At 37.0% G+C, this 133,208-nt stretch overlaps 30 protein-coding genes and 1 non-coding gene across 35 annotated transcripts; 19 read left to right on the forward strand and 12 right to left on the reverse strand.

Annotated features, from left to right (window-relative positions):
* Positions 1-2,020: 2,020 nt before the first annotated feature.
* Positions 2,021-3,278, reverse strand: LOC18008600 (AT-hook motif nuclear-localized protein 29). Its single transcript, XM_006390124.2, has one exon. The coding sequence runs from the start codon at positions 3,012-3,014 to the stop codon at positions 2,094-2,096; it is 921 nt and encodes a 306-aa protein (XP_006390186.1). The 5' UTR covers positions 3,015-3,278; the 3' UTR covers positions 2,021-2,093.
* Positions 3,279-7,848: 4,570 nt separating this feature from the next.
* LOC18008826 (3-hydroxy-3-methylglutaryl-coenzyme A reductase 1) lies at positions 7,849-10,500 on the reverse strand. Its single transcript, XM_006390126.2, has 4 exons — positions 9,500-10,500; positions 9,070-9,251; positions 8,556-8,902; positions 7,849-8,461 (listed from the first exon to the last, which is right to left on the reverse strand). The coding sequence occupies exons 1-4, from the start codon at positions 10,498-10,500 to the stop codon at positions 8,207-8,209; spliced, it is 1,785 nt and encodes a 594-aa protein (XP_006390188.1). The 3' UTR covers positions 7,849-8,206.
* Positions 10,501-11,731: 1,231 nt separating this feature from the next.
* Positions 11,732-13,532, forward strand: LOC18008970. The gene is given in 8 exon segments (XM_024148563.1): positions 11,732-11,901; positions 12,558-12,656; positions 12,758-12,795; positions 12,798-12,892; positions 12,978-13,097; positions 13,164-13,269; positions 13,356-13,417; positions 13,419-13,532. Coding segments are annotated over 8 exon segments (804 nt in total).
* Positions 13,533-14,219: 687 nt separating this feature from the next.
* On the forward strand, positions 14,220-16,086 carry LOC18008360 (cinnamoyl-CoA reductase 2). Its single transcript, XM_006390128.2, has 6 exons — positions 14,220-14,470; positions 14,584-14,753; positions 14,841-15,026; positions 15,130-15,301; positions 15,371-15,560; positions 15,634-16,086. The coding sequence occupies exons 1-6, from the start codon at positions 14,356-14,358 to the stop codon at positions 15,788-15,790; spliced, it is 990 nt and encodes a 329-aa protein (XP_006390190.1). The 5' UTR covers positions 14,220-14,355; the 3' UTR covers positions 15,791-16,086.
* Positions 16,087-17,076: 990 nt separating this feature from the next.
* On the forward strand, positions 17,077-18,537 carry LOC18008760 (cinnamoyl-CoA reductase 2). The gene is made up of 6 exons (XM_006390129.2): positions 17,077-17,191; positions 17,310-17,479; positions 17,570-17,755; positions 17,870-18,041; positions 18,118-18,307; positions 18,381-18,537. Exons 1-6 carry the CDS (start codon positions 17,077-17,079, stop codon positions 18,535-18,537), a joined length of 990 nt encoding a protein of 329 aa, XP_006390191.1.
* A 757-nt stretch (positions 18,538-19,294) lies between these two features.
* On the forward strand, positions 19,295-22,516 carry LOC18008868 (RNA-binding protein 38). Its single transcript, XM_006390130.2, has 8 exons — positions 19,295-20,139; positions 20,456-20,600; positions 20,733-20,859; positions 21,064-21,106; positions 21,186-21,423; positions 21,585-21,663; positions 21,775-21,892; positions 21,979-22,516. Exons 1-7 carry the CDS (start codon positions 19,942-19,944, stop codon positions 21,782-21,784), a joined length of 840 nt encoding a protein of 279 aa, XP_006390192.1. The 5' UTR covers positions 19,295-19,941; the 3' UTR covers positions 21,785-21,892; positions 21,979-22,516.
* On the reverse strand, positions 22,472-24,267 carry LOC18007937 (psbP domain-containing protein 3, chloroplastic). Its single transcript, XM_006390132.2, has 10 exons — positions 24,101-24,267; positions 23,954-24,017; positions 23,746-23,849; positions 23,590-23,655; positions 23,419-23,499; positions 23,252-23,334; positions 23,077-23,152; positions 22,863-22,981; positions 22,737-22,781; positions 22,472-22,656 (listed from the first exon to the last, which is right to left on the reverse strand). Exons 1-10 carry the CDS (start codon positions 24,186-24,188, stop codon positions 22,630-22,632), a joined length of 753 nt encoding a protein of 250 aa, XP_006390194.1. The 5' UTR covers positions 24,189-24,267; the 3' UTR covers positions 22,472-22,629.
* Positions 24,268-24,574: 307 nt separating this feature from the next.
* Positions 24,575-27,953, reverse strand: LOC18008357 (short-chain dehydrogenase/reductase family 42E member 1). Its single transcript, XM_006390134.2, has 5 exons — positions 27,713-27,953; positions 26,261-26,603; positions 25,644-25,897; positions 25,351-25,547; positions 24,575-25,250 (listed from the first exon to the last, which is right to left on the reverse strand). Exons 1-5 carry the CDS (start codon positions 27,906-27,908, stop codon positions 24,765-24,767), a joined length of 1,476 nt encoding a protein of 491 aa, XP_006390196.1. The 5' UTR covers positions 27,909-27,953; the 3' UTR covers positions 24,575-24,764.
* A 787-nt stretch (positions 27,954-28,740) lies between these two features.
* LOC18008324 (increased DNA methylation 3) lies at positions 28,741-30,392 on the forward strand. 2 transcript variants are annotated; one of them, XM_006390135.2, is made up of 3 exons: positions 28,741-28,909; positions 29,570-29,781; positions 30,017-30,392. In XM_006390135.2, the coding sequence occupies exons 2-3, from the start codon at positions 29,607-29,609 to the stop codon at positions 30,268-30,270; spliced, it is 429 nt and encodes a 142-aa protein (XP_006390197.1). In that variant the 5' UTR covers positions 28,741-28,909; positions 29,570-29,606; the 3' UTR covers positions 30,271-30,392. The 2 variants fall into 2 exon arrangements, with proteins under 2 accessions (XP_006390197.1, XP_024009221.1); XM_024153453.1 differs by having other exon boundaries at positions 29,574-29,781.
* A 739-nt stretch (positions 30,393-31,131) lies between these two features.
* On the forward strand, positions 31,132-34,215 carry LOC18008537 (probable inorganic phosphate transporter 1-9). The gene is made up of 2 exons (XM_006390136.2): positions 31,132-31,845; positions 33,312-34,215. Exons 1-2 carry the CDS (start codon positions 31,136-31,138, stop codon positions 34,213-34,215), a joined length of 1,614 nt encoding a protein of 537 aa, XP_006390198.1. The 5' UTR covers positions 31,132-31,135.
* Positions 34,216-40,853: 6,638 nt separating this feature from the next.
* Positions 40,854-42,790, forward strand: LOC18009409 (protein CUP-SHAPED COTYLEDON 3). The gene is made up of 3 exons (XM_006390137.2): positions 40,854-41,121; positions 41,230-41,522; positions 42,232-42,790. The coding sequence occupies exons 1-3, from the start codon at positions 40,917-40,919 to the stop codon at positions 42,742-42,744; spliced, it is 1,011 nt and encodes a 336-aa protein (XP_006390199.1). The 5' UTR covers positions 40,854-40,916; the 3' UTR covers positions 42,745-42,790.
* A 2,350-nt stretch (positions 42,791-45,140) lies between these two features.
* On the reverse strand, positions 45,141-45,984 carry LOC18008836 (RING-H2 finger protein ATL8). Its single transcript, XM_006390138.2, has one exon. It carries the CDS (start codon positions 45,874-45,876, stop codon positions 45,304-45,306), a length of 573 nt encoding a protein of 190 aa, XP_006390200.1. The 5' UTR covers positions 45,877-45,984; the 3' UTR covers positions 45,141-45,303.
* Positions 45,985-54,266: 8,282 nt separating this feature from the next.
* LOC18008929 (outer envelope pore protein 21B, chloroplastic) lies at positions 54,267-56,297 on the reverse strand. The gene is made up of 5 exons (XM_006390139.2): positions 56,080-56,297; positions 55,154-55,228; positions 54,907-55,059; positions 54,690-54,788; positions 54,267-54,473 (listed from the first exon to the last, which is right to left on the reverse strand). The coding sequence occupies exons 1-5, from the start codon at positions 56,170-56,172 to the stop codon at positions 54,390-54,392; spliced, it is 504 nt and encodes a 167-aa protein (XP_006390201.1). The 5' UTR covers positions 56,173-56,297; the 3' UTR covers positions 54,267-54,389.
* Positions 56,298-56,403: 106 nt separating this feature from the next.
* LOC18008474 (dolichyl-diphosphooligosaccharide--protein glycosyltransferase subunit 1A) lies at positions 56,404-59,578 on the forward strand. The gene is made up of 10 exons (XM_006390140.2): positions 56,404-56,638; positions 56,885-56,929; positions 57,007-57,641; positions 57,727-57,874; positions 57,965-58,141; positions 58,371-58,439; positions 58,547-58,636; positions 58,726-58,884; positions 58,984-59,208; positions 59,280-59,578. Exons 1-10 carry the CDS (start codon positions 56,534-56,536, stop codon positions 59,469-59,471), a joined length of 1,845 nt encoding a protein of 614 aa, XP_006390202.1. The 5' UTR covers positions 56,404-56,533; the 3' UTR covers positions 59,472-59,578.
* Positions 59,579-59,620: 42 nt separating this feature from the next.
* Positions 59,621-63,082, reverse strand: LOC18008776 (U-box domain-containing protein 43). The gene is made up of 4 exons (XM_006390141.2): positions 62,735-63,082; positions 61,746-62,309; positions 61,366-61,675; positions 59,621-61,260 (listed from the first exon to the last, which is right to left on the reverse strand). The coding sequence occupies exons 2-4, from the start codon at positions 62,280-62,282 to the stop codon at positions 59,678-59,680; spliced, it is 2,430 nt and encodes an 809-aa protein (XP_006390203.1). The 5' UTR covers positions 62,283-62,309; positions 62,735-63,082; the 3' UTR covers positions 59,621-59,677.
* Positions 63,083-63,509: 427 nt separating this feature from the next.
* Positions 63,510-67,106, forward strand: LOC18008704 (bromodomain-containing protein 9). Its single transcript, XM_006390142.2, has 9 exons — positions 63,510-63,939; positions 64,529-64,565; positions 64,704-64,782; positions 64,897-64,942; positions 65,028-65,126; positions 65,517-65,585; positions 65,673-66,030; positions 66,126-66,262; positions 66,344-67,106. The coding sequence occupies exons 1-9, from the start codon at positions 63,544-63,546 to the stop codon at positions 66,908-66,910; spliced, it is 1,788 nt and encodes a 595-aa protein (XP_006390204.1). The 5' UTR covers positions 63,510-63,543; the 3' UTR covers positions 66,911-67,106.
* Positions 67,107-67,767: 661 nt separating this feature from the next.
* On the forward strand, positions 67,768-69,750 carry LOC18007929 (probable serine/threonine-protein kinase PBL22). The gene is made up of 6 exons (XM_006390143.2): positions 67,768-68,043; positions 68,146-68,196; positions 68,291-68,445; positions 68,544-68,733; positions 68,844-69,235; positions 69,333-69,750. The coding sequence occupies exons 1-6, from the start codon at positions 67,956-67,958 to the stop codon at positions 69,600-69,602; spliced, it is 1,146 nt and encodes a 381-aa protein (XP_006390205.1). The 5' UTR covers positions 67,768-67,955; the 3' UTR covers positions 69,603-69,750.
* Positions 69,751-72,090: 2,340 nt separating this feature from the next.
* LOC18008516 (probable serine/threonine-protein kinase PIX13) lies at positions 72,091-76,047 on the forward strand. The gene is made up of 6 exons (XM_006390145.2): positions 72,091-72,234; positions 72,521-73,023; positions 74,682-74,817; positions 74,917-75,050; positions 75,144-75,267; positions 75,404-76,047. Exons 1-6 carry the CDS (start codon positions 72,159-72,161, stop codon positions 75,817-75,819), a joined length of 1,389 nt encoding a protein of 462 aa, XP_006390207.1. The 5' UTR covers positions 72,091-72,158; the 3' UTR covers positions 75,820-76,047.
* A 119-nt stretch (positions 76,048-76,166) lies between these two features.
* Positions 76,167-79,727, reverse strand: LOC18008875 (protein NLP5). 2 transcript variants are annotated; one of them, XM_006390144.2, is made up of 5 exons: positions 79,532-79,727; positions 78,238-79,065; positions 78,105-78,152; positions 77,151-78,024; positions 76,340-77,070 (listed from the first exon to the last, which is right to left on the reverse strand). In XM_006390144.2, exons 2-5 carry the CDS (start codon positions 79,039-79,041, stop codon positions 76,340-76,342), a joined length of 2,457 nt encoding a protein of 818 aa, XP_006390206.1. In that variant the 5' UTR covers positions 79,042-79,065; positions 79,532-79,727. The 2 variants fall into 2 exon arrangements, with proteins under 2 accessions (XP_024008182.1, XP_006390206.1); XM_024152414.1 differs by lacking the exon at positions 79,532-79,727 and having other exon boundaries at positions 76,167-77,070; positions 78,238-79,041.
* Positions 79,728-83,142: 3,415 nt separating this feature from the next.
* On the forward strand, positions 83,143-84,941 carry LOC18008515 (GDP-mannose transporter GONST3). 3 transcript variants are annotated; one of them, XM_006390146.2, is made up of 2 exons: positions 83,143-83,232; positions 83,315-84,941. In XM_006390146.2, exon 2 carries the CDS (start codon positions 83,541-83,543, stop codon positions 84,654-84,656), a length of 1,116 nt encoding a protein of 371 aa, XP_006390208.1. In that variant the 5' UTR covers positions 83,143-83,232; positions 83,315-83,540; the 3' UTR covers positions 84,657-84,941. The 3 variants fall into 3 exon arrangements, with proteins under 3 accessions (XP_006390208.1, XP_024011875.1, XP_006390209.1); XM_024156107.1 differs by having other exon boundaries at positions 83,145-83,232; positions 83,500-84,941; XM_006390147.2 differs by having other exon boundaries at positions 83,151-83,232; positions 83,348-84,941.
* A 264-nt stretch (positions 84,942-85,205) lies between these two features.
* Positions 85,206-85,287, reverse strand: TRNAS-UGA. Its single transcript has one exon. It is a non-coding gene; the product is annotated as a tRNA-Ser (tRNA).
* Positions 85,288-85,616: 329 nt separating this feature from the next.
* LOC18009039 (protein FAR1-RELATED SEQUENCE 4) lies at positions 85,617-87,946 on the reverse strand. The gene is given in 2 exon segments (XM_024153594.1): positions 85,617-86,420; positions 86,423-87,946. Coding segments are annotated over 2 exon segments (1,929 nt in total). The 5' UTR covers positions 87,792-87,946; the 3' UTR covers positions 85,617-85,860.
* A 1,357-nt stretch (positions 87,947-89,303) lies between these two features.
* On the forward strand, positions 89,304-92,133 carry LOC18008806 (cyclin-B2-4). Its single transcript, XM_006390149.2, has 12 exons — positions 89,304-89,565; positions 89,704-89,773; positions 89,877-90,003; positions 90,104-90,163; positions 90,274-90,322; positions 90,422-90,556; positions 90,647-90,790; positions 90,886-90,975; positions 91,084-91,308; positions 91,395-91,493; positions 91,584-91,762; positions 91,851-92,133. The coding sequence occupies exons 2-12, from the start codon at positions 89,719-89,721 to the stop codon at positions 91,984-91,986; spliced, it is 1,299 nt and encodes a 432-aa protein (XP_006390211.1). The 5' UTR covers positions 89,304-89,565; positions 89,704-89,718; the 3' UTR covers positions 91,987-92,133.
* Positions 92,134-92,640: 507 nt separating this feature from the next.
* On the reverse strand, positions 92,641-94,417 carry LOC18008796 (small nuclear ribonucleoprotein SmD3b). The gene is made up of 5 exons (XM_006390151.2): positions 94,101-94,417; positions 93,397-93,449; positions 93,218-93,284; positions 93,052-93,108; positions 92,641-92,945 (listed from the first exon to the last, which is right to left on the reverse strand). The coding sequence occupies exons 1-5, from the start codon at positions 94,257-94,259 to the stop codon at positions 92,886-92,888; spliced, it is 396 nt and encodes a 131-aa protein (XP_006390213.1). The 5' UTR covers positions 94,260-94,417; the 3' UTR covers positions 92,641-92,885.
* Positions 94,418-94,914: 497 nt separating this feature from the next.
* On the forward strand, positions 94,915-97,020 carry LOC18007946 (probable acyl-activating enzyme 21). Its single transcript, XM_006390152.2, has 4 exons — positions 94,915-95,115; positions 95,194-95,910; positions 96,002-96,357; positions 96,571-97,020. Exons 1-4 carry the CDS (start codon positions 94,915-94,917, stop codon positions 96,938-96,940), a joined length of 1,644 nt encoding a protein of 547 aa, XP_006390214.1. The 3' UTR covers positions 96,941-97,020.
* Positions 97,021-97,658: 638 nt separating this feature from the next.
* LOC18008644 (pentatricopeptide repeat-containing protein At1g76280) lies at positions 97,659-102,795 on the forward strand. Its single transcript, XM_006390153.2, has 14 exons — positions 97,659-97,946; positions 98,035-98,092; positions 98,215-98,284; positions 98,405-98,598; positions 98,806-98,913; positions 98,999-99,181; positions 99,423-99,878; positions 100,223-100,318; positions 100,427-100,600; positions 101,000-101,227; positions 101,338-101,463; positions 101,564-101,752; positions 101,995-102,114; positions 102,195-102,795. Exons 1-14 carry the CDS (start codon positions 97,933-97,935, stop codon positions 102,585-102,587), a joined length of 2,409 nt encoding a protein of 802 aa, XP_006390215.1. The 5' UTR covers positions 97,659-97,932; the 3' UTR covers positions 102,588-102,795.
* Positions 102,796-104,362: 1,567 nt separating this feature from the next.
* LOC18008803 (O-fucosyltransferase 16) lies at positions 104,363-107,957 on the forward strand. Its single transcript, XM_024155400.1, has 10 exons — positions 104,363-104,690; positions 104,804-104,854; positions 104,933-105,023; positions 105,149-105,225; positions 105,420-105,508; positions 105,600-105,783; positions 105,961-106,142; positions 106,505-106,607; positions 106,700-107,031; positions 107,159-107,957. Exons 1-10 carry the CDS (start codon positions 104,523-104,525, stop codon positions 107,613-107,615), a joined length of 1,734 nt encoding a protein of 577 aa, XP_024011168.1. The 5' UTR covers positions 104,363-104,522; the 3' UTR covers positions 107,616-107,957.
* Positions 107,958-108,031: 74 nt separating this feature from the next.
* Positions 108,032-110,933, reverse strand: LOC18008724 (WD repeat-containing protein DWA2). The gene is made up of 13 exons (XM_006390155.2): positions 110,795-110,933; positions 110,621-110,704; positions 110,405-110,537; positions 110,123-110,234; positions 109,896-109,995; positions 109,653-109,780; positions 109,416-109,485; positions 109,117-109,205; positions 108,927-108,972; positions 108,696-108,766; positions 108,535-108,608; positions 108,386-108,444; positions 108,032-108,265 (listed from the first exon to the last, which is right to left on the reverse strand). The coding sequence occupies exons 1-13, from the start codon at positions 110,837-110,839 to the stop codon at positions 108,224-108,226; spliced, it is 1,053 nt and encodes a 350-aa protein (XP_006390217.1). The 5' UTR covers positions 110,840-110,933; the 3' UTR covers positions 108,032-108,223.
* Positions 110,934-111,907: 974 nt separating this feature from the next.
* Positions 111,908-114,520, forward strand: LOC18008450. The gene is made up of 2 exons (XM_006390156.2): positions 111,908-112,639; positions 113,747-114,520. The coding sequence occupies exons 1-2, from the start codon at positions 112,088-112,090 to the stop codon at positions 114,518-114,520; spliced, it is 1,326 nt and encodes a 441-aa protein (XP_006390218.1). The 5' UTR covers positions 111,908-112,087.
* Positions 114,521-118,518: 3,998 nt separating this feature from the next.
* Positions 118,519-119,621, forward strand: LOC18008339. Its single transcript, XM_006390157.2, has one exon. The coding sequence runs from the start codon at positions 118,562-118,564 to the stop codon at positions 119,477-119,479; it is 918 nt and encodes a 305-aa protein (XP_006390219.1). The 5' UTR covers positions 118,519-118,561; the 3' UTR covers positions 119,480-119,621.
* A 10,065-nt stretch (positions 119,622-129,686) lies between these two features.
* LOC18007947 lies at positions 129,687-130,476 on the forward strand. Its single transcript, XM_024149095.1, is given in 2 exon segments — positions 129,687-130,372; positions 130,374-130,476. Coding segments are annotated over 2 exon segments (789 nt in total).
* Positions 130,477-133,208: the final 2,732 nt, after the last annotated feature.

Genomic DNA, 133,208 nt, shown 5'->3' on the forward strand with positions numbered 1-133,208 from the left:
ACAAATAGAGGTATATCTAAGAAATTATGGGGAGGGGTTAGACCGGCACCGATTCTTGGAAAAAAACACCGCAAGAGTGGAGGATACCGTCACTGAATCATCCAAGGAAGAAAGAGAAGGAAGATGAAAAAAATGACTCAATTAGAGACCAAAGTAATGGATATGAACAAAAGGTTGGTCCGACCAAAATTTCAATCACCCTCTTTCAAAGGAAGCACCCTCTATCATTAAACCAAAATTCCAACAATAAAATGGTTTTGCCAACATTTGAGAGAGCTACACGACTTTGTATAATCAAAATGGGATTTCATAAACATCGAACGAACAAAGAAATATAGCAGAAAAATGAGTTAATATAAAATAATACAAAAAATTAGAGACTAAAAAAAAAACTTTCACATTAACCATCCAAACCCGATTTCAATATAGACATATTGTACTTCCACTGACTCAAGGCCTTATACAAAATATACTAACGGAGAAAGTGTTTTCACAATTACAAATTAAAAAAACAAAGAAACAAATACTTCAGAAACAAAAATAAATTAATAAGAATAAACATAACACTTCCATAACATAAACAAAAAAATTATAAAAAAAACAACCCCGAATAACACCTTCTATAAGAGACATAAGTCCCCGAGATATAAAACTATAAAAAAAGGAAAAAACACGTGTATAATATAATAGAAAAGAATTATAACATAAAAACAATGGAAAAACGCTTGCGCGTAGCGCGGATCACACACTAGTATATATATATAATTTTGAATCTTTCATCTTAAATAACTGCATCCAACTTTCGTTCTCATCTTATAACAAGTAAACCCAAAACTGACCAAAATATATTCATTTAGTCCCAAAATATTAGTTGTCACTGTGTCACCACCCAAATTTAAACCTCTAAATTTACTCAATTTATTACATATACAAAAAACCTTATCCCCAGCTTGTTGGAGATATTTTACCAAAAAACTCTTTTGGACATGCATTGGTCATGTTAAAGCTTTTCGTTTCATATACAAATATACATTTGTATGAAACTTGAAAACTTAAGGGTATTGTCCTTGATATTTTCCGGACTTGATGCATTCCTCATTTTCACACATCTTGCTACTTCAAAACCCATTTGCTTATTTTGTCTCATTTTCTAATCATTTAAGGAGAAACTGATGAAACTTGGAGCCAAATGTTTTTCATGTTTTGGTTTTGGCAGGTCATGTAATGTTCTCGTGTTTTCGCCATTAATCTAGTCGTTGTAACCGTTAAAAAATCATCAGTTGTCGTATATGCTTGTATCGTATTGCTGTAACGGATAATAATTTTTTTTTTAAATGGTATCTTTTTATTATTGTAACCGCTATTTTAAAAACTTTTTCGTAAATTTTTAAATTATTATTTACTATCTTATAAATTTTAAAGCGTTACTTTCGTGATTGATGAATAAGACCAAAAAAATATATTTCTATCATTCTTATCGAAAAAATTACAAGTCCGTTGGTTAAATCATCTATAATCAAATCAAGATTCTATGCATAAACTTGCTTTGAAGTCCTTCAATATGTTCAAAGTTGTAGAAGGCTCTTTAGTTACATTCTTACATGAGTTTCGAAACACAACAAGATATACAACCTTGAGAATTTCGTATATTTGGTAACTAAATGAATGAAAAAGAACAAGATGTTCGATACGTACGTTAGTTGACATACATTGCAACATAGATTAAGGATTACCTTTCATACCTACCCAAAAGGGGTTTACACATACTAGTATGAGCCATATACATACGTGTGTGAACTCAATAACTTTTTTTTAATATACGAAGGTAAGTCATATAGTAAATGGGCTTCTAATATTTTGTTTTTGTGTGAAGTCAAGCATATAACAAATAATATAGGGTTCAGCACAGAGAAAATGTAGACGGAGAAGTATTCTAAAGACGAATTCAATCAAATATTCATATTATAGTAAACTAAATTCAAAAACAAAGTAAGCACAAATAATAAAGAAGATGTCATTATCACAAAATGATTTTTTATTTTCAAAAATTAAAATTTTTAGTTATAGCTATTTTACAAACATAGTTTTCGATTCTAAAACGGTGGTCTTGTAGCGGCTCCGGCTCCCCAACCAAGCAAATGAGGATCACCGGAAAACTGGTCATAACCACTCATATTACCTCTTAACTCTCCCTGACCGGTTCCTGACGGTGGTGATGCTGACGTGTCCGGCGGGGGACCTCCTCCTACTCCTCCTCCGACTTCTCCTGCGCCTTCTCCTCCTTCATCTTCAAGCGGAAGCCTTTCAAAAGTTGCGTTAGAGAACGATGCAGCCATTAGTATCACTGGACCCGAAGCCACAAGCGGAGCCATCACGTTTCCTCCGATCACCTGACCTTGGCCACCAGCAAGAAAGACTGACAGACCACCGGATCCCGGCGGCGCGGGCGGCGGAAGCACCGTACCAGTGAGGGAAAGAATGTCAAACCTTCCATGTAAAGTCACAACCCCTCCGGCTCCAGCTCCGGCTCCGGCTCCAATTCCACCATTATTCCCATGAGTCGTCACCGGCTGGCGAAGAACGACGTTAGCCACCGTGCCGTTACCACTGAGAACGGAGACACCTCTTCCCCTCCTGCGAGCGTAAGTGTTGACGCTCTCGACTATGTCGGCTCCAGATGAGACTTCAAGAACGTGAGATCTAAGCACGTTGGGGCTATCTCTTGTCACAATCACCGGTGGCTTCGGTTTGTTTTTAGATCCCGGAGGACGTCCACGTGGACGCTTCCCGGGAGTTGAGCCAGAGGTAACCGGGTCGGAATCGGGTCGACCCGGATCCTTGTTGGAGTCGGATTCATCATCTGACTGAGGCTGAGGCTGGAGTTGAAGATGAGGATGAGGCTGAGGCTGAGGCTGAGGCTGAGGCTGTGGTTGAAGCTGGTGGTGAAGCTCAGGCCTAAAGAGGTTGTGGAAGTATCTAGAAGCTCCTCCGGATTGATCGTAGCCACCGTCCATCACCGCCGCATCTACTGGTTCTTGTTCTTGTGGCTCATATATAATGATATTGTGAGAGTGAAGATTTCTTCATATAGGAGGTGAGATCCAGTGGAGAAGTCAAATTTCAGGGAGTGAGGAGCCAATAGCTTGAGTTGATCGGTTACACAAACCGACAAAAACAGAGCAAAGAGACACAAATCAAAAGGGTGCTACTTGTGTGTTAAACCCTAACTCGCTTTAGGGCAAGAGAGGAGCAGATTCTTCACTCGACACGGCGTCGTATTAAGTGATGTGAAATAGAAAATTTTGAGAAGCTTCAAATAATTTTATGTGATAGAGTGAGTGTCTCTGCAATACTTTTGTTGAACGATGAAAGCCAAAAAAAAGAAGAAGAAGCAATTGACACCGAGAATTTAGCTGAAAAATCATTCCTTTCACATTAAAATTTAAATCTAATATGAATAGTGCCATCCTTAAAAAGAAAATGAATATAGTGGCATATTATATACTATATATAAGCATAAGTATGGCATAATTGCATATTAATTGGGCTAGTGGTTCTTATTTGTTGAGGAGTTTTGCTGTTAATAGAGACTAATTTTTATTTTCGTTTTTTTTTGCTAGTATATAGCTTCAGAAAATTCCTTTCAGACAGCAAATTTAAAAGAGAAAATAATCTAAGAAAAATGTTGCCATTTAAAAGACGAAGATCATATATATGAACAGAATATTGAAAAAGCAACCTTATAGAGTTAAAACATATTTACCAAGTAGTTAGGAATTAACGAAGTGGTTTTAAAAATATTCTGAAGCGCTAATCCAATTTACGTTTTAAACACTAACTCAGGCATAAAAAAAATTATGAATCAAAGGCTCAGAAATGGTTGAAATTAACAAAACAAAGAAAAATTAAATTGAAATTTAAGGATTAGCGCTGAATCCAACCGATCGCCTTGAGGCGTGTGCATGCAACGCCTTTGATGTTCAATATCATCTACCGAAACCAAAACTACATCTATCAAAATATAGTTCTGGTCTCTGTACAGTAGATTGTGAGCTATATTTAGAATTAATAAGTGAAAAGAAAAAAACGTTTCGTTCTTTCAACTGATATGAATCACATTTAGTAAAATATAGTTATGCATAATTGCTTTTCAACGTTTCAGGATATATACTTATAATTGTTTAACTGTACTTTGTTGACTTATTAGGAAGATTTCATACTAATTTGCACGCATATTCCCTCTTCTATGCTGCTACTCAATCTTGGTGGTGCCAAGCTTACTGAAGAAACTGATTTCTTTCACAAAAGTTTCCCACTTGTTTTAAAGGTATAATTATATATCCACTTTTACTGCAATAGAAGGAGGGGGACGCGGGCATAACTAGAATAATTTATGGCTTAATAGCTAAGAACGAATAACTAATTATCTAGTTTCTTAATACTAAATGAATAGCATATTAAAACTTTCTGTCATAAATGATTAATAATATATACGTGCATATCTTAAAGCATTTGTGTGCACATGCAACACATTAACATACTCTATGAAAAAAACCCTGTTACTTAGTACTTTATATTCGCGAATCGATCTAAATTACTATGCAAAATAGTATTAGATCAAACGAACAAACAGAATTAATTTTGGTATCTAACATAATACTTTAATATACATCTAACACTATTTTCGTAACCTAAAATCGAAAATTGAAGACTATCTGGAAATTGGACCAAACATAATTACAATATCTTTTTTTTTGAACATCCTCATAATTACAATATCTATTAATGAAATTCTAAAAGAAAAACATAAAAGAGACGATAATCACACTGAAAATCGAAACTTGATAATAAAAATAATAATAACCGAGGTGAAATTACTTGTTTATACGTGGTGTTAGCCAATATCAACATAGATTTAAAGTCTAGTTTGTAAACTGAAAAATAAGAAACGAGGAGGGAAAACTAGGTAAGTGATGGTTTTGAGAGGAGTAGAAACAGAACTGTGGTTATACTTGTACACATCTAAATAGATTTTAACCATATAGCCAAATTCTCAAATTCTCTATTAGTTTATTAGGATACTATTAGTTTGATTATAGAATATTAGAACTTATAATGGAATGACGCATTAAATTTCTCAAAGGTATTGGCTACTTGTAGAAACGAAATGTGAATGTTGAGAAAAAAAATGATAAATTTTAAACTAGTAAGTAACGATGATGGCACATCAATTTGTGGAAAGCAAATGAGGCTCTCGATCACAATTCACAGCCGTTCATTAACATGACCGGAGCAATCGGACAGCTTGTGGTGTGGGGATGCAATCACACAGTCAGCTTGATCCACACGTGCACGGAGCAAAATCACGTGCGGTCAACATGTCAGAGCAGAAGCTGAGCTGTGTTACAACGTGGAGGTTTCTCTCGATCCATCTTACTACGCACATCTATTAAATATATACCTCGAGTCACGTTTTTTTTTTTATTTTATAAAAACTATTTTATCGAATTCGATATTTCGACCCTTGAACATTTAATTGCTTTCTGTTCTAAATAAAACTTCTTAAAGAAAAAAAAATGAAAAGATGCACTTAAATGATTGCATGTTTATAACATGATTATCTTACCCCCAAAAATTGTTTATAACATGATGCACGACATAGGATGCATTTTTTATTGCTATAGGACAAACACGAATTGAGTTTGAAGCCACAATACTGGTCAAAAATCTCCTAAACTGCAATAAATGATATATTATTTAACGCTACATACTTGCTTTCAAAAAGTGACATTCAGTTTTTTTATAAAAAAAAATTAGTGAGTGGTGTGCATAGTTTCCTACAAAACTATCATATCAAGTTAGGAACTGGAGTTGAACATTTGTGACAACATCATCTATACAAATATATTGTATTTAATTGTACATTTGAAACCAAACATGTGACATCCGAATGGATCGAATCTAGCTATTCAGTCTTCGTTGGACCTCATCTTGCATAATGCATTGCATCTATTATCGGCAATTAGAAAAGTACTAGGAATTTATTTAATACCCAATTACCCATACAAAATTGAATTCTTTTCCATATTGTCCTCGTGGCATATATCGACTGAATCGATTTTTGTTCTTTATTAATTGATCGGAGCCAATTGGGGGGATGAATCCAAAGCTTGGAGTGTATCAGTTTCACAGCTTATAAAATATATGCTTAGTAAATATTATATGGCTTTCAAAAAGAAAGTTATAGGGCTAAATTGATAAAGTAGTTCACTAATGTAATTATTTTCCATCAATCCAATGAAGCGATAGTACAATAACAAGGTAATAAACAAAAAAGGTAGTAAAAATGATCTTGACTAAGGATATAACTTTTGGAAAAGCAGATAGTAAAACAAGAAGATTACGGGAGAACATTTTTGACAATACACTTTCTCATTTCCATATAACTTTGCCGACTTGTGATCTGCCGCCACTAACCCAGTAACCCCATCCACCAATTATCATGTCTTTCTCATTATTATATAGTAGCTTTAATGCCAAAAAAGGTAACAAAACCAAAACTAAAGTCCATTCACATTTTAGTGCTTTTTCCAAAGGTCTTATATATGCGCATATCTTTGTTTTTTGATTTTTTTTTTTTGCCAAAATCAGTCAGATTTGAACAACAACCATGAAAGATGAAGTACACTGAAAAAAAAAAGGCATTGAATAGTGAACACAAAAATATAAATAGTTGAGATATTTAGTTTACCGGTATTCAGTATTCTTTCAATGAATTAACCTCATATGCCAATTATTACAAATAGTTGAATTTTTTTCCTAATTAAAATAAAAAAACGAACCGACTCATATTAGGTTAGTTGTTAGTAATTCTGCATAATGGAGAAAAAATAAACTCTTGTTCTACACTCTACTATAGATTCATCATTCATGAGTTAGTCTATGTTTAGGTTCAGAGCTCCTTTCGAAAAGAAGTAACATGCATCTACAAACTTCGATTTAGTATTTTTACATGGAGGAGAAGGATGAGCACAAATTACCAAATTGGCTCGAGCGAAAAATCATACATAGAGTCCCACATGCTCACCTAACCATTGTGGACTTTGTGAGTATGTCGAGGACTTGGGCCAAGTAAGAGAACCACTGCAGTCGTCTACCTGAACACGATGACGTGGCGAAAAATCGAGAGTCGTGAACGAAACAACATATTCGGCCCATGAAATCTGAAATCTCTATACCATGTGTAAGAGTGGCCCAATAACAAATGCCCTTCAGTTTCAATTTTTGATTTTTGCAGGCCCTTCAGTCTCAGACTCTCAATTTCATTATACGACTTTTGAATACTAATGATGGTCGACAAAAAATGATGTATATTTGAAACAAATCTAAAATTCAAAAACCAAACTATAGTTTTATTGAAAACTGTCAATCTCCAATATCAAATAAAGAGCCACACCAAAAGAAAAATGATACCCAATCGTAATTGAGTTTCGAGTGAGACCTCATGGCCGTGTAGAAAACTCTTCTTGTTCAAATTCAAGACCTATAGATAAAATATATATAATCTGAATACTAATGATGGAAGATAATATAAAAGCTATTGATCATTTGAGATAGTGGACCAAAAAGAAACTCTTTCTTTGTTCATTTTAAAAGGAGTGCTACAGGTAAGTGTCGACCCAAAGATGGGGAATATTATATAGGTGGAGTCTTCTGGAGGAAAGAAGATCCGTATCTTACCACTCGAGAGAGATGTCCCAACACACACGGAAAATTTTATATTTTTATATATATAGATATATTTATTAGATAAATGAAGAAACAAAAAATTCTCAGAGAGTGCACTCATTCATGTTCCCAAACGCAACTTCATAGATTTTTATCATATAGACACCACTTCCTAACAAACAAGACAAAGCTTTAGACAAGATCGAAGAGAACACGAATTATCCATGAGAGAGAGAAAGAGGAAAGAGGAAGAATCGAAAATCCCAAATCTCTCTCTCACCCTTAATCCCCAAAAAAAAAAGATTTAAGTCAAACAAAAACAAAAAATATAAGTTTTTATTGAACAAAAGAAAGGCAATGCACATGGCCTAATCTGTCCACCAGAGAGACTGTTGAGTGAATGAGTTGTAAAAGCCTGCCTTCTTTGGATTCTTGTCCTTCTTTGAGTTTTGGGCCAGAGAGATGATTCAGATTCAGATCATGTTGTTGTCGCTGTCGTTGCTCCAGAGATGTCTCGGCTGGATCTATTGTATTTCATGTGACTCCTCACAAGTTGTCCAGCTGCTATTGCTGACATTAGAGATAACTCTCCGGCCAAAACTGCTCCCGCCACTATCGTCGCTAGCCTCCTCGAGTTCATCCCCGGTGACTCTGTGCTCGCTCCTTTCACTCCGAGCAGGTTCAAACACGCTGATTGAGACGCAAGCTGTGTTCCTCCTCCCACTGTCCCCACCTGAAAATCCAAAATGTTCAAGTCTCTAAAATCCCAAAAAAAAAAACTTCAAAGTGGTCGAGCTTTAGACTTCGAGAGAGATTTGATCAATTACCTCAATAGATGGCATAGTGACAGAGATATGGATATCTTTCCCGTCGTTAATGGCTTCCATCATTGTGATGCATTGAGAGCTCTCCACGTTTTGAGCTGGATCTTGGCCAGTGGCTATGAATACAGCGGAGACTATGTTGCTGGCGTGAGCGTTGAATCCACCTAGAGAGCCTGCAACAGCAGAGCCCGTGAGGTTCTTGAGCATATTGAGCTCGACCAAAGCAGCCACGCTCGTTTTCAAGACCTTGTTCACGATTTCTCCTCTGATTACTGCCTCGCATACAACTGATTTGCCACGTCCCTCGATCCAGTTCACAGCAGCAGGTTTCTTGTCCGAACAGTAGTTACCTAAACAATTAAGATTAAAAAAAAGGTGAATACAAGAAAATAAGAAAGGGGAATTTCACAAGATACCAATAAATCTAGCGTCTTTAAGTCTCAAGAGGTTGTCACTAAGCTAAAAGGAAGGGTTTTTAAATCAAATCAGTCACAAGAAAAGAAGAAAAGGAACTCACCAGAGATTCCGATCACATCCATGTCGGGGAAATCATCGGTGAGGAACTCGAGAACATTCTGTACACCTTTGGATACCATATTCATCCCCATGGCATCACCAGTGCTACAACTGAACCTTACGTAAGCATTCTTCCCGGCGAGTGTGCACATAACACTTTGCAGCCTTGCGAATCTACTTGACCTGCATCCAAAAAACCACTTCTTCGTCAGTGGATCCCCTTTTTTAGAAAAAAATTTCAATCTTGAAATCAAATCAATCCGCAAACAGTTTCAACGCAATTTTCAACATCAAAATTTCTTTCAAAAGCTTCATGTTATATCTAAGAAGAATGGAACAAGTCTCATCACTGGGAAAACATCTAAAATTCATTCATACCAAGATAACATCCTGCAAACGCATTAAAAGTCAATCAAATCAAAATTATGAACCTGTTGAAAACGACGGCCAAAGTGTCGAAGTTCTCTGGACTCTCCAAGAAGAACTTAAGCTCCGCGGCTCGTCTTGCCGACGCAAACCGGACCACGGGTGCTCGGGTCATACCGTCCTTGAGAACCGTACTGGTTGCTCCGCCGGAGATGTACATGGCCTTGCATCCTCTGTTGGTGCTAGCGACCAAACATCCTTCGGTTGTAGCCATAGGAACCGAGTACTCAAAACCATCGAGCAACAATGGTCCAGCGATCCCCACCGGAATCTGCACGTACCCTACAGGCATCTCGCAGCATTGCCCCAATATCGATTCGTAATCAAATCCATCCAACGGTAATCCTTCAATCGATTTCCCCGTAATCCTCTGCAGAGCCTCCCGCCGGATCGACGCCGCTCTCTTGCAATCGCCGAGACGAGATTCGAGCGAGTAGGATGGGATCGCGCCGTCGAGTACCGATTTCACAATCTCTTCGTCTTCCTCGGGAAGCGATTCGGTGACGATAGGGTCCGGATTGGATAATTTAGCAACGGAAACGACAGGCGGAGGAGGAGAGCAAGTGACAAGACGGTGGTCGTCGTTGATTAGGAAATTCGTATCGGCATCGTTGGAGTCGGCGAGATCCCAGGCGTCACCGGAGGCGCGTGAGATGAATGATTGAACGAAATCGATGCCGAAAAACCCTAGGAGATAGATAAAAGAGGCGATGAGAGCGACAAGAGCGCCGAGCTCGGTGATGGTGACGACGTGGAGAGGCGTGTTGTAACGGATCTTGTCACGCCACCGGTGGAGGAGATAATAAGCGACGGAGAAGAAGAGCGTGAAGAAGACGGCGTTGGTGAGGTAGAGAGGAAGAGGGAGCGCATCGGAGGCTTTTGGGGGAGGAGCAATCGTGGTTCTGCGGCGATGATCGTCGGAGGAGGAAGGAGAGCGATCCTTTTGAAACCGGTAGGAACCGTCGGGGTTAACCGGCGGTTTAGGAGGCCTCCGTCGGATATCCATTGGGGAGGAATATCCAGCGAGAGGGAGGAAAATGGTGAGGTGGCGTGATAAGTGTGGGGAGGGAGAGAAAAACAAAAGGTTTTGCAGAGAGAGAGAGATAGATTTATTTGCCACTTTTATAGGCGTCCAACGCGCTTTTCTGTTTCGGACCACCAGAAGAAGATTCATCAATTTTTTTTTTTACTTCAATTTTTTTTTGTTGCAAATTTTACATTTTTCCTTATTCGTCTATTATTAGGCTTTTTCACGTTATTTTTTCCTACTCATGATGAATCAAATTCGTTGTTATACGAGGGGACTTAACTGGCTGGTATTATCACAAATGTGTAGAGAAATTACTCAATCGTGAAACAGCTGAGTCCATAGATTAAGAATAAATATTTAAGCTGAAAATTTTGATTTCTTTGTATTTTGTCAACAAACTTAAAATTTTCTTTTGAACACGAAAAGCTTATATATAGTAGCAGGAATATAAGAAAATTTAAATGACAGCAGCAGAGTCAGACACGAGAAAATTCTAAGAACATAAAATAAGGATATAGATGACTAGATATATTAAATTAAGTGTGTTTCGTACTAAACAGTGGAAGTCACATTGTCACGTTCTGGATCTTGGACCTTCTTACTTGAAGTAAGCCGACAAATTAAACCAACCCCCTAAGTAAATAAATACCGGTTGGTAGTCCTTGATTTGCTTCAATATAGATTTTAGATTTTTCAGATTCGTTGGCACAAACGTACAAATCCTTTCTTGTTTTAATATATATATAAAAAAAGAGAATAAAAAGGAGAATTACGAATTTACAACAACCTAACTAGAGGGTAAAGCTTTTTGTGGAAAACATAAAATTAAGGAAAGTTGGAAATTGAGAAGAGAAATTCGCGCAAATCCATGGTTATGTCGATGAGCTTCATTCTTTCAATAAATTTAGATAAAACGAAAACAAAAATAGCAATATTATCAATTTTATATTTCTCTCTTTATAACAAACACTTCTGATCAAACAACACTCTTCTCTTCCGTACTTTATTTTCAATGCAATAAATCTCAACTCACATGCTGGTCACGACATCAACATCGGTGAGTACGATGTGAACCGATGTATTGGAGATGTGTTGTTCTTTTTTTTTTTTTTTTTGTGCAACCGAGATGTGTTGTTCATTTTTAGATATACGGCGGACTAAATTAGAAGCAGCTCCTCCGTGGTGTAATTAGAGGTCTTCGTTGTTTATGCTTACTTTCGAAAATGCTTCGAAGTTCGGAAGTCGGAACGTCGGAGGAATCTTAGTGCCGGCGGTTTCTAAAGTGCCGGTGAACGGTGATTCTCGGTTAGGCGGTAAAGAAGACAAAGTGATACCACGTGTTTCATTGCTCATGCAGAGACGTGGTCGGCTATTATGGTTTCATCTTTTGTTTTCTTAGTTAAAATTTAAAAAGTTTGGCTTCTCTTGTTTAATATCTTACGGCTTTTTAATGTTTATAGTTTTATTAAAAAAAAAACATTTTATATATGGGGATTGTTTTGCTGGCAAAAAAAATATATATGGGGATTGTCTGCATCTAACTGTTGTATTAGTCGGATATTTTTCGCTGAGATTTACCTCTCATGATAACAGTAACATCTTTGATCGGTTAAATGGAATATATTGGATTAATTATGTAATTCTTTGTTACGTGAGTAGTCTAACTCTTATTTAGGAGTTTTATTTACTTCTTTTGTGAAGTTTAGATACCCTTTAGTGGGTGTTGACGTGTTGTATTTCTCATATGAGATGGTACGGACTCTCTCTATCTGTTTCTTACTGATTTTTGGGCTAATTTGCGACTATCTTACGTGTGTCAAATGTGGTCCTCTTTTGTCCAGAAGAATGTCTTCTTTTACGTAATTAGAGACATTTCAAGTTACTGGAAATCAGAATATTGCCATTTTAGTGATCTCTGATCTGTAAAACTATTCCAAAGAATTTGTTCTGTATCTTAAATTTGGGTTTGAAAATAATTGTCCATGTTAGCCGAAATCAACTGTTTCGCTTACTTGGGGATCCTACGATTTCAGGGTTTATAAGCTTGGAATCGGACAAGAGTCACTGTATTACTTACTGTTATGTCTTGTAGTCTTGGTAAATGGCTTGCCTTGTCTCGGCCACAAGAGCATGTTAGTGTTCTTGAAACTTCTCAATCTTTCATTTTTCACACTTGTTTCCACAGCCTAAGACTAACTTATGTGTTAATTATTACCACTTGATTTGTTGTTAGGTTTGATGTGAAAGCTTTTTATGTTGGGAAGGAACTGTGGAAACTTTGCCATTGCAATCAGGTTCTCGAGCTTACAAGTTAGAAGGACTTAAATCGAATTCTTGGTATGAAGTGAAGATATCATACCCTGCTTCTGTATGTAAAGCCTCCTTCTTTTTCTTTCTTTTTATCGACTTTCTTTGAATTGAATAGAAATCTGATATAGCTTTCGTTTTAATAGATACCTGTTCAATTTTCGCTGAAACTACTAAAGAACGGTGAAATGGAGTTGAAACTAAACCATATGAGGAGATTACTAAACACTGAGAAGTTGATCTTCAAAGCGGAAACACACCAAGAGGTTAAGTTATTTAAGTATAGCTTATGTTGATTCTTTCAACTTGAAAGAAAGAATTGTGAGCCTGAGATTTTTCTGTTTCAGGGTGCATTGTATGTTTTGGTGACCGCTGAACCTGAGGGGATCATGGCAATACCAAATTCCGAAGAAAGATCTTTCATCATCTACAACATAGGCAAGCTTACATTATCAGTCCATGTACCATGACTCTTTGCATCTCCGTGCCCTCTTCATAATCTAAAACTCTTGGTACCAAAACAGTTTGTGTAGAACAACTCATGAGCATACCTAACTCAAGCTGGTGAATGGTTATATTAGTAGTTTTTTTGTCTTGTGGTGGCATTCCTAGCTCCTTGGTTTCTACCGTCTTCTCTTCTTATAAAGAATCAAGCTACACGTTCTTTGCATCGCAGCCACAGAAAGGATCCATATGTCTAATCATCATTTTTCATCATCTCTAATGTTCTTTTGCTATGTTGTTTTTTTCTGTTAGGTTCAGGAGATTTCCGGTTTTACTACAAACTGACAAAGCTCTAGGTATCTAAATCCTCCTTATTTTGGATTCATTTTAATCAGTTTTTGTTGTGCTATAGACTGACAAAGCTTTAGGTTTCCATTTCCCTCATTTACTCCATTTACTCTTAATCAGTTATTAAACAATCCAAAATTGTCTTCTTCCCTTTACTCTGGAGACTTTTCTGCCCAAATAGTGTGAGAGAGAAAAGGTAAGCAGAGATCCACACTGCTAAAAGAATGTAATTTTCTGAGAAAGAGGTCAAATTTGGCTGTGGACTATGTGCTTGATAAAATGCAAAGTTTCTTTTTCCCTTTAGATGTTTCTTGAATAAAGTAAAAGTCGCATGTGAAAATGACTTAATGATGAGAAAGATAATATCAAATTAAGCTATGACTTTGGAAATGTGGATGATAAAATTCAAAGTCTTCTTTTCCCCTTTGTATTTTTCTTAACTAAAGAAAAAGCCACATGCAAAAAATGTTTTCCCCTCTCAGATATCTCCATTTTACTAAAATTGATATACAAAAACTTATTTCATTTTGAAAATTTCAATGTTTATAGATCTGAACCGCAATCTTTATCCTCCTTATAATTATAGGCTACTTAATTTAAAGATGCTACTTCAGGTAAAGATGATGAGTTTGGTAAAGTCAGATTTGACTTGTGTATAAATACTTGTGAACCAGTTTCCTCTTTCGTTCAATCCAAAGAGCATTCTAAAAGTTGATAAAGAGAGCGACGTCAATGGCCGAAAAGCAGAGGGTCTGTGTTACTGGTTCAGGAGGATATATTGCTTCCTGGCTCGTCAAGCCTCTTCTCTCCCGTGGCTACACTGTCCATGGAACCGTTCGAGATCCTTGTAAGTGGGAAGAAACCCAAAAATCTCATCTTTTTTGTCTTTTTGTTTTACTTTGAAAACTTTTGAATATTCTCTGTTTCTTGATGTGACATGCATTGATTGATTGTTCTTAGATGATGAAAAGAACGATCATTTGAAGAAATTGGATAATGCTGCAAAGAATCTGAAACTTTTCAAGGCAGATTTGTTTGATTACGAAGGCCTTTCTTCAGCCATTTCTGGTTGCTCTGGCGTTTTCCATATTGCTTGTCCTGTGCCTTATGAAGGAGTTCCTCTTACAGAAGCAAGTGCTTAAATTTTTCGTCTTCTTTTCTTTTGTTTCTCTCTTGAATCATTAAAAAAACAATGACTTTGAATGCAAAACATTCAGGAAGAACTGGTGAAACCGGCTCTCACTGGCACCAAAAACGTTCTAGAAGCATGCACAGAAGCTAAAGTGAAGAAAGTTGTGGTTGTATCATCAATTTCTGCAGTTGTTTACAACCCAAAATGGCCTAAAGATGTTGCTATGGACGAGGAATCTTGGTCAGATACTCAATTACTTCACTCACTTGAGGTATTGTTATCTATGTTTAGTCAGATGAATCTGTTTTTATTATATAAACCAAATACGGTTAAAGATTTGTGCTTTTCCCTGGTGCGAAATCTGAGGATCTCAGGGTTATTGGCCTTATTACTTTCTTGCCAAAACATTAATGGAACGTGAAGCTATAGAGTGGAGCAAGAAAAGCTTAGCTGATGTTGTTACGGTCTTGCCCTCTGTCACGGTAGGCCCTAGGCTCCAATCAACGCTTAACTCTAGTAGCTTGGGGCTTCTCAATTTTATAAAAGGTGAATGATGTTCTCTAGTTACATATCTTGGTTTAGTGCTTGAAAGTTTGATGAACTGGTGTGTCTCAGGAGGTACAAAGTCCTTGTTGAGCGACCAACTGTATCTTGTGGATGTGCGCGATGTGGCGGACGCGCTTTTGTTGGTGTATGAAAATCCAGGAGCAAAAGGAAGATATATATGTAATTCTCATTCACTTTACAACACTTCTCTTGTGGAGAAGCTGAAGAATATGTATCCTAACCGCAACTTTCCTGAAAGGTTAGAGTAGAAAACCGGTTTCTTTCAAACGTTGAGATTCCGGTCTGATCTGATCAAACGTTATAATGCGCAGTTTCACTGAGTTAAAAGAGAAGGGGGAGAATGGAGAGATGCTTCGGCTAAGTTCAGAGAAGTTACAGAATTTGGGGTGGAAGATTAGGCCATTAGAGGAAACCATTAATGATTCTGTTGTGAGCTTCGAAGTTGCTGGTGATCTTCCAAAGCCATAGCTATTAGCTAACGCACGATGAACGAAGAGAGGCTTCTTCAGTTGTTATTATTACTTTTGAAACAAAATGATCCCATGAAATGAAAATGGTCTTTTGAGAAATGAAAAAGTATTTGTTTTTAGTGAATTTAAATTCACTAGCCTGTGAAATGTTATTCCATGTTACGGGTATAGTCTCACTTTTATTTACTTTTTTTTGTGAGGTGCTGTGTACTCTTTAGCCGGTGTTGTAATCCTCGTATGAGGTGGTTGTAACTTGTAAACTCCTTTAATGGATTAATTCTCTAATAAAGTAACATTGGTCGAAAAGGAAAAAGAAGAATCGCGTTTTCCGGCCGGCAAAAAAAATAGCGTTTACCAACGCCGTCATTCTTTGTAAAAAACAAAAAAAAAATCACAGAAGAGATTCTTCTTCTATTTCTGTAAATTCGATATATCATTCGAGGCATGTCTATAATGTTCTTTTGCTCAAGTTTGCTCTTACTGGTAGGTTCAGGAGAAATCTCCATTTTTATTACAAACTGACAAAGTTCTAGGTATCTAAAATTGTGCTATAGACTGACAAAAGCTCTATGTTTCCATTTTCCTCATTTATTTACTCTGATACAGTTATTGTACAAACCAAGATTGTCTTCTTCTTATTCTGTTTCTTTAACATTTGGAGACTTCTCTGACCAATAGTGTGAGAGAAAATGTAAGCAGAGATCCACACTGCAAAAAGAGGTCAAATTTGGGTGTGGACTCTGTGCATGACAAAATGCAAAGTCTTTTTTCCCTTTAGATTTTTGTTAAATAAAGTAATAGTTGCCTTTGAGAATGACTGTGAATTATGAGAAATATATCAAATTAGGCTATGACTTGGAATATGTGCATGGATGGTAAAATTCACACTCTTTTTCTCCCCTTTGTCGTTTTCTTAACTTAAAGAAAATGCCACATGCAGAACATGTTTTCCACTCTTCAGATATTTGATTTTCAAGATTCTCTCATTTGTTAAAAATATCGATGAATTAATAGCTAAAAAAATATACAAACTTAAGAAATGCTTAACAAATTTTTAATTTTACTATTTTTAATAAAGTTATACTTTTGATGCAAAAATTATATTTCATTTGAATATGAACTGCAATCTTTATCCTCCTTAATTCCCTCATAGTGACGCTACTTCAGGTAAAGATGATGAGTTTGATAAAGTCAGATATCACTTGTATACAAATACCTGTGAACCAATTTCCTGTTTCTTTCACTCCAAAGAGCATCTTAAAATTTGCTAAGAGAGCGACGTCAATGGCGGAAAAGCAGAGGGTCTGTGTTACTGGTTCAGGAGGATGTATCGCTTCATGGCTCGTAAAGTCTCTTCTCTCCCATGGCTACACTGTCCATGGAACCGTTCGAGATCCTTGTAAGTGGGAAGAAACCCAAAAATCTCATCTTTCTTTTTCTTTCCTTTTGGTTTACTTTGGAAACTTGTAAATATTCTCTGTTTCTTGATATGACATGCATTGATTGATTGTTCACAGGTGATATAAAGAACGACCATTTGAAGAAATTGGATAACGCTGCAAAGAATCTGAAACTTTTCAAGGCAGATTTGTTTGATTACAAAGGTCTTTCTTCAGCCATTTCTGGCTGCTCTGGCGTTTTTCATGTTGCTTGTCCTGTGCCTTCTGAAGGAGTTCTTCTCACAGAAGTAAGTGGTTAAATTTTTCGTCTTCTTTTCTTTTGTTTCTCTCTCTTGAATCATTAAAAACAAAACCGGCTCTGAATGTAAAACATTCAGGAAGAACTGATGAGATCAGCTCTCACTGGCACCAAAAAAGTTCTAGAAGCATGCACAGAAGCTAAAGTGAAGAAAGTTGTGGTTGTATCATCACTTGCTGCAGTGTTTTACAACCCAAAGTGGCCTAAAGATGTTGCTATGGACGAGGATTGTTGGTCAGACACTCAATACCTTCACTCACTTGAGGTATTGTTATCTTTGTTTAATTGTTTGGTCAGATGAATCTGTTTATATAAAGTATATAAACCAAAGATGGTAAAAGATTTGTGCTTTCCGTGATGCAACATCTGAGGATCTCAGGGTTATTGGCCTTATTACGTTCTTGCCAAAACATTAATGGAACGTGAAGCTCTAGAGTGGAGCAAGAAAAGCTTAGCTGATGTTGTTACGGTCCTGCCCTCTGTCACGGTAGGCCCTAGGCTCCAATCAACGCTTAACTCTAGTAGCTTGGGGCTTCTCCAATTTATAAAAGGTGAATGATGTTCTCTAGTTACATATCTTGGTTAACTGATTTACCCGTGAAAGTTTGATGACTTGGTGTGTCTCAGGAGGTATAAAGTCCTTGTTGAGCGAGAAACTGTATCTTGTGGATGTGCGTGATGTGGCGGACGCGCTTTTGTTGGTATATGAAAATCCAGGAGCAAAAGGAAGATACATATGCAATTCTCATTCACTTTACAACACTTCTCTTGTGGAGAAGCTGAAGAATATGTATCCTAACCGCAACTTTCCCGAAAGGTACGAGTAGAAAACCGGTTTCTTTCAAACGTTGAGATTCCGGTCTGATCTGATCAAACGTTATAATGCGCAGCTTCATTGAGATAAAAGAGAAGGGGGAGAATGGAGAGATGCTTCGGCTAAGTTCAGAGAAGTTACAGAATTTGGGGTGGAAGTTTAGGCCATTAGAAGAAACCATTGATGATTCTGTTGTGAGCTTTGAAGTTGCTGGTGAGCTTCCAAAGCTATAGCTAACTCACGATGATGAAGGAAGAGAGGCTTCTTCACTTGTTATTATTACTTATGAAATAATAAAGTGATCCCATGAAAATGGTGTTTGGTATAATCAAAAAAAAGAAAAAAATAATCACTTTCACTTACTGTATATGAATAATTTTGTTTGTTGAATCGACACTGTATATGAATAATTTGATAAAACATTACAGATTATCACGGTTTCTTTATCTCAAAACATTTTGGTTTTTAGTGGATTTGACTCCAACCACTAGACTGTGAAATGTCCGATTCGTAGTCCGCGGCAAAATTAAACTAACTATGTCGTTATAGGTTTGTAGTCTAGTAAGACATAAACATTACTTACGATTCCTTAATATCGTTGACATTGGACCACAATTTGGGGTACGTAAAACATGAGTCACGAGTTCAAGAAACCCTAGCCGTTGATTCAGGATTTGCCGAGGACGAGGATTCATCTACACCATCCAAAATCGACAAATGATGGTCGAATTTTTTGATTTTATCGTCTTTTTTTTTTCTCTGTCTCAAGAGTGAACTCAGTTCTAAACGATAATGATAAATCAACAAAAGAAAGTAACATTCTGTGTAACGTTACTATATCGGATAAATTTGATAAAGACAATACAGATAACGATGATTACAACGTTAATTACACAATTAGAGTATAATTGTATGGGTCCCACGTCATTTACAATGGCCAAGAACAAAAGTATCTCCTCTCTCTCTCTCTCCCCTTCAACAAATCACGCACCATCTTCATCATCATCAATTCATCATCATCATCAACAACTTCTTCTTCATCACCATCAATGGAATTTCCCAATCTGAACCTACTTTTCCTTAAATCGATTCATCATTCTTCCTACCTTTGATTTCTTTTTCTATGTTATTTTGCTTTCATTTTCTTTCTCCAGATTTTCGAATTCGTCTCTGTTTTTGTTTATATATTTTTTTTTCTCTTTTCTTTTGTGTGATCAACCAAATTCCACCAACCGACTTCGTCCTCTGTCTGGCCCATACTAAAACCCACACTGCTTTTGCTTTTCTTTTTTCCCGGGAAATTTAATCTCTTTTCCTCATTTCGTCATTATTAGTAGGGAATGATCTTTTAGGTTTTTGTTTGCCCCGATCTCGCTTTTTGTTTTTCACTATCTCCGAGTAAACCCTAGAATATCCGCTTCTATGTCGATGGATTCTAGGTGTTTAATCTCTACTCTCCACGGTTTTCACTGGGCTTGTAATTATGTCTAGGGTTTACTCGGTCACCTTTATTATCACTTAGAATTTGATCCCTGTCCATAATTCATCGCCATCTTTTCTTTCTTTCGTTGGAATAAAGTTTCCATTTTTATTTTCCTCTCTTTCATTTTCCCACTTTCTCACTCACACCTATAATCATGGCGGTTCCGGGTTCTGGATTTCACTACTTGAATTCGCCTTTCGGAGACACAACCTTCACAAAAGTATTCGTCGGTGGCCTTGCTTGGGAGACTCAAAGTGAAACCCTTCGTCGGCATTTCGAACAGTACGGTGAAATCCTTGAAGCTGTCGTCATTGCCGATAAGAACACCGGCCGATCCAAAGGATACGGTTTTGTGAGTCTCTTCTTCCTCTGTTCTTTCTTTGCTGCTTGCTGATTGCTACTTGTAATGACATCTTCCTCTGCCTCTATAGATGCAAAAATGTTGCTTTTTTAGATACCCTTGAAATGAAATTCTCGTAGATGATTGCACATTTGGTTGATAATCAGATACAATGGCATCACCAGAGGCTTACCATCCAAATAACTCAATAGATCGTGTAAATAAGTCACTGAACATAGTAAAAAAAAATCATTAATTGACTTTTTTTCTTTCTTAAAGTTTGTAGAATGATTCAGTGCTCTGTTTCTGTTTCTTATGGAGGATTTAGGTGACTTTCCGAGACCAAGAATCTGCTAGGAGAGCTTGTGCTGACCCAACTCCCATTATAGATGGTAGACGTGCGAACTGTAACCTTGCTTCCCTTGGGAGACCTCGGCCTCCACTGCCCTATGCACTGATACCTAACATACCTGGTCAGCCTTGCTGCAATACTCATTCTCCATTGCTTTTTCTCTTACTGTGGGCTAGTATTCTATGTTGTGGTGGATCATTGCTGTTGTAGATTACCTGTAATTTAGTGCAATTGCTGGTTTTTCTTTGGTTAGGACGCTTAAGACCTGCTTCCCCGTACATTGGAAATGTGCAGGGTCCTCGTGGTTCACTTTTTGGGAACTATCCGTATCAGCAACCACTTCCATATAACTACCAGCAAGGAGTTGTGTACCCTTATGGGTGAGTCATGCAATATTAATTTCACACATTGCTTTACTGTTATCAAGGTTTCCTTGCCATGTGTTCTGTTTCTGGTAGAGCATTTTGGAGGAAGGGTAACAATGTGTTCGATGACCTCATTGGCTTGTAATGCATTAGTGAAAATGTGAAATATTATCAGCGCCTTATAAGTTCATTAATGTTTTGTTTTATTATCTATCTCAGGGTAACGTCATATGGAACCGAGTACATGTACTCACAATCACAGGTTGAAAAATGGCTCTCAGTTGAAGTTTCTTCTTGGTTTCTCTTCGTGTCATTATATTTTATCTCGTCTCATGGTTTAGGGTGTATATGGTCCATACATGGGGCAGCAGTACCTTCAGGTCTATGGAGTACCTGGGGCAGTTAATTCTTCAGTTTATCAATATGGGCAAGTAAATCAGAGCGTTCCAAGTGGCCACGGTTATACTGCAATTCAAGGGTATTCGGTTCCAGGAAGCCATTTTGTTCAGCTTGGTGGACCAACTGCCAGTTCGGTGACCACTTCTTCTATGTCTGTTCTTCAAGTTCCATACCCTTCAGGTGCATTTTAATGTCTTACGCTTCATAACCTTATATACCCTTTCACTGTTCAAATCTCAAAGTACTGACTCGATCAAGGCTTTTGCGTTACAAATACAATCATTTTAGAAAAGGTAAGTTTAAGTGCAGTTAAGTTATGTTATCTTTTGAATACTTTTCAGGCCCTGCTCCAGGACAGTCGCATATCATTGTCCATTCCCCTCAATTTATGCAGAGTAGCGGTTCTGACCAAACAACAAGGTGGGGATCAATCTAGTGCTTAGGGAAACATATGGACATTTGTTTTTTTTTTTCATCACCTGTATGCACATATGATTTTTTTCATCACTTGTATGATAGTACTGGTTTCAGTTATCCTTGAAGACTGAGGAGAAAGGAAGTTAAGGAGTAGTGACATTGCTATTCAAGGTGGCAGCAGAGGCTTCCTGTTTTATTAAGTCTTGCACGTTATTTATCTTGCATCCTAAAGGTATGTGTTTTCTCTTCGACGGTACTGGAAATGGCATCATCACAATGCCTTGATCTCATTAACGTCAAGATCTAATCGCGCTACAGGTTATATAAAGTAGTCTTGCTCGCTTGGAGGGCACATGGTGGAAAAGAGAAAAGGAAACTGGAGTTTCAGGGTTTTGTGCTTCCGTTTTCTTACCCATCCGTCAATGATGTTTATATCTAAACACAGCTACAAAAATGCTGCAGTGCTGCTGGCTCAAGCACGGGTTGAGTAGGCACTATAATGGTTTCCCGTCGGAGGGGAAAACTGTTGGTAATAAGTTGGTGTACAATATGCATATATATATACACACATACACAAGCATATACAAGGTAGAATCAAAATCTGATTCTTTTTTAGTCTAAAGTCGTAATACTACTACACTTCAGGTACAGGAGTGTAGTAACACTCATAGTCATAGGTATATAGCCTTTGTCCCAAGTCCTGCATTGTAAGTAAAACATGTCCATGTTCTTGTCTACCCCTGCATATATATATTTATCATTTAGTTGTGTAGGTTTTCTCTCTTGTTCCATGTCTGAACACACTAATGAATTGTTATTTGAAGCTTACTTCAAAGTATGGAGTCAGTTTTTGTCTCAAAATTTGATTGAAAAAAAGTGATTGTTCAGTAAACATAATGTTTGATCAATGTGAGGAGTGCAAAGATCAATTTGGCTCCGGTGATAGTCTGATAGATATGAATGTCCTTCTCATATGAATTTGAAAGACTTGACTGCCTGCAAAAACAGAGGAAAAAGTCAGGTTTTTTTTTTTCCATCTGGTGAAATCCTTCATTGTTGATATCTCTTCTTCGTACCTTCTGGATCTTGGAGCTTTGATCAGCAGATTCTTCATCTGTAAACTGTAATAACCATTGAGAGTCATTGTATTAGACTTAAGAATTTAATCAACGAGATTATTGTGGAAGTACTAGGATCATTACCTGCCCTGTGACAGTGTATAAACGGTTGTACCAACCATTTGTAGCCATTCCAATTGCAGAGTACAAATGCTTACGAGCTTCTCCCGGATTTTGTAAGGTGTACTCGATGTAATAGAATCCTGATCATAGATCCAAGAGACATAAACTTGTGTCAACGACCAAAGCAGATACATCAGAGATTCCTCTCTAAGTTGAGATTTTTTGTTTCTTTTACCCTTAGAAGCTCTGCTATCGACTAGCTTTGCAGTCACTCCTGCTGGTTTCTGCCAGCTTCTATCCAATCCACTGACCTATAAATAAACAGCATATCCAAATTTTAAGGAACTCTTTTGGTAAAGAGATTGTTTTTAACTTTAAACTTCAGGTCACAAGATTAGGAGAGACTTAACCAGTGTTTCGGCGAAAGCTTCCACCTTTCCAAAAGATTCCATCCGAGTGAAATCCGGACCTAGTCCAGTGATCGCTACGCTCACTGAGACGACGAACCATATTCACCTATCAGTTAAGCTCAAACGAAAGAAAAATAACAAAAACTTCTTATTAATAATATTATTACCATTGTAACTTGAAGTTTCTTCAGGGTAAAAAGCTGTGATTGACTTGAATCCGTTGGGTTCTGCTTGTCCAATTTTCCAGTCTTTGAGTAAATGCAATCATATTCATTCGTCAATGATATGATTTGGTCACTATCATAAGTACCTGAAAAACAGAGTTTGACGGTTTTTACCTTGTGGAATGGATATCTCGAATTTGTTCACCTCATCAGTGTACACCTGGAAAGTCTCTGAAGCATCTGAGAAAGAAAACCAGAGATAGTTTGGCTTTATCAGCTTCTACACTCTCAAGGAATCAACATGAAAACGAGCTTTTAAATCGACAATACTTGTCTCTGCAAATGCAGGTGAAACGGTAAATGGAAGGAAGAAAGCAGAGGAAGCGATCTGTAACATGACTTCCCTTCTCTTCATCTCAACATGATCGCTAGACCTGTTAAGAGAAGAAAACAAAGACTGAGACTTTAATCAGATTCAGAACAAACTCAGATAATGAAAAAGGTAGTGAATTTCACTGAGACGTTAATGGAGTTTTACAAAATCCGTTGTTTTTCCGCGTCGGAACGGTCTAGAGCAGGAATTGATGTACATCTTCTGGAATCTGGAAAGAATTGGCTCCAAGAATATGAAATTTGTACAAGGAGGACGATGAAATAGTGAAGTGACAGAGAGATAATTGAGGACCTGTAGTGATCTTCTTAATATAACGAGTCGAAGCGCGGGGACTCGAAAAGCTCAGCGGAGAAGAAAACCATGGAGAAATCGCTGCCATGTGTTTCAAGATATGTCCGCTTCTGAGAAATCTATCGCCGTTTGGTGTTTCTACTCTCGTTTTTTTTTTTAATTTCAAATTATATTTTGCTTTGTGGAAAAAATAATATATTTTATTGAACGTTATGCGAGTGTTATTTACAATTTTTCTATTATTTTAATTTCAAAATAATATTTTTACCATTATCGATTCTAAAGCTAAAAGAATTTTAAGGAAAAAAATATGAATTGTTAGGATACAAAAACTTTATAAAATAAGGAGTTAATCTTCATTTGTATATCACTGTAACACACTAACACTATTGAAAATGACATAATTAATTGTTCTTAAAATATATAGTATTATCCTTTTTCAGAATCATTAAATTACATATTGGATTTGATCCGTAAACAATGATATGAATATTCGAATTAATAATTTCCATACAACAACAATATCTACACAAATTTTAAAGTCAAATACTTAAATGTATAAAGCGGATTAATCTTGTCATTTAAAATTCCGGAAATGATCAATCATAAAGTAAAGAAAAATACTTGTTAATCATGGTTTAAACCGACGAATCTTCTTCAGACACTAATCTGACAATGAGTTGGCTAGAAGACCTTCTCTTATTGTTTTTTGCTTCACTTCATTGGCTCTTTTCAAAAGTAAGCGAAGAGAGAAAGTAGCGAGAAGAAGCGTTCTCCGAAACCAAGCCTTTGCATTCCTCGGATCCACTCTCCGAGCAAGCCACAACGCATAGACCGCTTCACTCACGTGTGCTGTCACCACAATCCCCGAAGCTATTCGCAAGACCAAAATCGACCTGAAGAAAAACAGCGCAATGGCTCGAAGGAAAGGTATGGGTCCAATATCTGGTAGCCACGCGACCGATATAAGGCTAGGCAATCCGATCACACAGAAAAGCCATGCGTAAATGCTTGGTCCATCGACTTCTCTCCTCTTCTTGTCTTTAAAATATGAAATGGTTTCGGTCATGGCTTCTTCGGGTTGTGTCTTGGGCTCGAACCCGAGTTCCTCCTTGGCTTTCTGAATCGAGTGGTAATGAGTCACCCCTACCTATCCATTTGAAACAAACAAACAAAAACACGCTATAAGCTCAAGCAAACCGGTCTCCTTTTAACTATATAGATCATCAAGACTACTTTTTAACAATTACCTTATAAACTTCTGGTGGAAGAATCAATGGTTGTGGAATCCACCGTTGGTTCAGAAATGGTGATAGCATTATGTATATTGCTTTGCATATATTTCCGAGTGAAACAGCGAGCGGAATAGATAGCGATGACTTGGGCAGGTCATAATCTAAATGCTTCAATAGTGGCTTGAGAAACTCAAAGAAGTTTATCGGAATACCTGCGCAAAAACAAACATCAGAACCGGCCTTGGAATGAACTGATGATCAAAGGAAAGTATATAAGAATTCATCAAGTTTGAGAGTATAAGTTTTACCATCAGAAACAAAGTAGGCCTTCCCGGCAGCTTTCGAGTGCTCATAGAATAAACCGGAGGTCGCTAACATGAGAGCGAGTACAATGTTATCCACGTAAATCAAGTCGGTTTTCGAGTTTGGATCGCCGATTTTGAAGAGGAGTAAACCCAATCTTGCATCAGAGATTATCCTATCAAGATACTTCTCTTCACCTGGTCCATAAACAAGTGGACAACGAATCGCGCACGTAGACAAAAGACTTCCATGTCCGTTCCTAGATTCCCATAAAAACATATATTAAACGTTAACATTACCATTCCATATATATATATATATATATATATTTGGTTCTCATTTCACATCATTTTTCCATTTTCCAAGATTCATTAGTAACTTCACAAAGACATAACCATAAATTCCACAGTTAATTTGTTAAACTTTCAAAAACGATCGAATAAGTTGTAAGAGGATTTTATATTTTTTCTTTGAACATTAGATTTATAAAAAAAAAAAATTTGAAATGCTAAATTTTAAACAATAAAAACGGTATTTACAATGAATGCTCCAAAATTTGAGCGTTAATTGAAAAGAAATCAAGTTATATATATAACCAACAACATAATGACTTTGCACTTACTCAACAGTACGACCGTTGTTCTTCAAAACTAACTGCTCGGCAGTAGATTTAAACTGATCATAAGGACAGACGTATTGATTGGAAGCTAAATAAGGAAGAGTTTCATCTCCATTCATAATCTCTTTTCCACTAAAAACGACACCGTTCGAGCTCAAATACACTACCCTTCTGATCCCTTTCTTCACGCAGGCTTCCATAACGTTACGGGTCCCTTCCACGTTAACTTCCTCGATCCGACGAGTCTGAGCCATTTCCTTACCGGAACCACCGTACGAAGCAAGATGAATAACACAGTCTACTCCGTCAAACGCCTCTTCTACGTCCTCTATCCTCACAACATCTCCTGGAATATATACGTTAGGAGCAAAAGTATATTGTTAGAACATTTCATATTAAAAAGGGAATTAGAACATATAGTATGGACCAATCTACTTTCATTTTGGTTTTGATTTAGAAACAAGATTTCAAAAATATACACTCATCTATTTTAAAATTAGTCATAATCTTTTTTTTTTTTAATAAAATATTATATTAGTTAAACCGACCCAAACCGGGGATCAACCGGTTTTACAGCAAATTGAAAATCAAAACCGGAAAAACCAAAAACGAAATCGGAAAAAAGAGGAGGAAGTGGTGAAAAATTTAGGGTCGTTCCGTCCGGTTGACGACCACACCGGCACACTGCCGGGTCGTTCACAACACAGCCGGAGACCCGACTCCGGAAGTCATTCCCGAACCCGGAGGACCTGATCCCCACTCAACTGATCCCGGCGACATCTAAGAATAAACAGACACCACACGGTTTTTAACCGGTGAGATGCTCGTTGGAGCAAGCACTCAATCTCCTACTTCCTCATTAGCTCCTCCTCCGTCTTGACGAGGGTTCTCCAACGGTCTTGCCTCAACACCACACCTTCAGATCCGGTCGAGGAGGACCCAAAAAATGGAGCTGCTTCAGACATAGGACACCATCCGCAGCACCTCCTCAACTCGCAACGCAACCCACCGAACCTCACCAACGGCTTCCGCTGCTTGCGGCGGCTCAGATCTACTTTCTTCTTCATGGCTTCTCGTTCTTCTCACCCACCGCCGTCCTCAAAGCAGTCTCAGATCTGGATAATAAAGCATGCCACTGTCGAATACAGATAGTCCAGCCACCGTTTGCTCCGTCGGAGAGTTTTCCACGCCTCAGCGTCGCCGGAGAAGGAGTGGCAGAGCACTATTGGTTCACCTTGCTTTCACCGGAGCATTGAAGCACCTAACAACCTTGAGCCTCTCACGGCCCGGCAAAGGACGCCGGTCACCGGAGAGGACTCCTAACCAGAAAAGAGATCTACTTTTGAAAGCTTACGATAGGAGAGAAGGGAGAGAAAAAGAAGAGAGAGAATGGTGTTTGTTTAATTAGTCATAATCTTGATTCGGGTATATAGAGAGTTAAATCAATCTGAATACCGTATATGCAGTGGACGCCGGATTCTTTGAGATGGTCGGACCAAGAAGAGGTGATGCGGCAGTCTAAGGAGCGGACTTGGATAGCACCACGGCGGAGCAGCTCAAGGCACACGGCGGAGCCGACTAAACCCAACCCACCCGTCACGGCAACAACTTTGCCTTGTATTCCACTATTTTCCTCTTCTGTCATCTCCATTTTTCGGTATGGTTTCTTCTTCGATTTTCAGTTTTGATTGTTCCAAAGAAGGTCAATGAAGAGTTTAAATACATAAATTAGAGGGTTGGGTGGTTAAGGTAATGGCATGTTATGATATAAATTAAATATTAAGCGTTAGGCACAAGAACCTGTTGTCGTTTGAAGCACGTGTCAAGAACCAGTTCTTTTAAAATAAGAAACCGCAATTCATGCTAATTGTTAGATACTATATGTAGTTAATCAGCCAACGACAAAAACGAAGCAAGGTTACAACCGAAAATTATAATTAAGCTAATGAAAGTTCTTTTGATCTACCGGTTGGTTGACCAATAAATCTTGCACCTTGTTTAACGTTTTTAAATCTTGAATATGACAATATGTATCCACATAACAAAAATAAGACAATATATTTACGTAGGACCTGCAGGTAATGCAACCCGCATATTAGCAATGACCTGATTTATTTGAGTTTGGATCAGTTGTTGTTATCTTATAATTAACTCCAAATCACAAAATTGAGATAGTTGGATTGAATTTCAGAACAGTTTAGTATTTGAGTTTAACATTTTACCCCAAAAAAAAAAACATTTTAGTTTGCAGAAATCTAATTTGGTTATGGGCTCGACCAAGACATTATGCAAAGAAAGAAAGGTTTTTGGTTTTTGGCTCTGTATACTCTGACCGAAAGAAAGAAAAAAATCTCATACACTCATACATACCAAATACTACTATATCTAGTTATATTATATTAGATTTAAATTAAGCTCAAATGTAGCGAAGCACAAAGAAATAAGTATTATAGTACAAATGTGGGTAATTTGGTTTCGAGGTTGTTTAGTCAGCTTGATCAATAAAGTTGTTGACACGTGACTTCTTTAGATTGGTTACTTTGGCTTCCTTCTTCCTCCCGACTCAGCAAAACTCACCACTACCGGTCAAGCGTTCTGAAGCGGAAACCTCGCAGTCAACAACATCGGAATTCACCGGAGATCATCTCAACGGTACCCATCTCCGTTCTCGCTTTGTTGCTTATCTGCTCGGGTTCTTCTTTTTTGCCACAAAATAATTTCCTGGGTTTTTAGTGTAGAATGGAGAATTAGGGTTTTTCTTTTTGGGCGTTGTCTGTATTCTCTACTCGAACCCTTCCCCAAGAATACGACGAATTCGTTGCTATATCGCCGCTCATCTTAGGGTTTAGTCAGACGACCCCAAATTATGCCCCAATTTCTGTTCTTTTTCCGAAATCGAGAATTTCGGCAGTTAAATTCGTAGACCTGTTTGAGCTTTTGGATTGTCAATAAAATCGACTGCTTTTGTACTGATTGATCTTTCTGTGTGTCTGGTTCATACCATTTAGCTCTTTTTCCAATCTTGTCATCATCATTTCCAGATACCAACTCATCTTTCTAATGATTTTGAGTTTCAAAAATGGGTTCATCGAAAGTGGCAATCTTGTTCCATCTTCTCGGAATCCTACTTTTGGAGAAAGAAATGGTAGAAATAATGAGGTTGAAAGGATTAAACTTGCTTCATAGGAATAGGACCCTTTTACTCTTTAAAGTCCGAACTTTTACTCTTTTTGGCTTCTTTGCTTACATCTTCAAACCTGACATGTGCTGGATTTAGTTGTTGTTTACCTTCTTCTTTCTCTTCCTTGATAGGTAGGTTTGTGGAAAAACAAAATCACAAAGCAACACCATGAACCCTGAGAACCATCAGACTAGTACTCATTCGAAAGTGATCTCCCATGTGTTCTCCACTGGTACTGCCAAGCAAGGCTGTGCTGGGCCACCCATCGGTCTTGTCGATATTGGTGTGAGCGAAATTGCCTACCTCTTCAGAGTCTCTCTCCCAGGCATTGAGAAAAATCAAAGTAAGCTTTTCACATTTCTTTTCTCCAATTGTCCTTTCAATAATAACACCATTCTTGGATTGTCATAGAGCCGTCTCAATACAAATTTCCTTTTTACTTCTGCCACCTGTTAAAACCAGAACGGATTCATTATGTTTTGGGTTTCATAATTACCAATGACATGAAAAGAAAGTCTCATTCTTTTCACAATCTCATCTGTGACCCAAAATGCAATCTTCTTCTGATCTGTTAATAGATAAGATCAAATGTGAGATCCAGAGGGAGGGAAGAGTATGCATCCAAGGAGTGGTACCTGAGATTGCTATTCCAAGTGAGTCAGGATGCTTGTACAGAATGCAAGTGCAGCAGCTCTGCCCTCCAGGTCCATTTTCGATCACGTTTAATCTTCCGGGACAAGTGGATCCTCGCTTGTTTTCTCCAAAGCTTAGACCTGATGGGATCCTTGAAGTTGTTGTCGTCAAGCTCGGAGTACGCATCCCAACTTCATAATTCCGGTTTTCATTAACTAGGATCTGCTCAAGTGTTTTGTGTAAAGACAATGATCCGATTTCTTGAGACTGAGACAAAAAAAAAAGTTAGATGTGAAAATGGTATTGTTTTGAGCAAGTTGATTTCTAACGTTTTCATTAAAATTAGGCCTCCATTTCAGATCACCCAATCCGATCATATCCTTGTTGGATCCGAATTACCCAAATTTATATCAATTGGTAAGAACACGTGTCAGCTGATATCTATAGTTATCTATTAACATCACTTAAAATTATCTTAATTTTCCTTAAATACATGAAAAATCCAAATTGAAGAGGGCTTAACAAGTATTATCAAATTCTTAACTAACTGTCACCTTAAGAAGGTGAAGCTATGGCTTTGTTATGGAATTCTATGTTTAGACAACTTTGGTGTTGAAGACTTAGGAGAGATTGAGAGCGACTACAGAGATCTGATCAAAGCACTAGAGGAGAGCCTCAAGAATTGCCTTGGGTCATATTCTTACTCAAAAGCAAAAGAGAATCATAAAGTTATTAAAAACAAAAAAAAAATAGTGAAGAAAGAGCAAAAGAGAATCATAAAGTTATAAATTTTAATAGGAAAAAGAGTTTTATAGACTTTGTAATCCGAATTTAGAAATAACATTGTGGAAGTCAACTAAAGGAAGTGGACTCGATCCAGGGAGAGGGAGGTGTTGTGTTTGTTCCTTGCAGTCAAAACAAAAGCATATTCCATCATAACCTCTCTTGAAGAAGAAACTCTTCAAAAATTAAAATGGAGAGAAAGAGACTTCAAATGTTCTCAGGTTGTGTATCCAAGAACTCCTCAAAACAAAACAAAAATAAATAAACAAATAAAGAATTCGATGCCGGCGTTAAGAGTGTTATCGGCGTTAGACGCGGCGAGGATACAGTGGTACCATTTCAAGGCGATAATAGTCGCCGGAATGGGTCTCTTCACCGACGCATACGACCTCTTCTGTATAGCTCCGGTAATGAAAATGATAAGCCAAATCTATTACCACAAAGACTCAATCGGAACCGCCGTTCTCTCCACCTCTTACGCCATCGCTCTCCTCGGCACCGCCTTGGGTCAGCTTCTCTTCGGCTACTTAGGCGACCGTGTCGGACGCCGGAGAGTCTACGGTCTCTGTCTTCTCATCATGGTTCTTAGCTCCTTCGGCTGCGGTTTCTCCGTCTGCACCACTCGCCGATCTTGCGTCATGGCCAGTCTCGGCTTCTTCCGATTCGTCCTCGGCCTCGGAATCGGAGGCGATTACCCTCTCTCCGCCACTATTATGTCGGAATTCGCTAATAAAAGGACGCGTGGCGCTTTTATCGCCGCCGTGTTCTCGATGCAGGGTCTTGGGATTCTCACTAGCTCCGCCGTGACTATGGCTGTGTGCGTTGCGTTTAAAAACGCCGCCGCCGGGTCGGAGGGTTCGACGAAAGCGGCGGGGGTGGAGACTTCGGCTCCGGCGGAGTCCGATGTTGCGTGGAGGTTGATTCTGATGATCGGTGCTCTTCCCGCCGCGTTAACTTACTACTGGCGGATGCTTATGCCTGAAACCGCCAGGTTCCCTTCAATTCTCTCCAAATTCTTTTTTTTCTTTTTTGTTTTCCTTCTAAATTTAATTTTTTTTTTAAATTATTTTTTACCATATAATGCCCCTATTTTAATGTTTATACCTGATATAGAATATAATTATTTTGAACAAAAAGTATAGAATATAACCCATAAATATATTCACTATCTTGTGTGACTTTGCTTCCTACCCATCCCCACATACAAACCTCTTCGAAATTTCTGTATTATATAAGTTTACACTATTTTAATTATAAATAACCGCCAGAAAGAAACCATGTTTAAATAACTCTTTTAAACGATAGCAATTGTCACTATAGATTACCTTAGGTCGTTTGAGTTTTCTCATCAAAATCTTATCTGTTGTATAAAGTAAAAAGAAGCTAATTTGTATTCCATACAGCGAAATAGTATAAAAAGAGTCAGATTAATTCGCAAAGATAGCTAATAGGCTATCGCCACTCAAACTTTAGTGTATTAATATATATCCGTATTTTGATAGTAGTAATAAAAATTAATATACTTATATAAATGAATGTCTTGCTTGACTTGGTTTGCTACTATCCTCAAACAAACCTTGGACGTTTTCAGATTATTAATGAAATCTCAATGTAGAATTATATAAATCAAATTATATTGAAAAGTTAAGTCGTGTGCTAAAACAATTTCCGTACGAAATAACGATGTTGGAGAAACTGAAACTTATTATGTGAGAGACTAATTCATGAAATTTAAACTAAATTCGATCTGATTATGATCCGATGATCAACATAAAATAATGGAGTATAAATGTGCAATAATGTAAAGAGTGGGAACTTCGTGGTTTGGTCCTAGGAAGTAAAGTTGACTTGTGAGGGAGATATACCGAACACAGTGGTATATACCTCTCGTGAATCGTGATAACGTATTCACATATTATTCCCACTATTATATATTTATATGTATAATATATGGTCTTGGTATGGCTTGTCTGTATTTAATTATTCTTCCCAGGTATAAGCTCCAGCTAATAAACAGAGCTGTATGTTTATTAGAACTAGCTTTAATCCCTCCAACTAATATGTATTCTCTTGATCTAGTTCTCCCACTTTGATTATCTTTGTTGCTTCATAAGAAAAAAGGTTGAAGAGATTGGCCTTTTCCTTTCCGTGTGTTATATCGTCTGACGACTAATTATTTAGTTTAGCTGCGATATCTATCACTATAATAAACCTTATTTAATTTAAACTGACTAAAGTTTAAGTAACTTCAGTAGATTTGTGTTAACGATATATAAAGAGACAGTGACTGAAAATCAATTGAAAAAAAATCATATAATTAGTTTAATCAACCAATGTGTTCGAAATCATACATGCATGGACTAATTGTGACATATAGTATATATACAGATATACACATCATAAATATATATCACATCTTTACTTTTACACTACTAACAAGTTTTGAAATGCATGCAGATACACAGCACTTGTAGAGAACAATGTAGTTCAAGCAGCAAAAGACATGCAAAGAGTTATGTCTGTATCCATATCTCAAGTCGCCGAAGACTCATCATCGGAAAGTACACACCAACGACAACTACCTTCTTCCTCCTCCTACAAACTCTTCTCTCGCCGTTTCCTCAGCCTCCACGGCCGTGACCTCTTTGCAGCCTCAGCCAATTGGTTCCTTGTGGACGTCGTCTTCTACACAAGCAACCTCCTCCTCTCTCAAATCTTCAATTTCTCCAACAAACCTCTCAAATCCACAAACGTCTACGACTCTGCCTTCGAAGTAGCTAAGCTAGCAGCCATTGTAGCCGCTTGCTCCACCATCCCCGGTTACTGGTTCACCGTCTACTTCATCGATAGAATCGGGCGAGTCAAGATTCAGATAATGGGGTTTTTCTTTATGGCCATTGTTTACTTAGTCGCTGGGATTCCGTATAGTTGGTATTGGTCAAAGCACGAGAAGACTAACAAAGGCTTTATGGTTCTCTACGGTTTGATTTTCTTCTTTAGCAACTTTGGTCCCAACACGACGACGTTTATCATCCCTGCGGAGCTTTTTCCGGCTAGGTTTAGGTCCACGTGTCACGGGATATCTGGAGCTGCAGGGAAGTTTGGGGCGATTGTTGGGACTGTTGGTTTCTTGTGGGCCACGAAACACGACGAAGCCCACAAAGAGGACGTTTTTCCGGACGTGAAACGCGTGAGAATCGCGTTTTTGATTCTTGGTGGCGTTTGTATCGCTGGAATGTTCGTGACGTATTTCTTCACGCGTGAAACTATGGGAAGGTCGTTAGAAGAGAACGAAGAGGACGAGATTGGTTCAACGTCTACAGGATCACCTTCTGCGAATGATTTGCTTCGAAGACAATAGTGATTTTGAGATCAAACGAAACCTGCTTGAATCATCTTTTGATCTCTTCTCTCTAATCAACTCTTAATTTTCTTTGGTTTTTGATGTTTGATACACAACTCTCTTTCTTTCTTTTTTTGTGTTCTTTCAGTTCTTTTCTCATGTTATATTTTTTCCTTTTTCATTCGGTGCATATTAAAGGGGTATATATATGTCAAATCTTGATCCTTTTATTCAGTTTTTCTTCTTACCCAATGTATAAACCAAAGAAAGTTAAAAATTGAGAATATCTGATATTAAACATGATTGAAAATCACTTACATTTGGTTGGGAAAGAAGCCATCTTGTTGATTCCACTTAAACCTTCTAGTTTACCAGTGTTCCTCTTCATCTTAAGGAAACTTTTTTCTCCCCATTTTGGCCCCCCAAGAATTCTTCATTATGATGTCATTCATTCCTTTACTTGATCCGTACCCAACCCCGGCTACACCGTGGTCCAACGCGTCCCCGCACCGCCCATTAAACACACCCTTCACATCAAGCCGTGCCTGAGATTTCTCTAACTACAAACGAGAAAAAAAATTGGCCCCTTAAAATTCTTCTTAATGCAGCTTAACCCACAAATAATTAGCAAAAAAGAAGAAAAAATGACATATATGCGTTTGGGAAGAGTCGAACCTAGGCAAATCTTTAACCAAACATGCTTTTACCATTTCACAGACCACTTGGACTAACTCCAATTCTGAAAAATTGGCCCAAAAAAAATATTTAACTTCTCCGGCCTTGAAGCACATGCTTCATTAGTTTGTGCTCAGACACGGCTCTGCCAAGATGACAATTCAAAACCACAAAAACTATGTATTTCTTACAAATTGATTATTACCGATTCTTGAATGTTTTTAAAGGTTAGAGAATGGATGTTAACTTACACCCCTTGTAGAACGGAAAGTCTCTACTAGAGGCTTCGATTGCGACACTGACTGGCTCAGTCTTCATTTCGGTCGAAACCTCTGTCTCAGGGAGTACGTTTCATCGATTGAGGATACAAGATCATCAGTTAAGCCCATTTAGGCCCATTTAGGCCCATTTATAAAACGCAGGACATATTTGTTCGTGATACAAGAACAGAAAACTAATACAGTCTTCATCTTCTTTTTTTACATCAAAAACTTAAGAAAAAAAGGTTTTCGTATGTTATAGGAGTATTTATTAGTTTCCTTAACAGGAAGATATTTAATCAAAAAGAGTGTAAATAGAAAAAATAGCATCAATACACACACAAAAATACAACAAATGTGGAAAGACTCTCCCTCTCCCCCCCCCTAACCTACGCCGGCTACGTCACGTGCGCACTCCTGCATCTATCTACATTTTCACATTCGAGTTACATAAATTGGGTAACCTATCGTAATATTTTTTTTGTTTTTATGTTGTAACAAGGGTAACCTGTTGTAATATACTGATATCGTCTCATCCTTAACACCATTACTTTACCTATATAATAAAAGGTTGTCAGCAAAAATAGAATTATGAATCTATCATCATAATAAGCACAAGTTAGAGCTTATTGATAGAAATAATAACATCTGTTGCCGTTTCTTCACTTTATCATGTAATATTTCATTCTCGAATAAATTTTCGTAAGAGCTTTTACTTTTTCAATAAATGTTATTTTCTATATAAAATTTTCAACATTCAATAATACATTAGATTTGGACATCATCGTGTGCAAGAGAGAGACTAAGAGAGATTAATAAAACAGTTTGTATTATATATACATATTTATACTCCTTCCGTTTCACAAAAAGTGTTATTCTGACATTCTTCACATAAATTAAAAAATAAAATAAAATGTCTTTTATACGCTTATTAATTTGCAGAAAATGATTCTTGAAATTATATTTATAATTAATTTTCTGAATTTATTGAGGTTAAAAATAGTATTTTATGTTAAAAATTACATTGGAATTCTAAAACGACATTTTTTTTGAAACAAAAAAAGAGTGCCCGAACGACACTCTTTATAAAACGGAGGGAGTATAAAAAAAAAAAAGTCTCTCGTTACGATCTGAAATGATGGATTGACGTACGTTCCTCTTTACTTGCTATTTTAACAACCATGTTTAGTCACTTCTTTATCCAGTTTATATTCGTCTACAACTTGTAGCGACGAAAATAGTTCTTAACAGTAGAAAAATCTTTTCTATAACTAAAAACTAAATTCTACAAATCAGGGTTAAGTAACACATTTACAAAAACAAAGAATTGTCAAAACTTTAGGACAAAAACTGAAACACACAACTACTCAATATAACTCCGGTACCCTTGGATCTTTAGCACATAGTCATACTATTTAATTAGAGATTGACAAAAAAATAAAAAAGCATACTATTAAAGATACTACAATACAAGCACACGACTAAACAAGCTTTATTCAGAAATCCAATATAAGATATGTGCATGCACGGTTTTATTGGTCCCCCCCAAGTTTGCAACTGATCTCGCCCACATTTATGAAGGCTTCGTCTGTCCCAATATCCTCAAGACTTTTACATTTATTGCCCATCCACTGTACGGACGTCGTTCAGTGTACTACTATTAATATTCACAATCCAATCTTCGCATAAAATTATCATTAAACTAGACCAAAAGTATCATACATTAACCCAAAAATGTTTCATATAATATATAGAAATAGTTATCTCTCTCGTAGGGGACTATAATCCAGACTCTAAGAATCAGACTACTCGCGTGAGTGATAATATTGTATTTATAGGCTATGATTGCTACCCCAAGATGAATGATGCAATGATTATTATATGTTTCTAAGTTTTTATATACCGATTTGTGTTCAATTAGTCTTTTTTTTTTAAATGCTCAGTTAGTTCATCAGCTTCACTTTGTTCTTTTAAGGAATTTGCACTTTTGTTTTTTTTAAAATGTTTTGATAGAATGGAATAAACTAACGTTTACTGGGTTCTATTCTATTTTCTTAATTATAAACTAAAATGAAAATTATATAAAATTAACCATTATATTTCGTTGAATTAAAGAGGCAAAATGGGAGAAAAAATAGGATTGCTTGTGAAGGGAAATGAGTGAGAGGTCGTTCTCTGGTGGAGCAGGTCGGTGCTGCCATTGTCCTTTCCTCTTCCTCCTTCATTTATTATTTATCCATCTTCTCCTTCTACGTCCTCTTCTTTTAATTTTTTTTAATCTTTTGTTGCGGTTTTTCTTAAGATTTAGTGATAGAGAGTGACTGTTTTTGTATGTATTTCGGTTAAAACTTTCCAAATAAAAAACAGTTTAATGTGGCCTTAGTTTATCTTATTTTGAATTTGTGCCTTAGTTTATCATATTTTGAACTTGTGAAGCGAACGAAACGAGAATGTCATCTATGCGAGATGTTAATGTTGTGCAGTTTAGTTCTAACAGGTGCCGTGTAACTGATATTTTACTCCTAATTGAGATTAATATTTTCCAATCTGGTATTTTCTCAAGCGACATTTTTTTGTCATTTTAAAAGCTAAAATTTTATTTGTAATAAACTTTTAAAAAATTAACTTCGATACGGACATATATTAAATACAAACAGACAAAGACGAGGAATGGACCCCTTTGTCATTTGATTGACACATACTATAAGAGAAGTGTGACAAACAGTCTTCTATATTCATTATAGTGATTTTTGTTTCACCTAATACCTCAAAGTTTCGTGTCACATATACTACTATATAGGAAATTACTAGCACAGTAATCCTGAACAAGATGGACTATTATTTTATACACTATTTCTGTTAGACAGAGGCCAGTACCGTTTCTGCTTTGTTAAGTGGTTTTAACTTTTAACTTTGATTAATTTATTATTTTTCAAATAATTGAATAGTATTACTGAAATGACGTATGACTATAAAAAAAGATTTCCAAAGTATGCTAGCCCTTGCTGCTCTAACTACTAATTCATATTCTGTCAAGTTTAATGATAATATAGCAGAAAAATCAATTTATTAATATATGTAACAAAATTGAAACTTTACTTTTTTGACAGGGCCAATAATATTGTTTGTGATGCACAGGAACAGCACTATAATTTAGTAGACCGATGGTATCACTTGGGCAATAATTAACTGAAATAGGAAAAAATAACAATCTTGTGAAGAAGGAAAAAAGGATAAAACAGTCACAAAAATATCATCAGAGCTAGAGGGATAGACTCCCTGGAGGAAAATAATTTTAGATCTTAAATAGTACATATACAATATGCTTTTAATAATGAATAGGCTTAGGTAAGCCTATGCAAGTACAGCAGGTCTTGAATTATTGGATGAAACATTTGTTCAATATCTTGATTTTACTTTTAATACAAAATATATTATATATAAATGATAGGGTTGTGTAGGGTTTAGAGTAAAAGAATGACTTGGGCGATTTAACATAAGATCGTGTGGGCAGTTAATATTTAGTGAGATAGATAGTATAGTACGTTTGCATTTATTATAATTTTACCTGATTTTTATATCATTCTACGCACGTGTCACCGCCGACATCTGCTATCTTCGACTGTTTCGTTTCATTTCATTTACTTTAAAGTATAACTCATCCAAATGAAGTGTTTTGGGCTAAAGTTCAGATATCTCCTACAAGAATCTAAATACTACACCACCAAACGAATCATAAACAATTTATTTGTGTGATTGGTTTCGTCATGGGTGTTGATTTGGAATGAACCTACCATGTTTGATGCTAACCGAATCGAAAAAGCTATATTTGGGTGAAAGATATCATCTTTTTATTTTTATGGCAAAAGACTATTATTTCATTAAGATAACGTGAAGATAATCGGAATACAATTGTGGACTTAACCAAAAGTAATAATCTATTTGGTTAAATTGATGTTACATTTTATAACCAAAAAAAAAGGAAAACAAAATTTTAACCAAACCGGAAAAGAAAATGGAATAAAATATCATTTATCTTATTAAACCAAAATTTTATTTTTTTAATATTAAAATATGATTGCTTAAAAATAAAACGGGAATGCTAATTAACCTGGTACGTCCATAATCAAATCAAGTTAATATTTTTAAACCTGCAACCTAAAAGTCCAGCAAATATGGGCAGAAACCAAAACAACATCTCTAATAAATTGATATTATTTCATGTGGGTTTAATTCTGTTTTTAAAATCAACTAATGATTTTGGTTCACAATATTAGAAGTAAATTTCGTTTAAATAAATAATTATGAACGCAGACGCGTGGGAGGGGGACATTTTACAAAACAAAATTCCATGGGTTACCCGTTTTATATTATGAGGAAGGGTATGTATATTTACCATTTACCAACAAAAACATTTAAAGATGTAACGCAAATTGATTTAACCGTTGAGAAATATAAAATAAAATAGTTAAAGAAAACAAAATAAAGAAATGAAAGGAATTGGGATCTCAGGGAGAATGTGTATAAAATAATAAATAAAAAGGTCTGACCCATGAATGTATAATGATATGCTTACACCCGCACGCATAAACCTCTGCCATCGTTACTGCACACTCTTTTCCTTTTTCTTCTTAAAAGCAAAATCTATTTGCTTTCGTTTTGATGATAACCATAAAATGCAATCTTATTTATTTGACATTTCTTGAAATCTGAAGCAATTCTTTTTGGTAGAGAAATCGACGTGGAGAGTGTGAGATCTTTAATATAACGGTTTACTCACTTAAAACTGCGCATTTCAAAAATCTCTAATGATATATAAGTTGAAAAAGGTTGGATCAAATGTAATGTTGATATTTCCGTGAAAACACATTAATTATTTGGTATGTTGGTTAGGAATAGGATGAAGTTTTATTTGTTTTCACTTTTCACTGGATAGGATGAACTTTAAGAGATGGTAGAAGGCACTAACATAGTTTTAAAGAAAAAACAAGGTATTTATGCAAACTCTCAATATCTTCTTATGGGTTTTGGCATTCTTTCACCTATCCCCCAAAACAATGTGCTTATAAAATACCTTTTTATTCATTCAAAATAGTCAGGTTTTGTTGAAAAAATCAACATCCAGACTTAAAAACGTGAAAACGTCAAGACCGGTTGATATCATATACTCCATTTAGATAAAAAAAACCAAACATTTATAATTGTAGCTGCATTAATGATCCATTGACCAATCGAGTAGTCATTAACGAAAGATCATAACTTAACATCACATTGTCTCAATCAAAACTCCAAAGACCATAAGAATTTCGCTAGAGCAGGGAAGTGATAAAAACACAAAACGGCAAAAGTTGTTTTTACATTTTAGAATGTCAAAAAATAATAATTGCATCGGAAATAAAAAGAGGAAAATAGAAAGAGACTCCTGAAAGCTCCCCAGGTGAGCGCAAATAGCAGCCTCTCTGCTCCCTGAATTTCACAGCCTTTATCATCAATGCTCCTCTAACCTCAAACACTCAAAATCCACTCATCTATACATACACCTCTACGTATACATACAACCCACCATTCTCTCTCTCTCTCTCTCTCTCTCTCTCTATTATATCTTCGATTTATGTGCCATTTTCTATATAAATATGAGAGTATTATGATATTGCACAGAATAAGGTCATACTCACCATCACCTTTTGTAACATTTCTCTCTTTGTTCTCCTTTTTCGTGTCTCTTCGAGTAACAAGACTTTTAAACAGTCTCTTTTCTTCTTTTCGGTTATAAGAACTAAAAAGATGATGCTTGCACTGGAAGATGTGTTGAGCGAACTCGCCGGAGAAGAAAGGAACGAGAGAGGATTGCCACCTGGATTCCGGTTTCACCCAACGGACGAAGAGCTCATAACTTTCTACTTAGCTTCCAAAGTCTTCCATGGAGGTCTCTGTAGCATTCACATTGCCGAAGTTGATCTCAATCGCTGTGAGCCTTGGGAACTTCCAGGTATATATCTTCATCTCTTCTTTCCTCTCTAAAAGTTTGTTTTCTTGTTATGTATTTTGAATCTTTTTAAAAGTTTAACGTTTTGTAATTTTTTTTTTTTATATGAAGAAATGGCGAAGATGGGAGAGAGAGAGTGGTACTTTTATAGTCTAAGGGATAGGAAATATCCGACGGGCTTGAGGACGAACAGAGCCACTACTGCTGGATATTGGAAAGCTACCGGAAAAGATAAGGAGATCTTTTCCGGCGGCGGCGGCGGAAATGGAGGAGGAGGAGCGCTTGTTGGGATGAAGAAGACGTTGGTGTTCTACAAGGGAAGGGCTCCACGTGGCCTCAAGACAAAGTGGGTCATGCATGAGTATCGCCTCGAAACCGACCTTTCACACCGCCACACGTGCAAGGTAAATTAAAACTCTGTTTACGTTAGTCCCACACGTGCGTCTCTTTAAACTACTTCCATATAAAACGAATTTAACAAGTATGACATTATTATCTTTTTCTTGTCAATTTATGAGTTGACTTTTTTGACACAAAACGCTGAAATAAAAGTTTTAACTGAGTATAATTTAAACCAATGTTACTTTACTCGCACACGTGCGTCTCTTAAACATTAATTAAGACGAATGTGTTGTTTTGTATTGTCCACTAATGAGTTGACTTTTTACAACCATGAGTTGAAAAGAATGGTTTAACCGAAATATTTCACTTTTTCTCCACTTTACATTTTTTTTTTTACTGTTCTTTTAAGTTGGTATATGTGAATTGTCATTATTTGGTTTGGCTAGTATGGGGGAGGACAGACGAGAGAGCAGTTTAGATGTGATAGATTTGATATAAACCTGTACGTGTGGATGTCAACACCAAACACCTTGCCGTTTCCTGTTCTTCCATGTTCCACTGTTGTGTCGTTTTCATCACTATTGCTTTCTTCTATTAATTTACACCTGATGTAGTGATGTATCATCATAACTCAATTGGGCAGGCTCACATTTCAAACAAGATCTCTATCGATCTCGGTTCGGTGTAATTAATATATTGTTATATATGTGTGAATAACTACACAGATTAATTCGAAACAAAATGTCTAATAACATTTTTGATGTTACACAGGAGGAATGGGTGATTTGCAGAGTGTTCAATAAAACAGGAGATAGAAAAAATGTTGGAATCCTTAACCATTCACTCTCAACGACACATCATCATCATAACCATAACCATTATCATCGTCTTGAATCCTTGCCTCCTCTTCTAGAACCTTCCAAAACCCTAACCAACTTCCCATCACTACTCTATGATGGTACCCACCAAAATTACAATAATAACCTTCTCCACGGATCATCGGACCACCACGTGGACGAGCTCAAAGCCCTAATCAACCCAGTCGTGTCTCAGCTCAACGGAATCATCTTCTCTCCGGGAAACAACAACAACGAAGAAGACGACAACTTCGGCGTGAAGACAGAGCAATATTCGAACGGTGGTAATAACGATCTTGACGTACAAGACTACTTGGAGAATCCTCTGTTTCAGGAAGCGGGTTACAGTCTGTTGGGTCTTTCGTCTTCTCCTGGACATTTTCACATGCTATTAGATTCTCCATGTCCTTTAGGTTTCCAGCTGTAGAATCTTGTCCCTTGGATTATATATATTTGGCCTTTTTTTCTTTAATTTTCACCTTTTGTAAAATACAAATCAATATAAATATTAGTTATTTCTAAGATTCAAGACCTTTTGTAGATTAGGGACTTTCTGATTTTTAAAAAGTTAAAAAAAAAGTTATGTGGCTGCTGCAGCCTTGCAGGTAAAGCTATTAGTGTATTACTTTCGGTGAACTGTATTTGTGGGCGTTTCACTGTTCGATGTGATGTCATAAATACGAATAATATTTGTAAACTATTCTGACGTCATTATTTTATGAGTTTTTCTTTGGATGGATTATTTATTTTTTATTGAAATATTTTTTGAGCTTTCTTACTTCTGTAGTTCTGCCATTTGATTTGGAACTGTGAAAATGGCATTTCGGTTAAGTTGCTACATTCAGTCGGTTCGGCGGTTTACTCTGGTCGAATGCTTGAGCCAACTACAAAGAATCTGGCAAGGAATATGTTAATTGGATTTATCAGTTATCACCAATGTAAGCGATGTTTTGGCTAGCCACGCACCATTATCTTCGATTATGGTCTTAGAATGGCTAGGCTAAGCCGGTTTGCAGAGTCCAGTTTTTTCTTTGTGGGAGATGACCGGATGAGCCACTGGTTCAATTTTGAAGTTTTCTCAATGAACATGCGACAAGAAGTTGGTAACTATATTAAGTGTATAAGACCATTTAATGTCTTCAAGAACTACACAAATGGGGTTTATATCTGAACTTCCGTTTCACTAATTTCCAATTTCCCCTCAGAGCGTTATAAAAAAAATAATATATATATATATACGACTGTGGGCCTTATTGATATTTGTTGGGCTTCATAATTCGAAACTGGAGTAACTTAACATAGCGATATTTGATCTCAGTTCTCTATTGTATATTTTAATAACCGCTGAGGTGCTGATAGAAATAAAATATTTCAACAATCTATAAAGCAACTATGCAAATTAATTGAGTTGAGAATAGATGGTATTAAGTTAACAATTGGTACGTGATCATGTTCTATATTAATGTATAATATGTTCCAATTGACATCAAAAGCATGATATATTCCATATATAACAAAACATACTTAGTAGTGCATTTGAAATGTAGTCTTATTCAATGTCTGTTATGCAATTTAGGTTAAATTTATGATGAAATTTCTATACACATGCATATTAATTTATACAATTAAATAAGATTAGCACTTAGCACATGGACGCACTTTCCATAGTGGGAAAACTCGTTATGAATGATGATAGCTCGCGATGGTGGACCATCATGATTCGTACGTGTTTTATTTGATGGCTACACCTACACGGAAGAATGATAAATAAATAAAAAAACCATATAATTAGTTTCCTTTTTTAATTAGTTTCTTTTCGTATGTATAATTATCTACATCTTGACTTACTGTTATTAAATTACTTTCTCATTGTCTTATTTCGCACTTTAGTTGTAGACTTGTAGTTGTGCTCTTAAGATTTTGGCGATCTTTTGTTAGGTCAATGTTCGACGACAAATAAAACCATCTTCATGGTCATTTTCGAAGTTCTAAAAATTCAAACTCGCGTTTGATGATTAGTGGGATTCAGGCTCGTGTTCCCAATATTTATAAAATACTGTTATTAAAAAAAGCCATGAATAAACTAAATAGGATATAAAACCCGACAATTAGTTTGCTGCTTAATTTATGGAAAAGGGAAAAGAGAAAAACTCACACAATACATATCATACCATCTGTTCCTCGCACACTGGTCTATCTGCCCATTTATTATGGAATATTACATTAGTTAATTGAATTTGTAGGAACGAAAAACAAAAACCAATGTTTTGTTAGATTCATTAAAAGTCCTTTGATGCTTCTCTATAATACTGGGGATTAGATGTAAGCCATGCATACAAATACGATGTAATTGATTCCTTACATAAAAGTATATATATAGAGAACTTGGTTTTACTTTTTCCATCAAACGAAAACAAATATTGTTTTATAATTAAATATAATCAGTAAGATACTTGTCTGATATTAAGTATGTTCTTAATTCGTTTGGCGCGGCATAGAAACATCTAATTAAACACACATAAAATCGGTACATTAATGAATACGTTCACGTTACCATCCGCACCATAAAGCCAACATGGGGTGAAGACAAAACAAAAAAAGGAATCAATTAAGCATCTGGTTGTTTGGTACCATATTCTTAACCTTGTAATTTTGGATTTTACTTAGGTATAAATTGTGTGGTCCAACGTCTCATTTTCAAATTCTTGTATGTATGGTCTCTACTCTCTAGTAATTAGTTCACAAATCATGTCGATATCTATAAACGCTATATTTTGATAAAAAAATAATTAATTTGCAATGTAAAAAGAAATAAAGTATTGAATGACATTAACTTTCCATTCCATAATACATTTACTATTAACAAATATATACATGAGAGATTAACATTATCCTTTAAAATGACAAGGATCATCTTTAATATAATAGAAATTCACTAAAAAGGGAAGAAAAATTTTTGGGAAAGAAATGCCTAAAAAAGAAAGAATCAAGGTAAGAAGTTATTGGGATCATCTTCGCGTTGCTTGATTCGGGTATCGGGTTCGGATCCTGAGCTCGAGCTACCGGGTAACCCGCCACATTTTTGACACCTGGCAACCACCAAGATCTGACGGCAGGAAGGACACGAAGAATGGGAACCAAGCCACGTGTCTATACACGATACGTGGAAACCGTGACCGCACTGAGGCAACACCCTGAGCTCGTCGCCGGCGGCGAATTCCGTCAGACAGATCGCGCACTCGGCGAATTTCTCCGCCGGCGTAGAATCCGGCGAGTAGGTGAGCTTAGGCAGAGATCGGAGTACTTTCTTCTTCAATCCTTTGTTAGCCGCGGCTACGGGCGGTGGATGAGTCTGATCCGAATTCGCGGCGGCTCTGTTACCGGAGACGAGACGGCGGAGCCAGAGACATCGAGAGACGGCGACTAAGCCGAGGACGCAAATCAGAGCACAGAGAAGAGCGGCAATGATGACTACGAGATCGGAATTCAAAACAGGAGAAGCTTCCGCAGGCGAAGGAGGATTAGCTTCTTGAAGAAGACGAAAGAGAAGACGCGCCATTGATTCTCAGAGACGAGACGAGAGAGAAGAAGAAGAAGAAGAGAGTTTTGAGTTGAAAAATTGAGAGGGATTAGGAGAGTGAGCGGTTTTTTGTGGAGGCAAAGAGGAAAGGGGTTTTATAGTGTGTGAGAGAGAGAGAGATATACAGACTCATCTTATTTAATAATATCGCTTTCGGTTATAAGGTTATTTTCGTAATTGGTTCAATTTGTCAATTGACTCAAAAGAGACTCATGAAAACTTTTTTGCATTTTATCTTCTTGTTTTTTCTCCCCTTGCGAGTCCTTTTTCTTCAATGTTTTGTCTAATCAATTCAACGCTCTCAAGTTAGAAAAAGGACATTTAACCAAATACTTACATACTACTCTCCCTAATTTACATGTAAAAATCTATGAAAAAGTCTAATTATATATCATTTACATGTAAAAATCTATGAAAAAAGTCTTGATAAATATATCTTGTTTGGTTATATAATTCCTACATCATTGCTCCAGATTTTATGGGATGTTTACGGTTTACCTAACACCTAGACCTAAATATTAAACATTTTTATCAAGAAAATATATACACTGCATATTAATTACAATGGTCTGAATTTGTTTTTTTTTTTTGGGAGGAGGGGGTGTAATAGCTAGCGATACTATAATGGAAATCTGCTCTAAATCAAACGTTCTGATCTATTGGATTATACATAAACAAACAAAGAAAATAATAATAAAAAAATAACTCTGTCGAATGATTAATGATTTTGGTGGATGGAAAAACATTGAATTTGGTGTATGAGGAGATAATGGTGCGTGTGGAGGCAGTGGCTCACACATGATGGAAGTGACAGAAGCGTGTGTGTGTGTGGGATGTGATGCCTTGCTTGAACCATTGAGCACCAAACCACGAGATAAACTGATAAGGTGTGTATCACTTATCCTAATTACATTCTTTCTTATGCTCATGTTTCATACAAACTCTTTACCAAAAAATTGTTTCATACAAACTATTAATTTATCGTTACTTTTCATCCAGAGTCCACACATCAGTTAAAAACATAATCAGCTGTAATGAATTAACTAATTTGCTTGATTGTTATCATAGATATGGGATACCTATGGACTTGAGATTAATTTGGATAAAAATCGTTTTAACCAAATTATTATAGTGGAGTAATGTGATCATCTACGTACAATAACGACCTTTGAAATCACGAAAAGAACATTTTTTATTAAATAATGGCTGCTTAACAACTTGGAAACCACAAAACCTTGATCGTTTGTTATAGGCTTATAATTTAAAACTTTAATAACAGTGTTTTTCAAAAATGTTACGTACGCTATATATATATATATATATATATATATATTTACGTTTTGCGAAGCCGTTCTACTGACAAGTATGTGTCAAGCAATGTTCAAAATATCCCAATTAACATGCTTTAAATAAAATATGAAGCCGTGTTTATAATTTTTATTTTATTCTTCTCTTTGACTAGCAGCCAATCAAGCTGACGGTATTTGGAATTGGGATAAAGACTAATTCACTAAGGAAAAGTTTTTTAATGTTTAGATAAGATTGATCAATCTTAAATCTTAATCTGATCCAAAATAAATATGAACTTTTTCCTATATATGGGAATGGGATGAATCTAAGTAATCCTTTGTGTGTATAATATAGACAAACAATTATTTGAAATTGACCGCAAACTGATCAGTGTATCTCTTTACCTTTTTTATACTGTACAAATTCTAGGTCTTATTGATTATCTTTTTTTTAATTGATTATCTTATATACCAAGAAAATATAATATTTTATTTTTGTGAGCAGAGAAACCAGGGAAATGTATCACCAAATTAAGCATAATCTCATAGTTGTACCATGTAACAAAGGCAAAAAAATTTCTCCCTACATTTTTTTTGTCAACTATACATCTAGTTATGTTATAAATGACTTTCATTCGATCACTATTTGTTGTCTGAACCCTGACTTCGTTTTCGTTGGTTAGCTCAGTTGTCTGTTCTGTGTGTACGTGGCATTATTCTCATAGCTAAGTATATTTTGGGAAAAAAAACTGTAAAGCTCCCAAAACTAATGTTGATTTGTTGAGACTTGGAAGCAGTGGCGGAGCCAGAAATTATTTTATTGGAGGCAAATAAGAATATATATAATTTTAGAAGTGGGGGCATTGATATTTAGCTTTAATAAACTATACCAAAATTTTAAAATCAATGGCGGCAAATGACCCATGTTAGACAAAGTGACTCTGCTACTGCTTGGAAGCAAAAACTAATCTCAAGTTTTCATATAAATGTTTGATTGTTTGAATATACATGCGAATATATTTTCTTTTAAGAAAAATATTAACTTTTTTTATTCAGTATTTTCTTTTAGCTTCCAATGACCTAATATGGTTCTAGTTGAAATAAGATCTGTCGACCTGTGTACTCTTCATGTTATGTGATGTTTTAGAAAGAAAAAAATTGTATCGATTTATATATTTTATATATTTTTCATTAAAATTTCTTCCTTTAAATTTATTTTTCAATCATTATATTATACCAATAATTTAATCATTGATTGAATTATATTTAGATAGATACATAATACATGATGTTTTCATTTAAAATAGAAAATAAATAATTTTTAATATATATGTGCAAAAACCATTAAACATCAACTATTCTAACACAGAGAAATTATATAATTTAATTTATTGATGCTTTCAATAAAATGTTTATTTTTGGTAATCTCAAAACTACAGCTAATATATATATATATATATATATAATTTAAAATTTCAGATCTTAATTACGTACATAATTTCTCACACCGTAAACTAACTAGAACAACATAATTCGTTTCATTTAAGTAATTTCTTTCGGTATTCGAATGCATGATTCTGAAAACTCTTTTTAGGGTAGCTAATGATATACTGTATTTCATTTGATTACAACTTTTTAATAATGATTTCATCAATTAATTCTGGAAACTTTTTTTCAACGTTCACAATGTCAGATCCAATGTAGAGATGGTCACATGACCCCTTAAAATTAAATAATTTGTATGTATATAGATATAGAGAAAAGTCAGAAGCACAATTAATAAATGTGGCCTGTTAAAATAAGTTTTGGATCTGCCACTTAATGTGCATTGTTACTAAAATCAGTATATGTGTTAGGTTAGCTCATGCATTTTCTTAACAGAGAAGAGAATAAGTTTGTAGGTCTCCCGTTAATACACTAACTTTATCATTCCACGTAAACCTTAATACATTTACATGATGTTTTAGTACTCGATAAAAGATAGAGTATTTGCATCCTTTAACGTAGATTAATCTCGTATTTGCAAAACTAACAAAGAGAAAATTTGGTTACTGTTTATTTTTTTAAAATCCCATTATGCCCTTTTCTCCTTCTCTTTCCTTTCTCTCCTTCCATATCATTGTTCTCTTTCTCTCTCCCTTATCTCTCTTCATCCTTCTTTCGTTTCTTTTGCTTGTTTCTCTCAGAACTTTTTCTTCTCAATCAAATTCAATCTCTTATTGTTTTCTAAAGAGATCTAATTTATTAAAAGAAACAGTCAATTAATCTTCAACCCATTTTATTAACACAGTTCCAGAATAAAATTAATTTTTCGAAAAGCTTGAAAAAAGCTTTGGAAACTGCATTGAGAATGGTCAGAGATTTCCACGACGAAGAACAAGACGACATGGAGAAACGACATCCACAGAGACAAGAGAGGCAGATTCCGATGAATCTCTCCTCCAGGTGACAGTCGATGTTGGTTGAGAGACGACGTAGCTGCAAAGCTCGAGTTACTGTAGCAGCCGCAGTGGTTTATTACCACGGTTCAGATTTAGTTGACTGATCAATAATATTATTAGAGAAGTAACAATTAGAATCACTTATAATACTTTATATTAACATGTTAATGGTTTATTTGACTGAGTAGTAAAATTGTTAGAGATACAACTATATTGTTATCTTATCTTGTATGCGAAAATGCAAAGTCTATTGTCTGGTTCATCTCATAACTATACCTAGATACACTAACACATGCATAGATCTCATTTTTTTATTTTTATATCTTTCTCTCCCTTGTCTCTCTCTTTCTCCCATCTTTCCCTCATCCGAAGACAAGCATTTTTCTTTGAAAATCTGGTTACGGAAATAAGTTTTTTTGTTTCTGTGAAACTGAATTAGTCTTTCAATTCATTGTTAAACCGCTAACATATTCAAATAATGTGTTATATTTATCTATATCGCTCTAAGCAAAATGTACCACCTTCCAACAATCTATATAACTCAGTATTGTTATCAGTCTAACATGTATTTTACCAGGTACAACAAAACAATTATAGGTAAACTTATATGTAACACGCTAAACAAATCAATAACACCTTTAACAATCCATACGACTCATTATTGTTATCAAACTAACATATTCTTTATCGTGAAAATAATAATGTTAGACGTTAACCTACTTGTTCATATATAATACAATAATTGTTAATCACTAACTTATTTGAATCTGATGCAGTTTTTTTAAATTTAACATAGAGAGTGCTAACATGTTTAATAGTTGATAACAAATAATTTCTCAGTAGTATCAATTGTTGCACAACTCGAACAGAGATTAGAAGAGAGAGAGAACAATATATATATCAGATGTTCGATGCAACTTGCATAAGTGGGGTGTTCTATTCTCAAGAAATGACAAATATAAAGAAGGATATATTGGTCATTTGTAATAACCATACAAATAGTAAATTATCAGTTATGTCACATCAACGTTAGATTTGCAAATTCAACTGTCTTTATGTATATTCAATTAATTAACTCTAAAAGATAAACGTGAATTTGTGAGTGCCTAATATTTAAAGTTTAAAAATAAAAATAATGGTTACCAATGTACATAACCCGTTGCACAAGTTTCTTGAAACAATATATCATTAGAGTGCTTGTAATAAAGGATTACTATAGACATATTCTAACGAGATTATATATTCATATATATGGCAAATAGTTATATTTTTTCTCCTGGCTAAAGTAAATACTAAATACAGTTATAAATTATACGTGGAGAAATTAATAACCTAATAAGCGGCCTAATATGTAAAGAAAGAAATGTAAGTTCTTGTGAAACTTTTTCTTCGATGGTCATCATATAGTTTGTGTGAAAGATGATTATAACAACTAACTGAAAAACCTTCGTCAAGACTCGATAAAGATCTGGCGAAGAGGGACGCTTGTCCATTTCCTATTCATAAACTTTTATCTTTAAATAACCCGGAAAAAACTTGTTTATCTCTCTTTTTGCTTATATCTCTCTAGTTAGTTATTCCGACCAAAAAAAAAAATCTCTCTAGTTATTTATCCTTCGTTTTTTATATATATTTTGAAATCATTTTTAATATCGTTATATGAGAGAGAAGATGGGCACCTTAGAATCCGATTAGTAATAAAAACTTTAGTACTGCTACATCAAAATACATTTAACTTTCTTAAGATGATACGGTTATCGACAAAGAAAATAGTTGTACAGTTTAAGAGCGAACGATTTTTGTTATAACTTTGCCGTCTCAAATTATAGGTGACAAGAAAACCGTGATTATTAACTCCTTATGTATTCGTTTTCAAAACATACACAAAAAGATAATAAACTGGCATACATTTTTGAATCTTGATATGACCGTCAATAATGTTATTGAAGATTGCTACTATTTTACTGCATCGCTGCATGGAAACTCAACAGATTAAGCGATTAAGGGGAAACTAAACAAATGAGAAAAAGAGAAAAAGAGAAAAAGAGAAAAAGAGAAAAAAATTGTCCATTAAATAACGCATGGTAAGAAAGATAAGGAGCAGACGTGTGAAATTATGAGTTTCCAAATAGAGTTAGATGACAAGAATTAAATGTATTTATAAAGAGACCATTAATTAGTTTTGTTGACTCTTTTCTTATTGTACACTCCCCACTTTCCGATTTCCCACCGCCCACTTTTGCTTTCCGTCACATGCTCTGCCTTTTTATTTATTTTGTTTGTCTGTTTGATTCCCTATTACCAAAATAAACATTGAAAGTAAAAATTATATTGATTGACGGATATAATAAGCTCATGACTATAAATATGGAGAAACTTTTTATTTAAAAGACTACACAAATTCGCAAATGATATATAGACTCAGTACGAAATACTATCAGATTTTAACATTACATAAGATACATTGAGTTTCTAAATATTCCGTCATGAATCTAAAATTGGTTTTAATTTTGAGAAAACTGTTTTTTTTTACAAATAAAAACATGTATGTACAATTTTATTTTAGAGTTTTAAACTCTCTCAAGATGAATTAATGTTAATTAGTCGACAAAAAAATATTTAGTGATTTTTTTTTCAAAACAAATAAAGATCTTTGTTGGAAAGATTTGTCAAAATCAACGAAAGTTTTAAACATGGTTAGATTGGTATAAGAATTTTCAAATGATCTAATTTTGTTGAACAAGTTCAAATAATCTAATTCATTGTAGACTTTAGAAAAATTCAACGATTCGTTTAAGGGTTCTCTTCGTGTAATCATAAACTGTATTGTACTAGTCGATGTATTCAGTTATAACTAATTAGTGTCATAATTTTTTTATATGCTAACGATATCAATATATTCAGTTATAAGTTATAACTAATTAGTGTCATAATTTTATTGGTAATGCATCGTCTGATTTATAAATATGCAATAATCTGCTGGTTCGCCTGTGTACATGTAAAGCACGTTTTACCTTTTTTTGAGTGTTCTTGATACAAAGCCTTTCTCGGACCTTATTATTCAATCACTTCAATTATATGCATGATCATATATATATATATAGTATATATTTGATTATGCGTAAGTGTTTGTTATTACATGTTGTCGGAGTAGGAAAACCTGGAACTAAAATAATGGATTTAAAAGAAAACGTATCGCATGTGGCCACCAGTTTAACTTAACGTCAGCCATGAGATTTAACCATTCCCCATTTACATAGTGGCTACATCATATGCAGATTTTCCACATTATCATTCAAAAGCCGACATGGCACTCTTTCTATGAAAGAAATGGCTTGCCTTGTGATCAGCCTTTCACCAAATATAATACGAACGAATAATAAATTTTACCATCCATTTCTTATATATATTAAACATAAAATTTCAAAAATGCTTTTTTTCCAATAGCATTTTGCTATTTAAGTATTTATTCTATACTCAACAAATCAAATAATTGGAAGAATATAAATTGCTGCCCTAAGAAAAAAATGATATATTTTTGAAACCAAAAGATAATCTTATATGATTGGGAACAAGATATATACACTCTGTTTGATATCCCGATCATCAAATTGATAACAATTTTGCACATTACAAATCGCATAAATCTCTGTAGTCATTTAAACATAATGTTTTTAATTCGGATGTCACTATCTCGTATAGCTAGAATAAAGTATTACTATCACAACGGATATATATATATATATATATATCAACTTTTCCTACGTATAATTATTTGAAATTGAGTTTACATGCTAAAATGGCTTAAAGACTAAAAAGATGTATCACACACATGTAAAGGAGGATAATTGCAATTACTTTCCGAAATAACTTAACAGGTTGAGGAATTAAAAGTATGTAACAAAGATTTGGGATAAAAAATGTCAAATCTGGTGCAGTTTTTTTTAACTAACAAACAAAAATTGGGATACAACGAAAAGGAACCTCATCACTTAAAAAGCTTTTAAATACGGCCGCCTCTAATAAACACTATTGAGATATAGTTAAATATGCGTAGAGAAACATATTTGAGATATAGTTAAATATGCGTAGAGAAACATATTTGAGATATAGTTAAATATGCATAGAGATCACGTGGATTTTTAGCTAAAGCCACTAACAAATCTAACGATAAAATTGGTGACTTGTCGATGTCTCTTTTTCTTTTACTGTTTGAAAACGATCTTTGATCCTTTTTCTCTTTTTGAGTGATGATGATCAGTAAGCAAATCTTGCGCATACCCCATATTCGGATTCTCAAGATCAACACTTTGTATGCACTTTTTAACTCATATTTTGGTAATGATGTTGATGTTCTGGAGCAGCCGCACCATCTCAAGTTCAATCAAACCACGACGCAAACCGTGCCAAACCAATTTGATGTTTTGGTGCTCTGGTGATCCCGGTTTGGAATTGGTTAATGAAAGAACAATGAATTCCCGGTTTATGGATTGCAAGATAAAATACATTTTGTTCGGTCTAATTCGCTCTGGTTTGGCAGGTATAAAGTATAAAATAAGAAACGAGCCCTATTGTTCAAAACATAGGAACGGTCAGCCTATAATCTTGGCAAAAAATTTCTTAAGTTCACAGACGCTTGCAATAGTAACGGAGATGATTTGGAAGATCTCTAAAAATTGATTAACTGGTAGAATTAAAATGAGTTTACCGGTAGTGGTAATAATACAATTCTCAGATGATGATTACAAAATACTAAATGCAGTTACAGGTCAAACCTCAAGTTCCATTTTCCCTTCATGTTTGCGTTCAGAGTCCAATTGTTTTCTCTAATCTGCATATAAGGGACCTGAAAGAGAAAGGTAACAAAATACTTTGAAGAATCCAAAAAAGTCTTCAGGACACAAACATCCGGATTATATAAAAATACCAGCCTAAAAATGATGTCAATCGGTTTCAAGAGTGCTGCTTAGGCAAGTAGATGGAATATCAATGATACTTTGAAGCGGAAAAAAAATTTGGCTTTTAACAAACAGGCTTTGTGAGCTTAGAGATTGAAAGATACCTTATCAAACATTTCGTAGCCAACTTTGATCCGTACATCCTGATCTTCCTTAAAATTCATTATGTTCCAGGAAAATTCTGCAGCTCCCTTAGGATTCTTCTGTTAACACAAAACGAGCAAAGTTCGGTCCATTCTAAGTATAAACTTAGGTAGAATACTCAAGCAAGAAACATAACTTCGAGGAACAAGTTCTTGAGACCAAGATAAAAAAGCGAACCTGATTGAAGTCCTGATCAAAATCACACCGCCCTTTAATATTAAATGTCACAAGCTTATCAGTTCTCACAGGAAACTCTTTTTTCCCACGTACATGACACCGAAGCTTTTGGCGCTTATCATAATGCAATCCTACTCCAAGTCCTGTTGAAGCCTAAGGGAAATTTGTAACGCTATTAATATTCGTCAACGGTGGAAAAGGTTTCAGGAAAAAGAGAAAGAAGAAACAACAGAAAATGAGATCAAACCTCAGGGAAGAAGCGTCTAATCATCGCACAGAAGTAACTCGGGGCTCCAGTTCCAGTATCTAGCTCTCCATGAAGCTATCACCAAACAAAACCACCAAAGAAAATGAGAAACAGATATAGGTTTGCAAGAAATGTAACACAAATTGGCTATATCTGTCGACAGGGTGTAGTCAAAGCCAAACAATTGTAGCAGAACAAGCAAGCCTGATACACATACTGAAAAGAAATGACTCAAGATTCGGGGAAGCCTCTAAATGTACTTCTTCATAATGACCATGAGAAGGAAGATAACAACTCAGACGTAGTCTTATTCCTAAACTAAATCACATTCTCAAAAGCCCTAACAGTTCAAAATGATGATACATATTTCTGTAATAACTCCAAGCAGAGGAATGGTGAGTGTGTGAGACACAAAACCAAAACCATTCCTTAAACTGGCTCTTGCAACAACTAAATTCTGAAAGTTGGAGCAAATCTCATGCCAGATATATTAGCAACTTCGCTCAGGTTAGGTTTTATACTCCAAGAGTGACTTCAAAGTTCAAAGGCGGTGCTTCATTTTATCTTAATGAAAGTTCAGGTTAAGATAAAATCTGAAACTTTACACAAAACTGTTCGCTTGTGTAAAATGCAAACACAATCATCTGAAAAACCAAAATTAAACCAAACATATAGAAAATCTAGACGCCACCAGATTTTTGTTTACCTCAAAACTTAAACCTTTTAAATCTCAAGACTTTGGTTTGGGCATTTGAGCTCCAGAAGCAAAGAAACTAGTCAAACAAAGCAATTCCAACTAATTCAGAGAGCATTACACCACCGAAGCGAGATAGCTTCAAAATCGAATAGAGCTAAAAAAAACCATTCATAGCAGCACGAACACGAAGTAGACAAAACAAAAAGTTGGGAGCTACGACGAATTTCACCTGCAAATGGGTTGCCGAGTTCACCGGGAGCTTCTCCTTAGCATGGATTTTCAAAGACTTGGAACCGTAGTTATACCTCAGAGATGTCTCCATTTTCCTCCCGAAGATTTTGTCGAGAAAATCGCCAACAAAATCACTACGACAAAAACACAAGCAGAGCAAAGAAAACCAAAACCCCACCTAGTTTCTTTCACTACTGTATCATCCTCTGCACCAAGGTTCACCTTGACTCAACCAATAAAAAAATGTCACGTGTCAAGAAACATTTCTTTAAAGACGTAAGCCCATATTGAGGCCCAATATAAAGGGTTTTCCTCTAAACTTAGTCTATCTGTGTGCGGGTAAAACCCGACCCGGGAAAAAGAGTTTCCGAGTCAAATTCTGTAAATGCTTAGAAACTGGTTCGCTGAGTGAGTAAGCGAGTCTAGAGACTGGTCTGAATCATCTATCAAGGATGAAGAAATCGAGTGTCGTTGATCTATTGCTTCTTCTGCTGACGATCGCTGTTCTCGCGACGCCTGCGTTCTCCGATCTGGTTTTATCCAAAGTCGAACGTCGTGTAAGTCCTCCACAATATCTTCGATCTGGTTTTGGATTCACGAGCGTTCCTGATCGATTCGGAGAGTTTCTCTAAACTTGTATTAAGTGATCTGTGCTTTACACTTCGAATCAGTTTAGAAGACATAACCTTTTTCTTCCTTTACATTTCTTTGGGATCGGATATGTAATTCTGGTCGATTCATTTCGATGGTCTTTTAGCTTCATTTCCTGCTTTCTTCATCCGATTTTGTTTGCTTTTTTGCAGATCGATGTGACTTCACAGTTTGCTCGCGTTACTAAGACCCTTAAGGTAATCTCCAAACTTATCACGAGAATGTGTTAGTCAGATTCCACCTTACTAAGTCAAGTTTCCAATTTGGTGTTTAGGTCGTAAATTCTGGCTCTGAATCAGTTTCCGAGTTTACTTTGACCTTCCCAAAGTTTCTTGGTGACAATTTGGCATATTTATCGGTTGCCCAAAGCGAAGGAAAGGGGAAGTCTAAACGCCATTTGGTCATTCTCTCTGTGGAAGCAGCTAATCCAAAAGGAAAGCCTGATTCAATTAGTTTCTACTCAGTTGCATTACCCAAACCACTCAATAAAGGCGATACTTTGACGCTGGAGGTAGTTGCTGCATTCACCAATGTACTTCAGCCATTTCCAGAGAAGATAAGTCAGGCTGATATCCATCTTGTTATGCTCCAAGAAAGCGCACAGTATCTCTCTCCTTACGCCGTCGAATCTCAGTCGTTTTCTATCAAATTACCCAGTGCCAGAATCGAATCTTACACCAATCTGGAGAATACAAAGGTCCAGGGCTCAGAGATCAAATATGGCCCTTACAAGAATCTACCACAGTATTCATACTCTCCCATAGTGGTCCATTTTGAAAGCAAGGCTGCATTTGCTGTTGCCGAGAAGCTCGTGCGAGAGATAGAAGTGTCTCATTGGGGGAACGTGCAGGTCACTGAGCATTACAATATCGTTCACCGAGGGGCTCAACTCAAGGGAGAGTTTTCGAGGTTAATAGTCCTACTAATTCCATGTTTAACTCGCTATTATAATTCACAATTCGGTTCCTTCATGCTCTTCGTTTCCCAACTGCAGGTTAGAATTTCAAGCCAGACCTAATCCCCGAGGAATATCTGCCTTTAAGCATTTACTTGCCAGATTACCACCGAGAGCACATTCCATATATTACAGGGACGATATTGGCAATATCTCCACGTCTCAGATGCAAAGTGATTCGAAAAAGGTTGATATTTTGGATTAACGAGATATGATCTTCTACATATTATTGCTGCATGTGTTTTTGACTCTTTTTTTTTTGCTGGTTTGGTTGCAGACAGAGCTACTAATTGAGCCTCGGTTTCCATTGTTTGGTGGGTGGAAAACTTTTTTCACGATAGGTTATGGTTTGCCGCTTAGTGACTTTTTGTTTGCATCGGAAGGGAAACGTTTCCTCGACATCTCTTTTGGATCCCCTATGCTTAACCTTGTCACTGAAAAACTTATCGTACAGGTCGGTATCATAGACTTTCTACTTGAAATGTTTTCCCTTTCTTAGTTTGATTTTTCCTTAACTTAAGAATAATGTGGAGGCAGATCAATCGGAGAAGCTAACATTTTATCGTGAGTTCGTGACAATACTGTTATATGGTCTCATCTCATGTGCTGCAATAAAGATGACATGAGCGAAAAACTTCCTTGTCGTTGCTTGATGTTCTTTTGTGTTTTCATTTCCGTTGTAGGTGGTCTTACCTGAGGGTTCGAAGGATATATCAGTTATCACTCCGTTTGCTGTTACACAGTCACAAGAGGTAACAGAGTCTGGGCTTTATTTTATCATTTGTTTTTCCTGCTTCTGTGTGTTTAGATTCTGAATTTCTGATATTGATTTTCATGTTGCAAACCTATTCGTTTCCAGATCAAATATTCGCACTTAGATATAGCTGGTAGACCAGTTGTTGTGCTTGAAAAGAACAACGTTGTCCCAGATCACAATCAGAATATCCAGGTATATAATCCATCTTAAATGGTGTTATTCTGAAGCCCACAATATTAATACTTCAATAACAAAAATCATGAGATTTGTATTCTGTGCAGGTCTACTATAAGTTCAGCAACATCAATCTGCTGAGTGAGCCATTGATGTTAATCTCTGGATTTTTTGTTTTATTCATCACTTGCATCATATACACGCGGGCTGACTTTTCAATCTCAAAGTCCTCTCCTGCATATTTGGCGAAACTCCAATGGGATGAGGTACATTGGAGCCTTTTTTTCAAGCACGTTTACTTACAATCTATTGATATCCTATTTCTCTGAATGGTAGATATATAAACGGCTCGTTTTGGTTATCAGGTCCTTGCAACTCTCCAAGAGGTTCAAAGCATCATCCAAAAATGCTTAGCTACACATGATAAGCTCGAAGCATCGCTGCGTGATCTCTCAAGAACCGGTGACATTCAAATCTGCAAAGCTGCTCGCAAATCCACTGACAGTTTACTGAAAGATCTTTCGAAAGAACTGAAACCTTTGCTGGCATTCTTACAATCTTCCCCATCAGCCTCTCAAATATATCTAAAGGTATCAAATTTCTTTGCACCTGTTTCACATCACTTAGTCTCAGCACTGCTTAACTGTCTCTTTTGTAACAGGTCGAAGAGCTAGTTGCGAAAGAGAAAGAACTTCAAGAGAAGTTGATGGCCAAACATACAACTGTTGTTGAAGGGTACGAGAAGAAATCCTCAGGGCGTGATATCGAAAACCGGATCGCTTCTCAGCAGCAAAAGATCATTACTTTGAAGCAAGAAGTAGAAGATCTTCTAGAATTCATTGATGAGATCTAGAAAATTTAAACGTAGAAGATCCTCTGAAGCTTAAAACCAGACTTTTGAATTTACTCTCATCATTAGATATTTTTACTTTTGTACCGTAATGAGGTGTTTATCAATTTTGAATGACAGCTCAAGTTCCCTCTCCAAGACACGAACCTCCGAGTTTTTAACTTTGAATCAATGTCTCTTAAAAAACATTTACAAGAATGCATACAGACTTAACCAATATTGGTGAATATACCAGAGAAGTTTGGGATCTTATCGATGTGCTTCAAGGCGTTCTCAGCGATCTGACGTGTTCTAAAATCTGCGTTTTGAAAGGCGTCAACAAGTGCTGCAGTCACGTTCTGTTCTTCTGCAACCTCTTCAGCTATCTGTTCGATGCGTAAGATCCGCTCGACCATCCACACAGCTCTAATCCTTAAATTCTCTGTTCGATTCTCCAACAGAACGTTTAATATAGGCGTGATCCCGTCTGCTTCATCAATCAATCTCACCGCTTTTTCAACTTCCAAACCGTCTTCTAACAACGTTGAAAGAGCTGCAAGTGCTGGCCCAACCACCTTCACGTTTTCATGGTCCAAGAGATCAACCAATTTATCTACTGCTTGTCCTTCAACAAGACAAAAGCTTTCTCTCAACGAACATAACCCTTGATGGATCTTGCAAATCCCTAGAACAACAGGCGGTTTGCTCAGACATGAAAATATGGATGTACAGTAGCTCGGAGGAGGCAGTTCGGGTATCTTTGTTAGATTCCTGGATTCAAGTGAAAGATTCTCCAAAGCAATTGCAGAAGCTATCAGGATGTTATCTTGACTGTTGGACTGAAGAAGATCGAGGAAAATCGAAGCTACATTGTTTTCACGGCAGAACGAAATGGCTTGAGTCTCCTTGGTGAGTGCGAAGGTGATCCGAGCAAGAATACTAACAAGTCCTTCAAGAAAAGTTTTCTCAAACCGTTTTCCCCTGATTTCTCCTTGGCGAATCACAGATATCTTGGAGATGATTTTCTCAAAAGCACACTCTTTTAACAATCTCTGCGTCAGACCCCAATCTCTCTCAGGAAGTTCAGCTAAAAGTCCAGCAGCTGCAGCTTGCGCCTCAGTGATTGTTGTTGTATTCTCTGATATGATCGCAACAAGATTCCCAAGCTGTCCAACTGTGCCACGCAACGCATTGGCAAGTTCTTCGCTCATGTGTGGTGAAATGTTGTGAAGGAGCTTGATAGAAGCCAAACGCAAATCATCGTTCTCATGAAGCTCAACGAACTGAACAAGGCTAATGATGGCACCCGAGTTTCTGATCGCAGAAACAACATTTATAACCGAGTTTGGGCAGCTAGTGAGTCCAACAAGAACCTCCAACAGCTTTCCCTGGATTTCTGGACCCGTGTTGCTAATTAGCTGGAGTAGGTTTTCCACTATATCCTCTGAAACAAGAGTTTGGTGATGAGCTCCAACAGGAACTTTGTCAAAGTCGTAGCCAATGTTGACTATATTTGCAAGAATAGTGGCTGAGACTTCTTTAAGTCGAATTGGAAGCTGGTTTGGTCCAACATAAAAAAGGTCTTTGATAAGCGGTGGGAGAATCCCTGCGCTGATTAAGACTTTGGCACTCCCCTCAAACGATGAGATATTGTTGAGAGCACCCAAAGCAGCTTCCCGTTGGCGCATGTTGCGACTTCTCATAAGATCGATAAGAGAGGAACCCACAGTCTGAGCCACAACAACTTTCACATCGTTATTTAAGGCAAGCTCCCCAAGATAAGAAGCCATGGAGAGTTTTATTTCAGCTGAACCTGCAGATCATGTTTCATATATGATTCAGATATCCAACCAACAGCTAAGAGGGATTGAGTTTATTGAGCAAAACCATTAAAAACAGTGGTTTGGTGAAATCACACCTTCAAGAAGATTAGCTAGAAGAGGCTGCAGTCTACCATTGGTAGCCATCTGTCGAACATTTTCTTCTGATCTCCCCAAGTTTGTCAAGGTTCTATCAGCTTTCTCAACAGTTGAAACATTCTCTGATTTGCTGCTTGTCAGACCAACCAACAAGATGATTGCTCCATGAATTGATCCAATCTTCTCGCACAAGGCTTCTGATTTAGAGAGCTCAAACAACAAGGAAACCGCTGCCTCCCTCCCCTTTGGTGGCTCCTGAGATAAGAACTTAACTATAGTACGCACAGTGTCTCCTTCAGCTATTATTGCCTGTAACACATTGGAAATTGATTAACAAGGATTCAAAAGACAAAGAGAGAGAGACAAATAGAGAGGTTACCTTGCTCTCTTCATCTCCCTCAACGACGACTTGCAGTGTCTGTAGAGCCTTATACCGCACTTCATGGCTACTACTTTTGAGCATGTCGATAATCAATCGAACAAGCTGAGGATTGCGCATACGGTGTTTAATCAAACGTATGTTCTTGCAGATTTCTCGGACATTCTTCAAAGCCAGAAGTATATTGGTCTCAGAATTTCCAAGATAGAGAGACTGGCGGGCAATATCAAGCTTCAAGAAATCATTCCTGGCTCTCCACTCTTCGATTGCGTTACCTAAAGCTATACTTGGGTTTAGATCAGTGATACTCAGCTCCTGAGAAGTTATAGGACAAGACAGAGGTCGACCGTTTTGGCTACATTCCTTGAACCATTTCTCAATTGCTTCGCGCTCGAAAGTCTGGCCATTCTCCAAAGTGACTGGGTTTTGCATCACTTGCTTTGTCAATGGACAGATAAACGCTTCATAAATATTATCAATCCCTGTCTCCATGTGAGAGCTTTGATCTGACTGACTTCCATCCAAACTTCCGGCCATATGATGATTCCTCTTCCTTTACTCGCTCTAGTCAAGCAAATATGCAGCAAAGATATAGTTACTCAGGAACGAAGCAGAGCTCTTAGGATCAGCAAAAACCAAGCAATTGGATACTTTAAAGGCATTATCAGTCCTAATGGAAGGTGTCTCAATTACACCATGATGTAATAAAAACTAAGCTAATTAAAGAAGCGCTTTATTTTAATACCAAATTAAGCTAAGTTCTCCATTTTCCTCAGCCGAGGAACAAAGATTCACAAGTTAAAATCAAAATTATACCCGAAACTATGCAGAAAATTTCCAACATAAGCATCATTCCCATAACCCTTATATGGAAAATATTACTAAATTTAGCATCGACAATAGAGAAAAAAACAATTTACTCAGGATATTCTTTTATTAGCAAGTAAGTGTATAGGAAACACACGAAAAAGGAAGATAAGCACGCGTACCAGTTCCAAACGCAAAAAAAATCCCTGAAGAAACCGATCCAACGAATAACAGAGAGAAAAAGATCTTAGCTTCTTCTTCTTCTTCTTCTTCTTCTTCTTCTTCTTCTTCTTCTTCTTCTTCTTCTTCTTCTAGCTTGATATTTCGAGACAGGCTACTGCTTAAAATCCTTGAGTAGAAAACGTATGAAGTGGAGTCACTTCCTCGTCTTCCATGTACGCAACATCGAGCAAAGCGTGCTGCTATTCTCTTCTCAAGCTTGAATTCGACAGAAATGTCTTTCACTGAATCAAAGAGAGAGCCTGAGATGTGAACGCGAGGATGAAAGATGGAAATTGAGTTTCACTCAGTTTTGCCACGAGGAAAAAAAGAAAAACGCCGACGAAAAGACTAGAAAATCAAAAGCGTTGACTAATATTTGGAAAAAAAATCATAATTTTTCACTGATAATACGTGTACGCACTCGACAGCTAACCCGGAAATCGTGTAAGCTAAGCGTAGGGCCCTTAGATGGGCCGCTTTACGGCAATGTTAAATGCCCCTAAGGCCCATATAAGGCCAATTAAATTCAAATCTCAAAACGTTATCCAAGGACTATCCTTAGTCCATACAGTGATAAACACGTGCGTAGCAGGCTCAGAGGCGCGCACGAGTTACTCATGTCCACGTTTTGGTTTGCACGTACGATCTCACACATGTGGAGTTTTTCATTATTCGATTTTTTTTTTAAAATGTAATAGAATAAGAACGAAACGACTCTGTTTAGGGGACAAAAGAGAAAGGGGAAGAAAAAAAGAGAGCGAGAGAGAGAATGGGTGAGGTAGCTGATACATTAACGAAGAAGAAGAAGAAAGGGAGACCATCTCTGATAGAGCTTCAGAAGCGAGCTCTGAAACAGCAACAATTGCTGCAGAAAAAGCTAGATGGTGAGCCCAAGGAAGAGCTGAGATCCGGTTTCAGAAACCCTAATTCTCTCAATTCGGCTCCGAATTCCGGCACCCGATCCAATCGCCGGAATTTTAATCCCAGCGAGCTGTCTGGCGACGACGATGAGAGGAGAGACAAGAAGCACAGGCTCTTGCGCGGATTAAACCCTCACGATCGTCGTGATTCTTCTTCCAATTTCGAATCTGACGGCTGCGATTTAGACGCCGATTCCATCTTCCGCCGGAAAATCGGTGGCACCGTTCACGGATCTGACGATACGGTACCTTGGGGATACATAATATTTTCGGAAAGTTCAAGTTTTTATTTGGAAAAATGGGAACTTTTATTTAAGGTTTTTTAAGCGATGAGATTTCGCGCGTTAATTGAGGTTCTTCTTCTGCTTAATAGATATGGCTGAGTGAGTGACTGATGGGTTTTGACTATTTCATTTTTTCCTCTTTTTGTTGGTGGGAAGTGGGAATTCATAATTTCAGTTTTTATTTTTATTTTCCTTTTTTGTCTTGGCCGAGAAAATCTCTGGTATTGTGTTGGCTGGTTTTTATTTGAATATTAATATATTATTCTTTTTGATTCTGGTATATTAATTCATAGTTATCAGAATTAAAGACCTTTCTGCATTGAAGAGAATCATGTCTGAGACAAAAAAAAAAAAAAAAAAAACTGTCTTTTACTCTTAGTTTTTCTTTTAGGTTGTGTACTTCACCGACTTTTACTGTCTCTTCTTTTTTATTCTTCCATGAACATGAAAGTTATCATAAATATAGACACCTGTATAAAGTTGTTGTAATTGCATTATTTTTAGGAATTAAACTTGAGGTTGATGATATTATCTGTTTGTTTTCCTGCAGGGACAAAAGGCTTCGAAAGCGACAGACATTCTTCAAAGTATATTTCCTATTTTCCTTTTTTTTTTATAAAACAAACTTCAGGAAAAGACATAAACCAGGAATTCGTGCGAAAATAAAAGTGAACTCTTTCTGCTAAATAGTTTTTTAAAAAATGTTGGCATTTGCTTGTGGACAGGGTCTGTTGTGAAGTCTGGCCCCGTTACACCTTTGCCAGACAAAAAGTTGCTGTTGTTCATTCTTGATAGACTTCAAAAGTATGCCAAATTTTACCCTCCTTCTCCATGTTCTACCCATTTTTGTAGTTTGGATGAAGTGATGCAAATCTTGGTTTGGTTTCTGATTTAATTTCGTTTCTACAATATTTGAAGGAAGGATACATATGGAGTGTATTCTGAGCCAGTTGATCCAGAGGAGGTGAAGTTTTCTTTATGTTAACCGTGTGTTTGTTAATGCCTTCGTTTTGCTTTCGTATCTTATCTGTGAGATAGTTTATTTACAGCTTCCTGATTATCATGAGACTATCAAGAATCCGATGGATTTCAGCACATTGCGGAAGAAATTAGAATCTGGGGCTTATGTTACCTTAGAACAATTTGAGGCAAGTCTTGCACTTGAACGTATAACAATCCTTGATTCTTCTCACTGAGCTATCACTTGCCTGTGTAAAGATACATATCTGCTTTTTGCTTTGCTAAAAATGGAGTGTTCATCTTTCATACTTTTGATTCTTCATATTCTTAATTACTCTCATGCAATAGTTTCTTTGGTAGAAGCTACAACATCGTGTTTGCCGACCAGCGTTGGTGGAAGTCGTTGATCCATTGTTCTCTGTATCTGATATCTCTAACAATTTGATAGTTGCAGTGTCTTAACTCTGTTTCCATGATAAATTGGAGCCATAATGTTAAAACTGAGAAACTGGTGGCGCCTGGAATATTTGTTAATTGTCAAGATCTTAATCTTTCTGATCCCCACTCATCTTTTGCAGCAAGACGTGTTTCTAATGTGTACAAACGCGATGGAATACAATTCAGCAGATACCGTATATTTTCGACAGGTTTTGTCTTGCCTCATATAAATTTGCAACTCATTTTCCCTCTTTCTCCATTTTTGGTGTGTAATTGTGTGTCTATGGATATAACAGGCACGAGCTATGCTTGAGCTGGCTAAGAAGGACTTTGAGAATCTAAGACAAGAAAGTGATGAAGAAGAATCAACGTCACTGTCACAACAGCCTAAAGTGGTCAAAAGAGGCCGTCCTCCAGGCACAGGCCTTAAGAAACAGCCTGAGCCATCTTCGATTGACCGCACCACTTCTGAAATTTCAGCTGATGCAGCAGCACACACTGCTGGTGGAGATGGCTCTAGATTATCCGGTGCTTACAATCTAAGAAACACACCTCCTTCTTATAGATTCCGTCAAACAGAGACTTCGGTTAGAATCAACCATTATAGCGAGAACCAAAGTGGCTTGTTAATTGATTGGGAGAAGGAGTTTCCACGTAAAGATCTGCCTTTATAATTTACCCTTCTTGGAGTCCTTTTTGCCAATACGATTTCCGTTGACTAAAAATCAGATTTTTATTGTTTTCTGTAGCTTCGGTTGTGAAGGCTGTCAATAAATACGGGATGAAGAATGTCGACGAGAACAGGCGAGATTCCTATAACCAGATCTCTGCTTCCTTGCAAGAAGCTTCGATTTTTACAGAAGATGATTTAAAACAGTTAACTCCAGTACGTGTTGGCAACTTAAAAATAGTTCCTTCTTGTTTGAATAAACAAAGAAACTGACCGTCGTTTCCTTGTTTTAACCAGGTTGGGTTGAAAACGGAGTATGGGTACGCAAGAAGTGTAGCACGATATGCTGCTAATCTTGGCTCTGTTGCTTGGAGATTCGCCAGTAGTAGGATTGAAACAGTGTTACCGAATGGAACCGAATTTGGTCCCGGGTGGGTTGGAGAGAACCCGGAAGCTCCTCCTCAACAGCAGATCTCAATGTCAGGAAAGCAAGAGTGTTCGAATGACTTGGCATCTGATGATCATCTTCATTCAAGCACCTCTGTTTCTAGCTCTATTATAGCAAACAGACATGCTTCCCATGAAAGCAAAGAGACTGCACCGGCTGCTCGAGGATCCGAGAAGTCAGGACCGCTGATCAATCCTGAGAGCAATGGTTTAATCCCTGGTTTTAGAGGATTTAACCATAATCCAAACAAGATGCTGGAAACAGCTTTCTCGCAACAAGGCTTGTTGGCTAACACAAAACAGGAACTTAACCGGTTTCCACCTGATCTCAACGCTAAGCTCGTCTCACCAAACTCACCAGTCTCTAACCTTCAGGCAGGTTCATCGCAGCATCCGGATTTGGCATTACAGCTCTAACTTGTTTACTAATCTTAAAAGCTTTAGCGGTAGGAAGAAGAAGAGGTATGTGATGCTTGTAAATGAAAATATAGCGAAGTCTCTGTACAGATTGTTGCAACTACCAGATTTGTGTAGAGTAAAAAAAAAAATAAACGATTAAGAGTACGCATAAGGTGTATAAATAACATTTATGCAGGTATTTTTGGTTGTCAAACTAGAATTGTCACAATGTTTTTTTTTAATTGGAGGGTTGAAGGAGAAATCTTTCTAGAAAAACAGAAAATTCCGTTTCAATAAATATATGATTTTTCCCTTACCTAAAAACATTAACAAGGAATTCTAAGAAACCGTCTCATGAAAAGTCAGTCTGCATCTTATACGTTACAGTAAAACCGCTTAATTTAGCTCCAACGGAAAAAAGAAAAGAAAAAAATGTTTGAATAAGAAAGAGACAGAAGGAAGAAAGAAACGACGCGCAGTTCCAAAATTAGGTAACTCTTGGCGCCCTTTAATCTCTTCCGTTGCCCTCAAAAATTCCTCACTTGCTCTCACTACATTTTTATTTTTCCAACCTTTTTCTCTAAAGATTTTGCCATTAGAAAGATTGTATAAATCTGTTCCTTCGTCTGTGTAGTATATAAAAATACCATTTTTTTCCACAATTAGTTGTCATTTGTATAGTTTTACTTCTCTCTTTTCTGTCCATTTGAGATTCTCTTTCCTTTCCTTAGGGATCAAATTTGGGTTCATAATTTTCCCATTTTGTTTTCTGGGATTATACGGAGGGAGAGAAAAAAGAAAAGTCTCTCTCTTTCCCATTTATAATCCAGGAGCCAAATCCAAGGTTCTTTTTTTCTTTTCTTTTCCCACAAGAATCCTAGTTTTTTTTGTCTTTTGTTCTGTTTCTTTCGTGCGTGGGGTTCCGGGAGCTAGGTTTGATGATAATGTTGGACATAATCTCAAACCAGCTCCGTCTCTGAATCCATTTCATCCGCCATTGTTGCTGTTTTCATCTTCTTGGATATTTACGTTAAATTATCATCGCAAATTTTATAAAGGGAAAATGAGGTGTTTCTCTTGTCTCAGCACACGAACCAATGACATGAGAATCAACATCGATACCCTTTCGTACCTAACCGATAATTCCTCAGGTCTTGATAAATCTCTCTCTTTTATTCATTAGGAATAAAGTCTCCATTTTTTTCCCCCTCTCAGAAAGTTTTGTCATTTGCGATTCTCTTGTGTGTTTGCAGTTGATACAAGAAGCGACTCCACGGGAACAGGCTCGCAATCTGGCATTTTAGGTTAGGAAATTTGGGTGATTATTAATTTCTTCACACGTTTGAATTTTTTTTTTTTTGATGAAAAAACAAATGTTTGATTATGGGTTTTGGTCAGTTGATGGGAAAGTGAATAGCCCTAAACCGGGAGGTGGTGCACGGAGCTTCACGTTCAAGGAGTTAGCCGCCGCCACGAAGAATTTCCGGGAGGTGAATATGATCGGAAAAGGAGGATTCGGGAGTGTCTTCAAGGGACGTTTATATTCAGGACAGGTGAGTAAAGGTCTCTGTTTTCAATTTAAAAAAAAAAAAAAAAAACTAAAAATGCTGAAAGGAAATTTTGATTGGAATTGAATCGAATAATAAAATAGGTGGTGGCGATCAAGCAATTAAACCCAGATGGACATCAAGGAAATCAAGAATTCATAGTTGAAGTTCTTATGCTTAGCGTCTTCCATCATCCAAATTTAGTAACTTTGATCGGTTACTGTACTTCTGGTGCTCAGAGACTTCTTGTTTATGAATACATGCCAATGGGCAGCTTAGAAGATCATCTTTTCGGTCAGTTTATTTTACATATTAATAAATCAAAACCATTTTTTTCATAAATTTCTTTGTTAATTTTAACCTGTCTTTGTTAATTTTCTTCTTGTTGTTGTTTAATAATTCAGATCTTGAGCCTGATCAGAAACCTCTAAGCTGGAATACTCGGATGAAAATCGCGGTTGGTGCAGCTCGTGGGATCGAGTATCTTCACTGTAAAATAAGCCCACCCGTGATTTACCGTGATTTGAAATCGGCAAACATATTGTTGGACAGAGACTTTAGCCCCAAACTCTCTGATTTTGGACTCGCCAAAGTCGGTCCGGTCGGTAACCGGACATATGTATCGACTCGGGTCATGGGTACTTACGGATACTGTGCTCCAGAATACGCGATGAGCGGGAAATTAACCATTAAATCGGATATCTATTGCTTCGGTGTAGTCTTGCTTGAGCTGATTACTGGCAGGAAAGCTATTGATTTGAGTAAACCAAACGGAGAGCAGTACCTTGTTGCTTGGGTAAGTAAACCAAAAATATTATGAAAAAACCGGTTTAAACCGGAAGCTCAATCTCTCTCGTTTAAAGCGTGTTTTGCTCTTGGTATTTTTTATGCAGGCTCGACCGTATCTCAAGGAACCGAAGAAATTCGGACATCTTGTGGACCCGTTGCTGCGTGGAAAGTACCCGAAGAGGTGTCTAAGTTACGCGATTGCCATAACCGAGATGTGTCTGAACGAAGATGCGAATCGACGACCGAAAATAGGAGATGTCGTGGTGGCATTTGAGTATATAGCCGCTCAGAGCAAATCTCATGATGCTAGAAGAGCGGCTCGCAAGTCTACGGACTCTGACCGGTCAAGAGGAGAAACAAAACTGAGTTACTGAAAGGTTGTGTGAGTGAGTCGAATGTGAAACCTCTGACAGAAACAGAAGGTTGCTGATAAGACCGCGTTTACTAATTGTTTTTGTCTTCTTGTTTTTTTTGTGGGTTTTTGTTTAGTCAGCGTTAATAAGAATGGGATTTGGTCGGATGATGGAGGTTAAAAATGAACTCTTATGTTCAAAAATATATATATGTATATAGGTAAATGTTTTACAACTTCCTTGTGATATTTTTGGTGGGTATCGATCATCATCTCGTTTTCTCAGTGTCAAGTTTTTTGTTACACGGAATATATCCAAATTCTATAATTTATATCTCCAATTCGAAACATCGATTTCAAATTAAATGTAAGAGAGTGACATACATGAAAATACACTATAGTCAACCATGTAATTATTTGAGTTTTTCTCACAAGAAAATAAATTTAATGTAATAAATGCAAGTAGGTGACGAACGGATTTACGCGGACGTATAATATTTTTTTATGTCAACTTGAATATACTGCTTAATCCGATCTACACTCCCCCCGTATAGTATATAGCTTTGTTATTTGCATATTGTAATTAATAATTAAGAATAATAAAATAACATCTGCCCACGTTTTATACGTGAGCTCATTATAAGATAATTTTTACGAAAGAAATATTAAAAAAGCAAATCGAGACCCTCTCGTTCTTTCTTATTACTATATATTATCATATGCTATAGCTCAAACTTTCAAAAGAAAAAGCATTTCAAACTTTCTTTGGACCATTGAAAACAGCCTTCGTGAAAGAAAGCCATACATTACAAATTTACAATGTGAAATGGACCGTGATAAAAAAACGTTTGTGTTAACCACTTTATCATTTCTTTGGTAAAGAAAAGATTTGAAGATATATAACCACTTTTTGCAAAAAGATATATAACTATACAAGGTTTTGACCCTCGTGTTTCACATATAAAATTTCCAAAGCCCATTGCTAAACAGTGTTCATCTTGTTTGACTTCTTCCCACTGATATTTTGATTTTTTAAGGTCTTCCCATGAGATTTTTTTTTAGTTTGCGATATTCTATTTTGTTTTTCTCAATATGATTTTTTTATTTTTCATTTTTTTCCAGACAATTAAAACATTTTTATTTTGTTATTTACTAATATTTTATTTTCGTTTTTCCACATATAAAACCAAAGATTTTTGTTTTTAAAAATAAAATAATTGCTTACTAATATCTTAGTTTGTTTGATGTTGCGACCACTCAATATCTGAATTTGGTGTGTTTTACTCCAGCTGTTACGTCATCCAGGTGACGTAAATTATGATCGGCGTAGTCCATGGCTCCAGGTGAGCCAAATATGAATGGTAATTTGGTATGCTAAATTGCCAAGAAAAAGAAATACAAATTAACAAGGTCTAAACTGAATTATAGATTAGAGTTAATTAAATAACTCTGGTGAGTTGATTAAGTACAATAAACAGTTTATTTGTAAGTGTTATTTTTTCTAAATAACGTGTGGTATATTTGAAAAAATATCAACCATATATATTAATGTTTTTCTTTTGTAATTCGGACCATGTTAAATATCCAGACGAACGTCCAAAGTCAGTTGGTCCGACAATAATGACAAGTGAAAATCAAACCGAGAGAAGAGCAAAGTCAGTTCGTCTCTTTGTTTTTTGTTTTGTTTGTAACAAAGTTGGTGTCTTTGTTTGTCTTTGATAAATTAGAAAAGCATCAACGGAGAGAACAAATTAAAGCAAATTTATCTATGTATTTTGTAAATAAGAAAACTTATTTATTCATAATCACTTAGTGCAATTAACCTAAATCAAAAATAAGCATATAAGATTATCTTTTAGACTTTATGCAATTACTTTGGTCGAATGCAACCAAACTAACTTTAGCATTTGACAATAAGAATTAACAATACATCTCTTAACAAAGAAGGGAAAAGTATATAAATATCGACTTTATTAGCTGCGATTGTTTCCTAATATGCGACCTAGCCACTGACAATTGACTTGTAATTTAGAGTCACCACCATTTTACATATCCCAGTCTCCTCTTTCTTATAAAACTACAAAATTCCCTTCGGTCCATAAATTATCTGAACCTAAAGCACTTTACAAGGACTCAATCATTCAAAGAAAAAGGTATTGAAAATGAACTTCCGAAAAACTAGTATTAAACTTGAAATGGCAGTGGACATGACTAATATAAAGGTATGAAAATGAAGAACGTAACAAATATGAATCATGACTACCTAACGTTGAAAATATAAGTAATGAAATTATATTATTTTTATCATTTAGCCAGCCAATCAACGTCGAGGGGGTTTGCTATATAACCACGACGAAATCAAATATATACACAATCTTTTTATCAAATAAACAAATTACATATTTCCCCATAGATTTTTGCTTGGTCTTTTCTCTCTGTTTCTTCTTCCTCCATCTTTCAATTAAAAGCCCCAGAAAAGGAAGGGAGCCAAAAAAAAAGGGACAATTAATGTTATGATCAGAAATATTGGAGCGAATATTACCCCAAAACAGAGCAAAGTCAAGAGTTGTTTGTCTTGATGGGAAACTTCTGTCCTGGCGGATCTTCCAGTGTTCAACACGAACAGAGCCCTGTCTCCACCAAACCTCTCCCAGGTTCATACACACATCTCTCTGTTTTTTGTTTTCTGCAAAATCCAAACACTTTGGATCTAGTTTCTAGTTTCTGTTCTTTGTTTTTGCGACCTTTCTAGTTTATATTCTTAATTTCTTATCATAAGTTTTTAAAGTCTAAAGCTTTCTTCTTGGGTTTGTTTTTCTATTGTGATTTTCAACTTTGAAAATATCAATGTTTGCTCTGTTTTTTTTATATCTTTCTTCTTTCAAAGCAAACTTGTATAATGAAGTTTCAATCTAATAAGATCGTGTGTTGATCTTACAGTGGTGAGACGTGAGGAAAATCCAGTTAATGTAAAGTTTCCGCCTCCGCTGGTGGCGATGTCGCCGGCTAGAGATTTAAAACCGAAGTTTCCGGCGCCGGGAACAGGACGGGAAACGAGAACCGTCAATAACACACCTCGTGAGAAACCACAGGAGAAGACAAGAGCCGTCGATAACACACCTCGTGAAAAACCGCAGGAGAAGACGAGATCCATCGATAATCCGCCATTAAAGCCGGTAGAGAAATTAGGCGTAGGGAGAAAAGCAGTGCCGCCGAGCGGGAAGATAGTGACGCCGAATCTAAAGATGTTCTCATTAATGGATCTCAAGACGGCGACAAAGAATTTCAAGCCAGAATCGATGATCGGAGAAGGCGGATTTGGACAGGTTTTTAAAGGATGGGTGGAAGAGAAGACACTAGCTCCGTCGAGAACCGGCGTCGGAATACCAGTCGCCGTTAAGAAATCAAACCCTGATAGTGCTCAAGGCTTACATGAATGGCAGGCAAGTAACTCCCATTTTTCCTCCTTTTTTAATTTATTTTTATTCACTTATTTACATTTAAATCATTAAAAGCTTCTAATTGTGGCAATATATATTAGAATATTATTTGCGCATGTATATATATAGAAGCAAATTAGGGAAAAAGCTCAGATTGGGATGTATTTATGACAAAATATCCAAAATAGTAGACTATATTAGACTATTCATTTTAATGGTTAGTCGATCAATTCATATGCTATAAATTTGGCACTTATTTAGCTGTTTTCTTTTACAACGCATCAATTTAGGGTTTAATTGTGTCTTCTGTATACAACGCATCAATTTAAATCAAAGTATAATATTTAGTGCTTTTATTACATAAAAAAAAGGTTACACTGGATAAAATATTATAGTCGCGTGTTACAAATGATTATTTGATAAAACCCAATACTTAAATATTTATAACTACATTTAAATATTATTACAAACCAAGAAATTGAATTTAACAATCAGTGATACTTTAATATCTTATAACTTTCATTGTACCTCTCTCACTATAATTAATGTGAACGTATTTATTAGTTTTATTATCACTTTTTAGTACCTAAAAGAAAAAGAAGAAGTCAATCTAACATTAGAAGCCAAAAAGAAGAAGAAGTCAAGGAATTCTCACGTAACTTCATTAGCTTCACTAGTCAATCTAGGACAAAAATACATATATAATAGTCAATGAGATATACATCAATATTTAATGATATAGTTGGATGTTTTCTTGTGTTGATGGAAAGGAATTATTTTATTCATTTATGTGTCGTGTCTCCAGCTAGTAGAAATCCCGACTATCAAATGAAAAGTTGTGAAAGAACGAACATTCACGACCATATATATTCCATATTGTTTTATAACTAGAGTATTGTTTTTTTTTTCCTTGCTAAAAGATTACAGATAGTAGATTATATCAAGCAATGAAAAGATGAAAGCAAGTAGTCTTGTTTTTTTAAAAAAAGTAGACTTGTTCATCAGCAAAATAAAAATAAGCTTGGCTTGGTTTTCGACAAGGAAATAAGGAATGATGATAAATGAATATGAGATTATGAAATAGTATGTGTGATATACGAGCTTTGACCATTGACTTTTCAAATGTGTTTGAGACATGCTGCGGTCCTGAATAACTCCAAACTTACAGAATTGATTAAATAAATAAATAAAAGGAAAATCACGCTGAATACCGTTTCAAATAATTTTTTTATTTTTTATTTTAAACATAATTTTTTTTTATAGATGAATGTTAAATTTTATTTAAAAAAATAGACGTTTTCTACATCATAAGATGCAAATTTTTTAAATAAATTTGCAGAAATCTAAAAACATAAATTTAGTAGGCATGGTTTCGGGTAGCTTCATTAAGGTCTGGAAGCCAACCACATTTGAAAGCCCTGCACGTATTTGCTATCATAATTTCACATGCCATTATGCTCATCTCTCTTTGTTAATCCAGTGTCATAATAATTTGCATATTTTTATATCAGTTCTATTTGGAAAGAGTGCACTATTAGTTATAATTTATAAACATTCATAATCTTATAGAGATAAATTAGTTATCACAAGTAATATTAGTATCAAAATAGTCATATCGAATATAATTTGTTAACGTGTGTGGATGTCTTGTAAAACTGCAGTGTGAAGTGAGATTCTTAGGGAAGTTCCATCATCCAAATCTTGTGAAACTTTTGGGTTATTGTTGGGAAGAGAATCAGTTCCTATTGGTCTATGAGTATTTGCCTAAAGGAAGCCTTGAGAATCACCTCTTCTCAAGTACAATTTTTTTCACTCATCCATCAATTACCACCTTTTCTTATACATCTATTTATAGATATTAATATATAAGAATATTTTCACGTAATGTTAATGCAGAAGGAGAGGCGTTGACATGGGATACACGTTTGAAAATAGCCATTGAAGCAGCTCAAGGACTTACCTTTTTGCACAACTCCGAAAAGAGTGTTATTTACAGAGACTTCAAGGCTTCCAATATTCTTCTCGATTCGGTACGATCTCGTTTTTACATCTCTAGCTCCCACGTTTAAAACAAAAACTGCATGCTGTTTCTAGATTGGTAACAGTTCTTGCCGTTTTTTCAGAACTTCCACGCCAAGCTTTCTGACTTTGGATTAGCCAAGCTTGGTCCAATTAATGGATTCTCACACGTGACCACACGTGTCATGGGCACACAGGGTTATGCAGCTCCGGAGTACATGGCTACAGGTAAATAAAATAACGTGCAATTAAAAGAAAAAACACATGGTTTCACTTCTTTATTTGTTTAATAGATGTTTTGAATAAAATCGTTTATCTATAATTTGATTTGGATTATATTTAGATATTTTCTTTTATGTTATAGGTCATCTATATGTGCGGAGTGACGTTTACGGATTTGGAGTGGTACTCTTGGAGCTCTTAACCGGTCTAAGAGCACTAGACCCAAACCGACCATCTGCGCAACAGAATCTTGTGGAATGGGCTAAACCGGTTTTGAGCCAAAAGAAGAAGATCCAGAAAATGATGGACCCACGGCTCGAGCACAAGTATCCACTTTTGGCGGTGGTCAGAACCGCGGCTCTCATTCTACGGTGTCTCGAGGCTGACCCGAAGAACCGACCGCCCATGGATGATGTACTCAGAGAATTAGAAATCGTTAGGACTATCAGAGACGAACCAAAAGAAGAGAGGCGTAAACGACCCAGTGGTGGTTCAGATAATAACCGGGTTAATGGATATGGTTCACCGCACGTCCGTATAACCGGCCGAGCCGGATAGTCAATTAGTTTGGGGTACACAAACATACATACTTACATACGTAAACCTTTAATTAAAAAGAAGATGATTTTTTTTTTTTTTTGGCTAGTGTTTAATTGTGTTCATTTTCTTAGGACTTAGTGAAATATTTATCTCCTGAAAATACCCATGTTTTATAGCGAAAAAAAATCAATTTGGTAATATCATAATGTCGCATCTCTTCATTTCTTTTCTTTTGCCATATTGTGATGCATATCCAGTATATACAGAAAATAGATGTTTATATTTTTAGTTTGTGGATTATTGAAAATGTGTATCTACATTTGCAAACCAACAACACATTACAAAAGTACGGTAGTAAACAAAAACAAGAAAACTTCAAATATTAACTTTTTCTAGAAGAAAGGCTCTTTACATGTTCTCTCTCTCTCTGCCAAATTAAGAACCACCTAATAATTTTGAAAATATAAAACAAAACCTATAAACAATGCTTACACAACACAAGCTATACGTAATCTTTTGTCTCTTCTTCTTCTTCTTGTCATGAAAGGCATCCACTGACAGAAGAACGTTCTGGTAAATGTTGAGAAGAGAGCTGAAGCAAAAGCTTAATCGTTTGTCCCGGGAAAGATCTGCAAACATCTACACATTCCTCTACATCGTCGTCACATCTCAACAAAACCCATTCATTGTCTTCATCTAAGTATTTCAGATCGTATCTGCTCACATCTTCTATACCAAACCGTTTCGCTATTTCCCACAATAGATCTTTTAAGCTACGCGAGTTTCGCATCCTGAACCGTATCTTCTCCTCCTCATAGCTTACCTTTATCCTCAGAAAATCATCGTCTTGTGATGATGTTGATGGTGATAACTGCGTGGCTCGCGTTTCCTTAAAAGATCTTGAGAGTTTCATTGTATCTTCTCTAGTCTTATTCGTAGGATCTTCCTTGTTTACTTGTGTTTCACTGGAACAGCTCGAGCTGTGGCTACACGAGGATGCAGGGGATTTTGCAGGCAGTGAATGTGAAGAAGACAAGAATGTCGTCTTATTGGATTGTTGTTGTAATGATGATGCTTCATGTGAAGAAGCTAGATTTGGGAAATTCGCATAGAAGGAGCCTATAGGAAGATGATGACCCGAAACACCTTGAACCGAGTCAATCACCCGTTGGATTTTCTGAAGCGAATGGCCAACTTTCTTGATCTTTCTTGATGGCCATCTCTGTATCCCATGCTGTCTGCATATTCTCTTTAATGTCGTTGGACAAACTGAAAACAGATTCCAAGATCAGTAACAGAAACACTGATGAATTAAAAATCGAGAATCAAAATGTATATGTTTCACTTACCACCAATACTCTTGGCAGCATCTTTGAGACTCCCTGCAAAATACTGTCGAAGAACATCCAAAGTTATGTTTTTTTCGGCTTTTGTTCGCTTTCTCTCAGTCATTCTACTGAAACCACCACTAGCACTAGAGAAATTGCTGTTCTCATTTACACTCAAACCTTTGCCATAGTCAAAGCCTAGCTCGCCTATCTCTGATGTTCCACCATCAAATACCAATCCTACGTTTTTAGGAACAGCATTACTTTGATGTACTTCTGATATGTTCTCTATCTTTGGCAATGTCTCTGCTCTTTCGATGACCTCGCTCGCCATTGAATCTCCCTCTACTTCTAGTTCCTTCTCCGTGACTGTCCTCAAGCTTTTAGGTACGTGCGCCATTATAGTCGACAGAGCATTCAACATTTTCCTCTGTTCCTCAACATCACGGCAATTTTTAGGCAGAAAGAACTCCAATACGAAATCAGCTGAGCCCGTGTGGATGCAGCGTAAGCGTATCGCGACTGTGCCATGTAAGCCAAACATAGTTGCGTGGTGAGCGAGAGGATACTCAGATTTCTTGTAGCTAGAGACATCAGATGAAAAGCAAGGACCATTGGTCAAAAAGGCTTCTCCAACAACTCCTTGACCTTTCAAGAGATGATGCTCAGAGCAAGCTTCGTGGAATTCCCGGACTGTAGGATCACCTACATAGCAAGCATCATCGATTGTGGATACACAATGGATATAGTTCTCATCACTGTGACGACACCCGGTTTTGCTTTGTTTCAGACAAGAGACCCATGTTTGAGCTAATGGTAGTTTATGCGTCTCGCAAGCACATCTCAAGAGGTTTCTGATTTCAGGTAATGCAGCTTGGTAGGAGAAGTCAGGTCCCTGATTTAAGTAATATTTTTGGTTTCTTGTTTAAGTAATCGAAACTAGATAAACAATACCGAGAAATCAAGAACTTTAACCTTAAGAGAAGGCGAGATCGGAACTTGTGTGCTCCTAAGATCAACTGCCTGTGAAAAAAGAGACAATCTTTATGTGAAATTATTCCTAGGCAGCGTATATAAAGTCAGAGGAGACAAAACAAAATAACAAAACCTGAAGAGCTCTGCAGATGCTTTCAAGCTCAGGGCTCAGTTTAACCATTTGTGTGGTCATTACAACCTCAATAACACCTAAGCAAATCTTACTACCTTGTTCAAACACAGGAATAGCTAGTGTGCCTCGGACATCGCAGTCTTGAGCATGTTGGACTCTCGGATACTCCTCGTTCTTGAAAAACCTCACATCAGGAGTCCATTCAGGAACCTGCCCCAAGAAAACTCTTCCAGGCAAACCAACCAAGTCCTTGGAGTTGGAATTTGAATCCTCCTGTTCAGTAGAGAAGTGATAATTCACAGAGATCTCTCTGTAATGAGCCAATCTTTGGCACATTGGGTCATGGCTAAAAGGTTGTTCCTTTGTGGTTAAAACTCGCTTACCGCCTCTATCCACAGGCACCCACAACTGTATAAGAGAGCCTCTCTCACTTGTGAAATCTTTGATGTGTTTCACTGCTTGAACCAATCTCTCCATAACCGAAGAGCCATGACCAGTTGGTCCAATCCACCACCTTCTGTTAAGGCTAGATAGATCCTTCCCTTGTTGATGATGGTCCTCAAGACTCGATCTTTCTGCACAATCCTGACCGTACATCTGTGATAAGCTAGACGAACAGATTGCTGTGTCTTGCGTTGGAGACCACATGAGGGAAGAAGGATCAAAAGGTGTTACGGAGGTTGATGGACTAAAATGAAGAAATTCTGATGCATCTGTTGTCTCTAACCAGCAACCATCTAGAAGTAATCCATCCATGAACGAAGAATCCATAGCCGAATCCATTGGAAGAGAATTGTTTTCCATTTTCTCAAATCAGTGAAGCAACATCTGTAAAAAACGAAGCATCCATTTCAACAACTTTTCAAAGATAATTAGACCCCCAGAAAGAAGAAGTGGATTTTTTTTTTTCACTTCATTTTACATTTCAGAAGTTGACAGAAATTCTGAATCTTTCACCAAACCCCCAACAAAAGTAAAATGAACAATAACAGAAACCCATCTAAGGAGGAGAATCAAATCAAACGAAAATCTTGTAAATAGAAAAGAAATGAGAATCAAGAGTGAAAAGCCCCAACTTTTATTTTGTTGTTTGATTCCTACAAGTTGGTTAAACTATACCCTAATCCCTTGTGGGTTAAGATATGCTGATTTAACTTCAATGGAAGAAGAATTATTTTAAGAAAAAAGTCTAGCACTAATCTGATTCCTTCTTAACAAAAAAAGAAAAGAAAAGAAAAGATGAGAGCTTTGAGGTTTAGAAATGAAAACAAAAATAGAAACGAAAGAAACTCACAAAGACGTCAGATTCTCGGAAGATTCCTGGAGTAGGTTTAAATGTTTATGCTTTTTAATTGAAGAATCTTGAACTGTCCCAAAAGACCACTTGTCTAAGAGACAGGAGAAACAGTTGAAACACCCAAATCTGAGGGAAAAGAAAGCTGTAAAGATGTCTTTGATGGGGTATGTCCCTCGTGAACAAGTAGTGACTACCTCTTCCACGGAAATTTAGAAGATGAAAAAAAATAATCATATTTGGGGCATCGTTATCTCATAAATGCATTGGGAAAAAAAGACCCATCCAATTTTTTTCTTTTATATATATATATATATATATCTATTTTATTATTTTAATTTTTGGTATCTTCACAAGTATTTCACAACAGAGCATGACTTCTCTCTCTTTCTCTCACTTCCAGGCTGCGTGGGTGTTGAGAAAGAGATACCGAAGATTCCCCATATTCTAGAGAGAGAGAGAGAGGGAGTCAAAAATATTAAAAGTTTTTGAGAAATTTCATGTCTTGGGCAGTGAATTTCTCTTCATGTAGTCTTGATATAAAAAGATTAAAAATATATTTCTATGCAAGAAGTCAACTTTTTCAGCCAATATTGAGAGAGGACCAGCAATTCGCATTACTGATCATATCTATATTTTAAAGTTGTGATTTGGAATCTGCATACTCATAAATTATTAGGTAAAGTTTTTTAGAGCAAATAAATAAGGGAATAAATAGAGTTGACATTTAATGAGATATAGCAAAAAAAACAAAAAACTATGAATAATTAGTTGAATTTTCGCCGCTGACTTTGTTATTTACATATTTTTTAATTCGAGAGATCATATCATAAATCCAACAAAATTGGAGAAAAGGGATGTCTATAAAACGATTCGTCCCTGATATTTTCCGCATTGTTTACAAGATCATCTCATTATTCTTGAACAGTTCTTGTGGTGATTTCGTCTTATATTTTGCTATTGGAGGAGGAATAAATTAGAGAGTACTGAGTTAAAGGAATACATTACAGAGAGGTTCTTCCATGTGTACACCCTCGAAATAAAGATTCTAAAAGCAAAGCTAAAGAGAAGTATCAGGTATTTAGTATTACTTAAAAGTTTAAACAAAAAATAAATACAAAAGTAATTAATAATTGATGGAGCAAGTTGGAATGTAAAAAAAACACAAGTGGGGAGCAGGTTTTGCTTTTCCCTGATGGGTAAAAAATAAAATAAATACGAATACTATTATCTAGTTTGTCCTTTTAGTCAGCATTTGTTCTATTGGATTAGAGGACATTTTGTAGTTGAAATGGAGGGCGATGTGTGTCCCACTCAGCCTTGTGGAGATGTGCGAAACAATTATGTTTCCTTGCTAAAATCATTCACATATAGAGCTAAGATGTTGAAAATATATCATTGAATTTTAAATTAAGAAACACATAGAGCCGTAAACCAATTGTCACCCTGACTAATGGCGCGAGTTCTTGGATCATTATAAGGTCGAAAATATCATTTAAAAGTTGTGAAAGAAACGAGTGTTCATAATCATTATCGACAAATACCCAAAATAACTAAATAAGTAGTGGACGAGTAGCTTCCCTCCACTTGGGGTTTTGTCCTAAAACTCCCACTTAAGGGCAGAGAGGCTTATATGTCACTCCCACTTTAATTACATACTTTGACTTCAACTAATTAGACTTTTTAAACGTTTCTCCAATTACATAATTTGCATCGTTAAACTCATGAGATTATTTTTCCTAGCTCTTAATTATATTTGACTATGAAACAATCGTTTTTTCCAACCACTAACCACCAACATACTTTAGAAAAGAGTGTTTTCACGATCATTGATCTCTGGTTATAAATACTTCTATATATATAAAATCCAAATCACATTTAAGCATGTACTATAACTACGTAAGGATTTTAATGGTTAAATTTATGGATAAAAAGTGTGGTTTTGCGTGGTTGAGATTATTTGATTATTTTTGTTTTTGCTTCAGATGATGTTTTACGTTGCAACTTGCATATGCGAAGATGCAAAATGCGTCTCACTTTTTGTTCTCTCCTTAGAAAAATATTATTTACCATCTCTTAACGATGTATATTTGTTTGTCGCCTTGTCGGCTATCTATTTATTTGCTTTCTTAAGGGAAATGGATTCAGAAGCCCTTTTTTGGGTGAAAAATAGCAGCTTCAACATAAAATAAGAGAATGGGTAAGTTTATATATGACTGAAAACTGAAAGGAACAACAAACGATGACATACACATGTATGGAAGAAGATTCCGATTTGTATATAAAATCAAAGTTAGTCTTCTTGCTAAGGGAATCTCTAGCAAATTAGCAATCAACTTCTATTGTTTTTTTTTTTTTAATTAAAAAATCTTAAAAGTGGTCGAACATGTCGCCATAGTTTAAGTAATGAGTTTCCATTTTTGCTGAAAACATTAGTAGGTGAGAACCTATGGGCTATGGTTAATCAAATCCAAACCGAAAACTGCCACAAACCACAATAAAATAAATCTGAAATCTATTAAAAATCTGAACCGGAAACCAAAGTAGCACCCCATAGTTTAAGTTGAATACAAGATGCTTGACAGATAATTAATTTGACAAAAATATCATATAAAGTTTTCCTTCATATGTAATCAAAGCGAAGCCAACTTGATTTAGGCATCATGAAATTGAATTTTCCCAAACACAGATCTCTTTGTTAACTGACTGTACGTGTAAGCGAATATTATATTACAGACTACACTAATAATTATTAAACAATGGGTTGATGCGCAGAGCTTATAACACACAAGACATAAGAGATAAGAGCCTATCACAAACACAGAGAGCAACAACACATAGAAGCAACCAAAATTTTAACTGAAGATCAGGTTTAGGGATTAACCACCAAACGATAATGGCGTTTGATCAGAGGATCAGTTTCATGCTGTCGTAATTATCTTCAGATGGTCGGCCTCACGTTGAGACGGCTCGCCAAGAGATTGACCAGCATGTAGTAATAGAACGAAATGACAATTTATCACAATTTATATTCAGACTTAAGAGATATCAAATACTATTAACAAATTTATGATAAAGTCGTTGACCTAAGACCAGTAAGAGATCCAGATGCTTTGGATCTCGTGGGATGACACGAGACTCTAATTGTTTTAACATTTTGAGAGTTGTCAAGATATTTCGATCCAGTGTTCTCACACACACAAAAAGAAAAAAGATAATTCGATCCATAGTTTAGTTACCTCCTCATCCATGTGCATGATTTATAAAACCCGAGTAGTTGATGCCAAGGAATTAGAAAGAGTTCATAAATGTAACAATTCTATCTGACCAACAGAACATATTGTAATATTTCAAATCTTAATGGTGGAATCAAAAGGGCCCAAAATCTAATAAAGTGAAAAAAGTATATGATATTATTCGTATAAATTTCTTCTCTTCGATTAAATTTCTTCCTTGCTTAAACTTTAAATACCGACTTAATTGCATTTATCAAAGAATGTTGATGAAGTTACAGATAATACGTATACACAAATAATACCTGCAACGATAATATTGAAAATACAGTACATATACAAAAGCCTTTTCTATGCTTAAGCCTAAAAATAGCTTCACGGTGAGATCTTAGTGTTTCTTTCGCCAACTGGTTCATCTTCTTCACTCTGCGACGCGCTCTCAGTCTCACTCTCTCCAATCCCAAAGAGGTAACCTTCTTCGATTTTCCTCGTAGCCAATTGTGTCGATCTCAAAATAGAGAGATTCATTAACCTAAATGTTCTATTGTAGAAACTTCGCCTAGATCTAATCGTAATTATTCAGGATCTACTTGTTTGATCTGTTTGATCGTCGGAAACCCTAATTTCGGCCTTCTTGTGGAGTCACTGAGCTTGCACACTCTCTGAAACCGGCTCTAATTAGAAGCAATTTCGAGTTTCAAGTCGAAGCTATGAGTAACTGAGTGTTAATCTTAGGATCCACCGACATCAGATCTTTCTCTGATTTCGTTCGAGAGATGCCGAACGATGAGGAAAACGGAACTTCAATCGAAGCTCAGATTGTTCCAGAAACCAGCCAAGAGACTTGGTCTAGCGTTTTGCTTCGTCAAGCTTCCGTCTATGGTGTAGCTGCAGGGTATTGCATCTCAGCTTCTCTTCTCTCGATCATCAACAAATGGGCAATCATGAAATTCCCTTACCCTGGCGCATTAACCGCTATGCAGTACTTCACAAGTGCAGCTGGTGTTTTGTTCTGTGCTCAGCTGAAGCTAATCGAGCATGATTCTCTGAATCTCTTAACCATGTGGCGGTTTCTTCCCGCAGCGATGATCTTCTACTTGTCTCTGTTCACTAACAGCGAGCTTCTCCTCCACGCCAATGTCGACACTTTCATCGTCTTTCGCTCTGCTGTTCCCATTTTTGTTGCGATTGGGGAAACGCTTTTCTTGCACCAGCCATGGCCATCTGTTAAAACGTGGGGATCTCTCGCTACCATATTTGGTGGAAGTTTGCTCTATGTTTTCACGGATTACCAGTTCACAATCGCTGCTTATAGCTGGGCTCTCGCGTATCTGGTGAGTATGACCATAGACTTTGTTTACATCAAGCATGTGGTTATGACGATTGGACTTAACACATGGGGTCTTGTTCTCTACAATAACCTCGAGGCTCTGCTTTTGTTTCCACTTGAGCTGCTTATTATGGGAGAGTTAAAGAAGATTAAGCATGAAATCACTGATGAGTCTGATTGGTACTCGTTTCAAGTGCTTTTACCTGTCGGTTTATCGTGTCTGTTCGGTTTGGCCATCTCTTTCTTCGGGTTCTCTTGTCGCCGAGCCATTTCTGCGACGGGATTCACTGTTCTTGGGATTGTGAACAAGCTATTGACGGTTGTGATCAATTTGATTGTATGGGATAAACATTCGACGTTTGTTGGAACTTTGGGACTATTGATTTGTATGTTTGGTGGAGTCATGTATCAGCAGTCTACCATCAAGAAACCGAATGCTGCGCAAGACGCTAAACCGCAAGAGCAGGACGAGGAACAAGAGAAACTTCTAGAGATGCAGGAAAACAAGGAGAGTAACAGCATCGACATAAAAGAAGCTCCGAAATCAGAAGATAAACTATGATCATAGTGAAGATGGTAAACAGATTCATCTCAGTCGGTGGAAAGATAGCTGGAGGGTAAATTGCTAAGACGGTGAGTTTGTTCCCTACTGATACGATTTATTTTTTTGAGTAAAGAACTATATTGTAGTCTAGTAGTGATGCAATTCTTTTGTAACTAGGAAGGTCAGAGTACGGCGTATTCGTTGTTAGATGAGACGAACCTGATCCGGTAGTGAAATAATATTGTTTTCTTGTTTACTTTGATGTCATTAAAGATTTTTTAAATTCACAACGTGATGATTGTTTGCACGCATTTGTTTAGATTTTCTATTTTTTTGGGGGGGGGGGGGGAATCTGATTCGGATTCCTATTCGAGTTCAAATACATTCTCGCTCTCTTTATGTTGAGAACTCAGCTCAAGTAAAAATTACATCAGTATCATCAGAAAGATTTGCGTTTTAGCCATTGCGAGTTACCTTTTTTAACATCACTTAAAAGTGGAATACAGAGTTCAAGACTAGTTGTTTTCGATTATTTAGCCCAAAAATGTTAAGTATAACATAAAAATTCGTCAACAGCAGGGTTCGAACCTGCGCGGGCGAAGCCCAACAGATTTCAAGTCTGTCTCCTTAACCACTCGGACATATTGACAACGTTGCAAAGGACTGAAATATATTAATTATAATCTTATTAGCGTAAAAATACTTAGGAAGAGTCATGTTAATACATCTTTGATCTTTCGTAGATTATCAAGATTGCAGTCATTGAAGATTAGTTGAATTGTAGCAGTCATATAATGGAGATGAATCCATTAAAAAAAATACATCTAATTTGTTTATCAATAAAAAAAACATAAAAAAAAACAAAGGATGTGTCTATATGTTGAATTTTATAGATGTGAATCACATCATGTGATTTATATAATCTTGTTATCAAGTAATTTGATATTTAGCCATTTCTCATCTATTTAAAAATATTTTCAGTTTAAGAAAATTGTCAAAACTACAAAAGGAAATCTCAAAGACTCAAAAAAAAAAAAACAAGGAGTAAAAAAGTGTCGAAAACATTTGCCAACTTGTTTAATTAAAGCAAAATGATAAAGAAACATACTTTCAAAGATTCGAACTTAGGACCCAGATGTAAAGAAAAAAAAAAAGAAGTTCTAGGCGATTCACAAATTGGCCCCAACAAATTTTTGAACTTATCGGCTCCCAAGCATATGCTTCATGAGCTTCTGGCCAGGCCCGGCTCTGCATGTATGTTAGGTTCAGGTCCAATCTGCTTCGATGTGGAACCGTATTGATTTTCTTCTTGGACAGGTTCTCCACACATGGCGGGATGTTCGATGGTATTTAGCTTTATAGCACATTGCTTAAAAGCTTCTTTCATTGCAAACATGGCGACGTCATAGCTTTCTTGGGAAAGAGATCCTTCCTCTCCCAATATAATGGCTCGCCGGCAAAGATCATTAAAACGACGGATATTAGACTGCACAAGTTCAAGGTTTCCGCTGATCTGATGTCTGTTTCTAGCTGCATTCGTCCATCTTTGCAACACATAGTTTATTGGAATGGTGAAAACACCCGACATTTGGAGAACAACAATTGCGTGTCTACAGAGATACCCCTTGTACTCAAAGCAACGACAAGAGCAGTGTATATCTGTCTTCGATTCATTCCAATCCACCAAATATTTCTGATCGTCTTCAAAGTCCTTAACACTGTATGTTGTTCCTTCCTCGCTCTCCTTAGTAAGGTGACAAGCCGCAGCACCCAAAACCTCGACTGGAACTTCCTAAATATTTCATGCGTGTAAACAAGTAACATCTGCTTCTCAAAAGGTGATGGAGATTTCAACTCAGGTGCTTCATGCCATGCATCAAAATCTGCTTTGGCTTCTTCTTCATACCTATCTTCTAGCATTAACCCATATCCTTCTAAGAACTCTTTAAGTGAAGTTTCAGCTTGAACATACCTATCAAACAAAGAGTTTACGCTTTCTGAACGATTACGAGTTGATAACCCAGCAAATGTTACTCCCCTCATAAAAGTAGGTGCCCAGAAGTTACGTTCCTCATACAGAGACCTCATCCACTGAACATCTCTGAGATGAAACTTGTCTATCAATTTCAACCACCTCTTATCGAACTCCTCCTCAGACCATGACCTGTATATACATTTGAACAACTTCTTCATGAAAGTGTCTTGCCACATGCTCCAGTAGTCCAGATTCCGTGGAAGCCGGTCAAGTACATGCCACAAGCAATAGCAATGGCGAGTTTCCGGTAAGACCGCCGCGATTGCTGCTTTAATGGAATTATTTTGATCAGAAAGCATTACTTTTGGTGTTGAACCACCCATTGCAAGTAACCAAGATTGCATCAACCAGACGTAAGTGTAGACTGTATCATCTGCAATCAATCCACATCCAAGCAACACAGGTTGTACATGGTGATTGACTCCAACAAAAAGAACAAGCGGTAGTTTATATTTACTCACCAAGTAAGTTGTATCGAATGAAACCACATCACTGAAACTTTTGTAATCTTCAATCCCTTTAGCATCAACCCAGAAAACATTTCTCAGAAGATGATCTTCACTGAAATCAACTGCGAAAAAGAACTTTGGATTCTCTTCCTGCAAACGCATGAGAAACTCAAGTAGGATTTGAGCATCACCATTGCCAATAACTAGACGACGACCTTTATCATGCTGATTCCTCATATAACCATCTAGAAATCCAAGGTCGTGATAAGCACTGAGATGTTTACAAGCAGCCAAAGGATTGTTCTTCTTTCGCCTGAGACGAGAATCGGGATTCACAGGCTCTGTGTTTCTATGGCTCCGGAAAAAATGGGCTTGCTCTGGTAAAAGCTCGTGGTTGTGCTCTTTCACGAAACTGTAAACGTACCATTTCCCATCTGGTCTTCGCTTTACATGCATGCTCGCTTTGCAGCCGATTTTAGGGGAAGCTCTAGGGTTAATCGCATCATCAGACTGTTGCTTGCTCCCATAGCGTATGCAAGAGAATTTGGCATCGATGAATTCCTTTGAAGCTCTTGATCTTCGACTGCTCAATTTTGCAGTTCCGAAACCAACTGATTTCGCGTAATCTTTGTAAAACAAATACGCATCTTCGTGAGTGTCGAACTCCATTGGAGAGACCCCAGGCTCGAATCCACACCAAAATTCGATACAGATCGGTGGCTACAACAAGCGAAACAGATTGAATAACATAGATCAAGAATCACGGAACCGATTCATCTTCACCAAAATGGTTTTAGAAAAGTCTGAAGCAACTCAGAGACAGTACGAAGGAGGAAAGTAAAAAACATTTGAGAGAAGCTGGGAAAGACTTGAAATCTATCTGGCAACAATTGGGCCCTATCTATCTTGAGAGCCTCCGAAATGAGATTTTGGGCCCTATTGGGCTTTCTTCTCAGTCTATATTAAACGGGCTTTCTTGGCAACAAAAACAAGGTAATGAATGCATACCCAAGGAAAAATAAGCTGTTGGAGGAAAATGTTTTGAAGAGAAAATCCATTGATTTCCAAATGAAAATCTTACATGTGGATTTTAAATATTACTGTACATGTAAGTTTGAGGAAAAAATGTATTTTAACTTGGAACAAATTCATTAAAATCCACAACAATTTCAAGAATGTTTTTTAACTTGGAACAAATTCATTAAAATCCACAACAATTTCAAGTCTGTATGTAATTACTTAATACTCCCTCTGTTCAGAATTATTTGATGTTTTAGAAGGTTTTTTTTGTTCAGAATTATTTGATATTCTCACTTTTCAATGCAAAATTTAATGAATTTTTATAGTTTTTGACCTTTTATATTCTGCAGATTGTTTTTTTATTGGTTGAATGATATTTAAATGAATTATAAATAATATTTTTAGTATAGGAAAAATAAAATTAAATGAATCCTTAAACTGTGTGCAAAAACCTTAAACATCAAATAATTCTGAACAGAGGGAGTATTGAATAATGTTTAATTTTAATGAGGATTCAAGGTCAATAACATCAATTTTCGATAAAATTTTTAAGATCAATGATCCAATAAAATCTGATTTTGTTTGAATTTCCAAATGAATCAAAATCTTTTTTTTTTTTTGAACAGCGAATCAAAATCTTTAAATTAATAAAACTGTAAAGAGAAAAAGGCAAAAAAAAAAAGGTTAAGAGCCGTTAACATATTTTTTTTGTTTATTTCTTCCAAGTCATATGTTATCTTGGTTACAATGATTCATAATATAATTTATGAATTTAAATGAAACGAGGGATTGGTTAAGTATTGATGAGTTTGATAGTTAAAAGATGGGAGGAAATTAATTATGAGGCGGTTGGTGGTCGGCGACATTGGAATACATGGACCATTGGACCGCTGGATGTGGAAGAGGTAATAATAATAAGGAAGAAAAATAACAAGCCGAGAATTTGAAAACGCACATGCCACATGGTATAAAAAATATAGCCGTTGAGTTCTGGATTCCAAAAGAAGGCGAGCTTTTTTCATCAGGGTTTATTGAGTATGCATCCAACGGCTCAGATTAACTAGCCGTTTATCTTAAAATAAAAAAGGAAAAAACAATTCGTTAGAAAAACAACAATTTTGTGTTACGGACATATATCCGCTCTTCACGTCTTCAAATCTTGATACAGTCCCATTAAACCCTTTTTTTCTTTTTCTTTTTTTTTCAATTTTGTTTCCGTTGTGAGAGAAAGAAGATTAAGAGGGACTCTTGAACACCATTGAAGAGAAACGAAAGAGAGCGAGAGAGGGATCGATTTTGTTTACTGTTAATGGAGTTTGCTGCTGAGAGATAAGGAGATAGAGAGATAGAGAGAGAGAGAGAGAGAGAGAGAGAGAGAGAGAGTCTATTCATTCGAGTTTTCAGGGATCGTTGAAAGCTAAAGGTAAGAACTTTCTTCTTGATCGGGTTCTTTTTTAGATTCATCAATCGAACCCAAGACACAATTTTTAATTTCGATTATTAAGATGGAGTTGTTTGGATTTTACTTGGGTTTAAATACATATTTCTGCGATTTGCACAGATACTAGAAATAATAATGGGTGGATCAGATGAGAACAAACACGGAGTTATTGGACCGATGAATCGACAAGGTATCATCTAAACAAGCACTTCACAGAGTTTTAATCGAAACCCATCTTTTTTTGTTTTGTTTTGGCTCGTTGTTGATTTTACTAAATTGATTTTTTGCAAAAGAGGGTTTACGTGGAGGAAAGGTAATTCCGACGAATGGGCCGACACGAAGAGCACTCAGTAATATAAACAAGAACATCATCGGAGCTCCGGTTTATCCTTGTGCTGTCAACAAGAGACCATTCACCGGGTAATTTATTAACTTCCTCTTCTTCCAATGAGTATTTATACCCTTTTTAACAACAAATTTGTACTCAGAGATCCTAAAGAACTAGTTTTTGTCTTTATAGGGAAAATGGGATATGTCAGAAGAAGATCCCAACTGTTCCTGTGCATCGACCAATTACTAGGTCAGTAATTTCCATCGAATCTTCACTTCTTTTATGCCTTTCAGTGCCACAATTGTATGACGATGAGTATGTTTACTTTTGGATGTTTTTAATTCTTGATTTGGTTTCAGGAAGTTTGCTGCTCAGTTAGCTGAAAGCAATCCCCAAATCCAGAAGGAGGTACCTTTTATATTGACAGCTATTGAATTTTGGTATTTGAAAATATGACATACAGTTTTGGTTTAACCTCTATTTGTTTTGTTATTTCTTTATGATTAGGAAACCAAGAAATCAGACTCGATTTCGAACGCACCTTCAGACAGAATCATAATAGATGGGGAAAAAGATGGGGACTTTAATGAGCCAATGTTTGTCCAGCACACTGAAGCCATGCTTGAGGAAATCGACAGAATGGTAACAATTATGTTATAACAAAACCCTCTTTTTTGGTCTGATGTGAATAGCTTTACTTGGATGATAAACGTGTTGTGTTCTTTTGTACAGGAGGGTATTGAAATGGAAGATTCGAATGATATTGATGATGAAATCGAAGAATGTGTGATGGATATAGATAGCTGCGACAAGAATAATCCTTTAACAGTGGTCGAATATATTGATGACATTTACAACTTCTACAAGAAAAATGAGGTAGTTTATGGTGTTCTGTGTTCTGTATCAGTGATCATTCTAGTTTCAAAATCTTTGATAGTGAGTGATTGAAGCCCATTCAATTATTTTTGCAGTGTCGTAGCTGCGTCCCTCCTAATTACATGGAGAATCAACCTGACATTAACGAGAGGATGAGAGGGATCCTTATTGATTGGTTGATTGAGGTTCGATACATAAAAAAAAATACACAAAAACACATAAATTGCTCTGATTTTGTTTGTTAGATATAGTTTTAGCAATTCACCATTGTTTGACTATGAATTTTATGACAGGTACATTACAAGTTTGAGCTTATGGAGGAGACGCTTTACCTAACAATCAATCTCATCGACAGATTTCTTGCGGTTCATCATCATATTGCAAGGAAAAGGCTTCAACTTGTGGGTGTTACAGCTATGTTGCTTGCTTGCAAGTATGAGGAAGTTTCAGTTCCAGTTGTAGATGATCTCATCCTGATCTCTGACAAGGCTTACACTAGACGAGAAGTTCTTGACATGGTAAATACTTCACTAGATGATATGATCATAACCCTGGATGCTCTATATATAGATGATCATTGTGTGATGGGTTTGATTTCTTGCAGGAGAAGTTAATGGCGAATACCTTGCAATTCAATTTCTATCTCCCAACTCCATATGTGTTCATGAGGAGGTTTCTCAAAGCTGCACAATCTGACAAAAAGGTTTGTATAAGTTTGGGTCATATCTTCTCACTTGTATAGAAAATATCAATCAGTATCGTAAGTTGTGAAATGTGAATTTTGTATTTTCAGGTAGAGCTTCTATCCTTCTTCATCATCGAGCTTTGCTTAGTGGAGTACGAGATGCTTCAGTACACTCCCTCTCAGTTAGCTGCTTCAGCGATCTACACTGCTCAATCCACGCTTAAAGGATTCGAGGCATGGAACAAAACCTGCGAGTTCTACACTGGCTACACCGAAGAGAAGCTTATGTAAGAACCTACCACGAACTTAAGAAGCTTTGAAAATCACAGTAGAGGTTCTGATTTTTTGTTTTGGTTTTGATGATGAAACTCACAGGGACTGTTCGAGAAAGATGGTTGGTTTGCATCACAAGGCAGGAACAGGGAAGTTAACAGGTGTTCACAGGAAATACAACACATCCAAATTTGGTTATGCTGCAAGAACTGAACCAGCTGGGTTTCTTCTGCTGTAATCCGAGTTTTAACACTGAAGAGAAGAAGAGAGGGAGAGAGAGAGAGAGAGCAACATAAGTTGCATAAGAATAAGTGCTTTGGTTTGTAGACATGATTGACTTTCACTTCGGGTTGACGTTGACTTATAATCCTTGACTTCTCTTGAAAAAGCATTAATGATAGAAGAACAATTGAGTAATAATACTAAATATCTCACCCACAATATTTTTAATTTAAAAACGAAAAGAAAAATGCGTATTGGTGATTTTGTAGCTAAGTGTGTTTATTTGTCAGTATGCTGCATTTTATCGTCAACCCTTGAGATAGAAAGTGCGTATAAACCAAAGTTTTGTATATGTTTATATAATAATGAAACTAAACCGATTTAACCTTCGTCTTATTACTCGTATTGCTAAGACATTAGCTCTTTTGTTAAATGGTGAAGCAAGAATGATGATAACAACAGGACTCACCCCTTTCAAAACGTGCTGGTCATGTAAGCGGAAGCCATTTGGGTCGTTGTCCACCAAACCATGAACAACCTATGCCGAATGTTACATCTCCTAGAACTCGAGTCTTCTCAGTTTGATTCGACATCTAAGTCATTATAGCAGAATGAATAAAATCGTTAATAGGAACTTTTATATTGAAACCATCAGATGACTACAAAGAAGAATTAAAACCATTATAGAAATTTGTATAGTGCTCTGTACTACAAGAAGTGGGAATTATCAAAACGACCATGTGAAGAAAACATGGCAATATTTCGAACATCTTAGAAACCCAAAACACAGAAATAATCCCTCTTTCTCCCTCTCTCTGTATCCCCTGCCTGTCTCCTTGTTAGAGATTTGACTTGCTTTGTACCCTAACTTTGCATAAATGACAAGCTGAAGATGGCGGATTCTCCTCGAAGCTACTATCTCCTCACAGGTGGCAAGGCTCCTCTTCCTCCTGTTCCACGTCCAGTACCCTGAGCCTTTATGACATCACCAAAATTCAATTAGTTTCCTCTAAACTCTTATCATTGTCTTCTTGAGCAGTAAATCAGAAACAGAGAGGACTTAAGCGAGGGGTGAAATTACTTTGGCTCGCATGGCAACAGCTCTACCTCTGCCTACACCTAGTGACGAGCTCTTTCCCTGCATTGACCAAGTGAACAAAATGTTATCATCTTCCACGGTTATAAATCATATATGGGTTTAGTTAATGATCTCTCATATCATTCTGCACCGCATTCAAGAAGTATACCTTGATTTTAGCATCTAATTTCTTGAACATTGGAGCATTCTTCAGCATGTCTGGTATGACTATAAACCTGTCAAGATTTCACCAAAAGTCACTATTCAGTCAACTAGGTTAACAAGAATGGTCTAGCAAAGTAAATAAGTAGGAAAGAAGCAGATATCAAAACGGATTTTATATAGCACCTCACTTTGCTGCCTCGAATGAAGACATGCTCAAGCTGCGATACCTTACCATCCTGTTCCAGGGTATCGGGAACAACCCAAACAAAAGTTCAGTAACAACCATTAAAATGACATTACGTTCTATTTAAAAAATACGGATCCGAAAGAGAACATATCCGCAGAGATATCAGCAACACTTCAAGATTAGACATACACAATCTTGAAATTTATGAATTCAGAAACTCGGACGATTTCCTTCCAAATATCTACAAGTTCTACTCAAACCATATCATTGGCGAATGCAAGCAATTTATCTTTCAGGCATCATGATTCTTAATAGTACAGATTATAAATGTTGGATGTGAAAACATCTGCACGAACAGCATAACCTTCCTTCTCTACAACTAACATATGCAAGGTCCTAACCCAATCTATCTGAAGAGCAACAAACTGACATAGGTTTTTTTAGATATTACTTCTGGGATCACTATTTTAGGATTTCTACTGGCAAGAATCTCACCAGGATTCTCAATTCTCACCGAATATAGAACTGTTTTCAACAATCCAAAAAAGAGGCAAAATCTAAGCCGAGTACGTTTCTAATTCTTGCCAAATCTAGGAATATCAAAGCATTCTCCATCAGCAATGGACGAGAAACAAAACCTAGGGTTCGCGAAGTACGTCAACGAAAGTAAAGGAAATGAACAGAGAAATCTACACATTACCTTGGCGGTATAAGTGATGTTCTCGAGCTGACAGTTCCAGTTATCCTCACACTCGAGCATGCTTCCTCGGTACAGCTCACCGCTCTTCAGCTCCACAGTCACAATATGACCGGACGACTCGTGAAGAAGCTTCACTGGTATCCCCAAACTCCGGCTCATATCTTCCCGGTGATATTTCTCGCGGTTTTCAAAGAAATTCCGATTCACAAACCCTAATTGAGCCTTCTACTTTCTTTTCTCTGCAACCTAAGAAAAAAAAGATATATGACCGAAGGAAGAAGAGCGTTTTTCAGCTGTTTAGGATCTGTAACTTTTTTAGCTTTGTTACTTAAAGTTACTTTATGGGCCCAAATATAGTTTGGATCGGCCCACTTATTTATTAAACCCACTACAAATATGAAAAGCTCCTCTAAACTTTTATGGCCTCCCACAGTCAATTTTATCTTCCCAGATCATCTTGCATTTTACTTCTTTTTTTGTTAGGTCTATTATATATTGTCATAACGAAGATTCTGAAGGTGTTCAGATTTAATTAACCAAATCCACAGTATCTAGTTGTGGTAGTTCTCTCCGATTCTCTGACAATGCATGGCAAGCAGGCAAGACACCAATCTTCTTTACAGATCCTGATTGATGACCAATTTGGCTACTAGTGACCATAATTAATAAAAAGATTCTATATAAGTAGATAACTAGGAACGTTAAAATAAAAAGAAAAAAAAGTTTGCCTATAAATAGATACAAGTTAACACCATAAACTAGCTAATTAATCAACTATTCTATGGTTTTAGTAGCTAAACAAGCATAGACAAACATGGAAGGAACAATCCGGTGCTCGGCTAACTACGTCCCGCTTTCTCCGATCAGCTTTCTCGACAGAGCCGCCGTAGTCTTCGGCGGCAGAACCTCCGTCGTGTATGGTGATCTTCAGTACACGTGGCACCAGACACGTGACCGTTGCATCCGCCTCGCCTCTGCGCTCTCCACCAACCTCTGTCTCTCCCGCCACGACGTGGTAAGTGGTTTTATCATAATTTTTCAAAAGATTTTACATTTATAAAACAAATTTTTCAAAAAATTACGAAGTATGTAGGTGGCTGCTTTGGCGCCAAATGTCCCGGCGTTATGTGAGCTGCATTTTGGAGCTCCGATGGCTGGAGCAGTGCTTTGCGTGTTGAACACGCACTTCGACTCTCAAATGCTTGCGTCTGCGCTCAAGAAAACGAAGCCAAAGGTCTTCTTCGTTGACTCTGAGTTTCTTTCCATCGCTGAAGAATCTCTCAATCTCCTCACCACCGAGGAACAACCTCTCATCATCACAATCACAGAAAATCCAACGGAGAAATCAAAACACATACAGTACGAGGGTTTTCTCTTCTCAGGAAACCCTAATTTCGAACCCGTACGACCTGTCGACGAATGCGATCCAATCGCGCTCAATTTCACATCCGGAACCACATCGACCCCAAAATGCGTCGTCTATAGCCACCGTGGCGCGTATCTGAACGCAACAGCGGTTGGTGTTATCAGCGAGATGAAACCAATGCCGGTTTATCTCTGGACCGTTCCGATGTACCATTGCAGCGGGTGGTGCTCTGTTTGGGCAGTCGCGGCTTTTGGAGGAGTCAACGTTTGTCTTAGGGAAGTCAACGATAGAGTTATATTTGATAGTGTCGTGAAGCACAAGGTAACTCACTTTGGTGGCTCGCCTGCGCTTCTCAACCTGATTGCCAATGCACCTGACTTGGTCAAGAAATATTTCCCATGGACCGTTCAGGTTATGACCGGAGGATCCTCACCACCTCCTGAGGTATAACTAATCAAGAGATTTCAAAAATAGAAAGTTTTCCCTAAATCTAAAGTTGATAGTATATATAATACTAAGTTATTTGGACGTGCAGATCATTTTGAGACTCAAGAAACTTGGATTCAACGTGTTGGCAGCTTACGGATGCACGGAAGTGTATGGAGCAGGAACGGCATGTTTATGGATGCCTGAATGGGAGACTCTGCCTGAGGAAGAGAGTTGGAGACTAAAGGCAAGACACGGCCTCAACCATTTTGCCATGGAGACCGTCGATGTGGTGGACACAACCACTATGATCTCGGTTCCACACGACGGAAAGACGATTGGGGAGATTGTTCTCCGGGGAAACACCGTCATGAGCGGTTACTTCAAGGACAAGGAAGCCACGGAGGCCGCTTTTCGAGGTGGATGGTTCTGGAGTCGCGACATGGGTGTAATAGATCCCGATGGGTAAGTATATTGTCATGTTTCATGAAGTTTTTAACTAAAATCATTTGGCAATGATCAAGGAAGTGACTCATTCTTGGATCAATGTCCTAACAACTATATATGTCCCTTATAAGTTATTCTAAGACACATTTTATATTTCAAATGTGGGAATCCTATCATATATATGTATATGGCTTTGTCTGATGATTATAAATGTTTTGTTCCACTTGCAAGATACATACATTTGAAAGATAGGTCACAGGATGTTATATCTTGCGGCGGAGAAATTGTGGGGTCCACGGAGATCGAAGGGCTTCTCTACAGTCACCCGGGGGTTTATGAGGCGGCGGTGGTTGGACGGCCTGACGAAGCTTTAGGAGAGTCGGTGTGTGCTTTCGTGAAGCTCAAGGAAGGAGTTGAAGCGAAAGAGGAAGAGATCATTGAGTTCTGTGAGAGAAATCTTGTGAACAAGAACATTAAGATGGTTCCAAAGACAGTAGTTTTCTCAGATCTTCCTAAGACTTCTACTGGGAAGACTCAGAAGAATGTTCTGAGAAAGATGGCTAAGGATATGGGCTATGTTCCAGCAAACGCTGTGGATTAATTATATCATATTAGTGAAATGGTGATATATCAACGCAACTACTAAAAAAAGTGAAAAGTACTATTTGTAAACAACTTGTATTCGTTGGACTTTAAATATGTAATTTTGATTTATATTGGAAACATAGTGAAGTTGCCTTTTCTTAATTGCCTCTTGACAGAAACAAAAAAAATAGTGGAAGAGATTAATGGCTAAAACTAGCAAATACATTAATTTTCTTGATGTTGCTTTTGTATTAAGATGATTATTAGTGTTATACATGTGCTGATTTGGAATATGTTTTGTGTATATATATATATATATATGTATTGTCAGAGATTCGAAATTTGGATTATCTTTCACAAGTTTCTGCTAACCTTAATCATAGTGTAAAGTTGAAACTGTAAGATATGAAGTAAATATTCAGCTTTAAGTAGTATTGAGAGAGAGAGAAAATCAAAATTGATTTGTTATACAAGATAGAGAAAAATGTTGTGAGATTTATCATTCTCCATGGTTGTTATTGTTGCAGACGCCCTTGTTTCTGATCAGCTATTACACTTAACCGGTCCAGATCAAACTAAATCGGAGATACATTGGAATGTCCATTCAGATGTGAATAGAACATGGAGAAAAAAAGAGAGTAAATGGGCCAACTGTGACGAATACGGCCCATTAACTGTTTATCCTGAAATGTTCGCATCTCTCCTGCAGATAGCTAGAAACAGAGAGCAAGAAATGAAAATTTCGCTTCGAGCCATACATAAGTAAAACATAACTGAGATGAGTTTTCGACAAATCGACGACAAGAGATGAAATATTCGCTTCTAGATGTCAAAATTTTCACCCTTTTCGTGTCGATCTCAAGGAATTGAAGTAAATAGATTGATAAACCTAATAGCTCCCGTTTCTAGTGTAGTTGGGATCTAATCGTTAAGTTTTGCTCTGTTGAGTTGATAGCTGTGAGGTAGAAACCCTATTTTTGGTGGACGTCAGAACCCAGCCAGGAAGCCATGTACAGAGCTGTGTAAGTTATTTGGCGAATTGGGTTTTTGTGCTGTATAATACTTTCTCTAAATGTTTATTGAGTTTTGCTATTTGATTGAGCAATGCAGGTGGCGTTCTCCATTGCGATTAATCGTGGGCTCGAAGTTAAGGTCGACCGTATCACGGGTTAGTTATCTGTTCCTTGTTTTGCTTGAAGATTTGTGAATGATTAGTGTTTGTTCAATTGGTTTCTGTTTTCTTTTTTTCCTGAAAAATTGTAATTTGATTAAATGAGAGTTTAACTTTAGGGACGGGGACGAAATGGAATTGATATCGGGGCTAGGTGTTCTTGTTCTCGTAATGTCACGACATTGATGGGTACGTTTTATTATCCTCCTTTTATGCCTCTCTCTCTATTGATGTATTGGTATTTACTTACTTCCTTGGATTCTGAAAGACTAGATTTTGTGACTTCAAAATGCATGCTTCCATACGCAGGTAATGACTTCATTCGATGCCAAGATGAGTCAACTAGGAAGATCTTGCAGGTGCAGATTGTCGATGCACTTCGTTCGGGAGAAAGGCATGGAGCGTCAGCTCTGCTTTTAAAGTTAATACAGGGAAATTATTCACTTAGTGCCGATGATTTTCATGGCATTCTAAAATATTGTGCACGGTCACCGGATGCTGTGGTAAGTTGATAAATGCAGAAGCAGCCGTGCTTAGGCTTGTCTTTTGGTGGATGATTAAACTCTCTTTGCACCTGTCTTAAATATGTTGCACAAAATTCGGAGTTATTCTAAGTTTTTGGTATTGCTGAGACGTACTTCTGTGATTAATTTCTCTTGATACAGTATTTTTGTTGTATCTGACCTCAAGGCAGTAATTTGTTCCTGTAGTTTGCCATGGAGACTTACAGTGTAATGTGTAAGAAGGAAATCAGTCTGGACAGCAGATCTTTGTTGTTCATAGTACAAGCCCTTTGTAATGGGGGACACTTGGATAAGGTATAGATATAGATTCCAATCAAATGTCTAGTATTTCCGTACATGATAAGTTTATCTATTTATTTCTCCGGTTATAATTGTTCAGGCGCTAGAGTTTATTCACGCTCTCGGAGAAAATGATAGTATCTCTCCTCTTTTGCCTGTGTATAACTATTTTCTTGGAGCCTGTGTAAAAACGAGAAGTGGGAATTACGCTAGTAAATGTCTGGAATTGATGGATGAACGGAGAGTGGGGAAGAATGAAATAACATATGCAGCACTTCTCAAGGTTAGTTAAGGATATATCTTACTTCAGTGCCTTTTTTTTTCAAGAGCTGTTCATATGCCAACTTTTGAATTTGAAGTGTAGGATATATGGAAAAACCATTTATTCGTTATTTTGTCCTAATTTCTGTCGTAGCATTTCTATCACTTAAGGATGCTTTTTTTTTTCATTCCTAGTGGTTCATTGCGTTGGTCTGCATAATTGATCATACTTTTCTTTGTTATCTGATTAATATTTTTTTCAGCTTGCAGTTTTTCAGCGCAATCTGTCATCTGTTAATGAAATATTGAAACACTATGTGGACCACTATAGTCTGAACATACTCTCACTGAGAAAATTCATATGGTCCTTTACGAGGTTGGGGGATTTGAAATCAGCATATGAATTATTGCAACACATGGTGGCTCTAGCGCTAAGAGGAGAGCTCTTTGTTAAATCTAATAGAGGAAAAATGCATTCCATGAGACTGGATATTCCTATACCATCAAGTGGTCAAACGGGATCAGAGAAAGTTCCTTTGGGAGTAAATGATCACACAGCTCCGCTAATGGTGGAAGCCCATGGAAATAACACTGTGGCTTTGCCGAAAGGTCACAACAAAATCCCTGCAACTAGAGTCCTCAGGTGGTCGTTCAATGATGTGATTCATGCATGTGGACAATCTAAAAACTCTGAGCTAGCGGAGCAGCTAATGCTGCAGGTATCTCCTACCAGTTTCCCATTTATCATTCCTCGTCCTTATCCATTCGCTGCTCACTGCACGTGACACTGTAGTGTTATGAGTAAAAAACCTATTTGGAAAAGTCGTAGAATACAGTTGCAGCATGAAAAAATCTTGATTGGGAATTTTGATATTTTTCTATGACCTTGATTGAAATTCTCAAGCTTTCATGAGCATTGATACCAGCTCTTTATTGATCTTGTTGGGCTGTCGAATTCTGTTATATAGCTGGCCTCTGGCCTCGTCTTTTCTCTGGTTCTGGTCCTGCTTTGTGGTGTTTGTGAAAATCCCATTTCTTACTCTCTTCTTATCTGCACTAATAGATGCAAAATCTTGGGCTTCAACCATCAAGCCACACATATGATGGTTTCATTAGAGCTGTAGCATTTCCAGAAGGATACGAATATGGCATGACACTGGTAAAGAGTTTATGTACTGTACAAGCCATCTCTTTCATAGATTCTTTCTTTTTGTTGTTCAACCTTTTTTTATAACGATTTTTCTATGTACTTCATATCTCTACGCAGTTGAAAGTAATGCAGCAGCAGAATCTGAAACCATATAATTCAACTCTTGCTACGGTTTCAGCCTATTGCAGCAAAGCCTTTCAAGTTGATTTAGCTGAACACCTGCTGGATCAAATTTCTGAATGCTCGTACGCATATCCTTACAATAACCTTCTTGCTGCGTATGACTCCTTGGTAAGTTATCTTTAATTTACATATCTGAAAGCCAGTTACCCTAGGTATCTCTTTTACCTTTCGGTGTTTGTTTATTTTATTACAAGTCTTTTTTCCTCCCAAAGCCTCAAGTATATGCTGATTCTAGATACCATAGAAATTCTACAAAACCATACTTATGATTATACTGCCACTCTAATCATAGGAAATGCTTGGAACAACGGGTTACTGTTCTTTTCTATTATTTCTTACTCAAAATATATGTCCAACAACAACATTGTTCTGCACTCAAAGTGGTTATCATGTTTTACTAGTCTTGTTATTATGATTTGCTGTATGTGTCCATATTTAGTATACAATTTTTTTCTGCTATTTTACGAAAGTCACTGTGAGGTTCAGTTTCTTACTAATGTTTTGTAGGATCAACCAGAGCGTGCTGTCCGAGTTTTGGCTAGAATGAAACAGCTAAAACTGCGTCCGGATATGAGGACGTATGAACTGCTCTTTTCATTATTTGGTAATGTGAATGCACCATATGAAGAGGGCAACATGCTATCCCAAGTAGACTGTTGTAAAAGGATTAACGCTATAGAAATGGACATGGTGAGAAATGGTTTTCAGCACAGCCCTATCTCAAGGCGGAATGTGGTTAGTGTGATGACTCAGATGTGATACTATTCAATTAAAAAGCAGCTGGAAAATCCCTTTCGAGGCGGTACTATCAATCTTTACATCGTTATTGTGTGTGTGTTATCCAGCTGAGAGCCCTCGGAGCTGAAGGTATGGTGAATGAGATGATCCGACACCTGCAAAGTGCTGAGAATATGTATCTAGATACGCCTACATACAACATAGTGCTTCATTCACTTCTTCAGGCAAATGAAGTAAGTTTTCATCGTCTAATAGCTCTTTTAAAGTTTTCATTGCAGCAGCGTACATATAGCGCTACAATATTTTCCGTTATTATTATTATTTGAAATGCAGATTAACATGGTGACCAAAATATTCAAACGTATGAGAGCATGTGGCTACCCTGCAGACGCTGCTACCTACACCATAATGATTGATTGTTGCGGCATTATTCGCTCTTATGAATCAGCCTGTGCTCTAGTTTCTCTGATGATCCGTGGCGGATTTTCTCCAAATGCGATTACGTTTACTGCTCTGATGAAGGTACTAACAGATTACAATTTTAAAAGTATTCAGTTCAAGATGAAGAGAATCCTATATTACACACGCGTGTGACAACCAAAAAAAGAAAAGGGTACACACATGCATATATATGTTCTTGAACAACTATTCACAATCAGAACTTCCAGTTTTTCGGTGGAATCTGGCTGCTTAGCGCTGCTCATTTTTTTGTTTCTGGATTACATACAGTGACTTCTATTAACTAAGCTTTGTGTTTATCTTAGATGTTGTTGAATAATGATAATTTCGAGGAGGCACTCAATCTCTTGGACCAAGCTGCATTGGAAGAGATACATCTCGATGTCTTATCATACAACACCATTTTGCGTAAAGCATTTGAGAAGGTAAAGACATTTGTCGTAAGAACGCTGAAAGTAGTGAAAGCGAATAAACTGATTAGTATACAATCTCTTTTCTCTTGCAGGGGATGATTGATGTGATTGAGTACATAGTGGAGCAAATGCACCGAGAGAACGTGAATCCAGATCCAACAACATGCCATTTTGTTTTCACTTGTTACGTGGAAAAAGGGTATCATACGACAGCAATGGAAGCGTTGAATGTCCTGAGCCTAAGAATGCTCAGCGATGAAGTCAAAGAGAGTCTTCAGGAGAAGAAAACAGAGCTTGAGGAAAACTTCGTCATGAGCGAAGATCCTGAAGCCGAAACAAAGATAATCGAGCTGTTCAGTAACTCTCAGGAGCATCTCGCAGCAGCGCTTCTGAATCTAAGATGGTGCTCGATGCTCGGGGCTCGGATTATATGGTCGGAAGAGCAAAGCTCATGGGCCAGAGGACTCTCCAACAAGTATGGTTAATAGGTAGAATGTAAGAGTGTTTCATTTTTCTTCATGAAAAAGCGGTTTTGGTCTTCTTTCTCTTCGCTGTTGATTCTCCGCCAATTTCTCTTTTTGTTTTGTTGTATCATATACAAATTTGTTACGGACGTCACCACTCACCAATCAACCAGTTAGGCGTTTACGAACCACCTAAGAAACAAAGGCGGTTTGAGTTTTTTCTCAACTATATTTTTAATTGTATAACCATCTTTTTACTGCTTTTTAACCGAGCTAAATTTTCAATAATTGGCATAGAAATTTCAGACTGCACCACTTAACAGTGATCTTAAGTCTAATCTTGTTGTCCTCAGTTATAATTGTATTTTGTAACTATGAACTTATTTTGTTTTCTTTTCACGTGTAGTTGTAATGTAAAGTTGGAGTTAAGATGTATAACTAGAGATCAATGTGAATGGTAATTTAGATGTGAAACCGTGTTGACTATGTAATACCCCCAGCTAATCATTTAGCTAGGTGCTCTCTTTTTAAAATTCGTTTTAATGGAAGTTGATTAGTTGAAGTGAGGCTAAAATAAGAAAAGATTATTAGTGTCTCTCATTTATAAAAAAAATAAAGAAAAAACATTGGCTTAGTGTGTGTAAAACAAGTAAAGAAAGGGTGTTAAGTGTTATATGCATATGATATCGAAACTTGATTCGCTTGAAACAAAGAAAGAATAATTACTGTGAAAACATAAAGGACAAATGAAAACGACAGAAACAAAAGTAATAATGTTACAACTTGCTCCTGTTTGCTTTTTGTATTTGCTCATCCAGTACAAAACTACAAAACCTTTGTCACTGATACATGACCCACCGATCCTTGGTTAGATGATCGATCACAAACCATGCTATACTGCTTTTGGTTTAGAATACCAACCCCAACCCATTTTGGGTATACTTCTTATATAAAATACTCAGTTATGTCAAGAAACCTTAGAAGATCTTTCAATTGATTGCTGGGGACATATACTTTTTGGGTATACTTCTTTGTGAAATGAAGATCTTAGAGTGTTATTGCTCGGATAACAATGTTTTCTTTAAGGAAATTTTCAGAACTAATGTTATTTATGCAAATATGATTCCCATAAAAGAAAAAGTTTAAACCCATTTTTAATCGAATATTTTAAAAAAACTTAAAAATCTTATTTGCATAACATTAGTTTGAAAATTAAAAAAAACGTATTAGTGTTGAGTCATGTCACAATTTGGAATCAAAACATGGGACTGAGAGTCTGAGAGTGCAAATTATAAAAAGAAAAGCTTGTATTAAGTTTTTACTTATTAAGTTTTTTTTTGTAATATATACATAGCGAACTTTAATCTAAAAAGTGACTATTTACGGATTTAAAACGAAAATCTGTACAGACATTAAGACATACGGTAATACTAATACCAGTTACTAAATCTCACTGATCATTTATACATTCAAATTTTGATATTTTAAATCAATATTTGTATTTTTTTTAAACTTCTATCTTATTATTAAACCGTGAATACAAAAATGTTTATAAGCCAGCTTGGTGGCAACATAAAATTAGAGTACACTGACATATATTCATGAGATTTTTTGCTAGTTGATCCGATCTGCTGCTTAAATAAATATTCATTAGTGGAGAAGTAAATATTCATTTATTTCCAGCCAAGTAAAAATTTATTTAACACGATATTCATTTATTACTAACTTTGTTTTAAAAAGTGTAAGACCGAAGAAGTATCTAGCTCTATAAACAAAACTCAATTTCTCAACTGGAACGGCGAATATGTGTCACTCGTGATCGAAAGCATGAATTGTGTGAGTCTGAAATAGTAACATTCTCAAACATGTTTTGATTCCAATCTCTCTCTCTCTCCCCTCTCTTCTCTCCTCTCTCTCTCTGGCTCAGAGCGGCGCGGTAGTTGCGCGGCGGCCGCCATGAGTCTCCAGCGGCGGCGCTACCCTTACTACAATCGTCTTCGCCGTCTTCTCCCTCTCGTTTTCGCCGTCTCCTTATCTCTCCTCATTCTCTTCGCTTTTCTCTCCTTCCTTGCTCCACCTCCTGGCGATTCCGATCGCCTTCCACCTCGCGTTCGCTACACATCCGTACTCTCTCTCTCTCTCTATCTCTATTTCTCGGTAAATCCGTTTCTAGAGATTTTGTTCGAGCTTTTGATCCGTCCTGATACGCTGTTTTTGTATTCGCTTTGACGGAGCAGATTAACATTGGAGCCAATGATGCGATCAAATCAGCTGGTTTTCGAGTTCCGGTTAGTGCTTTTGGATCTCTGTTGCGTCTTCATCAATGAGTTTTTTTTTTTTTTAATTTATTTTTTTCTGACCGACAGAGAATTGGAGGCAGATCAGATCGTGATATTTGGCGCTCACGAAATGCTGAATTCTTTTACGGATGCAGCAATGCGACCAGCAAATTCCCAAGTGCGTAAGACTTTATGTAAACTTTTCCTTCTATGTAAACATTGATATTCCGAAAGTATGAAACTTTGATTGGTTGTGAATCAGGCGTTGATTAGTGAATACTAAATCCGATTTCTTGTTTGCAGATGCGAAAGCAGTGACGAGAAATGATCGATACTTGGCAATCGCCACCAGTGGTGGTTTGAACCAACAACGAACTGGAGTGAGTTCCTTTTTTACTTCTCTTGGTTTAATACTTTTATCCCTCATGGATTATCACATTGGAGCTCTATACCAAATTTGTTGACTCGTAAATTAGCTAATGTTCCTCAGTTGCTCCTAATCTCTCTGTTTAGATCTACATCTTAATATATGGCAATTTGTGCTAAGCCGCTTACGAACTTTATCCATCTGCAGATTGTAGATGCAGTTGTTGCGGCAAGAATTCTAAATGCTACTCTTGTTGTTCCCAAGTTAGACCAGAAGTCTTACTGGAAGGATGCTAGGTTTGGCACAGAATAAACATACACTTTTTTATCTTCGAAACTAAAACCAAATGTTATGCGTCTTCGTAACTTTGTGTGCGTTTTTGTGCAGTGAGTTCTCTCATATTTTCGACGTTGATTGGTTTATGTCGTTTCTGTCGGAAGACGTTAGAATTATAAAGCAACTTCCACAGAAAGGAGGGCGTACATGGAGCCCAAGTAGAATGCGTGTACCAAGGAAATGTAACGAGAGATGCTATATCAATCGGGTTTTACCTGTTCTTCACAAAAGGCATGTAAGTTTCCTTCTTCTCTCAACTTACGCATTTGTCCCGAATAATTGTGTTTTGTTAATTGCTAGCATGTTGATGTTTGTTTATGTTTGGAAATTGAGGCATTGTGTACTCACGGAGCAGTTGTTGAACAAGCATCTCGCTATAGGCTGATATGAATTTTGTCTGTATATGCTCCAGGCAGTTCAACTGAACAAATTTGATTACAGACTTTCAAACAAGTTGAGCGACAACTTGCAGAAGCTAAGATGTAGAGTAAATTACCATGCTCTAAAGTTCACTGATCCTATACTGACAATGGGTAATGAATTGGTCCGGCGCATGCGATTGAGGAGCAAACACTTCATTGCTTTACATCTAAGGTAGCACCACCGTTCACCTTAAAATCCTGATATATCTTTGTTTTTTTTTTTCACTTTGTTACGGACTAAGGGAGAATTAACATGTAGCACAGCTGAAACCTTTTAGCATCCCCTCATAGGTAGACTTAGTTGGTTCTTCAAGCATCCTATGGTTAAGGCTCTTATCTTTTTCTTTTGGTAAAATTCAATGCTATTATCTAATAGAGGAAGTTGCATCCTGAAATGAGTGGAATATGATGCATAAACATTTGTATCCTGGATTTCTTGTTGTAGCTCCTTCATATTTGACACTCTACTCAACGAGGAATCTTTATGATATACTAGAAAATGTCTTGACGCAAGCGTTAATGACTTTTTTTTAGGTTTGAACCTGATATGCTTGCATTCTCGGGATGCTATTATGGTGGTGGTGATAAGGAAAAGAGGGAACTTGCAGCAATTAGAAAGAGATGGAAAACATTACATGTAATGCCTGTTCTGTAATGTTTATAGAAATTACTTGCAATTCATTGTATATTAACAAGCTACTAATGACTAATTTTGCAACTTTATTGCAGATTAACAACCCAGAGAAACAAAGGCGACAAGGAAGGTGTCCGCTCACTCCAGAGGAAGTAGGACTGATGCTTAGAGCTTTGGGATATGGCAGTGATGTTCATATATATGTCGCGTCTGGTGAAGTATATGGAGGAGAAGAATCGTTGGCTCCTCTGAAAGCACTATTTCCACACTTCTATTCAAAAGACACTATAGCTACAAAGGAAGAGTTAGAACCTTTTTCGTCATACTCTTCGAGAATGGCTGCGCTGGACTTCCTTGTGTGTGATGAAAGTGACGTATTCGTAACCAACAACAATGGCAATATGGCAAAAATATTGGCTGGGAGGAGGTACTGAAACATCTTCATCCCCTTCTTCATTTAAAATTCGTCTCTTTGATGGAAATGCAACGTGTTTTCGATTTCTTTGCTTGATGGAATTGCAAAGGTTTAAGCTTTTAGTAATATGAATTTGCAGGAGATACTTTGGACATAAACCCACGGTTAGGCCGAATGCAAAAAAGCTTTACAGGTTATTCCTGAACAAAGAGAACACGACTTGGGAGGAATTCACCTCCAGAGTCCGTTCGTTTCAGAGAGGGTTTATGGGAGAACCAAAGGAAGTAAGAGCCGGTAGAGGTGAGTTTCACGAGAACCCATCCACATGCATATGCGAAGATACAGAGGCCAAGGCAAAGGCGCAAATAGAATCTAGAAAACTTGGCAAGAAAAACAAATCGTCAAATAAAGACGCAGCAGCAACAGTAACCAATGATGAACAAACCGAAGAGGATGAGCCAGATTGGTCGGAGCCAGACTATGAGGAAGAACAGAGTGATCTTCAAGACAGAGGATTGTACAATGGGACGAGTTTAGATTACGATGATCCATCTACCTCTGATGAGCCTGAGCTTGAAGAAATGCTATCCGACTAGTTAGATTCACATCACCAAGCGTCATATCGTTACACTGCTTGGACACATGACAGTGAGTTCTTCCAACCTTGGGGTTAAAGCCTTGATGTCAGCATTTCGCATCGAATGTCTCCTGTACATAGAACATAGAGCGACCTTTGTTTCTCAGAAAGAGCCATTTTTGTTTTCAGTCATATTTTTTAGCAATATTCAGAGTCAGGGCTTGACCAGAGATGTAGCTAGAGAAAGGGAAAACAAGAAGCATTTAACTTGTTGGTGATTAGTTGATCCGAGTATATTCTCTATATAAACTGAATTATAGCAACTCTCTCTCTACCTTCATTGACTTTGCACCAAAGTATCTTCACGAGGTTTGTTTTTTTCATCATCATGGGTGTCGTAAGTTTTAAGGCTCTTATCACATGCATATACGGAATTAACATAATATATAAAAAAAATAGCTATTGTAGCTTGAGGGATAGGGATGATCAGAGACATGAGTAACAGTTCTCAACATTTGTACAAGAATAATTTGGTGGTGATTATTATCAATACGTTCAAAATTTGTATAAAATGGATATGAGATTGCAGCTTTTCCTTTGAGCGCTTCTTCGACTGGGTGCATGAACCTATCTTCTCGGCAGGAATGGTTTGACGGATTCGATCACAACCTAAACATGAGCAAACACCAAAATTATAAGATGAACTCTCCAAACTGCTTTGAGATTTTGTAATTGACGCAATGAATGGTTTATTTTCTTAGTACTTTAGGTTGTTATAAGAGTACTTACCCTGCCGTCATATGACAATGATGCAAAAATCCAAGGCTCACGCGAGCTCCAAGCGAGGCCTGTGACAGGCAATCAAATAAATAATTTCAAGCAATGTTTAGTGGAAAAGAATATGGTAACTAAACTCAGTTTGTTGCAAGAGCATTTACCATACACACTGTCTTCGTAGTCAGTATAAGAATTCAGCAACGGGTTCACACGCTGACGCGATACTTCCCCCGAGCTGCACAACAAGGCATTAAAATAAAAAGTTCAAAAGAAAGTTGGGAAAATGCAAATCATTGTGTGCGATGATAAAAAGAGAATTAACCTTTCTGAGGTTTTCTTCTCACTAGATGCGGAAGCAAACCACAAGTTGACAGCTGAGTCTGTTCCAACGCTCTGTGTTTGGTTAAATTAAATCAGAAAACGACACTTCAAACATACATAATGACTACAAAACCCAGAGAACTTAGCTTGACGACATTACAGTGACAAACACAGTTACTATGTAGATTCATCCAATTGTGTTAAAAAGGTAAAGGTAGGAGAAAATGAGTACCAGAATTAGCTCTTCATACTCAGGGTTACACCTGAGAGCCCAAGTCCTGCAAAAATTTTCAGAGTGAACCGTTATACAAGAGTAATTCCAGGTCGAAAGCGTTATGTTTGTGTGCATGTGAAGCAGAATCATGGAAGGAAAGATAGATAATAAAAAAAAAATCCAGAAATGAGCATAGTGCTAAAGTTACCAATGTGTATGACCAGGGAGTTCTAGGACAGGAACCTTCGCCTTCCGGAGATCCCAGACATGTATCCCAGATTCATCATCTGCAGTGACCTACGCAGCCGACAGTTCAATGTACAAAGACAGACATCTGATAACAATTTATAAAGTAGTGGATATTTTACTCCAGAAACAAATTGTCTAGCGCCAGGAAGAAAAACTTCACATATAACAGTTTGTTTCCTCACTGTGGAGTACTGTGATTTTCATTGTTTACATTACTTGAAAAATATTAATGTTGTAATCAACAGAGTGAAATCTTACGAGTATATGTTCTCTCTTGGTGTTGTAATCAACACTACGTACATGGGCACGTTCAATGGAATTAACCTTCCTGTAAATATGCAAACATATCAAACTCAACAGAAAGGTATCTGATTTTGGAAACCAGAACGTAATAATGACAGACTAAAGATTAGATGAAACAAGCTAGCGGGGCATATAGAAATACAGTATATTAACTTTCATGGGGACATAGGAGAGGAACAAATGATGACATACTTCATAGTCCGTAAGTCCCAAAACTGGATAGATGATTCACAAGTCGCTGCAACAGAATTCACATCATGTGGATTCCATGCTCCACCAGTCAAAGAATGCCGCATACCAGCTGACTCCTTAGATAAAACCTGTAACAAGCAGAATGGTATTAAGCGGAAAGTACCTCAAAAGATGGTCTAGAAACACAGGAGTGAAAACTGATTTAAAGGGTTTTCTTCTCTCCACTCTCGTAGTTCATATTACCTCGGAACTTTTTTTGGAGCAGTCTAAACTCCACAAGACAAGGTTTTGTTCGTCCATGCTGATTAACTTGTCAGATTTTCCAGAGGGACACCAAAGAACGCTGTTTCCACAAGAGGGAAAGAGAGTCTTCATGAAAATGAGGATAATAAAGTATCAAGTTCTAGGACTTTTAGACCACCGCACACACTCAGTAGATAGACTGGTGAAACTATAAACCATGAACTCACCAATTAATCTTACCAACATGTGCATCAAGAGAGGCTACAGACTCCAATGTTGATGAATTCGATTGACCATATGGCTCAGGGATTTGCCATATTGCTGCTCCAAATGAGTCGCCTTGAAATGGAAACAACATTATAAGTCTCTGATATTTTCCATTTTCGAGCAGTGGTTCCACCAAAACATGAACTTGGCGGGATGAATCATAGCTCTAGAATCCTCAAATGTAACATACATTCAAGTGCAAACAATTTCTTACTTCTAACTTAGTCAGAATAGCAAATTACCAGTCGAGAAGACAGTAGAGAAAATCCGTTGATCGAAAGGGCAAGAAGCAAGGTCCCATATCTCATTAGGATGCGAAAATAAACCCTCGCATATCAGCTCAGATCCACCCGATGACAGACGAAGCAGATGAACCTAAAAATTATCATCCGATTCAGGAGAAGACGAAACAGATCCAGCGAAAGAAAAAACAAAAATCATTCGCAAGGATCCATCACCTCGTTTTCTTCTTTCAGGCTTAGAGTTCCAGTGAGGAAGCTGGTGTGATCCGTGTCTGCTTTCACATCTGATATACATCTGGCCTGGAAAAAACAACAGATTCTTCCACTGACGAAGCTGGGAATGGAAATTAAAAAAAAAAAGATCTGAACACGAAGACGATCGTGCAGTACCTGGTACTTCAAACCGTAACCAATGCCTGATGCTCCTCCTTGCATTTCTGGCCTCACGCCTGAGCCAAATGTACAAGATTCAGGAAGAAAGTCTCCCAACGCTTTGCCGCTCTCTTGAGTTTGCTAGTTTCGAGCAGATGATCGTAATGGGCCACTATTAAGACATTTAAGCCCAAAAGAGAGATCTCACTTCACTTAAAAGGCTTATCCAAATTGAATAATTAAATAATTATCTAGATGGTCATAAATTATTATTTTTGTGTTAAAAAAGTAGAAATTTACTATAATCTGAAAGAAATGATTAAAAATTATACATATGGAAACAAAATAATAAAACAACATCACAGAAAAATAAAGAAAGAAATCTTATTGGTTTACTAAGCAAAAAAAGAAAAATCTAATCAGAGCACCTATGACAAATTTGGAACCATATTTGATACAATTCAATGACATTTCTAAACATAGTTATATTGATATATGAGGACATTTAAAAAATACAATTGCTCTCATATGAATATTCGAACACACATACGGTACAGCCTATGGAATCTGTATGAACTTCGACGGTGAAAAATACTTTTCTTTTCCTCTTGTTAAATCAGAAAACAAAAATTAACAAAAAAAAAATAGAAAAAATGCTTTTCTTGCCACCCAAACAACCCAACTATTTACTCCATCTCTTTCAAGAATTAATCAATAATTTATTTTACAACATCGTTATATGACAGCATACCCTATAACGTTCACAGTATACACAAACTTATTAAGAGTTAATACGTCTATGAATTGATGAGGAGCTTTGAAATGTATTCAATGACTTTAACTGTTGGAAAGATAATTGTAATAACTTAAGTCCAGTACTTTTAAACATTCTCATTGAGCAACCGAAGAAACGGGAGAAGAAACAAACGATACGAATTCGTTTTGCAACGTAAATTACTTTTTTTTTCCGGCTTTGTTAACGTAAATTACAAATCGGTATTTAACGTCAGAAGATATTCATATTACTTTTAGAGACCAAAATAATTAAAGGAAAAAGAGGGGCAAAAAAAAAGAAGAAGAATTCCCACGCTGAAAGCTTATTTCACCTTCCACCCCAACAAACCAGCGCCTCTCCGGATCAGTTCGAAGTTTTGAGAAAAAAAAAAATTCGAATATATATACGACTGTGTATAGTGTATACATATAAATCTCTCTCGGCAAATGAATTGCGTGTGAAGAATCGAATCGACGGTGGCTGTATTCGAAGATTAGGACTGCGATCACTTACGCCGCCGGCGAATAACCGTCGCTATGTACGTTACCAGGAGAATCTCCGACGTGGATCGCCGTCTTCTCCTCGTCCTCACAATCCCTTCTCTCTCCCTCCTCCTCTTACTCTCTCTCTCTACTCTCACCTTGGATCCTTTCCCCACTCTCGTCCCTCTTCGGAACCTAATCTACACTCACCGTCATACTTTAACCGCCACCACCACCGAAACTCCCGATTTCGCAGCCGAATTATCCGATCCGAACCATAGCGACGTGAATCCGGCGGAAGAGACGGAGAATCCGCGGCGGAGGAAGAAGGAGGAGTTAGTGAATTCGAAAATTGCGGTGTGTTTGGTTGGAGGAGCGAGGCGGTTCGAGCTCACGGGACCGTCGATTATAGAGAAGATCTTAAAGGTTTATCCTAATGCGGATTTGTTTCTGAATAGTCCTCTCGACGAAAATTCTTTTAAGCTTAGTTTGCTCAAGGACGCACCGAGGCTCGCTTGGGTTCGTATCTTCGAGCCTAAGCCCATCAACGAGACTGAACCTATGGTTCGAGTCCTCACACCCATGAATTCGCCTAATGGAATTAAGGTAAATTACCTTTTAAGTTGTTTTATATAATTTGTTAACTAATTAAAATGCTATTTACGCCTATTACGTTATAATAAAATTTCGAAAAATAAAATAAAAGAAAGGATCAGAAAGTGGGCAAGAGGGGTCAGTTTTAGTTGGAGAGGTTTAGGGTTGGTGTAACCGTTTCTTGATCCTTACGTTACTCATATGATGGAATTTTTGTATGTTGGATTTGATTTGGCTTGGTTTGGTATTTGGTGATCTAAATCACCGAATATTGTTTTTTTCTCTCTTTAATGAGCACCAGTTGACAAAAATAATAAAAAAAATCATTTCGAATGGTAATAGATACTGTAACACTAGGATGTAACAATAGCTAGGATGTTTTTTTAGTTGCCTCCTTTTTTATTTGGGGTCTATTATATGAGGTTGAAATCCAGTTTATGATTTATTGGTAATTGTCGTTGTCTCGCAACTCGCAAGGTTGAAATTGACTTGTAGTCCTAGGTTAGTCCGAGACTAAAATTGTCGTCATTGTGTCGCAAACTCACTTGATTCGGGGTCATTAACTTGTAGAGTCCTATTATTCCGGATATTGAAATTGACTGCTTACCTTTTCGGGACCCACTTTTCCCCATAAAGAAGATCTTGATAAATCCGACAGCTTGTAATTTACATACTGTATATAGTTTGTAGAGGAAAAAAAAAGGTACACTAATATGGGATCTTGGTCGTTTTTAAAAATAATATACGGTAATAATGATGTATGAGAGTCCATGCGTGGCGTGATGATGTTAATGCGATTAAAGAAAAAATGGTGATATATCTTAGTATTAGTTAATAGTTAGTTCTCACATTTACATGACTTCACTATTTTTCGTTTTGAATAGTAATTATCTCATATGTGATACACACTTTTAAATTTTATATCTCATGAGAAGTAATTAATTTACACAAATTAGCATTGGTCTCATCTCCTAATCTGCTCAAGTGTATTCCTGATTTTATTATATTCCGTTATTACATACTATCTGATACTACTACTAGTCATGACGGATGTTTTGTGTTTCTCCAGAGAATTAATTTCCTCATCAACTTTCTTCTTAATTGGTGCCAATATGACAGGGCTTGTTACAGTACTTCAATCTCGTAGAAGGTTGCATCACGATGATAAAGGCATACCAAAACGAGAACAACTTCACATACGACTGGGTAATCCGGACCCGTGTTGACGGTTACTGGGCTGACCCGCTCGACCCGGAATACTTCACACCGGGTCAGTACCTAGTCCCACCTGGATCCTCTTACGGTGGTCTCAACGACCGCTTCGGAGTCGGCGATCTCAACACGTCCACGGTGGCTCTCTCTCGCCTCTCCCTCATCCCCGACCTCGACTCGGCCGGGTTAACTCGTCTCAACTCCGAGTCCGCTTTCAAGGCTCAGCTCACAACGCACCGTGTCCCTTACGTCACTAAACCTCTCCCTTTTTGCATCATGTCAGATCGGACCTATGATTTTCCTCCGTCTAGCTACGGAGTTCCCGTCGCTGCACTTTCGAGCCACGGTCCGTTGAACGGTGCCAAGTGCCGCCCTTGCACCGTCGCCTGCAGCGGTTCGTGCGTGGCGGAAGTGATGGGGAAGTTGAATAAAAAGTGGAGCTGGACGGAGTGGGAGAACGGGACGGTGAAGCTGTGCGACGCACATGGTGAATGGGAAGAAGGTTGGGAGAAGATATTTGACGATACCGCCGGCGAAAATTTTGCACGTGCGAGGAAACGAGTTGGAGGTTTGGATTCGAGGAGATGTGTGGAAGAGTTTGAAGAGATGAGAGGAATTACCGTTAAATGGGAAGCTCCCGCCTCCGAACAGATTTGTAGTTTGGGCTTAAGGCCCAATTAGAACAGATCTTGTTTAGGACCAACTTAATTCGCTAACAAATTTTCCATAGTTTTTTTTTTTGTTTTTTAGTTGTTTTTCCTTATTGCTTGGTTTGAGAATCTATTTTCAGGTAAATTTTGATGTTTGAAAAGTTAAGTCGTTTGTTTAAGAAAAAAAAATGGCATCTTTAATATGTAAGCTTTATGAGGACTTTCATATTTTTAAATTTTAGAAAAAACTTTGATGACTAAATGGTTGGTATTGAACTCTGTAAAAACTTGACGTTTCTTTATTATTTTTGATGGATATTATTAGAGATCACAGTTGTTGTTAGATTTCAAAGAAAATAAAATAAATAATTTACTCCGACTGTTACAAATTACAATCATTCAAGTGTACAAGCTTAACTCAAAAACAAAAGCTGAGAAAGAAGAAACCAAATATGAGGACTTAAAACTAGATAATAAAATCATGAAGATAAAAAAGATTTATTTATCAATATGTTGTTAATTTATGAAATTACAGTTTATCTCTTATATATTATTTAAATTTGTGTTTTATCGTAATTTAGGATAGCTTAAGTCTTATATAAGTGTACTATTATTTTTGTAGAACTCAATAACAATTCTTCCTAAACACTTTTGTGTTTTCACTCTCATCAATCCATCACAAAGTTAATATGAATAACTCAAAAAAAAATATCAAAGTATACAAGTACAATTGAAAAATTATCTAGGGCACGTTAATAAGATATGAGCTGACCAGAATATCCTTTTCTGTATTCAGTGCAAACAAAATTTGAAATTATATCGAGATACACACCACATGGAAGAACAACCAAATCTATTCGGAAATTGAACCCATTACAGGATTCGATGTTCAACTTCCATGTAGTGCAGATTTTATACATCTTTGTACGCATCGTCTCATGTAACAGAGTCTCTAACGAATAAATGATTTCTAGTCTTTTACTGCTGGATTATTTAAGACGGGCCATGCAAGTTATGTAACAGCTAACACTTTCTCAAAAAAAAAAAAAAAAAAAAAGTTATTTCACGTGACCTTGCATTTGGCAGATGGATTGGAATCTCTCGGCACATCATGCGAGGGAAGATGCGAATATCTATATCTTGGTCGTCTATTATCTTCGACAAGTACCAATTATGTTTTGTTTGAAATTAGCTAATTTCATGGAGAAGGAGGAGCATGAATTTATTAGTTCAGAAAATTACTAAACTTCACATTAATTGTATCTTAGATAAATAAACAGAAAAAAATAATGTGAAAAAGAAAATATCGGGGTCTATAATAGTATTAATACAAAACTACAAAATCACTAGACTACATGGCATGATAATGAAAGACATGTTATAACACCCATAATTTTTCATATAGTGTAATTTTTCTAAAAAGAAAACTGCTATTCGTACACACATGCGTGCCGTACATATGTATAATGTAAAATCAAATAGATCCCGGGCATTTTATTATAACCTGCAAACAGATCCCGCCCCTTTATATGAAAACAAAGTTAATCCGAAAAAAAAAATTAATTACTTCAATACATATGTAAACAAAAAAAGCTAAACCATGAATGCACAACAGATAAACTTCATTTAAAAAGTTTCTATTAGAAAAGATGGATCATTTTCAATGTTTCGTAGCATGTCGATCTTCATCAAGTATATTGAGATCTAATGGTATCTTCCCTATATAATGACATATATCATGAATCATGAGTTAATTATGACCATCAATCTCAATTATACATTAAGATTCCAAGCATAATTAATCTATATACAGGGGTTCCATCGATCTAACACTTGAATCGAGATATATCTCTAGAATCCTATCACAGAGTCTATGTGGCTCCTCACGTTTTTTTCAAGTCAGTCGCAGAGTTAAATCCAGAAATTAAGTCACATGCTTTAGAAAATCTAATTTTGTTAGCGTTAAGTAAGGCCCTCTTGATGTTTGTGGATCTACGCCGAAACACTCGTTTTAAAAGTCCACACGCTTGCACAACCTAATTATCTAATGCTTAGTTTAAGTAAAATCTCGATTTAAGGGATAGTTTAGATTATATAACTATGTATTCCTTTTTTTCGTGATCGTGGTAGGACAAAAGTGAAGTGTCGTGAACAAGAAAACCGTGATTTTGATCCTTTGATGCATAGTTGGAGCTGCCTTTCTCTGACGCGTACCAGCTCACCCCTCGTGCTTGTTAATTACTAGACACATAATCTATAGTTTAACAGTGTTTTTTATTGTTTTTAATATAATTTAGCAGGAGTTGGTTTTAAAAGACCAGAAGTTAATAAATAGACTATATGTACTCAGAACCCAAAAAAGGACTATATATGTAACTACTGTATACGATTTAAGTATGATATAAGTTTGAAAGTCTTGGTTCAAATTTATTTTGTTGTTATCGTTGGTTAAACTACGTTTTCATGTTATTGGACGTAACAATTTTTTTTTTTCCTTTTGTATGGTGAATTTGTGATCGATATATAGTACCTTAAATATTGAATGTCGTAGATGTCCTGGGTTGTAAATTCTGAGATTTGATTCTACAATATATTACTCCTTCCGTTTTTATTAGTTGTCAGTTTTAGAAAATTTTGTTTGTTTTAAATTAGTTGTCGTTTTCAGTTTTCAATGCAACATTTATTAGTTTTTTATTTTTTAGGATTATTTTTATCATGCAATGTGTTTTATTATTGGTTAAATTGTGTTTAAATAGATAATTAATAATGTTTTATATTGAAAAACTAATACAATTAATATTTTCTTAATCTATGTACATAACCTTAAAACGATAACTAAATAAATCTGGAGGGAGTATCGTTTTGTTTTTCAAATGTTGAGAGGATTCGTTATTAATGTGTGTTTCGGGTTATATGAAAATTTCTCCACGTGTTTGATTGATATTTTTTGTAATTTGATTTAAATCACATCGTCGAATGTATAAAATCTATATCATTAAACTCAAAACCTTATACTCCTCATAGTAGTCAATTCATCATGTTAATGATCACTTATAACCATGTGACAAAAAAAACTGTCTTAACGCGCTTAAACCCCTACCAAATTAATAAGTGTATGGAAGACTCATCGATCAAGTATGTTTATTATAATAAAAATGATGTGATAAAATATAAATAATACAATAGCGATATTAGCGAGTGAGAATCACTCAATTTTAAGAGGAAGTGAAAGCAGTTTTGGATAGGAGGTTTAGCTAGGGTGGCCAGCCCACGTGTGTCCCCTCTCCGCTTGAAATGGAACATATGTTATGTCTCTTAACTCGTCAAATCTGAATAATTAATTGACTATTCACCTTAAAAATTTAGCTATATATGATACACACTAGATAACAATTGCCCTTTCAAATCTACGTAGCTATTGACATAACATGAGTTTGGCTCTTCTTTAGATTATATAATTAAGTGCTTAAGAAAATGTGAAATGTTAGTCGGATGCTGATCTAACGTCTAGACTAGTGGATGTATAATATGTGCATAATAGAGAGTTAATGTTGTAAGAAAAGTAGAAACAGCGAGTTGAGTCCGAGTATGATGTAAAATAGTCAATGGTAGGAACAAACTTATTTCGATGACAGATTGATATATAAACATTTTCTTGGTGGGATTAAGGTGGGTGATCTCCGATTAAGTCGCATATCCGAGAGTAATTAAGGGTTTGCGAGCTTTTAAGATTTTAGAAGAGATATGGTTTTATGTTTGACAATTCAAGAGGATCGTTCAAGAGAGAAAAACAAAAAAATGGGTACTAGACTACTAGTATAGATGATATAACTTTTAAGACTTAAACCGAAATAAATATATAGTTGGGGAATTGAGTTATTCTCAAAAAGTAGCGAAACTCTCCCACGTGCACATCAACTCAAACTTTGGTTGCAAAAACCCCACAGTATGGTCCCCACAACCAAACCACCATTATCGAGCGTGTATATATAAACGCTCTTTTCTTCCTCCTCTTTCAAAATCATTCAAACAAACTATCGCAGTTTCTCTCTCTTCTTCTCTCCTCCAAAGCATGGTTGGAGTTTTCCGGCGATCTCTCTCTTTCCCGAACAAACCTCCACCATCGTCGAAGCCACGTGTCTCTCACCACACCAGATCCATCAGTCTCCCCTGCCGATCCCATCCCTTAATCTCCCACATTAACCACGAGATCTCCCAAATCAAATCCTGGTCCTCCTTCTCCGGCGATACTCACCGCCGCACCACCGTCTGGATCACCGACGGTCTCAGCCTCCTCAACGACGTCCACGAAACGCTCGCCGATATTCTCCACCTCCCGCAATCGCAGGAGTCTCTCCGAAACCGTCCTGTTTTCTTCGAGAATCTTCTAGAAGACCTTCTCCGATTCGTCGACGCCTACGGAATATTCCGTACCTCCATCCTCTGCCTCCGCGAGCACCAGTCCGCCGCTCAGGTCGCTCTCCGCAAAAAAGACGACGAGAGAATCGCATCCTATTTAAAATCTCGCCGATCTCTCGCGCGAGATATCGCGAAGCTGACGTCGTCGATCCGCGAGCCGAAAACGAAATACCAGCACTGCCACGTGGACATTTTGAACGGAGCGTACGGTGACGCAGAGCTTGCGTCAGTTGTAGGTGACGTCATCGAAGCCACTGTTTTGGTTTCCGTTGCTCTTTTTAACGGCGTTTATCTATCTCTACGCTCCAACAAAACGACGCCATTTATAGGGTTTCTAAAGAGGTCGTCAGAGAAGAAAGATAAAATCGATGAAGGAATCGAGGAGCTGAAGCAAGTTGAGGAGAAGAGCTTGGTTGGATTAAGCAAGAAGAAAAATGAAGAAGTGAAGATTCTAACGAAGAAGATGATGGATTTGGAGAATTCGATACGTGAAATCGAATGTGGGAGTGAGAAAGTGTTTAGGGGTTTGATTAGCACTCGGGTCTCACTGCTTAATGCTTTAACACATTAACTAATTAAGCACTCTCATTCTTCTTCTTCATATTTTCCTGTTTCTTTGCGTTTTTTTTGTCCGATTATTTGTATTATTTGTACGAGTTAACTACTACTTGAACGAAAATAGCAAAAACAAACAAATAAAATATACATTACTTGTAATCTGTATATCTCTTAAATCAGAATCAATTCTTTTAAAAATTTCAGGTTTGAAACTGAATAGTAACTCCTTCACAAAGCAGCAAAATGGATATATGAAAATTGAAGAAGAAAAAAAGGATGAATCTTTTTTGCATGCCTCTAATTTGGAAGCGTTTTTTATTTATTTCTGATGTAAACTTAAAAACATAACCAAGCTAAATTATAAATTATTCGTGTTTACGCGGTATTACCAAAATTTGAGTGCATTTTGTTGTTTTTATGTTAGAAACATACCAAAAATTGATCTTTCATTTAATTGATTCTAACAGATTTGATGTTTTTATTTTGAAAAATGTTTAGGAATAAAAATATATTGTTACGCGTTAGAACCAATCAAACCAAGGTCCACTTAATTACTTCCATAACCCATCCCATGGCCATGCATTATCATTTGTTTGGCAGACAACAAAACATTAGACATTAGTACACAAACAGCTTGCATGAACAAACTCACTTGACACATATATTAGCCGGAAATAATTGAGAGAAGATGCAATTAAAGGACATAAGAAGACATATAACTTGTAAGATTTTCACGTTGATGGATTCGTTCTAAAATTTTGTGGCCTCTCTTAAGTTTTAATTAGTAATAACCTAGAAAGCCACCACATGGTTTGTTAGGGAGATGCTTTTCAATTATATATCTTCTTGATCTGATTCGGATTAGCACTTAATTATTTTGATTAACACCGTATTAAACATGGGGTTTGCTGGAAAACATGCCGTTGTTTAGTGCTATTAGTTAAACAATTACTTGGCTAATTATTTCCCCTTTTAGCGGCCGGTACGTATTATTCATAACCAGTTCGATCGACCTTTGAATTCAATAGCCTGACTAATCACACTTTTGACACTAGATCCGGTTAACTATTAATTGTGCTATAATTGGGTTGGTTGCTTTGAAATGCAACTTGGGCGAATTATTATTTTTAATAAATGCTTTACTTAGTTTGGAATAATATTACAACGAGGCAAAAAATTGACAACTCGGATTGGGTCATGACTTCAACCCACCTCCCAACAAGGAAGATAACACAGATGGAAAAGGGATATTGGTCTTCAATGAATGATTAGTATTTGATTAGTTTAGCCATTTAGAATTCAATTAAAAGTTAATAGCACTATTTAGAGAAGAGATAATAATTAGAACACGAACTTTACATGTTCCTAATAATTAAAGACTTCTAATATCTTACCCAATTATTGGTCACTATTTGTTATGCATCAATTATGTATAGTTGGTTATTCTTGTCAATATATATACCAGTTGGTTTTAGTTTAAATGTTAGGTTTTATCCTTTATATCTATAAGCAAAGAGAGAACTTTTGTAAAATGAAGATTTCTTATTAATTTGAAAGCTTGAAAGTTACAATGGTGATACGTTTACATTTATAGATCATTTCGCTAAAACCCTAGAGTGCGTCTAGATCCTTCTAGCAGACACCTGTCACTCTGAGATTTGGTCAACATTTCGCAAGGTATCAAATCTGTTAGAGATTTGAATTTCGTCGTCTTGTATTGCACCCGAGCTTGCCGTTCTTCTTTTTGCAGCTTCTCTGTTTTTGTCGCAGAGTGAAGATAAAGAAGATGACCGTTGTTGACTCTTCTTTGACATGGGCTTCGTCGAGTTGCATAGGCCCAAATCCGTTTCATAACTCATCATCGATTTGGGCTTAATCTGATTAATAAGACCTTCTTGCCGTGGTAGAGTATTTGCTTTGACAGCCCCTCTCAAACTTGGTGTTGGTGGTAAAACTACACTAAGTTTGCTTCGGAGAGAACAAAATGCATCACATGGGAGAGACTTAGTAAAGATGTCAGCTAGCTGCTCCCGAGCTGGAATGTGTTTTACCACAAGAGAACCAAGTGCAACCCGTTCTCTTACATAGTGATGATCTAGCTCAAAATGCTTTGTCCTAGAATGAAAAGTTGGATTAGCAGAGAGCATTACCGCAGAAAGGTTATCACAGTTTAGCTCAGGTGTCGTTGGAAGTGAGACACCGATCTCACGAAGTAAGGAGCTCAGCCAAGTGATTTCAGAGGCAGTCTAAGACATTGTTCTATACTCTGCCTCGGTTGAACTCTTAGACACAGTTGGCTGCTTCTTTGCGGACCAAGATATGATATTGGTACCCAAGAAAGTGCAGAACCCTCCAGTTGAGCGCCGTGTTATCTTACATCCGGCCCAATCACTGTCTGAGTACGCTCTCAGAGTACAATCTGTGGTTTTAGAGAAGTTGATTCCCATTGTAACGGTTCCTTTTACATAGCGTAGAACTCGCTTAAGCAGGGAGAAATCAGATACAGTTGGAGAGTGCATTTTCTGACACACATAGTTAACTGCGTACTGGATATCAGGCCTTGTCAGTGTGAGGTACTGAAGTTTTCCCGCGAGACATCTGAAATATGTGGGATTTGAAAAGAGCTCAGACTGTGAAGCGGTTCTTTCTGGTTGCAAGGGGAGTGGTGTAGGCATTGAGGCACAGTCACTTATTGCTGCTGTTGTGAGGAGATCCTCTGCATACTTCTGCTGAGATAAGAACAGCCCCTCTGAATGGAAGTGGGCTTGAATTCCTAAGAAATAATGCATCTTCCCCATGTCCTTCATTCGAAACTGTTGATGTAAAGAATGGAGAAGTGCAGTCATGATAGATGAGCTATTCCCCGTGATGATCATATCGTCTACGTAGAGTAGGAGGAGAATGACGTCCTTGCCTTTTGTGTAAACAAACAGAGATGGATCTTTCTTGCTACAAGTGAAGCCAAATTCTAGAAGAAAGGTGCTGAACTTGTCGAACCATGCTCTTGGTGACTGTTTCAGACCGTAGAGAGATTTGTGGAGTTTGCAGACATGGTCTGGCCTTGCTTTATCTTCGAAACCAGCTGGCTGTCTCATGTAAACCTCTTCGGTTAAGTCACCATGTAGAAAGGCGTTCTTAACGTCAAGTTGTTTAATGTCCCAGTCCATTATAGTTGCAACATGTAGAACTGATCTTACTGTCTAAGTTCGTACTACTGGACTATACGTTTCAAGATAGTCTACTCCTTCCTTTTGCATGTAACCTTGTGCAACTAAGCGAGCTTTTAGTTTGTCCAATGTTCCATCAGCATGGAGTTTTGTGCGAAAGATCCATTTGCTCCCCAATACGTGCATTCCAGATTCGTGTGGAACAAGAGACCATGTGTTTGTGATTTTGCAGTTGTTCATCTGCTCCTTCATTGCATCATTCCAACCAGAGTGATTCAAAGCCTCTGACACTGTCCTTGGTTCCGGATACAATATCTTATGAGAGAGAAGAGCATATCGTGGATTCGGCCTGAAGATGCCTACCATTGCTCTAGTGATCATTTTGTGACCCGGTAAAGAGACAGGTGAAGGTTGTGATGCAGAGATAGGTGAAGCTGAAGAACCAGCTGATGTTGGTGTCGATGTCTGAGATAAGACTTCAGGCGTAGCAACTGGAGTATCTGGCCTTACACCTGGTGGAATAGAACTGTTGCCTATAGGAAAGGGATCTAAGCCCTCTGTACACCCAGAATTCCTTCCACCAGGGTTAGTAGACACACCACGTTGAGGCACTGAACGAGACTTTGAGACAACAACCAGGGGTGGAAAATCATCTGAGGTGAAGAGGGGAGTGTTAACCGCAGGATCAGGTGCTGCAGACTGAGGTGAAGAGAAAGTTACAGACTGCTGTGGCGATGTGAGACTGAGTTGCCAAGCAGTAAGCAACGGTGTCTTGGGATCAGGGTGAAGATGACGATAAGTAGTGGAGACGGGATACTCATCTTCATCAAATATCACATGCCTGCTAATGTATACCCGACCTGTAGAAGGTAAGAGACACCTATATCCTTTATACTTCTCATTGTAGCCCAAGAAAACGCATTTTAAGGCCTTTGGATCAAACTTGTTGCGACTGTAGTCTCTGAGATATGGATAACAGGAGCAACCGAACACCCTGAGTGATGTGTAGTCAGGCTTCTTCTGAAACAATTTCTCAAAGGGGCTAATGGATGAAGTTAGAGCAGAGGTTGGAAGGAGATTGCTTAAGAAGTTGGTCGTAAAGAAGGCTTTTACCCAAAAACTGAGAGGGACTTTACTCTCGTATAACAGAGATAAACCCAATTCAGTGAGGTGTCTGTGTTTGCGCTCAGCTAACCCATTTTGTTGAGGGGTGTGAGGGCAAGAGATGTGCTGTTGAATGCCAAATTGTTGCAGGTGACTTAAAAATTTTGCACTAGTGTACTCACCGCCTCCATCACACTGGAGAGTACCAATTTTGCAGTTGAGTAAATTTTGCACAAGCTTTTGAAATGCACAGAATGTAGAAAAGAAGTCTGATTTATTTCTCAATGGGTAGAACCAACAAAAACGAGACCAATGATCAACAAAAATTACATAGTATTTGAAGCCTTGACCCGAAACAGTTGGTGCTGCCCCCCAAAGATCAGAATGCACTCTTTCTAAAGGTCTTGAAGCAGAAAAAGAAGAAACTAAGAAAGGTAATCTACTGCTTTTCCCAAGATGACAAGCTTCACAAGTCTTGTTGGTACTCTTGCTTAGGGAGATGCAGCTACTTGATGCGAGAAGATGCACTATTTGTTTATTCGGATGTCCAAGCCTTCTGTGCCACACCTCATCCGTTGCAGAATGTTGTCGAGAAGAAAAGAAAGCTTGAACTGGTTGTTGCTGCAATCGATAAAGACCTTCACTGTTGCTTCCCAGGGTAAGAAGTCTCTTTGTTCTCTTGTCCTTTACAATGACCCCATCACAATCAAACTCAAAAGAACAGGGATAATCTCGTGTGATCTTAGAGACTGATAGCAGACACTTGGTGATAGAAGGAAAAACAAGAACATCTTTTAAAGGGAGCTTACCTGAAGTGGAGGGAAGTGTGGAGGAGCCGGTGTGAGTGATGGGTATGAACTCTCCACTGCCTACCATGACCGTGTCAGAACCGTGATATGGCTAAGAAGTCTGCAGGTGGTGGTGGGAGTTGGTGATATGTGCAGAGGCCCCTGTATCCGGATACCATTCAAGATCGGAGTTGTCTGTTACATCAGTAATCCTCATTGCAGCTAACGCAGTGTGGGGATCCTCAAGTTGATAAGCATTGTTGAATCGGTGCCAACATTTGATTGCAGGATGCCCTTGTTTCCCGCAGATTTGACAGATTACTCTGGACGAATCACCATTTCCTGAGGAAGGTTGAGAAGAAGGGATTTGCTGATGAAAACCACGACCTTTTGTAGTGAAAGATCCGTGCCCCTTGGTGTTGCGACCGCGACACCTTCCTCTGTTCTGATGAGTAAACTCGTTTGAACGCATCATGTTGAAAGCAAGATGAGGAGTCACTGATGGACTTGAGTAGCTCTGAAGCTTGTCATCAAAGTTGGTAACTTTGATAACAACATCCTCAAAGCTCATTGATCCATAAGAGTCCAAAGAGTTTTCAATGACTGCAGAGATGGCTTCGTATTCTTGACCGAGTCCATTGAGTAAACTGTAGATCTTCTCTGTGTCGTCAACAGGAAAGCCGATGGAGTCCAACTGGTCACAGATAGTTTTGACCTCATTCAGATAGTCCCCCATGGGTTTTCCTTGTTTGGAGACTGTTTGAAGACGGCGTTGGAGATCAAACCGGCGTGATGGAGAGACACGGTTGTATTTCTTTGCTAACGCCAACCAGACCTCTTGAGCTGTTTGAAGACCGTAAACAGAACGAAGAGCATCTTCTCCCATGGACCCGAACAACCAAGCGAGAACATTTTGATCGTTTTGCAGCCAAACGAACAGATCTGGATTTGGGACCTCAGTAAACGAGTCGCCTACGCGTAGAACCAGAGTGGCAGAGGGACGTGGTGTTCCTCCGGTCACATGTCCCACTAACTTCTGACTTGACAGCCAATGCTCAAACTGGGTTTTCCAGAGTAAGTAGTTTGTGGCTGTCAGTCGAAGTGTGACACAGTGAGACAGATTTAGTGGTGTTGAGACAAGCATCGGAGTCGGTGACGAGACCTGTTGATGGAACAGTTGATTTCGTGGAGGTGTCGGAGACGGAACATCCGGTTGTGTCTGAACGCGTTCTCCATCCGGCGGAGCTCGAAACGGGCGTGGTGAAGCTCGATGAGTAGGGTCCGAAGACGCCATTGGAGCTGAGACCGAGTTTGGTATGGGTAATGCGGTCGGAATGGATGACGTTGCGGCGGCAAGGGAAGAGGCTCCATACGACGACGTGAACGATCCACCGGGTAACGTCGAGGTAATGGCTCCGGGAACCGTCGAGGGATGAACACCGGAGAACGCCTGAGAGTCGGAGATTGAGACCGATAGGCCTGTGGAGCTGGAAACGTTGTGTGCCATGGTTCCATGAATCGCATTGGCTTCTGATACCATATAAGCAAAGAGAGAACTTTTGTAAAATGAAGATTTCTTATTAATTTGAAAGCTTGAAGTTACAATGGTGATACGATTACATTTATAGATCATTTCGCTAAAACCCTGGAGTGCGTCTAGATCCTTCTAGCAGACACTTGTCACTCTGAGATTTGGTTAACATTTCGCAAGGTATCAAATCTGTTAGAGATTTGAATTTCGTTGTCTTGTATTGCACCCGAGCTCGCCGTTCTTCTTTTTGCAGCTTCTCTGTTTTTGTCGCAGAGTGAAGATAAAGAAGATGACCGTTGTTGACTCTTCTTTGACATGGGCTTCGTCGAGTTGCATAGGCCCAAATCCGTTTCATAACGCATCATCGATTTGGGCTTAATCTGATTAATAAGAACTTCTTGCTGTGGTAGAGTATTCGCTTTGACAATATCAAGTGGTGAATGTTATTTTATTATCGTATATTCATTACGTCCAACATTCAAAATGCAAGAATGTTTTCATTGTTAATAATACTGATTGTAAAAATAATGTATGTATACTTTTTTGTGGTTGTGTAATATGTATTATACTTGTAAAAAACTGTATGCCATTATTGTCACAGTATAGTTTATCTATGGAATATTGATGGGATATGGTTACAAGTATATAATTCTGACGAAAAATGCTGACGGTATATGCCATTGTTATTGACAATAACTTATTGTTCCTTTAAGGTTGACACTTGTTAATATTGTAGAACTTCTATAAATTAATACTTGATAAAATAATAATTACTATAAATTAATAAATTTCTTTGGTCTCGAGTTGGGACCAGTGTAAAAATTTATCAAATTCGATAAGATAATAAGATAATAATTTTTTTGAAACTCCTATGTAAATATATGGTCCCAACAGAAATATAAATTAATAATTATATAAATATATACAAATATATATATAATATTCTAAAATATGAATAATGTGTTTATTTTTACTTAAAGTTGAAATTCATTGGTGTTCATCTATTTGTTTATTACATCTCTATCTGTTATTGTTTTTTTCGATATTCATTCAAATTTGTGAAGATTTTTTGATATAAAATTTGGTTTTCTTACACGTAAATATCTATAAATGTATTGCAGTCTTGTGTTCAATTTCATTTTTTTGATAATAGCCACGGTTTCTTATAAATTTTGAAGTTTTAAACATGTATATTTTTAATAGATAAATTAATATTCTATTAAAAACTATTTTGTTATGATAACTATATTTGTTAATGATAATTTTTATTAAGTTATTCTCTTAAATTCTTAAATACAAAATTATTCAAAATTTTTTTTGAAAAAGTTATAGACAAAAACTAAATTATCTTTAAATAATTATTAATTTATAGATAAATTAATATCACAACAAATTAATAAAATTTTATGATCCCAATTTTATTAATTTATAGAGGTTTTACTGTATTATGCGCTCGCGCTTCAGACTTCACAGACATGTCCCCACGTTTATGACTTCGGAACAACACGCAGTTTTGACAAGGGTATTAATAATGATGTTACGCGTTGCATTAAAGACTCCCTGAAAAATGGGCATCAAAATATGTCCATATTTACAAGTAGCCTTATTAATAGCCCAATATGAAAGCAAGAGGTTCCTCGTTTTCAGCCCAATATGAATTGTTGACAGAATCAGGAGAAAATCAACGAAAAGATCTTGCGTAATTGTTTCTCATTTCTCCCCTTTTTCTTTTCATTTATGTTATTTAGACTGGGGATCTCAGTTTCTTATCTTATAATAGAGACCTAACCCTCGGTCTCAGTCTCAGTCTCAGTCTCTCTATCCGATTAACACAAAAGAAAGTAGATCGAGAAACCTAGGGTTCTTCTATTCTCCGTCTCTCGCTTCGATCTCGATTTGACTTCAAAGCACATAGAGGTATTTTAGGCGTGATCTGAAACCTAGATTCTAAATGGTTAGAAGTTGAAGATGGAAAGACAAACAGTGGCTTCAAGACAGGGGATTATTGCCCAAGAAAGCAAGTCCCGGATGAACCAGAACAATTTGAGAAGAGTTGTTTGACAGAAGAATAAGGAGAAGGATTTCTGTCTGATGGTAGTTTAGACAGTAAGAAGAGGGGAAGAAAAGTTGATATGACTTGTGAATCAAGGAAGAGAAAGAAGCATAAGCCAATCTAAGAATATTACCGGTACAATACGTCGTTTGATGAGTGGCTTTTTATTAGTACCATTAGTCAGCAACAGAAGGTTATTAGAAAAGCAGCTATCATGAATGATGAAGACATGAACATTGTCTCTTTTCCTAGGGCTCTGTTTTTGTCTCAAGTCGGATATTTTCATTACCATACCCAGTTCCGTTGTAAGTCCCCGTGTGTTCTTCTTTCTTAGCTTTTGACTTTGCGTTAGCTTGTACAGTTTGAAATTGAACGATTTTATACTTGATTGGCCTAAATGGTATCCTTCAGAATATGATCATGTATCCAGTTTCCATAAATAGTGTGAACATTTCTACTTTTTTTTTTATAGAAATGCTCAATATGTTTTGGCAGACTCATTGACTAAATTAGTCCTTTCTATTTTTGAATTGAACTCTTAAGAGACCCCATACAAATGAATGAACTGACTAGTTTTTGAAAAAGAAAAAGAAAAAGTTAGGCTGGGTTTAGTATAAGAACGTTTGCTGAGCCCATGGTGAGTTCAAGTCTCAAGATCTTACTCACAATATACGTTATTATAACCTTACGAGAAATACATTATCCAGTGTTTGATATAAAGCATACATTATTACAAAAACAATATGATGTATGTAGTAAGATAACGTCAGAAACACATCCAGGCTGTCATAAAAGATCAACTTTTATTGATGGTTTTGCTGAAGAAGTCACATCCGTTCGTGCACATTCCCAGTTTTCCCCAATTGAAGAAATATAATATTACATGTATGCGTGTATATATTATTATTATATTCAAATGGTCCTTTGGACATTTCTTGAAATCTCTGAGGATGCATTATTATTATATATATAATCAAGTTTGCTGGGATTGGAAAACGACGGCGCAGCCAACCGTTCATTATTGTTTCTTGTTTGTTTCATATATATTTTCCATAGCCGAACCAAGGTTGCCGCACTTTGTAATTAAGCAGTCTAGTAACTAAAAACTGAAATCTTCAATCTAAACTATTTCAAGCTTTGTTTTCTTTTGGTTTAGAGTTTTAAGCAATAAGAATAGAATGCTCATTATGTTGTTAATTCAATTAATCAAGGGATCGAATGAATTTTTTTAAAAAATCATAGGAAAGACAACACAGAAATAAATGGAAAAAAAAGATTCACACAAAAGTCAGGAAAAAAAAATAATAGTTGACAACAGAAAAAAAACCAGCAAAATTATTGGGAAGAGTATATATATATACAAGTATGGATTTGTCATTTGACTGTCGGAAGAAACTCAATCGAAACAGCTATTTCCAGCCTGTATCAATTTACAGACCTCTACGTGCACGCATATATGTACAAACAAAATCACACATGCGGGTAGATTATAAAACATACATATACCGTGATAGTATTTTTGTGAAATTGAGCCTTTCTTTGACTAATTTTCTCTATAGAGAGTGAGTTATCGATCCATGGCTGCTACTTCATCATCATCTGGTGCACACGTGCGTTCAACAAGCTGGTCCGAAGATGTTCATCCTCTGTCTCGAGCCATCGAAGATCATCTTCTGATACTGACGCGAAAACCAGAGTCTGCTTGTCGGAAACTTGGAGTCTTAAAGAATATGTACGAGGTTGTCGAAGTTTTCCTCCGTTTTCAAACGACGAAAACACAAAAAGCTTTCAAAGATTTTGAAGATGTTTCCGACGGTTTTCTCGAGGTTCTTGATATCTGCAGCACGATCAGAGACGTTTTGATGCAGATAAAAGAACAAGTAAGGGAACTCGAAACGAGCTTGAGGAGGAGACTGATCAGAAGCAATTCAGGAGGTGATCAAGAGGCTTTCTTGACGCGTGAGATCGACGTTTACGTATTTAAGAGAAGAGCGTTGAGCAGAACAATCGCCAAGAAATTGAAGAAAACAGAGGATAAGATGAAGAGGAAGAAGACGAAGAAGGGAGATTTTGGAGATGGCATTAATGTGATGAAGAAAGTTGAAGAGACGAGCTTTACTGTTTTGGTTTCTTTGTTGATCGAAGTAGTGACGACGAATAAGAGCATCCATAACCAGAGGTCGAGAAGTGGAGGTATAGGGATTTTTTCGAGGGTGTTCAGTAAGATGAATCAAGAAATTGATGCGGAGGAGCTGAAGAAGTTGAGAAACAGAGCAAAAGATTGAAGAAACAGAGAGAGAGTTGGAGTGTGTGTATAAGAAACTGTTGGAGACTAGAGTTTCTCTGCTTAACATGCTTACTGTTTGAAATTAATTCTGTGTACTTTTTAGTCGCTTCAGTTTTTTTTGTGAATATTACAGTATTTATACAATCACTTTCACAAGCTTGATTACATCACTCAGTTTTGTTTTTGAGCAAACATCACTCAGATTTCTCTTCGTAATTTGTTGGAAACAAAACAGATCAATGGGGTGAATTTCGACAATGGGCTAATTAAATGGAGCCCAATGGACCTACAGCTATTTATTATGGGCCGTCATGGAAAAAAAATCGAGGGCTGATGACGCGGAAATAGCTAAGAAACTGCGTAATAATTTGTGTCTATACATGCTGTTGACAACAGAAGTATATAATGCAATGATTGATTGATTGATTGATTCGTTATAAGTTATAACTCGTGTTGAGAAACAACAGCTCCGATCACCTCTTCGACTGAGCTCCGATCTCAGCTCGACGACCAACACTCGAGCACGATTTAAATTATGAGTAAATTGCGGAAAAGTAAAACGACACGAGATTTACGTGTTCGGCCTCCACCGCTAAAACAGCGGCAGCCTACTCACGCCGGGACCGCCTCCCGGAGAATCCACTATCACCGGAGAAAGATTACAGAGTATACACCGATTAAGCTCTCACTCTAATCGCACCTCTCTCTCACTAGGAATCGATTACAAGATTTTAATCTCTACTCACTCTCTCTCGCTTGACTAGTTACACAGCCAAAAAACAAACGCCGTTAGTCGTTAGCCGTTAGCTCACTCTGCAACTTAACGGCCTAACGATCTTTGACCTTTGACTTCGAGATGGAGAAGAACAAACTCAACGACGCCGTTCCACTTCTGGGCCTTGACACCAAACGCGCAACAAGCGAGGCCCAATGGCTTAGGTCCTTTAAGCCCAACAAATCTCCACCTAAGGACTTAGAGCCATACACCTTAACGACCAGTTCTGTTCTTCCTTCAATTCATCTTCTTTCTCCATAGCTTCTCACGCGGTCCCGGACAATGCTCCTTCTACTCGGAACAAACTTGAAGCATCTTCAATGCTTCCTCAACCTTATTTACCGGAATAACCTTGGTGAACATGTCTGCAGGATTTATTTGAGTCGGAATCTTGGTGACTTCTACCTTGTTCTCTTCTATCTTTTCACGGATGAAATGGAACTTTGTCTCCACGTGCTTCGTTCTCTCGTGGAAGACATTGTTCTTTGACAGTGCAATAGCACTTTGAGAATCACAAAACAACTCCACCTGCTTCTGACTGTAACCAAGATCTCCACACAACCCTCTAAGCCACAAAGCTTCTTTCGTTGCTTCATTCAAGGCAATATACTCCGACTCTGTAGTCGACAAAGCTACTACCTTCTGCAGACCAGACTTCCAGCTTATTGCTGTACCTCCAAACGTGAAGACAAAGCCTGTAATTGACCTCCTTCGATCCAAATCTGATGCATAGTCAGTATCACAATATCCTCTTAAAACCAGGTCTTTTCTTCGTTTAAACACCAGTCTTGTCTCAGACGTCCCTCTTAAGTACCTCAGGACCCATTTTACAGCTAACCAGTGATCCTTGATCGGATGAGCCATAAACCTACTGACCATACTAACCGGATAAGCAATATCTGGCCTTGAACCAATCATAGTATACATGATACTACCGACTGCATTAGCATACGGAATATCTCTCATATACTCAGACTGTCTTTCTAACTCTTCCTCAGTGGCCAACTTGAGTTTGAAATGAGCTCCTAACGGAGTCTTAACAGACTTGGCTTGGTCCAGGTGAAACAGTTTAAGAATCTTCTCTATGTAGTCCTTCTGAGACAATTCTATAGTGTACTCCGACCTGTTCCTCTTGATCTCCATTCCGAGAATCTTCTTTGCATGACCCAAATCTTTCATTTCAAATGCCTCACTTAGCTGGTTCTTTAGTGAACTTATCTCATCTTTGTTCTTTGATGCAACCAACATATCATCCACATAAAGAAGAAGATAGATGTACTCACCTCTTGCCAACCTCTTAACATACACACAACTGTCATGACCACTTCTTCTATAGCCAACCCCTTTCATGAACTGATTAAACTTTTGGTTCCACTGTCTCGGGCTCTGCTTTAAACCATAGAGAGATTTCTTAAGCAAACACACCATGTTTTCCTTTCCTTTCTCAATATAGCCTTCAGGTTGCCTCATGTATATCGTCTCCTCTAGGTCACCGTGCAAGAATGCAGTCTTGACATCTAACTGCTCAAGTTCCATATCTTCATAAGCAACAATCTCTAAAAGAATCCTTATTGAGACGTGCTTCACCACTGGCGCAAAGATCTCATTATAATCAATACCCTCCCTTTGAGTGAATCCCTTTGCCACAAGCCTAGCTTTGTACCGTGGCCCTTCAACACCCGGAATAGCATCTTTCCTTTTATAAACCCACTTGCAGCCGATGATTCTAGCTCCTTTTGGAAGCTCCACCACATCACAGGTCTTGTTCTTAGCCAATGAAGACATCTCTTCATCCATGGCTCCACTCCACCTTTTCCAGTCTTTGTCCTTTGTGGCTTCAAAATAACCACTCGGCTCTGCAGCTCCACCTTCTTCGGTGGTCATGAACACATATTCTACCATCTGATTTTCCCTGAATCTGAGTGGAACACGAATCTCTCTTCTCGTTCTGTCTCTCGCCAGTTGATAATCCTCTAAACTAGGTGGAGTCTCTATAGCCTCACCATCTTCATTAAGTTCTGGTTCACTTTCAGTATC

Source organism: Eutrema salsugineum, unplaced genomic scaffold (genome assembly GCF_000478725.1).
Source record: "Eutrema salsugineum unplaced genomic scaffold, Eutsalg1_0 scaffold_9, whole genome shotgun sequence".
NCBI lineage: Eukaryota > Viridiplantae > Streptophyta > Magnoliopsida > Brassicales > Brassicaceae > Eutrema > Eutrema salsugineum.

Bases quoted from the DNA above. Each gene is read 5' to 3' on its own strand.
- LOC18008600 (XM_006390124.2), bottom strand. From the start codon at position 3,014: ATGGACGGTGGCTACGATCAATCCGGAGGAGCTTCTAGATACTTCCAC.
- LOC18008357 (XM_006390134.2), bottom strand. From the start codon at position 27,908: ATGGAGATGACAGAAGAGGAAAATAGTGGAATACAAGGCAAAGTTGTT. The intron at 25,898-26,260 runs GTAAGTGCAAAG...ATGGGAATCTAG, and splicing joins AACAACGGTCGTACTGTTGA to GAACGGACATGGAAGTCTTT. The intron at 25,548-25,643 runs GTAAAACTTATA...GTTTTTGCGCAG, and splicing joins GGCCTACTTTGTTTCTGATG to GTATTCCGATAAACTTCTTT.
- LOC18008724 (XM_006390155.2), bottom strand. From the start codon at position 110,839: ATGCAAGGAGGAGCATCAGGCATTGGTTACGGTTTGAAGTACCAG. The intron at 110,538-110,620 runs GTGATGGATCCT...GATAATTTTTAG, and splicing joins GCCTGAAAGAAGAAAACGAG to GTTCATCTGCTTCGTCTGTC. The intron at 108,266-108,385 runs GTAAGTACTCTT...GCTCATGTTTAG, and splicing joins CATTGTCATATGACGGCAGG to GTTGTGATCGAATCCGTCAA.
- LOC18008474 (XM_006390140.2), top strand. From the start codon at position 56,534: ATGAAGAAATCGAGTGTCGTTGATCTATTGCTTCTTCTGCTGACGATC. The intron at 58,885-58,983 runs GTACATTGGAGC...TTTGGTTATCAG, and splicing joins CGAAACTCCAATGGGATGAG to GTCCTTGCAACTCTCCAAGA. The intron at 59,209-59,279 runs GTATCAAATTTC...CTTTTGTAACAG, and splicing joins CCTCTCAAATATATCTAAAG to GTCGAAGAGCTAGTTGCGAA.
- LOC18007946 (XM_006390152.2), top strand. From the start codon at position 94,915: ATGGAAGGAACAATCCGGTGCTCGGCTAACTACGTCCCGCTTTCTCCG. The intron at 95,116-95,193 runs GTAAGTGGTTTT...CGAAGTATGTAG, and splicing joins GTCTCTCCCGCCACGACGTG to GTGGCTGCTTTGGCGCCAAA. The intron at 95,911-96,001 runs GTATAACTAATC...TTGGACGTGCAG, and splicing joins GATCCTCACCACCTCCTGAG to ATCATTTTGAGACTCAAGAA.
- LOC18009409 (XM_006390137.2), top strand. From the start codon at position 40,917: ATGATGCTTGCACTGGAAGATGTGTTGAGCGAACTCGCCGGAGAAGAA. The intron at 41,122-41,229 runs GTATATATCTTC...TTTTATATGAAG, and splicing joins TGAGCCTTGGGAACTTCCAG to AAATGGCGAAGATGGGAGAG. The intron at 41,523-42,231 runs GTAAATTAAAAC...GATGTTACACAG, and splicing joins CACACCGCCACACGTGCAAG to GAGGAATGGGTGATTTGCAG.
- LOC18008704 (XM_006390142.2), top strand. From the start codon at position 63,544: ATGGGTGAGGTAGCTGATACATTAACGAAGAAGAAGAAGAAAGGGAGA. The intron at 63,940-64,528 runs GTACCTTGGGGA...GTTTTCCTGCAG, and splicing joins TTCACGGATCTGACGATACG to GGACAAAAGGCTTCGAAAGC. The intron at 64,566-64,703 runs GTATATTTCCTA...GCTTGTGGACAG, and splicing joins AGCGACAGACATTCTTCAAA to GGTCTGTTGTGAAGTCTGGC.
- LOC18008360 (XM_006390128.2), top strand. From the start codon at position 14,356: ATGGCCGAAAAGCAGAGGGTCTGTGTTACTGGTTCAGGAGGATATATT. The intron at 14,471-14,583 runs GTAAGTGGGAAG...GATTGTTCTTAG, and splicing joins TGGAACCGTTCGAGATCCTT to ATGATGAAAAGAACGATCAT. The intron at 14,754-14,840 runs GCAAGTGCTTAA...CAAAACATTCAG, and splicing joins AAGGAGTTCCTCTTACAGAA to GAAGAACTGGTGAAACCGGC.
- LOC18008450 (XM_006390156.2), top strand. From the start codon at position 112,088: ATGTACGTTACCAGGAGAATCTCCGACGTGGATCGCCGTCTTCTCCTC. The intron at 112,640-113,746 runs GTAAATTACCTT...CCAATATGACAG, and splicing joins ATTCGCCTAATGGAATTAAG to GGCTTGTTACAGTACTTCAA.
- LOC18008796 (XM_006390151.2), bottom strand. From the start codon at position 94,259: ATGAGCCGGAGTTTGGGGATACCAGTGAAGCTTCTTCACGAGTCGTCC. The intron at 93,450-94,100 runs GTAATGTGTAGA...ACCCTGGAACAG, and splicing joins ACATCACTTATACCGCCAAG to GATGGTAAGGTATCGCAGCT. The intron at 93,285-93,396 runs GTGCTATATAAA...AAATCTTGACAG, and splicing joins ATTCGAGGCAGCAAAGTGAG to GTTTATAGTCATACCAGACA.
- LOC18008537 (XM_006390136.2), top strand. From the start codon at position 31,136: ATGCCGGCGTTAAGAGTGTTATCGGCGTTAGACGCGGCGAGGATACAG. The intron at 31,846-33,311 runs GTTCCCTTCAAT...AAATGCATGCAG, and splicing joins CTTATGCCTGAAACCGCCAG to ATACACAGCACTTGTAGAGA.
- LOC18008760 (XM_006390129.2), top strand. From the start codon at position 17,077: ATGGCGGAAAAGCAGAGGGTCTGTGTTACTGGTTCAGGAGGATGTATC. The intron at 17,480-17,569 runs GTAAGTGGTTAA...TAAAACATTCAG, and splicing joins AAGGAGTTCTTCTCACAGAA to GAAGAACTGATGAGATCAGC. The intron at 18,308-18,380 runs GTACGAGTAGAA...TATAATGCGCAG, and splicing joins AACCGCAACTTTCCCGAAAG to CTTCATTGAGATAAAAGAGA.
- LOC18008515 (XM_006390146.2), top strand. From the start codon at position 83,541: ATGCCGAACGATGAGGAAAACGGAACTTCAATCGAAGCTCAGATTGTT.
- LOC18008803 (XM_024155400.1), top strand. From the start codon at position 104,523: ATGAGTCTCCAGCGGCGGCGCTACCCTTACTACAATCGTCTTCGCCGT. The intron at 105,784-105,960 runs GTAAGTTTCCTT...TATATGCTCCAG, and splicing joins CTGTTCTTCACAAAAGGCAT to GCAGTTCAACTGAACAAATT. The intron at 106,608-106,699 runs GTAATGCCTGTT...ACTTTATTGCAG, and splicing joins AGAGATGGAAAACATTACAT to ATTAACAACCCAGAGAAACA.
- LOC18008875 (XM_024152414.1), bottom strand. From the start codon at position 79,041: ATGGAAAACAATTCTCTTCCAATGGATTCGGCTATGGATTCTTCGTTC. The intron at 78,025-78,104 runs GTTAAAGTTCTT...TACTTAAATCAG, and splicing joins CGATCTCGCCTTCTCTTAAG to GGACCTGACTTCTCCTACCA. The intron at 77,071-77,150 runs GTAAGTGAAACA...ATCTGTTTTCAG, and splicing joins TGCTGCCAAGAGTATTGGTG to TTTGTCCAACGACATTAAAG.
- LOC18007937 (XM_006390132.2), bottom strand. From the start codon at position 24,188: ATGGCAGCGATTTCTCCATGGTTTTCTTCTCCGCTGAGCTTTTCGAGT. The intron at 23,335-23,418 runs GTAATAATATTA...TCGTCGTCTCAG, and splicing joins AGAAACTTCAAGTTACAATG to TGAGCGTAGCGATCACTGGA. The intron at 22,982-23,076 runs GTAAAAGAAACA...ATCTATGATCAG, and splicing joins CGATAGCAGAGCTTCTAAGG to GATTCTATTACATCGAGTAC.
- LOC18008929 (XM_006390139.2), bottom strand. From the start codon at position 56,172: ATGGAGACATCTCTGAGGTATAACTACGGTTCCAAGTCTTTGAAAATC. The intron at 55,229-56,079 runs GTGAAATTCGTC...GTTTGGTGATAG, and splicing joins ACTCGGCAACCCATTTGCAG to CTTCATGGAGAGCTAGATAC. The intron at 55,060-55,153 runs GTTTGATCTCAT...AATTTCCCTTAG, and splicing joins TTAGACGCTTCTTCCCTGAG to GCTTCAACAGGACTTGGAGT.
- LOC18008644 (XM_006390153.2), top strand. The intron at 100,319-100,426 runs GTAAAGAGTTTA...ATCTCTACGCAG, and splicing joins ACGAATATGGCATGACACTG to TTGAAAGTAATGCAGCAGCA. The intron at 101,464-101,563 runs GTAAGTTTTCAT...TTTGAAATGCAG, and splicing joins CACTTCTTCAGGCAAATGAA to ATTAACATGGTGACCAAAAT.
- LOC18008324 (XM_006390135.2), top strand. From the start codon at position 29,607: ATGAACCCTGAGAACCATCAGACTAGTACTCATTCGAAAGTGATCTCC. The intron at 29,782-30,016 runs GTAAGCTTTTCA...ATCTGTTAATAG, and splicing joins AGGCATTGAGAAAAATCAAA to ATAAGATCAAATGTGAGATC.
- LOC18008776 (XM_006390141.2), bottom strand. From the start codon at position 62,282: ATGGCCGGAAGTTTGGATGGAAGTCAGTCAGATCAAAGCTCTCACATG. The intron at 61,676-61,745 runs GTAACCTCTCTA...AATGTGTTACAG, and splicing joins AGGGAGATGAAGAGAGCAAG to GCAATAATAGCTGAAGGAGA. The intron at 61,261-61,365 runs GTGTGATTTCAC...CATGATCTGCAG, and splicing joins TCTAGCTAATCTTCTTGAAG to GTTCAGCTGAAATAAAACTC.
- LOC18007929 (XM_006390143.2), top strand. From the start codon at position 67,956: ATGAGGTGTTTCTCTTGTCTCAGCACACGAACCAATGACATGAGAATC. The intron at 68,044-68,145 runs GTCTTGATAAAT...GTGTGTTTGCAG, and splicing joins CCTAACCGATAATTCCTCAG to TTGATACAAGAAGCGACTCC. The intron at 68,734-68,843 runs GTCAGTTTATTT...TTAATAATTCAG, and splicing joins CTTAGAAGATCATCTTTTCG to ATCTTGAGCCTGATCAGAAA.
- LOC18008826 (XM_006390126.2), bottom strand. From the start codon at position 10,500: ATGGATATCCGACGGAGGCCTCCTAAACCGCCGGTTAACCCCGACGGT. The intron at 9,252-9,499 runs GTTCATAATTTT...TTTTGGATGCAG, and splicing joins TTGGCCGTCGTTTTCAACAG to GTCAAGTAGATTCGCAAGGC. The intron at 8,462-8,555 runs GTAATTGATCAA...TTGGATTTTCAG, and splicing joins TCACTATGCCATCTATTGAG to GTGGGGACAGTGGGAGGAGG.
- LOC18008339 (XM_006390157.2), top strand. From the start codon at position 118,562: ATGGTTGGAGTTTTCCGGCGATCTCTCTCTTTCCCGAACAAACCTCCA.
- LOC18008868 (XM_006390130.2), top strand. From the start codon at position 19,942: ATGGCGGTTCCGGGTTCTGGATTTCACTACTTGAATTCGCCTTTCGGA. The intron at 20,140-20,455 runs GTGAGTCTCTTC...TGGAGGATTTAG, and splicing joins GATCCAAAGGATACGGTTTT to GTGACTTTCCGAGACCAAGA. The intron at 21,107-21,185 runs GTTGAAAAATGG...CTCATGGTTTAG, and splicing joins ACATGTACTCACAATCACAG to GGTGTATATGGTCCATACAT.
- LOC18008836 (XM_006390138.2), bottom strand. From the start codon at position 45,876: ATGGCGCGTCTTCTCTTTCGTCTTCTTCAAGAAGCTAATCCTCCTTCG.
- LOC18008806 (XM_006390149.2), top strand. From the start codon at position 89,719: ATGGGTGGATCAGATGAGAACAAACACGGAGTTATTGGACCGATGAAT. The intron at 90,164-90,273 runs GTCAGTAATTTC...ATTTGGTTTCAG, and splicing joins GTGCATCGACCAATTACTAG to GAAGTTTGCTGCTCAGTTAG. The intron at 90,323-90,421 runs GTACCTTTTATA...CTTTATGATTAG, and splicing joins ATCCCCAAATCCAGAAGGAG to GAAACCAAGAAATCAGACTC.
- LOC18008516 (XM_006390145.2), top strand. From the start codon at position 72,159: ATGGGAAACTTCTGTCCTGGCGGATCTTCCAGTGTTCAACACGAACAG. The intron at 72,235-72,520 runs GTTCATACACAC...TTGATCTTACAG, and splicing joins CTCCACCAAACCTCTCCCAG to TGGTGAGACGTGAGGAAAAT. The intron at 73,024-74,681 runs GCAAGTAACTCC...GTAAAACTGCAG, and splicing joins AAGGCTTACATGAATGGCAG to TGTGAAGTGAGATTCTTAGG.